Raw genomic sequence first — 144179 nt, 5'->3', positions numbered from 1 at the left:
CCTACAGTAGGAAAGGTTTTTTCCTCATTTTTCATGAAATTGTTCAGTGTTTAGCCTTAAATGTCTACAATTATTCATGCAAATAAAGAGGTAGTCCATGCAAATCAGATCTACATTAATTTTTTTTTAAATTTGGCTTAGTTTTAAAGAATCAATCATAAAAAAGTTACATTTACACTACTAAAACGAGATCAGTGAGAGGTAATACCATGGCAATGATATTTCCTTCAAGCTATGGTGAGACTAGAAAAACACATTTCTAGTGCACTCATTAAGTTAACATATTCTATAATTAATAAAGAATCATGAGTCACTTTCTGGGAACAGTATTAAAAGGACTTCAGGATGTAGTATTTGAAGAAAGAGAATTCGGGAAGTCCTGTGATATTATGGAGCTGTATTTCTTAATCATACAGGAAAGTGATTTTAAGGGGAGGGGAATTGGTGACTTCTTTTAGTAAAAATGAATCACAGAAGTGCTGGAATCTGACAATCAAAATGAAATCTCACTAAATTATGCAAGTTACTAGCAATATAGCTCTGAGACATAAGGAAACTACAGGTTTCTGCCAAGTGTTTTCTCAAGAAATCTAGGAGCAGTTAGAGAAGATATAAAGCACAGAGCAATTAGACTGTTTCCTCTTTTTTTACCATTGAAGACTTAACAGTTTAGCAGATGATTCCGTTAAGAAAGTTACTACGTTTTTATTCATGCAAGTCTCAATGCATATTGACATATGTTAACATGCTTTTACATATGTTTTTCTTTAAGATTTCAAATAGCACAGTTGTTGAGAAACCAACAGTGAAGAGAACTCATTTTAATTCATATGCTTATTTCAGATGCAGCTTCAGCAAAAGGTTGGTGTAGTGGTGGTCCCTGCTTCCGGGAATGGTTTGGATTTTTTTCAGTGACAATCTAATGTGAATGCATGCATCAACATGATTTAATATAAGTGCATACATGGCATTTCAGTTGTGTCCTTTAGCAGGTGCACTTTTTCTGGCTGGGATGGAGTTAATTTTCCCATAGCAGCTCTCAGAGTGCTGTGCTCTGCCCTGACAGCTGGAAAGGTGTTGATAACACACCATCAGTGTTTGCACTATTGCTGAGAAGAGCTTGCACAGCATCAGCTCTGTCCAACATTCCCCCTCACCTGCAGGTTGGTGGTGAGCAAGACCTTGGGAGACAATATGGCAAGGACAGTTGACCCAAACTGACCAAAGGAATACTCCATAATATTCCAGACCATGTGTCTTCTCAGCAATGAAAACTAAAAGAAAAGAGGAGAGGGGTGGGAAAGAAGGGTCAGGGGTGATCTGTTATTTACATCATTCTTCTTCTGGAGAGACTATTACATGTACTGAAGCCCTGCTTCCTGAGAAGTGGCAAGACATCCATTTATGATGGGAAGCCGAGAATAAATTGTTTTTCTTTCCTGTGCTTCTGCACGCATGACCTTTGTTTTTGCTTTATTAAATTGCCCTTATCTTGACCCATGAGTTTTTTCCTCCTTATTTTCTCCCTGCCCTGCCCAATGAGGAGGGGAGTGATAGACCAGGTTCCATTCTCTCCAGTTTGAAGAGTCCAGTGCCACCCACGTTCTATGGCAGAATCAGCCTTCATCAGTCTTAACTTCATATCATACTTAGATTTTCCTGCAAGACTTTGATAAAGCAGCTCTGTCCAGGACAACCAGCATGAGCAAATGCTTCAATTCTGGAAATGCTGGTCAGGGGGTGGAAGATCTGGAAGTTGTGAAACTTTTAATCTATAAGTGTCGTATTCAAAGTCTGGCAGTCCCTGGAATGGATGAATTAAAATTGAAGTTATCAGATATTCTTTTAAGCATCATTTAGACAGATTCTGCTCTACTTTATTATGAAATGATAAGAAGTCCTGCTTGTATTGAGGAAGCGGAACTGCATCCTATGCCATAATTTCACACTTCTCTAATTTGCTTCAAAAGAAAGGAAAAGCAGATTAATATGTTACTTTCCTTCTTCTCCAGCTAAATTGCAATTCTTCCCTGAGACTTTATTTACCAGAAGGTTAATAGTAACAATATTATATTTAATAAATGGTACTTTTTATCAATAGAAATGAAATAATTTTTTTAAGTAAAGTCGAAACTTTAAAGGTAAATGTAAAAGAATGCTTAACTTATCTTCTCATCTGCCTTTTCCATTCTGCTTTTTTAAAAGTCTTTTTTCCATAAATTGTTATCTGTCTCTGTCTCAGATTCCAACTCTCTTACACAAAAGGTCTTACTGAGCCCTTTTTTTTTTCCTTCCAGTAGTTTTTTTCTACCCTCTAGCAGAAAGATGAAAGGCAGGTAATTTGTCTGTAGAGTCTCCAGACTGATGAGACTCAAGAGACTCTGTGCACAGAGGAAGTTCTAACGCTACTAAGCAAAACATCCCAGCAATGTGTTTCTCAGTGACACAATTATTATTTGAAACCACTCATTGATCAGGGCATACATTTCAGATATTGGAATGAGAAAGTATCAGTCTTTATTTTACATTAAAGGAGAATTTTTTCCATTGAAGGCAAAAAATAAAAAAAATTGTTTGGGAGTAAGAACCAAGAAATTATAAACACATCTTCATAATCTTCCAGAATAGTAGTGCTCAATTATCATCTTTAAGAGGAAGTTTATTGCATTTTTTAATTATATTATTCTTAATATTTGATACATTTGTTCTTAAAGGGATATAAATTTGTTTTCTGGAAGCTAAACACAGTGCTTTGTTGAGCCTTTTACAAAGTTTAAGGTGCAAGTTGCTATAGACACATCCTTGCCTTTGTCTTTTGGTAGAATTTCAGCCCAAAGTGTGGAAATAACTGAAGTCAGATTGCTCCTGCAGGTAAAGTAAATAGGTCCTGACATGACCAACAGAAACAGACAACCCAAATTACTTTCAAGAATAATGCTTTTTATCTAAAATGAGTAGTCCACCTGCTTCTTTTTTTCCTGTTGTTTTAAGACTGACTCTTCATTTGAAGAGAAGCTTTCTTTCCTGAAGGGGAAATATAAAGAATGGGAACTGATATCAAAAGACAACAAACTTTACAAATGGATCCAAGAGACAAAAGTAAACAGTGTTTTGGGGAAAAAAAGAAAAAAAAAGAAAAATAAGAATAAGTTATTTACAGATGTTTCTAAATTTTCATCAATGACATTCTCTCCATAAGAGTTGGCATTAACGCTCCCTATAACAAATCCCCAAAACCCTCAACCTTAAGAAAAATTAATTCCAGTTCCTCTGTTTTCTTTCATATCTCAGAAGCGAACCTGAGGTATAACACAACAGGTAGTTCAAGAAAAAAACAGTAGATACTCAAGTTTACCATTTCACTGTGCAAACCAGTCTGAGACTTTCAGTGAAGCTCCTGGCAAAGCCCAGGATGTTTCCACTGGCATCTGAATGCAGGCATTGGCTGGGACCAGCTACTGCAATCATTTTTTTGCCTTTTTGCCTTTTTACTACAGTGACAGGTAATCAATGCAAGTAATTCTTTTCACACTAAACCCTTTTCACAGATTAATTCATGGCCTAAATAACTGTGCTTATTCTGCTTCACATGATTACAGGAAATGTCATTCCTCCTCTTTTTGTTTTCCCTTAGTAATTTTTTTTAAATTTTTGCATTCCAGGCAACATAACATCTGCACAGTATAATCAGCTGGTACCTTCTTGGGGATCCCCTCCATGCCTTACCACAGCTGCCCTTCCAGCCAAATCTCTTTCTCCAGCCTCGATTCTTTCCCTCTGACCTCATACTTTTCTCCTGTTTTTCAAAGGCACAGTGGAGTATTGTGGAAGTAAGTAAATGTTCACAAGTGCAATATATCATTGACAGAATTCCACCAGGTTTCTGTCCTTTATGTATGTCACACACAGTCTAAAGGCTCTCCTGAAAACACCTCTATTGCTTCTGCTGCCTTGCAGTACTTTATTAATGCTGGTGCAAAATCCATCTCTCAGCTGGTCATTAACTGTTTTAATTAAAAGAGCTTCAAAATGAGTATTTATGGATCATTCTGTAAAATATGTAACTCCATGGTTTCAGATGAAGGCTCTTAGCTTGAAAGTTTGCACATCAACCTTGAAGGAAAGTAGAAGGAATAAGAAGGGAGAAACTCTCCTGCAGGTGAGTTTCTCTACCATCAGGCCATAGTATTTTTCAAGCCACAAGGACTCTCTGAGTTCACTGCTTCAATAAGACATAGATAATGCACAGCAAGCAAGCTAACACCCTGTGTAGAGTTCAGTGAAAATTCATGCAGTGAGATGATCACATGCACTATAACACCTTGCTGACTCATTGCTAGTATGAGAGAAAATAGTTTGCCCTCAGGGACAATAATAGCTTATCTCATTTGCAAAGAGAAAGAATAATAACCGTGAAGTCATAGCAAATTGTCTCCACCTGTGACACTGATGAAATTCCAAGGTGGAGCTGGCCAGGTGGAACTGTAGAGGTGGAAACTGTAAAATGAAAACATCTGTCTGGAAAAGGTTGTGCACTGAGACACAGGACTTTCTTTGAAGATAAAAGGGCAGTGTTCAGTTATGATTTCTGTAAAGAAACGTAATGAGGCAAATAACCACAGTGTATTTTGTAGCTGGAGGGAAGGGTGGGGATGTGTGTGGGGAGGGGAGAAGACAAAAAGACATCTTCTGTCTGAGTCCGGCATCTATGAGAAACAAGAAGTTCCTTTCCTGAATAAGTTTCTCTTCTTAATAACTTCCTAAACTCCCAAGGTATACTTTTTATTTTTCTCCATAACTAAGGAAGTAGAAGCCAAAAATTGAGAAAAATAATTGCTCAACCTCACAAAGGAGAGACTGTCTGGTTTGGAGAGGGTCAGATTAGTCTGTGAAAGGAGAAACTTGGTACTTATGAAATTCAAATGTCAGCATAAGCACTTAGTATATTTGAAAACATGTGGACACTGGATACATATGTTTGGGTTTGTTTATCAAAACTTATGGAATTTTTCTCACCATTGATCTGGAGTTGGTGCAACTTTACTCCAGTGCGGATTGGGGCAGCCATGGGCTCCCTAAAATGGTTCAGATGAACTGCAGGCATGTTGAGATAGACAGTGTCAATCACTCCCCCTCGCTGTGTGCAGTTTCAGGAATTATCTTTATGAGGAATCACCCTTTTAACTCACAGCCTAAGTTTAGTTCTGTCTTGTTATAGGTAAACTTAGGTGTGGTAAATTTATCTGTGGTGGAGGGGACTCCACCAGCACAGGTCCTTCATTTCCTCTACAGTCACTAGATAGAAGGATAAATATTTGGAGACTGGGAGAGGAAAATCCACTCCATTTACTGTAGATGGTTTCCATCTCTTTGGATGCACAGGCAATTTATAAAATCTTTTACAGTTCATTTTGGACAGAAATCTAGTTCTTCTGCTGAGGCTATTAAGGACTGAAAAAAATGTTAGAAAAATCAATCTTTTCACGGGTCAACTAACCTAGCTGTCTTTTGACATCTTCTTACATGACTCAGTAAATGGGAAATAGTTCTCAGACCTCAAATACTTTGGATCGCCTCGGGTACTGCTACTGACAGAAATAAAGGCAGAATCTACAGTATAAACAGGCATCATTTTTTTCACTAGGGTTCTGCTCTGTGAAGATTTAGTAGGTAACTGTGGCACCTGGAAGTATTGGCTGTATTTGGGAAAAGTAAACTCAGCAGGCCACGAAAAGCACCCAGTCAAGCCACATTGTAATCTCCAGAGTGGCTGAAGCCTAAGAGAATTGTAAATATATCCTGAATACCTGGTGCTACATATCAGGAACCAGGGAAACATATTCAGTTGACCACAGCCTTTCTTACTCAACCTTTGAGTCAACACAACTGCATTTAGGTCAGTAATTTCAAGCACAGAGATGTCTGGTCTATATCAATAATTATGGGCTTCAGTTTTCCAAAAGGTTATGGAGATTTTATAAGTCTGATACTACAAAAATCAAACTGGACAAGAACCTTGTATCAAGCCAAGCTTAGAGTCAATCTTGGTCTAATTGGGCCATTAGTTTCTCATATTCCTATGTTAAAATTTCCTAATTGGTACTGACAACACCATGAAGTGGCATGATGTGGATTACATTGTGCTTTGGACTGTACAATCTCAACATTCAAGTACATATTTACAGGGGGGGAAAAAATGTTGGAAGTTTTGATTTTCAATTTTCAGAAAGTTTTATTGACCACTATTCAAGGTAATAGGTACAGAAGAAGAAGCTATTTAGCTCCATTAAAGACAAAAAAAGCTTTGATTTACTTAAAAACATTGATTTCCAAGTAGGCAGGATGTATGTACAATTTCATAATACAGGAAGAGAGTAATAGTTAGAACGTTGTGTCCTTGCTTTGAAAGCTTTTGCTGGAAGCTAAGTTTTATGATTTAATTCAGCTTAGAAAGAAAATGGTATAGAGTGACCCAACAAGATCTTTCACAGTTGAATGTGCTTCTATAATTTAAAACATGCACCAGAAAATGCAAAAATTTTTTTAAAAGTAGAGGTGGTGTTGTTCCCAAGATAATAACCTACACATTAACCTAAACCTACTCTTTATTCTGCTCTAAGATGACAGCCAGAACCAGTTTGAATTTGTTAATTTTCTTTTAACCAGTGACAAACATTTCACAAAGCATTTGCTAGAGCACTGATGATAAAAAGTATATAAATCAGTCCAACATGCAGCACAGTGCTTCTCTTCTGAGGAAATTTCTCTCAGTAGAAATGCAAGCATATAATTTTGTGAGTCAATAAAGCCCCACTTCATTTTCATCATACCCATTGCACTGTCACTTTGTCATAGACTGTCCTACACAATCCTAATGGTTTTTTCCTTCAACATTTTCTAGTGTAACTCCAGTGGACTATAAGCTCAGGAGTGTTGAAATGTATGCAGCAATCATCACAGAGACCTGGCTAGATTATAACACCTGACCATTGCTCATTCAGTGCAATCATTTCATAGTAGAAATCAAAACTACAGCAAATACAATTGTCAATAAATACAAGCATTGTTATACACGTAGAAATCTAGAGATTCCTGGATGGCAAACCTGTAGGATAAATTTCTTCACTTGCTTTGCCAAAATTTGCCCAGGCCCTTGCTGGTCCTGCCTGCTCAGTGTGTGCAGTTTGTCATATAGAACAGAAAAAACAAAGAAAATGGAGATTAAATGTTCTGACACCAATGGACCTGTTCTCTGTCTGGTTCCATCTGGTGTGACAAGGCATCAGTACCTGGACCTAGTCCTATTCACTGAACTCCTACAGGAATTCAGAATCAATGCAGAATAAACTTTATGTGTACCTTTATAGTAAATGTTTAATTCATGAGATTCAGTCCATTCAAAACTGACAATCTGAACTCTGACATTGCTTATGAAACTTCTGTTTAAAACAATTTCAGTGCTGATACTGATGATAACTAACCCATGTATGTACATGTATCCATACACACACTCTAACTAGACAATTTTATTTTTCCCTTTAACAGCCTGATATTTCTTACTTTCAATTGCGTCATCATGTTTTAAAATTGAGGGAGCTCCCAGTTTCTCAGATTAGCATAGTTTATCAGTTTATTTTTATTGGCTATCAAAATGCACATATTTATTCACAGTAAAAGCTACTGTAGTTCATTTTCCAGCATAAGATGTAGTACAGTGTGTGCTCAAAGAGAGTGAGCTCTTGTAAATTTTGTGAGAGAAATCCAGAACTCCCTGAACTCTGCTGAACTTAGTGGTTTTGCTGCTGGCCACAAAGATGTTGTCCTTCTACCCTCATCCTCTCTTGTTCTACAAAGAACATGGACAGTTGTTAACTCTGACATTAACCAAAAGAAGCAATAAATGCTGGTTGTTAAAATTTCCTGTTTTCATGGTGTTAGGAAGTCTAATGGCAATCAGACCTTACCACGCACTTGTGAACGCTCTGAAGTGTTCACCTTCATCCATCAATTTAAAATTGTCATAGTTTTAGGGTCTGGAAATAAAAGCCAAAAAAACAGAAGCAGAACTCTATTAGTGATTCATTGGTGATTCAGAATGTCTCATTTATTCCCTATTTCTCACCAAGAGAACTCGACACCCACTTCCTATCATGTCATTGTTACAACCATGAGCATCAAGCCACAATATTGTTTTGTTGCCATTTATGGTTGCTAAATGCCAGCTTCTAAAGAAAAAAACCCTCAAAAAATAGGTTTTCTTAATATCTTCATTAGGTTTTATGTCTCAAACCTATCAGTGGCCAGCTAGAAAGCACACAGGAAGAGAAAAACAAGATCTGTGGATCTGCAGCTTCCAATCAGTTTTCTGTGATACTTTTAAATTGGTTCATCTCAGTCATTTGAACCTTGGTACACTCTGAATCTTGAATTGCATAAGGAGGTTTATGGGGTGTTACTGAAATATTTTCTTGACTTCTGAAACCATCTCAACAAGAAATAAGCTAGAATTGGAGATACTTGAAAGTGTTTTTCTGGTTTGTAAAACATGTTCTTTGTTTGGTTTGGTTTGTTTGCGTTTTGATTTTTTGTGGTTTTGGTGTGGGGTGTTTTTTCTTTGCATTTTTAATGTATTTTACATTCAAGATGGATTAAATTGATCTTTTTCAATATTTTTAATGAATTGCAAACTTCCCTTATCTTATTCACTGGCAGTGAGACTGGCATTCTTGTCACCAGATATGTCTGCTCTGAGGACAGGGAAATAAAATTACATCCAATGCATTTTAACTGAACTTTTTCAGGCTTGAACAATAGACCTCCAAAGAAAGCAACTTCCTGAAGATTTTATGTCCTAATATGTAAAGACAATTCATACTTTTCCTATATTTTCTGACTTTAAATCAGTTTATTTGAAATTTAAGGGACATTTTCTCAGTAGAAATGCTTTACAAAGCCCCACATATATTTTAGGCATACCTGTGGAATCACTTGGTAACCTCCTTCACCTTCCTCAGACAGCTCTCTTTCTATCAGTGTAAAAGAAAAAAAAAAGTTTGAAGAACATATTTTTATAAATAAACTACAAAATAATGCTATTAAATAATAAACAAGAAAATTTTAAAAATAAAATATTTTAAGTATCATAATATTTACCTTATCATAGTATTGCAAGGTTTCTTTGGAAATTTCCTGTCAGAATTCCTGTTCTCACTAGGGCCTAAGCTTTACAAATTGCTGGATAGATCTGCATTGAGATAATTTCTTTGTCACACAGAGAAAATTCATCTCTTTTGGTATTAACATTGAATGAATCCAAAAAAAACATGGAAGAGCAAGAAAGCTCCACACCCTGCTAGGAAGGGTATTTATTCCAAACTAAGAGTTTAGAAATTCCGAAAGACCATACATTTTTTGTTTCAGAGTGACCTGAGACAAAAACCTTTGTTTTGAGCCTATGAGAAAAGTAATCAAAATCTGCATCTTCAAGCAAGACAGGCCTGTGGCATACTTTCACTAGAAATGCATCTTCTGAATATTTTTTTTATCTTCTCTTTGCCAAACCAGAAGTTTTTGGGTTTTACTATGCTGTGTTTTGGCAGAAAGAAGTCTTGGCAGACCTGGTTCAGTGTTAAGCATGGTGGCCCTGGTCCATGAAAGCACTCACATTCTTAGCTCTAAACAAAGACTTAAATCTTATTCTTTCAGCTACTTGAAATTATGTAGTGTTCCTTTAACATCAGGGGCATAATGAGATAGGAACCTAATAAGAACATATTCTAAGGCAAACATGCTATGATTCAAAAGAGCCATGTTGTTCTAGGAGCTCATTAAAGTTATAGTGTTTTCTTTAATTTGTCAAAAAAATTAGAAAACAACGGGAAAAATATTTTTTTGAACTTTCTGTTTATAGTTTGTCTAACTCTTTAAGAATTAAATAAAAAATCTGCGGTACAAAAGTGTGGAGATGGAATATATTTTATATGTTTTCTTTTTGATACCATATTGTACAGTACTGTGTGTTTTTGCAATATGAAAGCTAAACATATCTAACTGTACTAGTATTTTAAAATCTTATTTGCATTTTTAATAAGAAGCTGTACATATTTATAACTGTTAGATATATGAAAATAAAAATATGAGGGCCATGCAAAGGCCAGAGATGTTTATTTCTGTTCCATCAAAGATGTGCAAATAAGTTATTTCTAGTCATGTACGTGCCTTTCTGCATATCTATACATGGAAACAGAAGAGATTTCAACATAAGGTTTCAGGACTACTTTTGCTTCTAGTGTTTCTCACCAGAGAAAATAAGTATGTACTGCATTTTTTTGTGTTTAAGTACACTTGAGATAAAAAGCCATACAATCATGAGTAATTAAGTCATAGGTAAGTAGATAACAAGATAATAACCAAGAGCAGGGAGATAGCAAAGAAAGAAAATTCTTTGTAAACCTAGCATTTGTTGTTAGGTTTTGTTCTTTGTAAACCTAGCATTTGTTGTTTTTGCAATATGCAAAAAAAATAGATTATCTGTTTATACTCTTCAGGGCACAATATAGTCTATTTCTGGGGCCAGAAGATGTTTTTACTGACTTTTTCATGGAAGACATAGCTGTCTGGGGCCAGTGAGTGAAGCTGGAGTCCACTTCCAAGGTGCTGATGCAGAACACATCACTCCCCACAGCTCGTATTCCCACAGCCTACTGCACACACCAGGGTACTCCTCCAACCTGTCAGGAAGCTGAGCCAGAGAGAGGCAATTTGCCCATCCCCAGAGTAGATTAAAAAATCTGTGGCAAGAATGCAGAGCCAGTGGCTCTCAGCCAGCCTTTGGCTGCCACATCCAGGAGCCTGGGGCCTCAGCTGGGTGTATGCTGGCAACCATTGGCAATGGCTTGGTGTGAGAGACCAGGCTGGAGCAGAGTCATGAGTCTTTAGTGCCTTGGAGAGAAACACAGGAAGGAAATACAGACTTCAAAGGCCCATTATATTGCCCAACAAGCAAAAAGGAACCTAATTATAACTGAGAATGTGGCCAGCAGGGTCAGTGGTCCAGCTGGAAGCCAAGCTCTGTTTGCTTCATGTTAAAGGTCCCTTGAAGTTCCTGTTGTGTCAAATGTCAAGCATATTTTGAGTTTTAACTAGTTCACATGAAATCAACAATAAAAAAATCCGTGAGACAAGAATTCGTAGGTAATCCACAACCTGAGAACATTTCTCACCGTAGATAAGGATTCCATTTGATATCAGGTTACCTGCAAACTTTTCTCATTGATGTCTTCTGAAGGAAGGTATTTGTACCCACAAAAAATAAAGGATAATACTGTTTCCAGTACTTTAGTGAAAACAGACTGCACTCTTTTGAGTCTTCTCGATAATATTTTCATGCCCAGAAGGGAGACTGTACAGCGCATGGCTGTTGTGAAACTCCCCTTCAGTTGCCACCAGAAAGAATGCCTTGGGGTTCTTTCCACGTTCAAAGCATCAGGTTTTGTAAGCTCAATTTAAAACCATGAAAGAATGTGTTTCTTTTAGGCTGAGTAAGGCAAAAGATTTCTGTGATTGGGAGGATTTATAGATACAGTGTGACAATGTGGTATTTGTTTTAAAGCAGTAAAATGATGAAATGTTTAAGAGGTTTTAGCCATGTGATTATTATGTGTCATCATTATACTGAGATATCCTTCTCCATATCTAAATCTTTGGGGGGTCAGGTTGGGTAAAGAATACTAAAGTTTTGGTAAGTTTTCTGTTCTATAGAAATAGCTGGTGGCTGCAATGAGATGTAGCAGTCCTTCACCTGACTTTTTTCTTGAACGAGGAGCTCTATCTTTGGTCCCTTTGGCATCTTCTCAAATGCTCATTTTCAGGAACATTTGCTTTTAGATTCTTCTTATGTAGACCTATCAATTCAACAATAATCAGCACCACCCCTGAAAAGAGGAGGGCTGATGCTCTCCTGCGTGCCCACTGTAGTCTGGACTGCCTGAAAAGTGATCTGGTGAAAGCAAAGACAAAACAAATCCAGCAACCTGCACTGTGGCTGGGTGAAAGCAGCTGTACAGCTGCAATCCTTGCAGTGCCAGTGTCCATTGAAATCAAGAGTGGCATTGGAACTTTCGTAGTATATTCTGAGGTCCAGGCTGCCACCTGGCCAGAAAACACCTCTGACTTCAGCAGCAGCCCCAGTGAAAGAGTTTAGTGGATTCCTGGGGAGATGGCCATCTACCTCAGTCTCAAACCAAATAATATTGTTGTAGAAGGCATTCATGTTTCTACCTGCTGCAGACCTCTACTTCTACACATATCAGAAATGTTTGCTAGCTTTCAAATATTTCAGACAGTGGTAGATAACACCATTTTATTCCCCTGATCTATTTTCACCCCAAAAGGAAAAGAAAAACAAAACAATGGTCACATATTTTCAGGGTTTCCCAGGTAAAATTACGTTGTGTTGTTCATTGTTACGTAATCACAGTTGAAATTAATTTTTTTTCCTTTGGTTACTAAATTCATGCTTTGAACTCCAAGTGTTGGTATGCACTTAAGTCAGAAAAATATCAAAAGTTCAGTGCTTGAAGGCATGTCTCCCTTTTAAGGCAGTGCTCAGGTCTCGAACTTCAGAAGAAAAAAATCTCTGTTTTTCTAATACTAGTTTGACTACATCTGCAGCTGCCAGGAGATCTATATCCAATAGCCCAAAAGGCATTTTGAGATGAGTAAGATTCAATTTTTAATGTGCAAGAAATAGCTTAGTGTGTTTTGTTAATAAGCCTCCATACACTTTTCCCTTTTCTCTTACATTACCAAAAAGAATGCCAGCCCTATCTACAACATCATTTCTGACACAGCATATGAGCTCTTGTTACAGAACTTTGTGTGAAACAATTTTTTTGTACTTCTTTACTGTCTTATGCCAGAGCTCACTAAAATGATTCAAAAACACCCATTAATGCAACATGTACTGGAACAAAGAGATATTAAGGGCTGTTTTACTCAATACTAAATTTTTTTTTTTTTTTTAAGTTTAAAAAATTGCTTAATGTTTTGATTCCAGCATTTTTTTCTTCTGGATGTGGCTGAAATTGCTGCTTTTGTAAAAATGTATTGTGTGTTGCACACATAACTACATCTACATTTTTCTGTATACTACACCTGCTCATTCTAGAAGACAGCTGTAAGCAGCCACTGCATCGTTTTCAAATCATGCTTTTGTCCATTTTTTCTGACTTTTTTAAAAACAAAAAGATGTGTTATCAAGGTTCAGCTATCACAAGGGCAGAGTACACTAATGTTGTATTTTATCTGAAAAACGATTCCTCCAAGAATGCAAATTTTCAGCACTATAATAGTAAGGGAGTGTGTTAAATCATTCTAGGATAAAAGTGCTGTTCACAGAGGGTCACTGTCAAACATTTGCAGTCATTTATTTTTTCCTGATGTTACCCTTCTTTATGTTAAACTAATAAAATGCTTATTTGGTGGTGATACATGATCTCAGTGTAATGTAGCTGCATACAGACCAGCTGCTTTGCTTGCTAACAGAAATGTGGGAATGTGGCTTGGCCGCACGCAGTCACTGTTGGATGATTGGATATTCTAATAGTGTTGGATCTGAGTGATTCTTTTTAACTAAAGCCTTTAGTTTCAATTAAAAACCTTAGAAAAATAAGGGTTTGCCAGCAGTGAAATTTCCCACCAGTAAGATTATTATCTTTCCAGAAATATTTGATTTTTTTAAATTTCATTTCTTATTTTGATATAATACCTTTAAGTGCAATATAGACTTACATTCATCTTTTAAAAATATGTGAATCTACACAGCAAGTTGCTTTTTACATTTGAATCATCTTTGCAAAATCCAAAGATTGTTCTAACAGTTTATTTCTAACAGAAATAGAATACAGAACTGAAATGCACACGTAATCTTTATTTCTTAAAGGTCTCAAAGAAATATTTTGTTTGGGTTGTGAGAACTAGAAGTAGAGATATAGTCCACCTTGAGCTGCAACAAAAAACAGAAGGGAGTTTTATCACCAGCTAACACACAAAAGAGTCACAGCACTGCTTTTCTTAAATTAATAGATCTGTATTGAATCACAAGACCAAGAGAATAGGAAAGGTTGTTAAGGCCTGGAGGTGCTAAAGGGCTTCAAGAAAAAGTACCATCAAATACAGCTTTAAGCTGTCTCTTGTAAAAGAACTCTTATTTCAGCTAATTCTGTAGTCAAAATAAATTTTCAAATTAATATGTCAGAGCTTTAAATGAACATCACTGAACTGTGCAGAAATATCCTTTTGAACACTGGTGCTGGTATGGCCATGGATGTTGGAGCTGGCTTGAGCAGCACTAGTCAGAGAATGACTTTGCCCTCTCCATCCTAAACCTGCACCCAGCAGGCAGCCCCAGAAATCACAGCCCACTGAATCTAACTCTTTCTTTGTATGATGCTTTTAAGAACAAGTTGAAGGTGTGTAACTGCAATTGTAGTGAGATCTTCAGTGCCCACTGGGATGGCTCTTTCCCACATGGCAGACCATTTTCACTCTTGTATCCATTTTATGAATGCATTCTTTTTTGTTCTGAAATAATGGCTTCCCTAAAAAAAGGTAAATGAGCAAATTGTTCTTCAATGGCTGACCTACATCAGGCAATACAAATAAGATCTTTTGGCTTCAAAGACCTGAAGTCCTTTTTAAATTGCTTTGCTAAAGAAATTAGATTTATAAGTATCTCATGTTCCTCAGTCTTCTAACTGAATTAGTAATTGAGAACAATCTTCCCATTTCACTCAAGTGAAACTATCTTGGGTAACACTGCCCTAGTGTACAGCTGTATTTAGGTTAGGTAGTGGCTGAATATTTTTTCAGGGTAACTAAATCCCTATAGCCAGCAGACATTAGTGTGGGATTTAAGAAAGATTAAACTTCCAGGATCCTGCCAAAAGCAATAATTAAAGTAACTATGATCTGCTTATATAAACAACTGTCATTTAATTTTAACTGGGACTTTTGCCTTTTAGTAGTGTCAAACAGAATAATCTTCCAGGGGACTTGACTTTCAAGATGTTCCCTTTAATAACTCTACCTTTTATGACAGAAAAGATGTCTTGTTAATACAGTACATAATTTGCATACTCTACCTACATTAAGGGTACAAAAAGTATAAACTCTTGAGAATTAATTACTGAGTTAATGATAAGTCAAATTTTGAAGTACTAAAACCCTGAATTTGCTACGAAGTAAAGGACTTTTGATGTAATGAAAACATTGGAAACATAAGTAAAATGAATATTTATCATGACAATGAAAATAGCAAGGTGGGGAAGAGCAAAAAAAAGCAGTAAGTGTAACCTGTACTGAAATTGTCTGCATCCTGAGCTCTCAGGGCACCAAAACTCTTGCCCTGTAAGAAGTTGTAAGTCATCCAGACACTGCTGCTTATAACCTTCAGTGACAAGTGCTCATTTCTGCAGGATGAAGCCTGGGCAGGGCAGATTCCTGGGCAGCAGAAGGTTCAGTCTGTTTCAGGAGAGGAGAATAGGATAATGGACACCTGGGAAGGCCTTGCTGCTCCCTGCACTCCTCTCCCCTGGATCTCCCAGCCGTGCCACACATGTAGAAACACAGCCTGGGGCTGCCCCACTCCAGCCCTGAGGGTGACATGGGCAGCTGGGGACAGCCCCCAGCTTCCCTCAGAATACAGGTACAGCAGCAAGGTCCCAAAACTCGGTGTGTCCATGCATCAGGGGCTCCTCAGCTAGTACACAGTGACAGCAGGCATGACTCAAATCTCTTTCTGCCTTCCCTAGAGACCTTTGTTGTGGGGCTGCTGATGGTGGGCCCCTTGTGCTTCTTTTTCTCCAGTTTGGAGCTCCGAATCCTGTCTGTGTCTTCCAGGAGGTTGCAATGAGCTCCTGTCCAAGTGTTCCATGGTCAGGGCTCCCAGTTTAATGAACTTACTGGGTACTAATAGAAATTCTAGGATGTAGCCCATGACCTGTTACTTTTAACATGTGTTTCATTTATGTCTCTACTTTTTATTGCATTATTTTGGCAGAAAAAGAAGGAAAAATTTGTGTCAGTCTGCTGAAAACCCATTCTTAGCCACTGGCAAACCTAGCACTTATTTTTAATTCTCCTCCAAGTCCTGTTTGAAGGACAATGGTTTTAACTCTATTTTCCTATCCTTTGAGTAAATTAAAAACATTGTATTAAAAACAATGCCAGCAATGTTTTCCCTAATAGACAGATAGGCCTACAGAGTCTATTTGTATAATTGAAGGCAGACTGGTCTTTAAAAGCTAACAATTTCCACTGAGTCTGAGAGTCTCTCATTGAATTAAGATGAAGAAGAAGATACATTTCATGCCCTCTTTGCTGAAGATCTATCCTTAAAACCCAATGTCCAGTTTCTAGGCAAGCCTAAATGAGTCTTAAGAAGTCCCTTCAATTCTCAGGATGCATATTATCCCAAGCCACTCAAAATATCATTGATTTAGTTAAAATTCTGCTTGCTAAAAAATCACACTCTGAGGAACTAGAATAGAAAGGTGTAGAGGAAGATCTACCAGCAGAAGAGTGTAATAAATTTGAAATTAAAGCAACCACCAACTACCTTTACACAGATTATATTCTGGTATCTTGCCAGTGAAATTAGCAACAATTTAGACACCCACATCACAAATGGTTTTATAGCCTTAGAGAGATTTACAAATGCAAAACATGCAGAACAAGGAATTTAACATACTCTTGTATATCTTTTTATAGAGTTGATTGGCCAATTGCCCTTTTTATTTTTCAAACAATTATCCATAGAATAATGGCTGATAGTTGACCCCAGATACAGTGGTCATGAGTATTGTCTCCCCTTCTGAAACCCAATGTGACACAAGATGTCCCCCTGTCAGAAATGGAGACTTGAAGGCTGATCTCTCAACAGAGAGGATATGAGGACTGGGCTGTACTTGGAGTTTTGTTGATTCTGGCTTGCAGTGACCACATCTGTCTGTCACCAGTTCTCACAGCTCTACAAGCATACAGAATTGGGCAGAGCAGATAAGTTTATTTGAGAAGTGTAGGCATTTCTGTGGGTTAGGATGACAGCTCTGCAGTGTTGATGGAGTGTAGCAGTAATGGTGCATTCATTTCCTTTCAGCTCTCCACTGTGCCTAGAGCTTCTCACTCTGCTATTCCCACTCCTATTTGCTCTTCAAAAGTTTTACATCACTAAACTCAATGTTTAATCTTTATTTTCCATGTATGCCACTCCAGACAGCTTGAGCACAGTTAGCTTGGGCTATGTCTTACTCACACCAATTTTCTAAAAATAAGGCAGCTATGGAAAAGGGTCATCAAATCCAGGGTGTAGTCAACCAGGACCAATACACTGAATGATTTGTGACAGCCAGAACTCTGAGAAGTTTTCTGAAGAGTCAGGGTAGGGAATCCACTACCAGCTGTTAAGTTCTTTATACCATATTTTTTTCTAACATAGAAGAAAGAGGACTATAAACAGAGAAGAATTTTCTGGGTTGCTACTTACAGAGCTCTTACAGAGCTGCTACTGTAAGAGAGAATTTTGTTGTTCCCTGGAGCATGTTTAGAACGTCTTAGGACAAAGGAGAAACAGTGCATTTCTATAGCTCATTGCCCCATCTTCTTTTGAAAATATTGAAAAAAAAAATTAAATCTGCAGACACTAACTGCCTCTTAGGACTGGCTTTACAGATTTAAAGACAACTGAAGGCCCACCTTCCTTGCAAACACAAGCAGATACTTTCAGAAATATGCTTTTGGTAAAGGAATCACAACAAACAATAGAGTTCATTTAGGCTTCACTAGACAGCAGATCTTGGATAATTTCTTCATTGGATAATTTCTTCATTGCCCAGAAGTTCTGGGATAGTCAAGGCACATGGCTGTGGTTGTACTGCTTCTGGAACACAGGCATACAGTTGCTCTGCCACTGTGACCTCATCAAACAACTTAGAGAGTTGTGCCCTGCAGCTGGAAGCCGAGTGCAAGGAGCAGATCTTTCTGACAAGTGGAAATTACCACAGTTCTATTCAGAATCTTACTTAGAAAGACTGGAAAAACCCACAATCATGTTTTTGGGGCACTGTGCATTGGGTACTGGTGATCATGTCACTGCAGGGATGTTAAAGGAACTTATATAGACCAGCAAAAGATCACAACTGCAGGATACAACAAATACTCTGGGATCAAGAAGAATCATCAAGCCTGTGGTCTGCTGACCTGAGAATTTTGTTGCCAACATCCCAGCAGACTGACTGCAGGAGAAGACTGACAAAATTCCACCATTTCAGCCTCAGCAGGTGATCATTTATTTATGTATTCCCTGAACCTGGAGGTGTTACATTCCCAAAGACATTCATATTTTGATTTATGAAAATACCATGTTATCGTATAAAGGCAAGAGCTTAGCCATACAGATAGAAGTGCTGCTAGTCTGCACAGTTCTCACCCTCCCTTGCAGGGATCACACAGATTAGCAGCTGCAGTAATTCCTCACAACATGACCAAGCTGAGCAGCATTGTGAACTAAAATCATCAGAGGATTCAAAACACAGGCAAAGCCCAGTGAGTGAGCCAAAGGAGGGGCAGGTTAAAATTACAGAAAGCACCAGATGGACATATTTCCATTTCATGTTGAACAGTCTTTGTATCAGGAACTTGTGGTACTTCTTTATCCAGAAGATTTTATAACTGTGGAAACTGTCAGCCTAGTTTAGTGTAGGCTTCTCTTTGCTTGATGTTACTCATACTAACTTCTTGCAGAACATGTGGAGCACCTTGTGGCAGGATGGATCTCTCTCTACAGCATGTTTTAGCTGTAGAATTCTTGAATGAGCCTGGAATTCTTGAAGTGTATGTAGGCTATTACCAGGAAATGATAATGTGGAAGTCACCTCACTTGCCTACCTCAAGTTACACTTTAATAGAGCTGACTTGAACCAGCATGTCCATCTCATCAACAACTTCTTCTGTTTTATCAATTTCTGAAAGAGAACATGAACTGAAAGTGCTGGAATGGCCCATGGGAAAAAAAAATAACCAAACAACAAAACAAAACAAAAAAACCCCACATAACATTACGATATTCAGTTTTAAAAAGAAATAAATAAAACCCCATGTCCCAGGTCTGAACCTTTCAAGTTTTTCCAGTTTCAGTATTAAAAAATAGAGTTTTGAATTGTGTTAGTTATAATAGTAATGGAAACTAAGGTTCATTCCATTAAGGTGTAAAAATTTTTTGATGCATCACTTAAAAAAATTATTTTTTCACTTTCAGATTACCCAACTTATGGGTTTTTTTAAGCAAACTTCATTTTCATTCAAATAAGTACACTTTTCCAGCCTTTTGATTTTCCTTGATTTAAGCAGCAGTTCTCCTTAAACCCTACTATACTTGCAGAAGGCAAATGGGAAAGTGTGTGTATATAAATCCTACACAAAGATTGAAAAGTTTACCTCCAAGTGCCCTTCAGTCTCTCACGTAATCACCACATATTGGGCAGACATCTCTAGAGGAACTGACATCATCTAAACTTGAAATAAACCTAAAATAATTACAGTAATTGAATCACTTAAGAAGTATACCTTATTTATCAGCACCATTTAGAACTCAATAAAATTATGGAAAGTGAATAAATGCTGACCTCCACTCATTTTCTTATGATCAATGAAATAAAAAGAAATTCCGGTAAGAGAGGACACAGAGGACTTGTTAAATGACAAAGAGCCTTTGTTGGCCACTACAGGCTGTAACTGTCTATATGATGGCACCATGAGGGAAAACAAAGATTTCTAAAGTAAAATTGCAAGTTATTTTGAAACCTGGAGCCATTGCATACTTGCATTTGATGGAAGTTTATCAGTCCTGGATATGTAAATATGCTCCAATTTATCTTAATGTCAAAGTGCAGTACTACACTTCTATGTTTAATGTAAAGAGTATATTTTAGGATAAGGAACTTTGTTTTTGCAGGAGTTTCAGAGCACTTCTTAATAATTTGGAAGAATATTTTTAATGTTAGCTATGTCTGGCACCATGGTACTGCCAGGTCTCTTATTTGAAGTATTGCACAGTTGCCAAACACATGTGCAAGCTAAGGATGCCAGCAATGGATCTAAGGTTAATTTCTTTTTTCACATTCATGGGATTTTTTTTTCTCCTCCTCCTAATCCCCAGCATCCAAATATTATCATCTTTAATTTGGGGTTTTTTATATGTTTGCACTGAGTTGGAATACATAATACTTTCTTCTAAATGCTGGGCCTATTTTCATTAATGCAATAAAGCCCATTCTTTGTGCATAGGGAATGCACAGTTTACACAAGCTAAACCAGAAGTTTGCATAAATGTCATGAAAATTTATTCTTGTTTTGCAAATATGTAATGTGAGCGCTGTTTATATTGTACTAAAGGTGCTCTGAAAAGTAACCCAGTGGTCATATTTGAATTGATGTGGAGAGAGGAGAAAGGAGTGCTAACAGAACACTTGCAGAAAGGTTTTCATCAGGAGCAATTTGTTTAGCAAAACTAGTAGCAAAATACAAACAGAGAGCCAAGCCCAGGGTCCATTTCCTTCTTGTCCTTTCCCCTTGGTTGGGGGAACTAATACAGGGGCCAAGGGTGTCTTGAGCTTTCCTAAATGTGTGACAGCTGCCACAAAAAGAAGTTTGAATGAAAACAGGCCACCAAATATTGGCTGTACCAACTTCAGTGGAAGTTTCACCAAGATTTAAGCTTGTAAGAATGCTCCAGCTTGGATTCTGAAAAAAGAGATGTAGTGGGAAAAAAAATGAGGAAATTTCAACAGCTGTAAGCTCAGTATCCTGGACTTAAACTAACATTTAATGAAGAGGTGAAGTATGAAGATTATTAGGTATAGAAGAGAAAATTATGGCATTTAAATACAAAAAACCTCAGGAATATACCAGCTATTAAATGAAGATGAACAGCTCTACATCTGTGCTGGACTTGAAACAAAGGAGGATTTATAGGAATCTGTTTAAAACCTCATGTTTAACTGCTGATCTATGGCTTTCCTCATAACACAGATGCCTAATGAACAGATATCTATGTTTAAATATATATATTCATATATATATATATTTAAATATACATGAACATATTTAAATCATTTGCTAAGGAAAATAACATTTTATGAAAGAGGTGCAGAGACAGCTGAAGGGCCAAATTATGTTCTTAGTTACAACTATGTAATTTTAAATTCATGTACTTGCATGTCAGCTGAGAGCAGATGCAGGGAGAAAAACAGACTTGGGCAGAATTGATCAGTCTGCCTCAGCAGACTCTTAGATTTCTAAAATCTCGTTTTGTATTTCTTTCAATGAGTGAGATCCACCTGCACATTCAATGCATCAGGGCTCCAAAATGAATGCTACTACTTAATTTTAGTTTCATTAAATATTAGCTTTAATGCAGAATAATTCTGGATCAAATGGTGAAGGATTAAGGATCTCTAAATTACAGTGGGTCAATTGCTGCTGTGATCTGGACTAGCAGAAATAAAATTATCTCTCCCGACATACACAGTGTATAGTATATTGTTACAAACTATGGGTCAAGTAAGCAACACGTTGGCCCTTTATTAAGAGACACTTTCAATCTCAAGTGACACCAGCAGAAATATCAATACCTAGTTAGAGAAAACAATGTGAGGATTTAACTCTGATATACCTTCATCAAGATTGGTCATATACCCTGATATACCTTCATCAAAATTTACCTCTATCAAGATTGGATATATTTTTGGGCAAGTGTTTCCCATTATCTTTGATAAAGTTTACAATATTCTCGTCTTTGACAGCACTGGGAGTTCAACAATTTTGTGGGTGTTGCACTGTGCAGGTGCACTGCCCAAGGATAAATTATACTTCCCAAGCATAAGAGAGGAGACCCCCTGTGGATGATGTAAGGACTCATCCATGTGCACTGGTCCTTAAATGAGAAGCATCCACTTAGTTAAAGAACTTCATGTATTAGAGCAAAAGGATTGATCACTTGACTATCAGGGCTGTTGTGTTTGCTTTCCCCTACAGGATTCTACAGCCATGGTGTTTATGAATATTCACATCAAAATTAATATTGCAAGGAATTATATCCCTTCCTTGTATGTAGGAGAAGTTTAGTTTATCCTTGGTTGTTTGCTCAAAAATGCTGACACATTTTACAACGCAGATTACTATTTCTTCATGTAAATCCAAAATTAAATTTTTGCACTTCATGCTTACTTTTATGCTTAACAAAAGAAGAATATCTTCAAAGAGTACAAGGTAGTTGTGGAAGGGACTGTTCTCTTTTCTTAGTTTTAAATGAATTTGGCCTGAGTCAGATGTTTTAAAATATATATATATATATGAGAAAACACGTGGAAGTATGCACCTTCAATAAATTTATATCATGCCTGATGGTTCATTGTCATCTCCTTTCTTAATATTATGACCAGAATAACAGTCCTTCAGTGAGAAACAAAATTATCCATATATTAGAAAAGGATGCTGGAAATTCAAAGCTCTGAGTTCAGTTTTCAGTGGATTAGCATTCCTGTGGCAGGTTCAAAAATAATTAAGGAGGGAAAAACCCACTAAATGTATACCTAAACTTATGACCCAAATCCAGGTCAGACATATCTTTTTGGTATGCAGATCTGGCATACCATACTGAGATTCTTGCTCTTTCAACCTCTGCTGAAGACACCACATGTTCCTACATGATCTGGATTAGAAAGCTTTTTATACAGAATATGTCATTCAGTTTTGCCTATCACAATACAGGACAATGACCACCAGATCTTTGAATTTTCCTTTTCATACCCTCCTGAAAAATGTCATTTGTTATTGATCACACAAGAAAGAACATGTTGAGCTGCAAAAGCCTCAGATCTGGGCTCCTGTGGTTGGTCTCTTATTCTAATACATCATTCATTAATACTGCCATGAACCAGTTTTAAAGATAAAATAACAGCACTTTACAGGCTTGTAGAAATACTTCAACTTGCAGATATTAATTAATTTATCTTCCACAGAAAAGTCCCTTAAAGAGACCATTCTTTCAGACTCTTTGTTCCATGAGACTGCTTCTCACAGGGTAAATACCTCAGTAACAGAGAATAAACACCCAAAAGCATCCTCAGTATTAGCAATTTGCCAGTAAAAGACAGAAACAATTATACAGGGGGTTATGATTCAGACTCCATAGTAACAATGTCTCCTTTATCATTTCAACATAGATCATAGTCCCATGCCAAGACAAATTGCCAAAAACTATCAGAAAAATATCCAAGCAGGCATTAGGAGAGACGGCATTAAAGTAGATTCAGAGGGTATGTAATGCTCACTCACACCCATTCACTGGGTCATTATGGGACTCAGTGACCTTTTTTAGGACATTTCAAGTCCTCCTGACTGGGCTGAGACTGTTTGTTGCAGTTCAGTATCTTGTAGTTCTGCCCAGTTATTTGTGTTTTGGGAGAAAAAAAGCCCTTGCTCCAATAGATGTCTGTGTGATGTAAGCAGTGCTGTTTCTTCCTGTACTTACCAAGATTCTGAGTATGAATTTGACATTTTTGGTCATTGTGACAACCTCGGATCAGCGTTGTGCTCAGAAGCCACAATCTCTCCACAGTGTAGGACTTTGGCAGAGAATGGCTGCAGACAAAATGCAAGTGCAATCATGTGAAAAATTAAGAGCTCATTCAGCAGGGTACATGTCTTCAGAAGGAGGAATTGCTTATTTCTGTATCCTTTCCATCTCCCAAGCAGATTTTCTTACAGAACTCACTGTATCTCCCCCATTAAAAAGACATGCATGCTATTTACTGTAATTACTCATGAGGTTTCCTCCTTATCTGCCTTCTCCACTGAATGTAATTTGCCAGTAATAATTTCTGAATAATAACTGCTTAGTAATATAATAAGAAATACCAGGGATGGAATTTTCAAAGGAGAGTGAGGAAGTCAACTCCCATTGAGGGTTGTGTTTTTAAAGGAAAGAGTTCACACGCAATTGCTTTTATGGAGTATTACTCACTAATTAGCAGCAAACTGCATAGCAGATCCCACAATTAATGAAACTGGCTGGTAGCTGAGGCACAATTTTCATCAGAGTAATAGATTATTAATTTCAAAAGAGAAAATTACTTCCTTTTATTAATTTTTCATTTAAAAAGACTCAGATGATTGAAGGAAAAAAATCTATTTCTAACTGCAATTGTAATTGGTATTTTGCTCTACTCAAAACCTAATTTGAGCAGGGGAATTGTAAGACTCTCCCTGGTTAATTCCTTCCATAGGGTGTTAAAGGGGGCTTTCAAAAGGTTAAACACTGATGCAGAGACTGAATCCTCAGTTTCACAGACCTGTCAGGATCAGACATCAAAGGTCATTCACGTCCTCCTAGTAGTCCTAAATGGCCAAACACATCAAGGCTTCAAGACCTTAAGCATAAGGCATCATTTTAGACATCCCATAGTGTAAGCCCAGGGCTTACAATATGACAAAGGACAACATGGGAGATCTTCCAGCCTACAGGAAAAATGAGATCTACTGAACATTTTCAGATGGCTTTAGACATCCACTGATCTCACCTGAAAAAATAGCAAAAAAAATAGCTTCTCATTTTAGTGAAAGTGAGAAGCTAGACTTTGCTTAGGACCCTGAAACCTCAAGTCAGAAAACAAAAATTGTTTTCTGGCCTGTGCTACTTTTGGTTTAGTCACTTCTGTATATTTTCTGAAGGTGATTGAATATTCTGTCTTTCCAAAAAGTTAAAAATATCTGTGTAAGTTTCATTGGGGTAATCAAATTATTCAGCTGAAATTCTCCTCAATTCCTCTTATGTTTGATCTTAAATGGCTTGCAAGGACTCAGACAACTTTAGGCCAACGTATTTCTGATTTCAATTGAAGTAAAATCTGCACCACTTTGAATTATATTCTGCTTCTCATAGGCTTTAGATAGGATATGAGAAATGGAAAATAGCCATGTCACCTCCTTGTCTATCTCAGACATGCCAATTAATCTGGTAAGAATGTATCTCCATGCCTTTTCAAACACTGCTGTTTCCAAAGATGATCTTTTCTGTGTTTCCATAAATTTATTTGTTATGCAAATTGATGATCAAGCTATTCCACTTAATTTTTAGGAAAAATAATTATAAGACAGACACCCTAATTATTCCTTATATCTTCAGTCTACTAATATAGAGCTGCTCATAAAAAAATAACTGACTACAGCTGTGGTTAAACAAGTGTGGAAAATGTGCCTCAATTCTCACTTCTTGAGAATTCCCTTCAGAACAACTCAAATGTTGGGAGCCGGGCCCCCCAGCTAAGCTTGTTCAAAAAAAAGCACCATAAGTTTTTGCAAGGAGTTAATAATTATACAAATAATAGGAAAAACCTATTTTTTTTTAATCCAAGCAGCAAGAAAATGTCTTGAAAGAGTGGTAGTGGGTACTTTGTAGAAGGTTCTATCCAAAAGTCTTACCTACCTCTGAAGAGACAGGCTTTTGCAAGAAGCATCTGTTACAAATTTTCTGTGCCCAAATTGTGGACTGCTAACTGAAACTCTTGATTCTTTTGTTTCTCCAACAACAAAGTCCTTAGACATAGATAATTGCTGCATTGCATGAGCTACAATCACGCTTACACACCTGCACACCTTTGTGTGAGCAATGCTTTTAGGACATGACTTAAAAACACTTCCATGACAACAGAGCTTCCACATTTGTTTAGTGTCTGGTTGTTCTCTCTGTATTTGAAGTTTCCCAACAAGCCTGGCCTGAAAGGGACTTTATTCCAGAGGGAAGAGTGGGAAAAAGTTGATGATGAATAACTACATTGTTTAGAATCTGACATTCCCAAACAAATAAAGTCTTCAGGAAAAGAAGTAGCAAATATTCCAGTTTTCGGTGTCTTTACAACATCATTGAAGTGATATGTAATATTGAAAGAAATTGCTTTCAGTAAATTGGCAATGGCACCCAGTGAAACTTATATAACTGTCTGGGTTCAGAAGAATACTTGTTTGAATGCCAGTGCTTTCCCAGATTGTGTCAGACACTCCTTTCATAACTGTAAAAAAAACGCAGAGTCTTTCCCATCAACTGAAAATAAGCTGATATTCTTAATCTTTTCATTAATGCTAAGTAACAGGGAGCTACAGAGAAAAGTAGCTGAACTTAGTGTTATCTGTTGAAAGAGTCTGCTGTTCCAGTTCCAGAGCTTAACAAGATCACAAAGTAGAATCTGAAACAAGGAGGAGCCCAGCATGTCAAGAGTCATCTATGGTACAATTAATTTCATGCAATCCTTTCAACAGCTATTCTGCTAAAGACAGGCCAGCCATGTTGAATTTTAAAAGGGCTATTTTTGCAGAACAATGTTGCCCAAAGCACTTCCTGTTCTTATCACTCCTACAGCAATGTCTGGAGTTCATTACCAGTAGCTCCTACTTTCAATAGTCAGTCTTTTGCAAAAGATGCTCATTCATGTTTTCTCCCTTTCCCCATCAATTTGCCTTTGGAATTATCTGATAATATATCACTGTTGCACTGATTCACTTAGGAAACAGAGACTTATTCACATCTCAAGAAAAATTGTTGAACAAAAGGCAAATTCTTAGACCACCCACCCAGCAAAATCTTCTGCACCTTGTATGTCTATAAAAATTCAAAATCTTGAAAGAATTCATTTGCATTTTCTTATACAATGTTTGTCAAGTAAGTAATTAAGTAGTCATGTTGTCAAGTCAGACTATTCATGTTTTTCGTTTCTCTTTTATTGAAAAGTATATACTAAGGACATTTGGTAATAATTTTGTGAGTATTTGTTCTATGCTGATGGTCCTTATGTGATGTTTGTTATGAGCTTGTGGAATTTTCTTGCTTAAATATAGTATCAAAAGAATAAAACAATACAAGTGTAACACATTTTGGAAGCTTCAAGATTAAAACTAAATTTACAGAAAATGTCTTGAATGTGTAGATGACGGTGAGCTAACAACAGGGACTCCATGATGTGAGAGGAGAAGTGAGTTTATAAACCAGGATGTTTTTTCAGGACAAAATTCTTTGAGTCTTTTTGATGGGACATGATAAACTGAAGTCCTGAAGTGGTTATGGAAAACCTGGAGCAAAATGGGGAAAAAATAGTTTCTCTCGGAAACTGAAGTTCAGCAAGAAGAACTTGCCTATCTTTAAGCAAGTCTTTTAGAAAGAAATCCTGCCTTCACTGAAGTTACATTTCATATTTCTCAGAGATTCACCAAGGCTCTTGTCCATTAACTTCAGATACCTTCATAAACTGCACCTATGTCTCAGCCAGCAGACTTTGCCAGCAAGATTCTTCAAGGACAAATTTCACAGAGGAGTTTTGGTGTTTGGTGGGAATTACATGCCTTCTTCTCTACTCCTCCAGTGACAAAGATGTCACACACACCGGGACGTGGTATTCACACAGATTTTATGAGGTATATAATTTTCATGACAAAACCAAGAGAGAGGGATAGTTTTCTTGGTTACTTTATCAAAATTAACAGCCATGGGAGAATGTGTTTCTCTGCATTGACTTTACAGACTTCTAGTTTATCTAGTGACCCTAAAAGCTTCAACTCCACTATCTGGCCACCACACATCCACCCTATGCCAGCATTTGGAGGAGCAATTGCACCACACCCTGTGCCACACCATTGCAGCAAGCTAAAATAGGAGGAGGCAAATCACTTTTTTTTCTTTTGGCAGTGGCATTTTTCTGATGGTTTAATGAGATTAAACTAAATGGAGTGTAAAGGCTGTTTGAGATGAGCAGAAATGTCTTGATCAAGATAAAGTGGCACCACAGCAACCATCACTGGCTTGGTCATGTAATTCAAGCCCTGAGTTAATGACTTAGATGCTAGAAAAAAAAAGAATGCAGCATGTAATTCAAGTCTGATATGTGGAAGCTTGATCTAAGATTCTGTGTTTATTATTGGGGGAAAAAATGCAAAAGTAAACACAGTGCAAAAATTAGGGCTTGCAAGACCTCAGTGTCATAAAGAATTACAAACAGGCTTATGTGTCTTTTTCTATTGTAAGTGAAACTCTCAGGAGTGTATTGCATGATAAGAGAAATCCTGCCTTAAAAGCCAGATATACCACATGTAAGTTAATAGGATATATTTCTAAGTGATGATCAAAGAGTGGGTAAAAATAGCACATTATCTAATTTTGAGGATTTAAATTTTACAACGAAAGACTTTTAAAGTGTTGCCAATAATTAAAAACAAAGGAAAAGCCCATAAATGAATGGAAGTCATGTATGCATGAAGTGCGCAGTGTTCAGGAGTGATCTCGTGTGTATCAGTTACTGCAGGGTTAAGAACACAGTATTTGCTCCCTAAAATAATTCAGCTAAATGCATGCTTTTTCAGTAATGGGCAAGCTGTTACTGGAAGTAGGCATAAATGTACCACTATTTGTATGCATTATAAAATCTGGAGAAGTGCTACATTCAGGAATTCCCCAACACTGGCTCTGCAGTCTGAACCTCTGAGTCAGATTTTGATTTCTTTTGTATTCATTCAGCACTTGATTAAACCGAGTCGACTTAGACGTGATTTTTTACTGTGCAAGATTGCAGGGAGGCTTTATTCTGTCTCTTTTCCCTGTAAACCAGAAAGCTGACACACAGCCCAGTTGCTGCTTCTCTCAGCTACTCCAGCCTCACTGTGACCACCTGGAAGCTGAGTGGGGGGGCCACACCTTCAGCACACATGGACAGGAGCCTGGGAGAAACAAAAGGGAAGACAAGATGCCCAGGTTAAGAAGCTGTTTTCACAAGACTCTATATTATCAAAGGCTAGGGCCTAAGGGCAGAGCCCTCCCCTTGCCTCCTCATACATCATAGCCTAACACTCACTGTGCCAGCCAAAAAACAAATGAACCTCCCTCCTTTGTGCCAGTTCAGTTTCAGTCTGCTCCTGGATCTACTTTAGCATGTGGCCCTACACGTGTTGATGTTGACACAAGGTGGGGAGAGGTGCAGAGGAGCAGGAGGGCAGGATTGCCTTTTCCAGGGGCATTTTATTGGACATCCAAGTTTTAATCACGCTGATTTTCCTGTGTGAACATGTCTTGGCCCAGAATTTTCTCTCCTCCTGGCTATTGTTATTGAAAAACCCAGTCACATAATTAAGAAAAGGATTAGGTGTACCTAATCTGTGTCCACTCATAGCAGTGGAAAAATCCATATCATTTTTATTAGACAATTAAGAGTACTTATATTGCTGTAGACTAGTGTAGTTAAATCACAATAAAAAAATACTCTTTTTCATGCCAACACATTAGCATACATCACACTTGCACCCAAGTTAGTGTATGTCAAGAAATTGGGGTTTTGTGCTATTTTTACTTCAAACTAGTGGCTGCCAAATACCCTACAAGAAAAATTATTTCTTAGCAAAAGGAGTTTGACATTTTTTCAGAGCTTATTCCAAAACAAATTCTTATCACTGAAACCACTGAAAGACTGAAAAAAACCCTAAAAACCTGGTCTTAGACACTTCAAAGTAATATGGATTAAATTGCAATAGCCTGAAACGACTCTGCTGCTCTCAATGTGACAAGAATTATGTCCTGCATGTTCAGACATGTTGCAGGACATATACATTATGAGACACTATTTAAACCACTGCTTTGTATTCTTAAGGATGTGTGACCTAAAACGTATGTTTCAACTTTTGCCCAAACCACGGGGGTTTTCTGCACAGTTTGTGTCCCATACCACTAATGAACTAAGGTCCGTGAAATTCTTCCAGGTTTTGAACCTCAACAAACTTCATTCATCATGAGAATGAGGCAGAAGTTATGAGTTTGTAACAGAAGCCCAAACAGGGAAAATGTGGACCTTGTTTCTCTCCACAATTTTTGATCCCTGTCTGGTTGAAAATTTATTTTCAGTCAAATTCCTATTTCTACTTGCTTGTCACTTTCTCTGGATTGTTAATACATAGTCATGAACCCACATACTGGGCTTATCACACGGATGATTTTTTGAATGCCAGTCTGAATGCCAAGGTTTTTGAAAACCTCCAAAGAAAATCAGTCTGCTATCAAATTTAGGGATGAATTTATCTTTTGCTGCATGTCGTCATTTCCATTTGCAACATTATGAGAATTACTGAGAGGACATGTTGCACAGTAAATAGAAATTTCCTCTGTTTAATTAGTTTCTTCTGAATACGTTTTTTCCTTATGAGCCATTCTATTAGCTCATAGCCCAGTCTACTGACCATGTGAGGTGACTAATACAAAGGGCAAACTTGACTTGAAGTAAACCAACACACCAAGAAAGTGCAGAGGAAAAATACCTACTGGCAGAGCTCTCATGTTTGGAAGCTGATCCTCCCATTTCTGTTGGGAACAGTGTTGGAAATGAGCTTCAAAGTAGCGAGACAAGTACAAAATGTTGAAAAGCATTAGTTTATACGGCAATTCTTACTGGGCTTTGCCCTTCAGTCATGCCTCTGAGAAAACAAATTGAATTTCCTGATTTCAAATGGCAAACTCTGCTATTACATACTTTTTGATTTCAAAGAGCATCTGTCATCACACAAAGACAAATACATTTCTTAGAGAAACATCTGGTGCTTTTTTAAACAAGCCTCAGGCCAGGTCTGCGCAATGAATGAAATATGTACTATAGATAGAGTGTTATTTAGTGTTGCTTTTCATTTAATCAACTGCGTGTGGAATGTTTGTATTGTCTTAACTACCTCTAAAATACTGGCTCTCCTACTACTTTAGGCAATTGTTGCCTTTTAAAAACTAAATGCAAAATTATGCTTTGAGTGTAGCAACAAAGAGCAGTAAATCTACTCCACTTGGTTCCCTAGTTCCTTGCAGGGTATCTGTGGGAAAAGAAGTAGATGTTCACACACCTCTAAAAAGGCAAGTGCTTAGTCTTTGAACTTCGAAAAAAAACACATCTATTATTTTGTCTGTAATTATTATAGGTTCATCCCTACCCCTCAACTGAGCTAATATCACAAATCTCTAGTGTAGCTCAGAAAAGAATACAGAAGACCTAATCAGCATAGCAGTACCCTTGAAGCCCCATTTCTCAGATTTTGATTGCTCTCTTGGGCACTTTTTCTGTGATGGCATCAAATCATCTAGTAGCCTGTTCATTGCCTTCTGATGTGGAATCACAAACTCAAATGTAACATTGCTCTTATGTCAAAAGTCAGGGCAGTGATGGCTGGGCAGAGTTCCTTGATTTCTGTCTGTGCTTAGGTTTTGTGGTGTCTTGTGACTGACCATGTCTTTTACAGTCAATGCATATGGGGAGGGAATAGTTTGGGACAATGCCATACATATAGGAAGGCTGATGGGAAACTGATCTCAAGAGGAGAGGAGAGGAGAGGAGAGGAGAGGAGAGGAGAGGAGAGGAGAGGAGAGGAGAGGAGAGGAGAGGAGAGGAGAGGAGAGGAGAGGAGAGGAGAGGAGAGGAGAGGAGAGGAGAGGAGAGGAGAGGAGAGGAGAGGAGAGGAGAGGAGAGGAGAGGAGAGGAGAGGAGAGGAGAGGAGAGGAGAGGAGAGGAGAGGAGAGGAGAGGAGAGGAGAGGAGAGGAGAGGAGAGGAGAGGAGAGGAGAGGAGAGGAGAGGAGAGGAGAGGAGAGGAGAGGAGAGGAGAGGAGAGGAGAGGAGAGGAGAGGAGAGGAGAGGAGAGGAGAGGAGAGGAGAGGAGAGGAGAGGAGAGGAGAGGAGAGGAGAGGAGAGGAGAGGAGAGGAGAGGAGAGGAGAGGAGAGGAGAGGAGAGGAGAGGAGAGGAGAGGAGAGGAGAGGAGAGGAGAGGAGAGGAGAGGAGAGGAGAGGAGAGGAGAGGAGAGGAGAGGAGAGGAGAGGAGACACTCTCCTGTCACTTTTCTTGAAATGAAGGGGCTGTGCTCTGATTTTGATTCACTATATTGCCCCGGCTGCTTTTTTATTCAACACTGATTCAAATATTTTTAAAGACTTGTTTCTAAATGCAATGCACACCTTGCTGTCCCTTTAGACTCACACAACTCTGGAATGGCACAGATTCATGAGCAGATTTGGCCAATCCTTTTACCTTACCCTTCTTTCACTGTAGGGAGAAGGACAGCATTTAATCTGTATCCTGCATTCACATCCTGCTTTTAGGTGAATGGTTCAGCAGTCAAAAATGCAACCAGTACACTAATGTAAATATACTGCATACACTTAGAGGACAAGGAACCAAAATAGCAAGTATGCATAAATAGATAAGTCATAAAGCACTAAAGAACCACTAAAGAAAGGCAGAATAAAGCTTAGTGTATGTCTGCATTCAAAACAAAACAAAACAAAACAAAAAGGACAAACAAGACCTCAGAATGCATAAACAAATAATTGGAACTCAGCTACAAAGATCTATTGCTAGGCAATATGACATCCTTCCCACTGAAGTGTCTTTTGCAATACTGTCTGCAAATTAAATCTTCTAAGCCAGTCCTTGTTCTCTTTAAGGATGAATGTCAACTAAGTAAGGAGTGCATGAGAACTATCATGCTCAAAAGCATAAAATATTCTCAGACTAGCACAAGTCAGTAAGAAATTAACATGGAGGAAAAATTATAAGCTCCTGTATGATTTTATCCTTATTCTTCTGAGGCAAGAGAAAAGTGTAACTCTTGGGCTGAAGATAGGGTGCACAGAATAGTTATCTGATTTGTGAAGCTCAAGAGCTTTTTCATCCTCTACAAGCAGGGGAAAAAAAATGCAGTAGACTTCATATATTTCTTTTGAGCTTAATTCTTTGTGTTAGTGTAGCAATTTTGAAAGCAAAATTATCCTTTAGAAGGATAATGGCAGCCTGGCTAGCAGTATGGTATAACACACACATTCAACAGGCAGCTCAAATTACAAAGGGCTTTTCCATTGTCTAAGCCAATGATCACAAAGCGTTTGTACCAATGCCAAGTTTTGCACTGACAGATTTGGGTGGGCATTGCTGGCAGTGAGCTACATTGCTTTTTAAAGAAATTTTGGCAACAGATGCTGAAAAGGTTTGCCATCACTGATCCATGCTACTCCATTTCAAATCCAATGGCCATTAGTCCAGGAATGTGTTCTAACAGGTCTAATATGAAACAATAATTTTTGCTTTCTAAAACCATGTGAATGTTTGAAGATTATAGAATCATCAAGTCATTTAGGCTGGAAAGGATCTCTAATATCATTGAGTCCAACTATTAACCCCCCACTGCCAGTGCACCACATTAACACATCTTTAAATATCTCCAGAGATGGCAACACAACCAGCTCTCATGGGCAGTCTGTTCCAGTGCCTGATAACCCTTCCTCTGAAGAAATTTTTCCTGGTATCCAGTCTAAACCACCCCTGGTGACACTTGAGACCACTTCCTCTTGTCCTATCACTTCTTACTGACCCCCACCTCTCTGCAGCCTCCTTTCAGGCAGTTGTACAAAGTGGTGAGCTCTCCCCTGAGCCTAAACTGCTTCCTGTCAGCCTTGTGCTCCAGAACCTTCACCAGCCCTGCTGCCTTTCTCTGGACATGCATCAGCACCTCAAAGAGCTGTAAAAGAAAAAAATCATGGAAACTTTGGGCTGCTGCCCAGAGGATGGAGGGTGAAGTAGCACAGGAGAGTGGCAGTGAGTCAATCACAGTCAGGTGGCTGAGAGGAAGAGCTGGATACTCCTTGCTCAGAGGGGTAAGGAATATCATTTTACCCAGCAGTCTTGGTATAAAATTAATTTATGGTCCAAAGAACATAGATTAGTCCTCTCTACTCAGGTTTGGATTCTGGTTCAGCCTTAGTACAGAAAAAATCAATTACACAAATGAAATAACAAAATTACTTAATTCCCTTGATGTTGTCCCCATAATGTAAAGTTATAGAACTGAAACTAAAGGTTAAGTAGGCAATCATCAGCTGAATTGTGATGGTCACATCATACGAATGCAGACAAAAGTGATGGGGAAGTCAATAAAATACACAGACCCACAATTATTTTGCATTTAACTAATGTAAAGGTGAGAAATATCATAAAGCTGAGAAAATAACTCCAGTCTTGTTGTGAAGTAAATGTATGAAATATCCCACAAGTGTGTTGTTCTGGGCATAAAAAACACATGTGTATATCTGTATATTTGTATTTATGCATATTGTTGTTTGAACACATACTATTGTCTGATTTCTCTACTATTTCCACAGATTTGGGGTTACACAGAGGGACAGAACAGACAAAATAACATCCCAAGGTAGGCAGGGCTGTACTTTTATGTAATGAGGGAGATTGCATCAGTCTGAATAAGACTTTCCATTTGTAACGGATTCATACTGATTTAAAGCTGATTAAAGCCCATTCTTCTCAAGCAGCTTCCTTTTGTGGTATGCTCCCACGTGTCAGAAATGAGGCACAGCTCCTGCACACTGATGTCCATGAAGCCCCTGATTGCAGGAGCCAGCAGCTCCCCTTGGGTGGCTCAGCCTGGGGGTTTGGGCCAAGGGCACTGTGCTGTGTCTCAGGCAATGACACCAGAGGCTTGGAGCTGGGCTTTAGGAGGGCATCTCTGCCCCTCTCACCCTCTGCAGAATTCAGGCTTGCTGGGCTCCTGTCTGCAAACAGCCTGGGGAAATTTATTAATGCTGACTTGTTTATTAATACTTTATTTGCTCTGGCTTACCCTTGGCAGGTTACAATATTTTGTTCCCAGCAGAAGAAAGATGAAAAAATATGGAAAAGCAGGAAATCAGGGCAATTAGACCCTTCTTAAAGTCAAATAAGTTGGGAAAGGAACATCACGTGGTAAAAACCAGTAAGTCAACGAGGTGCTCCTCAGAGGCAGAGAAATGTAGTGCCAAAGCAACTGAAAAGTAAGAAAACTTGTGGTGTGATTTTCAGCAAAGAAGGGAGCTGTGGGGAGATTACAGGAATCAAACTAAGACAGGAATGTTTTCTTATGCTAAGGTTTGGGAATTTTCTCAACATTTAATTTCCTCATTCTTCACTACAGTCAGAGTGTGGGCTTGCACAGTTTCATGCAGCTCAGTGACTAATACTTGGTAGGTATGTTGAAAGATATTTCTTTTGTCATTTTAACCGGAAATTGACCTCATGAGAGCATTCTCCATAATGCCTATCCATAAAAACAAGAAGTTATGGACATGCTGCAACAAAACGTGATGGATACTGAAAAAAATTACTAATGTGAGAAAATAAAAAATATGCTCATAGGCATTTTATCCTTAGTTATCAACCCAAAAACTTAAATAAATTAAAAATTATCAGCCATATTTCCCTCCAGGTCAAAGTCTTTATTTTGAAAAAACTGTTTCATTATTTAATCTAGTTGGGTTACTGCTTCCTCTTGAGAATTTTTCCTATAAGACCATTCTATCCCATAAAATATACTTCCATTGGGTCTTACAGAAAACTTAATACTTTTGTTAGAAAGCCTTTCTGGTAGAAAAATAATTTTTCAGCAAGTCTTGGTATTCAATGAAAAGAAAATCTATGATAAAAAAAGATCTCTCTCAGTTTACAACAGCATAAATACTCAAAGAAACTGTCTTTGAAACTCAAAGAAACCTTGTCTAAAAGACAGATATTAAGAAGTCACTTGTAAAGAATGATTTACTAATTGAAATAAAACCTAAGCCTAAACAAGGGTGACAAAATACCTCAAACACGAAATTTACATTAAATTAATCCACTTTTGAAATCTGCTCCTTGACTGTTTATATTAATTTGATTTAGCTTGATAAGATCAACAGTTTAAAATTAATTAATATAATTATGGAAAGAGACATACAACACACAGAGGTGATGTAATAAAGCAAGTTAATTCTAAAACTCAAATTACTTTATTGCTTCTTTCATGAACATATACTTCCAGATGGGAAAACAAATGTTTTTGGGAAAGCAGGACAAAGCAAATTAAGGACTGTACCTGAAACACATTAATAAAGGAAATATAGATAAGTTATTAATATAAGCTTCAGTTCTATCATTAGTCAAAAAGTAGAAAATAAAGGGTGTACAACAAAATCCTCAAACATTCTTGCAAACTAAGACAGAAACCACACAAACAATACAAAGCCAAATGCCTCCTTATGGGCCTTTTGCTGTGTACTGTGGCAGAGACACTCAGCAAGTACCATTTCTGTCCTTCTATTTATGCTGCTGTGCAAACATCATTATCCTCATTGTAAACCTGGAAAAATGAAGCACAGTGCGGTGGGAATGGGAAGATCTGTGAGCCAAATTTTCCTTCCCTAGATTGCAGCTTTGGAGCTCTGCCGGGTTAGACTCTGTGTCCCTGTGAGCTGGAGGCAGCCCCAGTGCTGCTGGAGGGACCTCACAGTGCCCGAGGCACAGCGGGTGCCAAGCTCCACCTTGTTATCACTCCTGGGGGTAATTGTGCTCCTGAGCAACTGCTGTCCTCCCAGGAGCTCGGTTTCAGATCAGGGTGCATGACTCTGCTTACAGTCTCTCTCTTTTCTCCATCCCACACAAATTTCCTTTGATCTCAAATGGTCTAACTGTCAAAAGTGTCTTCTGCCATACAAGCATGTCCTTTGATTGTCCTTCTAGTCCATCAGTTTTTATTCTTGCAAAAGATTTAAATCCTTTCATCCTTTTTGAAAATGACTGACCTAGTCAGTTTTTGACCTTTTGATCTAGTCATAAATTTTCAATTCGCCTTTTCTTTTTTTTTCCTTTTATAATATATATATGTGGTTGGAGGAATCATTTATCCCAACTTTGTTTTGCTAACCGTTCATGACTGAGGCTTCCTCTTGCTTTAGAAAATACCTTGATGAGGTCTGATCAACTCACAGATGTCTCTTAGCACACGGAAAAGTTCACAGTTATATCATGAAATCTTTCACAAAGAAACATCCATTAAATCTCAATGAAGAAAACAGAAATAATTTGCAGCATATGTACTCTTACTTATTATCTACTACTGCTATCAGTTTTTATGGAAAGTAATTGTTCCCAGCACATAAGTATTATTAAATAGTGCATCAGATATCATATTTATAGGTAATATATATCATGGAACAAAAAAAAAATTACCTTTAGATGACAGTTTGGAGACTTGCAAATTCTTGTGTAAAAGATTAAAGCCTGCTCTTTTTTACTCTGTTATATCAGGTAGATCTGATTTTCCATACTTGATTCTCTTAACACAAACATGTTAAAGACATCAAACCATATAAGAAATCTCAGTTCTTTTTATTTAAACTCAGTTTTAGCACAAAGCTGTGCCTGGGTAACTTCAGTTCTTTTATTATTCAAAACTTAACTATGTATTTCATCAGTAAAAAAAAAAAGTAAATCAAACTTTAGAATACTTTAGAACTGTAAAATGTGTCAGATACTTTTTAAGCAGTAGTGTCTCTATAATGTTTGTAAAATTGAAGTATACCACAGTTATCTGGCCATCTGGTTCAAGAATAACAGAGGAAATAAACTTACTTAGTAGAATTGTTTTCTCCTCTGTATTCTACCCAAAACCCCCTTTTCATCAGGTCAGAATATGTTATCATGATCATCAAGCCTTGCCTCTTCCACAGCTCTGTTGCAACGTTTTACTTCTGGGCTTTTTGCTCCTTCACAAAGCCCAGAAGTACTGGTCAGAACTACTTAGAAAGATGCAGGTCACAGAGTTTATTCCAAAGATCTATATACAGAATCAAAGAATGCTTTGGGTTTATGATAGACCTTGAAGATCATCTAGTTCCTAGCCTCCTGGCGTAGGCAGGGACACCTTCAAGTAGACCAGATTGCTCAGAGCCCTGTCCTACCTTGCCTAGAACACTGCCAGGGATGGGCATCCACAGCTTCTCTGGGCAACCTGTCCCACTGCCTCACCACCCTCACAATAAAGAATTGTTTCTTACTATTAATCTAAATCTACTCTCAGTTTGAAGCCATTCCCCCTTTTCCTGTCACTACAAGCCCTTGTAAATGGCCTTTTGTCATCTTTACTGAAAGTTCCTTTTAGGTACTAGAAGTCCACAATAAGACCACTCCAAAGTCTTCTCTTTCCCAGGCTGAATAATCCAAATTCTCTCAGCTTTTCTCTACAGGAGATGTGCTTCGTCCCTTTCAGTTTTTATCCCTCCTCTGGAAACACTCCAACAGGCTCATGTGCTGACACCCCAGAGCTGATGCAGCACTGCAGGTGGGGTCTCAGAAGAGCAGCACAGAGGGGCAGAATCCCCTCCCTCACCTGCTGCTCATGCTGCTTTGGATACAGCCCAGGACACATTTGGCTTTCTGGGCTGGGAGTGCACATTGCTGGGTCACGTCCAGCCTTTCATCCACCAGCACCCCCAAATCCTGCTCATCAGGGCTGCTTTTCACCCATTCATCCCCCAGCCTGTGTAATACCAGAGGTTGCCCCACTCCAGGGTGGGGTACTTTGCATTTGGTCTTGTTAAACCGCATAAGATGTGCCCACATGGCCCCATGTGCCCACCTCTGAAGCTGGTCTAGGTCCTTCTAGATAGCATCCCATCCTTCAGGTGTGTCAACAGCAGCACTCAGCTTGGTGTCATCTGCAAGTTTGCTGAGGCTGCACTCAGCCTCTGTCTATGTCATTATTGAAGATAACACTGGTCCCATTACAGACCCTTGAGGGACAGTACTCATCACTGGTGCCCACTGACACTCTGAGCCCTTGACCATTACTCTCTGGAAGTGACCATTCAACAAATTCCTAATCTGCCTCATGTATATAAAGAAGCTTGAGGAAAAGGCAGAAAGCAGGTATTAACTTAAAAATGTGAATAACTAATAATTACCACTTTTGCTGTCTTCTGTGGGAAGCTGGACTCCAGAGGCTCTGCTGATCTAAAGAGGAGGAACAGCAGAGCAAACCAAAGCCTGTGAACAAAGGGGTCATCAGCTGGTCATTGAAGATAAGATCTCTGAATTCACATGGCAGAAGAAATCTAACAAATCTTCCGGTGACTAAATGGAAAAAGAAGTTTCCTTAACTGCAGATGAAGTTTTGGCAGCATATCAGATAAATAATTCTCTATGAAATCATGTGTGTTCAAGGTATGTCAACCGGTGGATTTATTGAAATATGAAATTCCGAGACACAAAGCATGACACAGAGACAATCTTGACAATATCAGCGTGTTAGCACTTTTATCAGCTGCTACAGCTACTGCTATGCATGTTATCCTGCTATTCTATCACATAGGGACAGGCAAGAACTTCAGTCTCCACAACAATAAAGTCTGTGTAGTAGCATTACATTTTTAATGCAGACAACATCTCAGGCATAAGGTTGATGAGATATTTTGTTGTTGATAGCCATTTGTTTTTGTTGGTATCTGCATTAAGGGCTGGTGCATATTGCAACAACAGGTCTGTCAAAGATGTCCACTAAACAGCTTCTCCATATAGAGGTATTCACATACATTCCCCCCTATATATATATATATTTCTTACTTTATATAAAATTCAACCTATGCAGCCAAGTATGTTTTTGATTAAGAAGATGTAGATCCCTGAATCTCTGTCATTACATCCTTTGCTGGCTTGAGCACTTCTCTTTCTAATAAAGACATAGCTCATTTTAGTATGAAACTGGGGAGGACTTGTTCCTCTGCCTTTGCCAGATCCTGAATACCAATACACTCAGCATATACATGTATAAATACTTTCAGTTGTAATGACTATTGCCAAAATGATCAGTCTTCCTAAAAAGCAGAATTAAGCTGTAAAATATCAATCACAGAGTTGACATATGCCACATGGCTCAGTCCTAAAATGCTCTGCACCTCAGTGCTCAAAATTTCGTTTAGAAACCCAAGTGTGTATCCCACACAATTTCATGGTCTTCTTGATTTTGAATGTTAACTTGGCTGAATTTTGGCTCATACAGTCAGAAATAAATAATGTTTTCTGATCTTAGATATGTGTATGCGTGCATATATATACATACATATATATATTAAATGTATATATGTAAATTTAAAAAATATATATATATATGTGTGTGAGTGGACAATAATAACTTATTTCTGTTTTCTATAACACTACAGATGTAAGGACAGCAAATGTTCTCATATGAGGTCTGTACAAACAAATAGAATTTGCAAAATTAAGTTTTTATAAAATGTCATGGGAGTTTTAGTTACAGAACTGGAAGGAATCACCCAAGATTGATACCAGAATCCTACCAAGATAAACACTGCAGAAAGAAACAGGTTTCTTCTTTTCTCGGAATCAAATTCTAAATTTTCAGAGTTTGGATTTGGTGCTCTCATAATATTATTTAGCAAGAGAATTATATGAAAAGCATGATTTTCTATGGAGTAGTACATCCTGAACTGATAAACAGGAATATCAGTGTGCTAAAACCTAATACATGGCAATTACATATTTTATTGGCACAGTTTGAAGTTTAATACCTCAGAAGCTTCATACTGGGTTTTAAGTTTAGAACCAATGTCACTACAAACTGAGAAAAACAGTATTTTCTAATCTCTTCAAAGAACCCATTTGGGTCCCTAAATGTAATGAATTAATCAACTTAAAAAGTGGTTTATGTCAGGCTATGGGCTCCAGAGGTAGGGATTTAAGCATGACTAGATATGTTTCCCAGCTATTCCCACACATTGCAATGATATTCTATGCAGTTACTGATTTTTTCCAAGCCATGACCCCCTTCTCCTGGCCCTAAGTTTTGGCAGTCACAGGGACTTTACAAAGTAAGTCCTGCCCAAAGGACTGGAAAACACAAAGGAAAAGAGAGGACAGAAATTTCAGGGAAAGTTCACATTCTTTGTTACAATTAGCACTGAGTATTAAAGATAATGTCAATGTGCAGGACTTCAGAAATACCATCTGGGATGTGCCTCGTTCTGTAGCATGGGCTAGACTAATGCCACAGGACAAAACTGATAAGGTCTTATGAAATGTCACTTCACACTGAACTTTATTTACTGTTGTTGACAATTATGCATGTGAAAATAAGCTATTTAGATGATAAGGGCTTCTAAAGACGTGTCATATGTTCATGGTTAAATATGCTAAATGTCACATTAAAGCTGACATGGCTATGGCTCAAGGCAGAAACACTGTCAAGCTGCCTATGATCCAGATGTGGTATATGTCATCAAACCGATTGTTTCTCGTTGGCTGTGGTTTATAGTGCATAATATTGCTTATCAAATATCCTGGAAAATGCTGCTTGCCAGAATGAGAAAATGTTTCATCCCTTTTTTGGTATTCAGTTATAGTTTACTCCTGTTGCTGTTGCTGACAGGTCCTGCAGATGGGTTTCAGTTAGTGCTAACTCCTCTTTCATTCAATATGTATAGATATGTACATATATTTATATATGTGAGGGGAAGCCAGAAGTAAATAAACCAGAATATAATTAAATTCTTGTGGCAGCATACTCCTAGTAGAAAATTAAAGCTCTGCACTACAGCAGGCAGACTTGTGAATGTGTATGAAAGTTAAAACTTCTCTACTGAAGTCATATTAGACAGTTTATGGATCAGCTGCAAGTGCTCTTTTGATGACATTTTCACCCTAGATATTGGCTTTGTCCTTTTATTAGGAGATAAAATCTGTGCCTTTAAGAAATAAGTTTAAAGAAGCTTCAGTAGCAGTTGACTCTGCAGGCTACCTCTGGAGAAAACAATTTTGAGTGGTAATTTATAATATTTTAGTTATCTTTGATATAGCTTTTAACACAGCTGGACACACATTGCTGTTGTACTGAGAATCTATACATGCTGGCAGATAGCTTTTTTTTTTTTAGACAGATTTCTATCATCACTCATAATTTTTTTTTTTACATAAAGTGGGATATTTATAAACACTGCTTCAAGCATGAGTTTGCAACATGAGTTACCACCAATTAAACCCTCTAGGAGTCATTCTAGTTCAACCTAAAAATAAGCATCTTTCATGGTTTTATTGCAGCTCTAAAAATTAATGATAGAAATATCAAAAAGCCTTGATTTGGACTAGGGAGAGCCTTTGAACAATGGCTGGTGTTACTTCCAGAAAAACCAATGAAGTATTTCTGGTTTCCACAGAAAGAAGCTGATATGATTTTTTTTACTAGATTCAGAGCACTTTTTTTCTTGTTTCAGATAATTTCTAATTATGGCACTTCAAAGAGAATACAGAACCAGGTGTCTGCCTCTTTTTTTCTCAAAATAGGGAGGCCTTTTCACTTATTTGGGTGAAGAGCAGAGGGTTTGCTCTCTTTTCTGTTACTGCTTTGATGGCTCTGAAGCAGCTTTATGAGCATTCTGTACCCATTTCATTGGTTTGCTTGATTGAGCCACAGTTTATTCCCTCCTGCCTTAGGCAAAAACAAGACTACCAAGTGACATAACCAGAACCCATTATAAAAGCTTTGAAGGAGCCATTTGGTAAAAGAGAACTGCTTCCTGTTATCATGACCACTCCAACTATAATTTATTTCAATAAAACAGAAATGGGTCCTGAAAAATGTCAAAATGAATGCTCTACAGTTCCAAGATGAAATGTTTGACTTTTTGCCTAAGTAGGAGGTAATTACCTTTTTTGCACATTGTAATGGAAACTGTCTTTTACTTATTTACTGGCCTCCCTTGACTCCACCGCATGAAAAATTTCAAATTTTGGAGCATCTTTTCCCATCTGTAACCAAAAACAAAAGTTAAAACCCAACAGCCTTTCATTAAACAGATTTTCCATCCTCAATACCTCAAGTGCTGGGCAGGGAACTGGAAGCAGTAGGTTGGTTCTGGTTTATCTCTTCAACTGACAAAGTGGAAAGGAGAAGAACAAGCACTGTTTAGGCCTCTGAGGAGTGTATTTAGAGCTCAGAGATTGCCATGAGGGCCTGTGAGCAGAGAAGGAGATGACTATCAGCTCGAGGAGCTCGAAGAGCTGGTGTCACAAGCCTCACAGCTTTCAGTGCTACGTAAGCATTAAGACCAGCAGAGTGACTGGTGTCTCCATATGGATATGAGGGAATGGAGATAACACTTGTGTATTTTTATGCCATTAGGATCAGACACAAACTGACAGCATGTGGAAAAAAAAGTGGGTTTATTCATGTCTTGGATACTTTTGACAGAAATCATTTCGCATCAAAGAATAAACTAAAAAAAGAATAACTACTCAAGTTAATATCTGGGTGTCACTTGCAACTCTATGGCCAAAACCTGCGATTCTCCAGCATACTCCTTGCCAGATCTATAACAAGTAATGCATTTGTTCCATACACTTTAGGCCTCTCAGCAGCTCCATATCCCTGGAGAACTGTAAAGACAAGCAGTGGGAGGAAGCTTCTCCTTCCTACCATTAGCACCTTCTGACCCCATCCTACCATTAGTACCCCCAAACATACACAGAGGCTGACAAGAGAGGCACAGTCCCACACATTTTTAGCACATTAACAAGTTTTACTACACAGAGCATGCAACCCAAACTTGCTAAATACATATTTTGTAATTGCCTGTGAAGAAGTGTTTTATACTTTCTTCATGATCTTTTAATGTTTTCAGAGACGGTGGAAGATACAGAATCATTTTTACATTATGTTTCTTCTTTGAAGTGCAACCTGAGACAGAAATCTAATGGCACAGGAAGGCACTGAAATAAGGCATTGAAATAAGGTAACTATGTAAATCATAAGTCTAGAAACTGGTTTTCTGACAAAATGAGCAGGGCTTTAAAGTTAGGCTATTGTTATTGATTTTATGTGAATAATATGGTTCTAGATTAAGTTAGGATTTGGCACTTCTGGGGCTGAAATTCATGAGTAAATCTAACAGAGGATTGTATAATAAAAACCAATCATGATGATTTACTATTGTATAGCTCCTCCAACTCTGCAAAATTGGTTCAGCTGCCATCATTGTATGAGTTTTTGTGTTGGGCAAAAATTACAGAAGAGGTTAGCTGGTTTTGATAATATAGAATCTGCCTCCTAGGGGGAAATTAAATTATACTTGACAGCAAAGAAGTATTCACATGACAAAAGAAAACGAGAATCAAAGCAAGTTGTAGGATTCCAGATCTTTTCCGACAGCATTTTTGTCTGATTTATACCAAGCAGAAGTTGAAATTTTATCTTTTTTTCTGAACAGCTATTATAAACCATCTCCACCAAGACTGCTTCAACCCATGGTGCCCCTTCTCTCTTGATTCAAGCATCTGGGCCTGTTCTTATGCCAACAGGCAGATTCTTTATTTACTTTTGATCTCTGAGAATGATCAAGCTCAGGCCAGCTGTGTGCATTCAGTCCCTAATGGGTCCTTGTTTCTCATGACTTGGTGCTCCCTGTTGCTTTTCCTGACATAGATAAAATCAACATGCCTTCACAAGTCTTTGTCAGATTTTAATCACAAAGTCATCGGTATTTACTGTGATGATAACTAAGAAGTCTCAGAAGATAGAAGAGGAGGTAGAGCTTGGCAGAGAATAGAACTAATGGTGAACTACAAGTTAGGGCCAAGGAGCAGCAAATGTATACAACCAAGCTCCATCCTTACAGGGTCTGGCCAGACAGAGCATTGCCAAGACATATATATTTCTTATTTGTTGCTAGTGATGAAATCTGGGCTACTGAGTTAAGCACTGCATAAATGGAGTAACAAAATTCTCATTAAAAAAAGATCATTCTGTAGACAGAAACTGTAGACAGAAAAGAGTAAAACAAGGAACAGAGAAACTAAGGGACAAAGATGAAGAGATATGCTGAAAGAAAAACATCAATATGAAAGCCGATGGAAAGCAAAGGGGTTTTTCTGTCTATTGTTAGTTTTTTATAGAATGAAACTGTTCAGTTCCACAGATCTAATCTGAAATGTGCTGATATTGGTTGAATTGCGCCCATTAAGTTTGTTCTTGGAAAGAGACATTTTGATTCTTCTGATAAGATCATTTCTTCTTCCATTTTCACAGACTGTGTTGCGTTTAAAACAAAGCTGGCTGAGAGGTCTTCTATAAAGTGCTCCTGCTAGAAAATGCCATTTCTTCTAAATCAGCTCCTTTTATGAGAATGAGCAAGCTTCAACTTGACACTAGGCTCTTGGCTATACTATTCTTGAAGGCATTTCATATTTTATTAATAGTAATTCATACAGACTGGGGAGAGAGCACTGATTGGAGCAATTGCCTTATATTCACCTCCCTGATCTGCTGCTGTCAGCACTGAGGTGAATGCTCTGACTGGCAATACCAATACTGGGAAGGGCTCCTGGAGGGAGCTGCAGAATAAACATCCTCTCTCTATTTTTCTAAAAATCTTTGAAAAGTCTTGTTGATAGGCCAAAGTTTTTATGCCTCTCATTCTAGTTACAGTCTCTCTCAGATGAAAACCAAAACCTTCTTTCCTGCCACCTGTGCTCTCCCTTGCTGGCAGTCTGTTGTCCATGGAATATTCTGGAAGATTTGCTCTGATCCCTTCAAGTTCCCATTGCTTCCAATAGCCAGTTGTGAAGTTGCCACATTTGTATGCTTTTGAATATCTCTGTGTGAGGCTTGAACTCCAAATCCTGCTCTTGATACACAATTTCAGATTAGTTATTCTACATACAAATAAATAATATACATAAAACATGCCTAATAATCTGAACCAGTGATTAAATGTGTATTTTCTGTCTTTCAGTCCCTACCATGTTAACACAGTATTCTGGCTGACCAAGTACTTTGATTTTGCCATCATATCCAGTGCAATTTTAGCCTAATTCAAGAGCTGACTATGGGATAGGAATTCAAAAGGTTTCTCCCTAAACCTTATGTCTAATAAATCTAAAAAAAAAAATTTAGAAACAAAATCAATCCACCAAAAGTTGCATATTCAAGCTGAAATTCTCATGGCACTTCCTCAATTGTTTTCTCAAATATGCCCAAAATTCTGCACCTATTGAATGGCTTCCAGTAAGAAGTATAAACTAGGAAAAATAATTACAGGTTTTGACAAGAACTGTTAGACAGCCCTCTGCACTTTCTTCATCTTGCTGTTGAACAAAGGTCTCAGCTTCCTCTGAGTGCAGCTGACATGTAATGTAAAAACACCTGATTCATGTCAGTTTGGTTTTTATTTAGTCCTTTTCTGCCATCAAAAGATATAGGCAGGGTATTTAAACCTCTTCTGATAACACCAGGTCATCTGTCTGGGTCACATCAATGCTTTTAGATTTTATGTAGAAGTTTTCACCCATTTATTCTATTTGTAATACTACAAAGACTAGATTGTTTTTTATGGCTTGGAACATATACCACAGTAGCTCATTTTTTTGACTGTATGATCTTTTTCATGCTTTTTGAACTAGCTGTAAGAGCAAGAAATTCTGGAGTTCAGGAATAATGGCTTTTAAAAGGTTCAGGAATAATGGCTTTAAAAACTTTGCACCAAACAGCTCTTGCTTTATTCTAGTATTTCCTCCACATTCATGCATTTATGTCCTCTTAATCTATGGACTCTCAAGGAAATGTTTTTTGTGAAAAAGATTTCCTAGCAGTGACCATGGCTACACAACTAGAGCCTTCTTTGAACTGTCTTGAGGAGGGAAAAAGTAAGAGAAGCATAAGTTATTTTGCGCACTTACACATAATAAAATCAGGTATTTAAAAAGTAGGACAATGTGGATTTTGACTCTTTGATTGGTTCATGTATGTAAATATGTCTTTATATTTCTTGCTGGCTGCAAAATATAATCTAAATGCACAGGTATTTCTCTTTTTCTCTTTATTATATTTTTTCATTCTTAAGAGAAATGAAGTGGTCAAACCTCAACAAACCTCAACCTCCCAGTAGGGAGGCCAGTTATTCAGAAACAACAGTAATTGCAGAGCAGATAGCAAAATATGCAACTAATTCTGGAAATTTCAGCCACTCACCTATCTATGGGACCCATCCAGGAGGAATCAACAGCCCTTCGAACTGTAGACAAGGCTTTGCTCCTCAGATAGTAACAAGGGTTCTCCTGATTGACCTTGGTAAATGACCTCCTCATCCCCTGTTTCCTTATTCAGGATTTCTTCCTTTTTTTTAAAAGTACGTGATAGCTATCAGATTCTACACCATAACAGCCTCGAGCAAGTGCTGCCTATAAATCAGAAATACAACAAATGCAAATGAAAATAAATGTTGGTTCTGCAGTCAGTTTTTTGTAAGCAATTCAGAAGTCTGCTGCATGAAAGAAAGCCATGATTTCCTTCTCTTGTCCTCTTCCCCAACATTTGTTCTAGCCGCAAAAGATTTCTAGAGGTCAAGTGGCCTTGCTTCTTCTATAACGTCTATGTGGAGCCCAGGCTGCCAGAGCCTGGAGGCTGCAAAGTTGCCATGAGACTCAGCTGGGATAGAGAGCTTCCAGAAATTTTTTTGGATGTGATGTGAGGAATGGAATTTCACCTATCAGTTCTGAAGTAGGAAGAAAGCTGAAATTGTGGACCGGAGGAATACCAGGGAGACATCCAACACAATGGAGGGTGGTGTCACTGTTTTTGGCCTGGAAGCCAGGCCAGCAGGCTAATCTGTGAAGATTGTTGTATCCTCCATCAATGACAGAGCTTTCCTTGGGATGATCTGTTAATTGCCAAGTTTATGGCATCTCAGCCTGTATGTCATTTACTGGTAGAGGGAAAGAGAAGTTGTCTGTGCAACTTCAGGCTGCAATGTGACCTTTAGGACAGCTATGCAAATGTCTTATTGAGTTGGTGGCTATTGTGAATAACAGGAAGACTAACTGATCAGTGTGTGAAACAACAGCCTTTGGGAAACCTTGCCACAGATCCTCTGTGTGGAGAACTGAGATTCCAACCCATGGTTCCAGCTTAAAACAGTAAGCTCATCACCATGAGGAAGGTGGAATATTGCTAGCCATCTCAATAGCATTTGTATGCATTTAACTGCAGAAAAGCCTGTCCCCTTCCCATTGTGCTATAACCCTGGCCTCTGCAGGTGACACAGTGATAAGGAATTGCTGCCTGATATCTGCAGTCTAACATTAGGATTAGTATTAAAACTAGCATCCATCTTTGGCAAGAATTAGCCAGCCATTTTTATTGAGAAATCAGCCAGTAAAGCAGTCTGTCTGATCCTGAAAGATGTGTATTGACCCTACTTCCTTCCTCCTTTCTATTCTTTATTCTTCTCATAGCCACTGTCATGTTATATTTTCCAGGTACCTGTCCCAGATTACAGGTATGCTTCAGTGACTCTGGACTAGCCTACAAGACCTGGCAGTGCTGTATAAAACCAGTTCCCCCCTGGCTACTCACCAGCCCTCTGCAGCCTCTCTGATTGCCAGCCAGCAGCCTCAAGATGTTTGGCCATGCAGCCAGGCTAAGCCAAAAGCATATGGCCATGTTCCTACCTGCTCAAAATTTTAAGCCTGGCTGTAGGCATCCACAATTGCAGGAAGATTTCCCCTGTCATAATATTTAGACAACAGTAAGAGCAGCAAAAGAGGGACCCATCAGGCACCAGGCAAAGTGTGCCCGCTCTGACAACTGCAGATCAAGGTCGCTGCTCAGTGAAGCGTGGTCTGTGCTCCAAACGCGGTGCAGAGGCAGCCAAGGAGGCAGCAAAAGCCACGGAGAGAAAACAAAGCCTTGTTGAATTAACTTGAATCAAAACAGAAAGCCAGGCTGTGAGGTCTGTGTCTTTCTCATTGCTCCCCAATATACAACATCATAATGGAGAGAAGGGAGATACCAGATTGAATGTGTAAAGAGAGGGAGATTAAATTGTAAAATGGTCATTGCACAGCCTATTCAAAGCAAGGAGGTCATGCTTTCTACTTCCTCTAAAGTGTACAGGATTCCAAGCAGGTAAATTGAGCTAAACTGGCTCAAAGCAGAGTCAAAAACAGGTTTTAGTCTCTTTTTTCCGGTTCTATGGCATCCTTTTCTCTCTGTGTTTTTTTTTCCTTTTGTCTTTATTGGTTGGAAAGGGGAAATTGACAGATAAAGAAGCTGTGAAGACTTTGTGTTTTAATTTTTCAGAGTTTCCAATACAAACAAAACCCCAGAATGTTATTTCAGGAAGGGCACTTGCTGTGAATTTCCATAACTTAATTTTATACTGTTGGATACTTTTGTGTGTCCGATTTTTCTATAGAAAAAAAAAAAACCAAGCAAAATAAGAATTTGGGTCCCTGAGTGAATTCCAAGGGAAAGGGTTTCATTTATCTACATGCTATACTGATAAATGCAGACCTGAGTGATTTTCAAAAATGACTCTCTCTTCTCAGTTCCATTAAAACTCCAAGTTATGATTTCTTCCATTTTGAAAAAAAAAAAATTGTAACCTTTATTACTGCTTATTGTTGGTTTGGATTGGCCTGTTATGGGTTTATCTGGATCTTATAAGCCAGTAGGACAGGAGACGGAGCAGAGCTGACATTTTTTACTCTCCTTTTTCTATAGGTATGAGGTTGTCAAGCCGTTACAACGTTAATGACTTCACTTTCCCAACACTCTATTGAAAATAATTGTCTCTTCAAATTGTGGAAAAGGAAACTGGATTTTAAAGGTGTCACATGAATTTTTGAGCCAAATTAACGCACAACATGATTTTTAAAATGACTGACAAAGGTTACTTAGGTTGGTGAGTAGCACTGATAATCTATTCTATCTTGTGGCAAGGGTGTAATCAAAATTATTATACATATTTAAAAGCTGAGATTGTTTGGGCTATATTCTGTAAGTACTTTGGCCTGTCAGACTTGTGCTATAACTGTAATACCTTCACTTGTTTTTTTTACTTCAAATGCATATTTTTAATACACAGTTACCAGACCCCTCACTCCAAAACAGTGTAACAAATACTGACCTAATTTTACTTACAAACATTAATTGTGTGTGACAGCAGCAAAGAAAAGAGACAGTCCTGAAGAAGCTACAGTTGCTTAACTATGGCTGCTTCAGCGCTTTTTTTCCTCTAATTCAGTCTTCCCTCTTTAAAGTTGGAAAGAGGGCTGCATGAACATGGTAGAAGTACCTGTAAAACTGATTTCTGGCAATGAAGGAGAGTGGCTATAATGTTAATAGAAAGACACTTTAAGAGTTTCCAAGCTTTGATACTTTCTTTCCTGGTTTTAGATTTTTATCCAAAGCCTATATGCTCAGAGTAGCCCAGCTGGCTTTTCAGCCTGGAGGATGGTAAAGAAGGTTCAGATGTCTATATGACATCAGCCGTTTCGTACTTTGGAAGATTCTAACACAACATATCATTCCTCAGATTGCCACCTGCATGACTCAGTGGATCTAAATGGTGGCGAGTACCAAAAGCAAAATTCACAAGCTGCAGCAGCAGCAGGTTGGGCAGCCCTTGGCATCATCAGCCTGCTCCTGGGGAATATAATATACATGTTGCTCTTCGACCTCTGAAGAGATCCAGGGCAAAAAGCACCCTCCCCAGAATCGGTGTTTGCTCTGGTCATGTCTGAGTGTCCAAGTTTGGTCCACGGTGGGAGCCTGCCCTGGGAGATGCAGGCACCAGGGGCTTACACTGGAGTGTCTCAGGTAGATCAATACCAAAGCAGTGCTTGCTCACAGCAAGTCAGGATCACCCCAGAGGTCTCACACTGCCAGTGCAGCCTGCACAGTGCGTGGCATGCTCAGGACGGGTCTGGCGGAGTGTTTTGCGCCGCACTCGTCCCGGCCCCGCAGCGCCCGGTGCCGACAGCGGCCGCAGCTCTGCGGAGCCGGCGCTGCAGGAGCCGCCCCAATGGAGCTGAGCACACAGCGAGAGGAACGCAGGCAGACGTCTGCAGAGCGAGAGGGGAGAATATTTCAGCTAGGCAGCAAGAGGCAATTATGTCTGTGAAACGTTACATGAGTTGAGAGAGTGTTGAGATACGACTAGAACAAAATGACTGCGCTTCAGCACCCTTTGATTGATCTGTTACACTGGGGATAATGATAATAACAATTTAGTGGAAGTACTGGAGTTTTGCTTTTTGTTTACATTTTAATAAAGGCTCGAAACCATTCAAATACACAAATTACTTGGAAGAAAAGTAGTATGCTAAATTTATACTTTCCATAATCTTCTGTCTTAACTAAAGGAAATATATGGATACATTCCTATAGAGGAATACATGGATGAAAACAGATTGAGGACAATGCCACTAAAAGTAGACCAAATGAACTCCAACACAAAAACTACACCTGCTAATCCAAATCTCTCCTCTTGTTCCCTCTTTCTATTTTGTCTTGCTGCCCTCTGAAACCCTGTGAGGCAGCTGTGCCCTGAAGATAGATGCCTCAGCACACGCACAGCTGCTTCAGAGTCTCCCAATCTTTTCTTGCTCTGTAGCTCTGTGAATTTCTATCTATATTTGGAGCATGTTTAAACCATCCAGAAACACTCTCCAGCTGGGCTGAATACTAAGCAGAGTGTGGACACTCCTGCCCAATAAAATCCTTGAAGTTTTGGGTACTTTCTTTGCAACTATTTATTTGGACCTACCACGTCTGACTTCCCAAAGTCAAAGTTTCACTAGCCATTAAGATCTGGACTGCTGAACAACCCAACATGAGTGCTTCCTGTGTCTGCTACACCATTCAAAGAAATAAAATGTTCAAATATATTCCTCTCTGGTAAGTATAATTATTAACGATCCCCTCACAATGACAAAAGAGAAGGGATGGGAATTGTCCCAAAGTTTCATGACAAATTTGAGATGAAATATTTTTTAATCTAGTGACAGATATGAAAGGACAACATAGTCCAGGTGAATGAGGAGCAGGCAAAATGTCTCCTCATTTCAGATATGTTTCTACAAGTTCTTTTTCTTTTTTTTAATTCATGCTGACAAGCATATACTGAACCTAGCAGATAAATATTTTACTCACATTTTATGCTGTCACTGACATGTTTGCACAGCAAGAATCAAGTCTGCTCCTCATTTTCAGGGGCATGCCAAAGCAAGTGCCAGCCTACACAGCTCTGCTCTACAGAGGGCAGAATTCTCTCTGATGGCTACCCCTGAAGCAGAGCAAAGCTTCAGCAAATAGCAAATGACATCAATTCTGTAGTCCAACAAGTCAAAGGTATGCAGTACAAAGGGGTAGCTTCCTATATGATAGTGACATTTTGGTATCCAACGGTGGGAAAATGGCTACAGGAGCCAGGTAAGTGGGCTCCTCCTGCTCAGAGCCATTCCTGTGTTAGCAGGACTAACAGGGAACTGTTAACTGGCTCTGGTTCACAGGGGTTTTACCAGTCTTATTAATCATAGCTGCGTTTTACCAAGCCCAAAAGTGGATTTGCATTACTTATCACTCAATGCAGAATTATTTTCTCAATCGATCAAGAAATGTCAAGGTTTGATATACCAGTTGCTAGCTACTAGGTAACATTATAAAACATATACTAGGCTGTTATTCAGATTAGATTTTATAGTTATTTGATTTAGAAATGTAATACTGCAAGTTTAATACCAAACTTAGGAAGCTAAGGTACAGGAACTCCTCTGTTATGTTATGTCACTCTTTCCCATTTTAGTATTGTGAGCTATAAACTGCTAATCTGCAGTGGTTTTACTCAGATGATACATGACTAGCTAATTCAGCAACAGTAGAAAAAGTCATTTGGTAAGCACTACTGGGCATTGCTGCCTTTTGTGCTTTTCTCTTTAGAATAGCAGCACCTTCAGCTGTTAGTGCCAGGTGCTTTTTAGCCTCTTATTTGCTGTTCTGGCTTCCCCTCATCTTCTTTCATACACTCTTGGAAACTGAACACAGGGAGTGTGGTTCCCAAGAGACCAGTGGCATGATAATAATCAGCTCTTTAGTAAGAAGAAACAAAGGTAGAAGATGTAGTCAGTTACTGGCTCTGAGCTGTTAGTACAAGGCACTGCTAAACCACATCTGCTTAATTCAGAGAGCTTCCAGTCAAGCAAAAAGCAGGTTCATAAGCTGATGATGAAAAGAGAGATGAATCACAAAGTTTGCTGGCAAGTTTTTCTTTCTCTTGGCATGGCCCAGGAAATGCCCAAATTGTGAAATAATTGGAAGCTAATTTTCTTTGAAGGAAAGAAAATAACCAGGGAAGGTGTTGTGCTGGAGAATGGAAAGAAACATGGTGCTGTGCTTCAGGCGTTATGTGCAGTCAGTGCTGCACTTTCCTTGGAGCTCTGGAGAGTGACAAACTGACCAGGCAACCATGAGCAGGGCAGCAGCCTCTGGTGTGCTGAGAGGATGGAACCAGCGCAAAGGCTGCTTGCTCCACGGCAGTGAGGGTGGGGAAGACTGCAGTAATGTCAGCAATGCACTGCCCAGTCCATCCATACTCCACTGCCAGTTGACTGGGAGACCAAGCCCTACACAGGATTAGCATATACAGTATAAAACAGCTTTGCAAGGGCACAAAAACATGACTATAGCTGAACTGCCTTGAAATGGTAATGTTCTTTTTTTCTACTTTCAATGATCTGCTTCCTCAAATTTGTTTTGACTCCAGCTTGTCATTTGGATCTTTCAAGCTATTCTTTTAGACCCTTGGCATAGGAGGGTTTTTCAAAGGATTTTGCATTTAAAGCTTTAAATCAATGGGAAACAAATGTTTGTGATGCCACCCAGACTCACATTCAAATACTTCAATATCGTGCTACAAATTCCAAAGAGCAGCTGCATTTTGTCAAAGCATTTTGAGGGAGTTTTTAAACTGATTTTGAAGAATAAACTCTGCCATTTATTTTAAAAGTGCCACTTTCAACATCTATACATTTGTTGATGTTTTCCATGAAGAAATGGAAAGAGAGTGACACAAACTGCCAGCTTGATATCATACAGTTGTATGCATTTCTAAAATTGACATGTAAAAGTTATGTGTATGCACTTATATGCAAATTTACATTTATGTGGGCAAAGAGCTACATTAAAATGGCAGTCACAAGCAGAACATCAGACACTTTGGCAATGTCTGAGCCATTCTGGCATATTGAGGAAATTGTTCAAAAGAAGTAGTTTTAGCCTAATAAGGCAAAAGACAAATTCTGTCATGATCAATATGAGTACAAATATATTTAACGTGTGATTTTTTCTGGTTTGTATTTTTATGACACATCTTCTCCCTCCTCTTTGGAATTATCATTTTTCCAATTCAGGATCTTAAGTAGCTCTCCCTAAGCAGCAAAAATCACTCCTAAAATAGAATTTTACTTACCTTACTTACATCATGTAACAGCTCCTACAAAATTTCAAGGAACATGTTTATCTGTGAATTGCTCAATAAACTCTGTACAAACACAAAATCTTTCCTTTGATCCCTTTCATTGTGCATCTGTAGCAAACACAATGATAACAGGAGCTATGAGGGGTACAATGAACCGATGTTTCAGGGAGCTCAGGAAGATGCAGAGCTAATAGGTGAAGTAAATTAAGGAAAAGGCAGCCCTTGGTGACATTTCAAATCCTTTCATTCTGATTTTGGCCAGAATAGCAGGAGCTGTGTTTCTGTTTAAGAATTGTTTCTCGCCTTGTTTGGCCAGGGAGAGACCATCAGCGACTGATAGCAGAGACCCCTGAAGCTCCCTTCTTCTCACCTCAGTAACCCCTGGGAGGCTGTCATGATGCAGCTCTAGTAAACTTAGCTCTAGAAAGTACTCACATGTAAAGACCTGACTCATTATGTGCCAATTTTCAGTTAAAATGCTTAACAAAGGTAACACTTTCCCAATATAGGTATTTCATTCTGCAAAACGTTGAGGGTCAAATAAACCTTTAATAACTCAAAATAAAGCTAAATTCTGGAGCTGACATGAAAATGTGTTTCCAGTATGCTCACATTTTCATGTTAGCTGTTGATTTGAAGGCATGAGGGGAAACATGCTATGCAGTGAAGCACTTCAGATGTGGTTTTCTTCCTCGTTCTTTCAGACTTAGAACACGCATCTCTTTGCTGCAGAACTTAATTCCTTCCCACAATGCAGAGACTTTCAGGAACTCTTTATGAGATCAGGTTGCTGATAAAAGCATGTCAATACCACAGCCCCCAGGGCTCTGCAAGGGTGCAGTCTATTCTCTCACTGTCATTCTCACCTACGCCTAACAGGTGCTGAGGAGATACAGAGAAAGTGAGTCAAGTTTTCAGAGGGACCTAGATTGTCCTTACATCAAAGTCTCAGCAATGTAGGATAGGGTGGAGGCTATAATAAATTAATTCAGGAGCTTTAATCTCTGAACATGGCCTGGATGCAGCTCTCAATGCAGATAATCTTCCTTCATGGTTGTATTCCAGCCATTTTTCTTACTGTTAATTATATAACAGCCACATTGCCCATAGAGTCACAGTGATCCCTGACCAATCATAATTCTTTCCCTTGACTACTGAAGAAAATCTTGTAGGTTCGACCTCTCAACTCCCAAATTTTATTTGCAATAATGCTTTGCTCATTGGTGCTTCAGTCTCCATATTATGACCTCCAGCCAACCTCCAAAGATCAGCATCAGAGAGAACCACTAGAACAACAAACTGCAGAAAAAATGGTGTAGTCCTTTTTTAGTGGCTCAACTCTCTCCACACACCAAGTGAATTAAAGAAAAGGACATTACCACACAGTTCTGTCAACTACAGTAAGAGAATGAAAGCCAGTCCTTCCCTTCTCACTGAAAATAAAATTCAGCAATCTGAACAAAAATACACTAAACAGTAAAAAAGACAAATACAAAAACCACGTGTCAGGTGTCATAAAGCATGAGAGACTGTTTCAACATGTATCAGATATTGCTGATCTTCTGAAGAGATGATCCTCATGGTGCAGAATGGTACTTTACTGCACTATTCCTTTCTTCATCTCTCTGTCTTAACCATCCCTGCAAGAGAAGACCAATTTTTGTTCATGAGATTGTTTATGCCAGCTGCTAGTGACAGCTGGAATCTCCCCAGAGAATTTGATTTCTCCCTTATATCACCTGTAGCAGTAAGGTATACAGGTAGAATTCAGCAGAGGACTCTCAGGCCCTGATCCAGCCAGGCTTTCAATATTAAAGAAATCTTTGACTTCTACCAGAGAAATTAAAGAAGCACTGAATTTCAGTGAGTGAAGGTTCCTCCACTAGTCTTTATCAAAAACACACTAACTTCGGCACATCAAAAATGGAAACATTTCTGCCTTATCAGTTGTGCCAAGATGTTTCAAATCAGCTGTGCAGTAAACTGCCACAACAACAGCAACAGGAAACAAAAGCCTGCTGCCTACCCTCCACTGAATTCTTAGGACTCCAACATATCTGTGATGAAGCAAACTGAAGCAAACAGTCCTCTTTTCTAGATACCCCAAACACAAAACATTTTCAAATACATGCAGAGTTTAAACTATTGGCACAAGAATTGTGAGGTAATCTAATGTGGGACTTCACGTTGCCAGCATGAACCAAGTTGTAAAAAGCACTGTGAATCGTGCCCAGATTGTAACTAAAACAGCAGCTTTGGTAGTTTTCAGTAAAGCTGGGAAGACTGTTTATTCCTTTCTTTTGTGGTCCTGTAATGCAAGCTGCCATAGCACAGCACCTTTGCTTTTCCTTCTACGTCTGTTGTCAGCAATGCTATGCACAATAGGTGGCCAGGTTGTGATCCATCAGCCTTGGAGGTGACTAGTGACTCCACTTAATCCAGTATCTCTCAAATCAGATCTTTAATGAACAAAAGCAGCAGAGACAGGGCTTAGAAACCTGAAATAATTGTATAAAATATACCACAGAAGCACTTTTTTTCTGTCTTTCTTTACTTTTGCTTGGACAGAGGCTGATATGTGTGCCAAGGAACCCTTTCTGTGCAAAAGCCCCCAGCTTGATCTGGCTACAAGCTAACAAGCCAATTGCAAGGGAAAGTTTTAGATTCCTCTTTTGACTAAATGGAAAGGCTGCACACATTTTCCACCATGGTTTGTTTATGATGTAAGCCATGGCTTAAGCGTTGCTCTTCATTGAAAATAGTCCAGCTGCCCATAATCTGGCATTGATTTTCAGTTCATATTTTACAGTTTTAAAATACATTCTTGGCAGGAAAGTTAGAAATTTTAGCCTCTGATATTAAAATCTGCAACTGGACTTGAGTGTGGAAATATTTTTCCACATCTTCAGTCTGATTCATTTTAGGAAGGTCCATTTAGGTCCTGGATGCATGAGTTTGTTGCATTTGAGCCATCAGCGTGTGTAAAGTGCACGTGGATTCGGCAGCATTTTTCTTCTGAAGTCATCTCAGAATGTGAGGAGAACCTGTGGCTTGCTCTGACAAGGTGTGCCTTTTTGATTCCTCTCCCAGTTTATGAGCAATTATCACATCAGGCAGTTTGGAATTCTGCATGATTCCATGTTTACACATGGTAAATATTTTGAATTCTTAAGATATTTAAACCTCAATTTCACGATTCAGTGCAGTTTCTTCATACTTTTGCTTAATCAATAAAATTAAAACACAAAAGCAAAAAGAAAATTGCTTCTCTCACGCTGATGATGACAAAAGTTGCTAATACTCTGAATGTAAGTGTACAATTTAGAATCCTCTGAAATACAACCATTAAGGTTTGAACTGGCAGATTTATCGCCTCCTGATGTTGAAGTCAATATGGATTTCAGACATTCAGTGTAAATTATGACTTTTTAAAACAGTATCTTTCCTTTATAGCTGTGAACAATAAAGTTCCAGACACATGCACACCACTACACCAAATTATAGTGCTGTGAGGAAAATAGACTAAAAATATATCTGGAAATCATTGTGCTATAATACTATCCCATTTCCCTCCCTCAAGACACTTATAATGCCAGGCTGAACTGGAGTAAAATGAACTTGTTTACACAAAGTTTGGACATAATACAGTTCAAAGATCCAGCAACAGAGTCCTGAAAAGTCTCAAAGATATTATATTTCTGGTTCAAACACAATGGGGGTATGATGTGTCAGTCTTCTCATAAAATACTCTGTGTATATCTTATTGAAAATCCACTACATTGCCACACCAAAGAGTAGCTGTTAAAACTGTAGCTTTTATGAGTGTTCCATGGCAGTAATGATGGAAATGATCATTAATTTCTGGCCCAATGTGTGTACTATTATTGAACTTTTTTAGCACCAAATAAAGTAGCTGCTAAAGGCAGCCTGACCTGGCAGCAGTGAAAGGGGAAGAGGCAAGGTTTACCCATCACTACATCACTCTTTTTGATTTTTCTTGAGTCTGTAAATGAACACACGGGTAATTTTCTGATCCAGACTTGACTGATGCTTACAGAAATTTCTGTTGGCTTCATCAAGCTCTACATGTAGCCCTTAAGACAGAGTAAGTTTTACCAGAAGTTGAAAACCTTGTTGGGTTTTTTTTCTCCTCTCTCTTGTTCACTCTCCAAGGCCATCTCTGCAGCAGCTGACTGAAACTTACTGAAAGCCTGAGTTCAGTTTCTAGTTGATACAATTTTTGGTTTGGGTGGATTTCCACCAGAAGACTTTGACCCACTACCCCATTAACAATAGTATTGACACAGTATGGCCTGCTTCAATCTCATACAGTGCAAAAGACTTCGTTCAGTAAATGCAAACAGCCTGAAGAACAATGAATTGCAATGCCTGCTGGCATCAAACCAGAGCAGGGCTCAGACTCAGGGTGTCTGCTCATAAGCACTACCTGCCCACTCTGGAATGGACCTGGAGTGGGGCAGCTGGCCTGAGAGGCAGTGGGCTCAGATGTGGGAAAACTCAGGGGCCCACACTCATCTCCTGCTCTCACAGATACTGAGGAAGCCTGGGCAGCCTGGCCATGGGGCTCTGCCCCCACACTTGGGCACTGCTGCCAACAAAGTGTTTCACCATGCAAAGGACTGGCATTTGTGCTGGGTGGGTGATTCTGATAATGCAGGCTTCTCCACCACACACTGATGTCAAGAAATACCTCACCCTTAAAAAGAGACGACCTCAAAAGATTGTAGCTTGCTTATACTTCCACCATGAGATGGACTGGAAATTTAGCTTATGAAATGTTCAAGATGTAAAATAAGTTTTCAGACTTGGTTAGCCACATAATGGGAAAACAAGGATACTTTAGCATTTACAGAAAAGCTTGTCATATTTTGTTTGCTTCTACCAACATCATCTGGGGAAGTTTGAGGGCTGCTTGCTTGCAGTCTGGAGAGAAAGTAGGATGGAAAAGTTCCACATTTGGCCACTGTTTCTCACCATGCAAAAAATCAGTAAAGGATCATTCAATTCCCTTCACTTTGAAACCGTTTTACTCTGTCAGGTAGATATATTATACTATTGAAAGTACCAAGAAATACAGTAAGAACTCTATGGGATACTAAATATTCCATGACCTTTATGAGCGTTTTCCCATAAATACCCAATAGACAGTTGCATTCTATGCTGATTGTGTGCATTTGTTTTAACTTTTAACTCCCCCCTACTTCACTCCATTCTTGTCCTGGTCCTGTTATTCTACAAAGTCTGTCTGACAACTTCTGTTCCATCTCTGTTTTTCTTCTCCACAGTTTTTGAGCATAATTGGATTACCGTTTTTTCAAGCATTTGAGTATTTTTGCTGTTCTCTTTTCTCAGCATGTAATAATTCCCTAGATTTGGTTTCATTCTCATAGTTCATCAGCATTTGATTTCTTAGTTGGCATTTTTCCTTGCATCTCTCTCTGTTTCTTCTCATCATCCCACTTATTCAATGCTACACACTCCTCCAAGGGCTAACCCTCATTCTGAGTTTTAGTCCAATATTTTTCTCCTACATCACCACCCTATCACAGTATATGAGACACTCAGAAGTTTTAAAGAGGTACCTTTCCTCCAAAATTACATCACACCTGTATTTAAAATCCCACAGAGTACTACCACTTCTAATAACAAAGTAAAGAAAAAAAGGATAAAAGTTTATTTTTAATGGAAATGATACTATTTTGACTGCACCAGATTCCTTGGAAAGCATAAGCAGCTAATATTTGTGAAAGGCTTCCAGCATTAAGAAAGCATGCCAAAACTGAAAAGCGTGGGCTGAACATGAACATATTTGGAGATGCCCTGTAATAATTACAAATGCTGAATGCTGACCTGCTTATTGGAATAGTCACTGTAAGATAGATTTGTTTTGTTTATCAGTTGGAAGAAAGAGCAAGGAATGGAGAAAATAGGGACAGATAAATCTCTTTTCTCTTGAAAAGAGAAGAGAACAGGATAAGAAAAAGCCTGGGTAGCAAGGGAGGGTAGAGGTTTTAATAGCAGCAGGTTCTCCAACAAGAGCACTATCCTGGGAACAAGACTAAAGCAAAGGCACCCTTCCTTCAGCTGTCTGAAGAAGACAAGGCTGGACTGCCAGCCTGGTTCTGGTCAAGACCCCACTTTTGCTAAAATTTAGTCAAGCAGTAACCATTGAGTCAAAGCTAAGAGCACGTTTCTCACAGGACCAGAGGGTTATTTTGCAGTGACTTTTATGGATTTCAAGTGAGGCAATTCAAGAGTAAAATCTCATAACTTCAGTTGAATTATTCCTCTGAATGTTTCAAATATTCCAAAGTTCCCTAAAGTAGATTTAGCATTGTTTTGAAGTTTTCTTATTAGTGTAGAGTGGCCAGTATTTCCCACCTGAAATTTCCCTTAAACTCAGGCAAAGGATTTCTGTGTTTATGACAATGTTCCCTCTCCATGGACAGAGCATTAAGACAAAACCAAAAAGAAATCAGCCTTTGGAAAAAAGGACCTCTTGCAAAATTATTGCTAAAGAATAGTTAACAAAGTACAGAAAAGCCATGTGAGCATACTCCAGCCAGAATTATGCATATTTTTCAGATTTATAATGCCTTCTCTGATGAACCTTAAAAATCTTGTTTCTCCGTTAGTATCCAGCCTTTGAGTCAGCAATCAAGAGGGAATAATTCAGAACTGACATCACAGGCAACTTCACAGTTTAATGTCAATGGATGACAGGGAAAGGAGAGGCTTGCATCAGGTTTTCATCAAACTGTGTTTAGAACTTATCATGGGTTTCTAAACATAGGTCTGACCAGCCCCACATTTGGCACCAAGTGCAGCCTTTCACAGTCTGCTCTGGAAAAGATTTTAGTGACTTGATTTCTTCCTTGTCAGAGTCTGTAACCATTTTTAGGTAACTAATGAATATTTTTATCTGACCTTCTAATCTCCAAGTGTGTTACATGCCAAAAAATAAGACATGGGAGAGAATGTTGCAAAACAGATGATTTCACTGAAAATCAGAATCACTCGCCAAATTTTGCTGTAGATTAAGTTCTGCAAAACACCAGAAAGATCAGGTAGACAGGAACCACTGTGATTAATTTTCTCCCTATTGCTTTTTCTCCATCAAATGGACCACTGAGGCCACTAAACAGGCGTGTGCAAGCACACATTTTGCATGTGTTAACTGAAGTGTTTGTCAGCAAATCACATTCCTGCTTCCATTAGCTGCTGTTTGGTCAGCCATCTTGAGCTACTCTACAAGAATTAGTATCAGATTAATGGTTTGCTTTTCCATTTTCATCCATGCCAAACTGAAATGGGTAAAGAAGATTCAGAGTAGAAAGAGAGTTTTGTTTGCCAGATCTAGCGTACAAATTTTAGTTCATTGGATCAAAATTCCCTTGAGTATATCTTGGATCCAGAACCATTTTGTGTACTTCTAGGTTTTGGATCAATTTTCATCTAGGATCTTACTTGTAGATGATGGCTAATGAGAGGCATTCATACCCAGTAGCTGCCCTCTGGTATATTGGTGTGAATGCCACTGGTGCCAGCTGAAGTTTCATCCACGTTTCAAAAATGCAGGTTAAGCTCTGTCCATTGAAATCCCTTGGCAACTTTAAGTAAAAACATTAAACTGGTAGACAGCTCAGGTCCAGAATAAAGGTTTGAAGCATATATGAACTGCTTTTTATTCCACAGTACAATGAACGTGGATTTTTTCCCTAAGCAGTAAGCATAATCCTATCTTCTATTTAAAGCATGCAGTTTATTATCCCATTTTTTCACTTACATTTTTCTATAAGGTCTCTTAATCCATTTCACTGAAAAGGGGATTTAGCAAGTGTAGCACATATCAGATTTCCTGATAGATGGATTTTCTGGTTTTTTCTTTCATTAGTGAATGCAAAGCTATTTCTTTTTGAAACCTTTCATAAGTGGGAGCAGAATTAAGAGATTTTCTTTTTTTTCCCTTTAACTACTGTATGAGAACCTTGTGTCTACAAGTGTATTGGAGAAAGATCAGAGAAATATTCATGTAGTGTCATGCATTTGTACAAAATTTCTAATTGATTAATCACACATTGTGCAATCCTGTCAAACACCATGTTAAAATGTATCTCCGAGTTTCAAAAATGATGAATTATTATTAATCCTTCTGAGATTCTCAAAGCAGTAAAAGATGATTGAATTCATCTTCATGGTGATTATATAAAACAGGCTGTATCTCACTTTGAAAGACAAGAATCATTGTTTTCTTCAAGGACTTCTCAGTTACACTCTTCAGTTATAAACCTCCCAATACAGATTTTTAAGAGGTATCTCTCAGGAAGTGAGAGATTGCTGTATGTCAGATAGAGCTGTATATGTTGTCCCTACAGGAAAGGAAAGGAACAGCCTTTGTGACTACCTGAACAGGCACTCAAAAAATCTGACAGAATTGAAGTATTGACCTAGGTGGGTTTTCCAACACTGGGCAAAGACCCTGACACAGTTCAGCTGAGAGGTCTGGCCATCCAACTCCACAACTTAACCAGGAAAACATCATTTAGACTCTCCTACACTATATTCTAGGGATCAGAAACCTCCACCTTCCTTGCAATAGTTCCTTCCAATATTACAGTGTTTTATTGCAAACTAGCACTGTTTACCATATACCTGCATTCTCCTCCTTCTTTACACATGGCCTCCTTAATTTTTAAGGTAGTTGCACTGTAACTTCATTACTCAGCCACTCACAGAAAACTTTTCAGATCCATACCCTGAGAAATACTGAAAGCTGCTTTTCTTTGGCCTCAGGGTGCTGTCTCTGCACATGAGAAAGTAGGGAATGGAAACAGCAGTCTCCAGAGGAGTCTTGCCAATCTAATTCTGCCTCCTTTGGCAGTTTCAGCTGTCAGGTTAATAAGGTAGAAGGAAGACAAAAGAAGATGGAAGAATTTATTTTAACTCTCCTTGAAAATTTCCTGTGATTCAGGGAAGTTGTCTCAGCTACAAATCTAGAGTTCATAAATCCTCAGCCATGCTTGCAAGTGACTTCTGTAGTTCTGACCACCTCAGAATGGTCAACACACAGCACTCTGACAGCTTTGGTAGGAGAAAACAATCCTTCAGTCTTTTCACAAAACTATTCCAGTCAGTGAGACTAGACCTAAGCTCTGCATAGAAACACAGCAACTCTCCCATTTGGCCACATTTGGGAAGCATCTGCACAGGAGATCTCTAACACCAGGATGGCCTGCTGTCCCAGGGCTGCAGCTCATAACAAAAACATTCACAAGGCTGAAAGGCCCTTGGAGGCATTCTGCATAACTTAAAAAGCTCAAAATAGGGGAACTCTGGGGGAAATTAATTGGCAAGGAGTGTGAGTGGTTCTCCAGGTGTCCTCGGCAGCTCCCTGAGCAAATGTCTGTGTCCCAGAACAGTTAGGGATCTGTGTTTCAGATGCCTGAGGCTTCCTTCCTCCCCACAGCCCTGCTTCCAGAAACACAAGGCAACTCCCATCAGGAACTGCTCAGGAACAGCTCAAATACAACACAAGTTTCAAAAGCTGTAATTTAGCCACATCTGCTCTTGTAGGCCATGCACAAAAAGGGGCTTCTGATGATACAAATGGAATGACTGAGGGCAAACGATTTTTTTTCGTTTCTTCATCAGGAGGTGTCACATCCCCATCCCCCAGGTGACCCAAGCAAGGGGACCTCCCCACAAGCAGCTCAAGTTTCCCAAGATCTTTGAGGAGAAGGGCACCTCAGGGTGTGGGCAGCTCCCCTGTGTGCTGCTCTCCAGAGGGAGCATTCCCACCTTCAGCTCCAGTCAGCACAGCAGCTGAGCTGGAAGGGAGCCACGCACCTACAGATGTGCAGGGAAAAGATTCAAAAAGCAGAAGAAAAGCCAAAAGCAACTTATAATTCTGATAATATTGTGCTTGTGGAGTGTCTGATTAATGACCTTAGAAATTTCAGAGCAGACAGAGTTCAGAGCAAGCTTAATTTAAATCTAGTTCACAGTTCAGCATAATTAGCAGTAAATAATGAAGAGACTCCTGGTCTGAAATTCAGGGACTTGGACTGCTTTTGCATCACATCACTGAATCACCTGTTTATAATTTGAAGTCTAACAACCTGATGACATTTTGATGTCCCTGTAGTTATTTGGGGACTTTTTATAGCTCTCAGGAATTCCACCTAACCTTTTCCTCTAGCTTTCTTTCAGCTCTTCTACGTTTCTCTAACAGAAAGATATTCTGCTAGAATATTTTCTTGATCCTCTCCTTCAGCAGAAGCTTTAACACTTGCTTTGAAATAAGCCAATACTGAAAGGCTTTGCAGTACAACTTGTACATGATCTTTAGTTGAGCACTAATTTTCAGGTGAATTTGAATCTGAAGATTACTTCAGATGATACACATTATCCAGTTCTATTTTACCTAAAGATCTCTAAGCATTTTTTTTTTCCTGGAGGAGATTTTCTGCTTGAGAAGAAGAGTTTGGGGTTGTTGAGGCTTTTTTTTTTCCCTCTTTGATGACTTGGAGAGCTGCTAACTGGAATTTTTTCCATAGCTTTTGGGGAAAGAAATAGGAAGAAACATGCATTGGATTGGAGCCTAAATGACTCAGGTCTAAGTTTTAGCATGCAGCACATGCATTATCAAATTACAAATCCCATAAAGCACAGTTTGAGACTGCCATGGCAGACTAGAATGTAACAGAATGGGGCAAAGGGAATGGCTATACAAAAACCACTGAAGTAAAGCTCTCTGGGAAACTGGACTGCACAGACTGCTTACACTGTTTGTTTGTTTTAACTCTAGGGTTACTAACCTAGCTTTGGCTTTCAAATAATTAAAACTTATTTTAATTATCCTCATTTACTAAACCCTCTAATTTACGAAATGCCCAGCTTCAAAGATGCTGGTATAATGAGGGTGGAGTGTGATGGACATGTACTACTTTGGTTCCAGGTACCCTGGAGGAATCAATATGTGTTAACACTCATTTTTGCCCAGTTTGGTTCCTATTCCACTTCCTCTGTGGTTGGCTTGCTCTGTGCCTGTGACGACAATCAATGATAAAACAGACTACATACAATTCAGCTGGAGAGTTAGAGAGTGAAAAACAGAGAGTAGGAATGCACACCATTAAACTGGTTTCTGGGAAGGTAACCCCATCCCTGTCTTCTTCTCCTCTCCTCATTTCCCTGGGGAACTATTACATTTAAGAATAATCCCATTTTAGCATATTTGATCAAGGAAAATTAAATTAGCTGCTTCCCTGGCTCCAGTTTCTAACAATATTGTGAAATTCTTAATGAAGGCTCCTCAGAATCTCTTCACACATCTTGTTAACTAAAAGTCCATGGTTTATAACTGCTAACCACAAGAACCAAGAAATGCCAATTAGCAAAAATGCCTTATCCAGAGAATATACCCAACTGAAATATTAGACACAGATAATTACTGCAGTGGCTTATACTAAGACGGAGGCTTCCTATTTTACAGACATACCACTTGGGTAGTATTTCTTCTCATGGCTTTTTGCCTTGGCACAACTCTAGTTTCTGAGGGAATGGGATGGGTGGACAGAGGGTTACAAAAGGCAATTAAGCCAGTGGTCTGGACAGAAGAGAACAATGTGATGAAATAGCCTTTCGAGAGTCCTGATCCCTACTATGCAAAAACAAGAAAAAAAATCCCCAAAGATTTTGATAAAGTGTAGTTTGTGCAAATTTAACGTCAGAAAGGCAAGGACATTGAAGAAAATATATACAAATCCTGTAGGCTAGAAAAATATTTGCAGTGATTTTAGGCCTGCTAGGCTGTATGCTAGCATTAAGCCAGACCATGTCATAAGTAGAACAAGAAAAGGGGACAGACCCAATGTTCCCCAAAGTCATGGTCAATATTTTGCTGATTTCAAAGTAATAGGTCTAATGTAAAAGTGCCCTCCTTAATGAAATTTTAGTTTTGCTAGCACACCAGCCTTTTACCACCAATTTATCCACTTGTATTGATGTTTTTTTAGAAACATCAAAGGTAAATAGGCATAAATAAATGCGTTGTCAAATATGGCATGCTGACAACTACTAAATATATTTATGAATACAAATAAAAAATATAAATACTTCAGTCTGTTTGGTCGGAAGGCATTTACAGCATGTATAAGAAGAATGGCTTGTTGTTTTTTCCCCCAAGATAGCATAAATATGCTACACATAGCAGCAATTTTGGTACCTATACAAGACTAGAATAGAAGGACCTAATATTGCCCACTGGATGGTGAAGCAAAGCAACCTGGCTCCCAGGTCTAAGTCACATAAAGTAGTGCCTGTGGTCTGGTGCTGGACTAGTTGAGGAGTGCTCAAGGGTTTCCGTATGCCATAGATGTAGCCTGTTGCTTAAAGGGCTTAAGAATTACCTTAAGTATTTCTGTATTCAAAATGGACGGGGAAAAAAAGATAAGCAAGGATTTATTTTGATTCAAATTGTTTATGTGTGCATTTGATTCACCAGTAATTAGATATAAGAAATGTCAAGGTAAGCTAAACAAAAGTAAAATACTATCTGTACTGCTCTTCTTGGACTTGCAATCTATATTCACAGTCTAGGTTGAAAATCACCTAAATAAACACATCTGTTAAACTTACATTTTCCAGTGATAGCAGCTTTTATGTTGTGAAATGTGCTTGATGTGTTCATCTTACAAAGACCAGTTTCCAATTTTTTTTAATGTGTAAACTGACCTTTTTCCTGTTGGCTCTGTGCTGGCCAAAATATATTTCATTTAATATTGGCTAAAGCTAGAGGCAAAATGGTAAAATCCTCTGAGGTTTTATATGTACATTGGAAAGAAAATACTGTGAGTGTTGTATGAAGAGAAGGACCAAAAAATTTAGTCCCATAACATATCTTCTCTAGAAGTCACATACATTGCTATAGGTCACTTTGGTCAATAGGTAGGTAGGAAAGACCTCAAATTTGTTTCAGACAAATACAGTTGGCCTTTTAGAGCTCCAAGGGAAGGCTGTCAATTACATGAGGTGAAAATCCAGACTCAGGGCCAGAGTCAGCACTGGCACATAATGCAAATCTATCTGTGAGCACATCTGTAGCATTTGTGCCTCTGTGATATCTCCACATAAAGGAATCAAAATATCTAAACATATTCCCTTTGAAATTGATTCCAGACAGTCTTACTTACCTTCAAGGTACAACATCAGGTTCCTCACATGGTAACAGAAATATGGCTGGTGGGGTGACAGGTGACATTGAGCTGCACAAGGGGTGACTAGAGAGATGACTAGAGAAGGGAGAAGGTACTCTTATTTCAATCCCCATCTTGCAGTGGCTTTTTATTGTTGTTTTTCTGGGTGTTCCCATTGGTAGCCACCCAGCCATGTACAGCCCATCATCTGCAGTGTCCAGTAGCTGGGATCAAATTTCAGAATTGAAATCACGGCAAAGAGCTGAGAAGCCAGATATTGATTTTTTTTATACCTCTGCCAAGCACAGAGAGGCTGGCCTGGCAAAAGTCAAACATCCCTTCATAGGTGAATATGTGAAGAAACAGTGTTTCGTTTTTATTTTTCTTGAGAACATACCACCTGTATTGTGTGAATGAAGGGGCTTAAATTAGATATCCTCTGTCCAATCATCATCCCAGTAACTAACATCTAGTCAGAAACTGGACTGAATGTGCAATTGGCATCTTTGCTGAAGAATTGCACCTTATACAGTATTTGGCTATAGTCATGACAGATTATTTTTCCCCTTAACCTCTCAAAATTTGTCAAGGTTAAAAAGCTTATACTTGCCAGGTTGCCATAAAGCATCAGTATTTAATTAAGTCAAAAAGAGGGCACATGATTAATGATGTGCTGTCATTAAGAACCTAAAATTATCTCATAAACTCACCATTCCAGTCATATTAAGATCAGTAATAAAATACACTCATTAGATCACAAAGATAGACAATAGCCTGAGATTAAAGTGCTTTAATCCTCTTGCAGTACAGCAACAGCAGCACTTAAGTTTAAGGTCATCTGCTCTTATGAGCCTTGATATAATATCTATATAAGTAAATACACCAGAGAATATTGTAAATACTGACTATTAACAGAACATTCAGTAGGATTTTCCATGACAATGGTTGAGATGAAGATATATTCACTTATTCTTGGAACACATGGGGCACATGGGCTTGTCCATAATTCAGCAGAATTCAGCAGGCAAATCACAGTTGTGACTCTGGAGTCGTGTTAGACAGCGATGCCAAGAACTTAAGGCTTACACTCAAGCAGGATGTGTCAGGATGTCAGATCAGTACAAACTTTAATTGACAGCTGTTCTGCATCTCTGCCCCACACCTCCCACAAATCGTGCCCTGATAAATATTGGGGAGATATCTTGGTTCTGACACTGGCAGCACTTAGAGTGATGGGTAATTTCTCTTAACAAAGCCTAAAATTCAGGATGCAGGACGGATCCTGAAGGGCAAGTGTCACCTTGTTTCAATTGTCTGTCAGGTCCCCCAGCTGAAATGTTGAGGACTGGAACAACAGAGATGCTGAGGAGAAAGGGCACAAGAAATGCAGGAAAGCTGAGAGCAGCAAGTCTTCACCAGAGAGCAAGTAGGAATGGTGATTGTAGGTCAAAGACAGCTAAAATGGCAAATGTGCAAGGGCTGAGATCAAAACAACAAGAACACAGGAAATAGTAAAGGCAGCAAATATATCAGATGAGGCAAAAGCTGACCACAGAAAAAGGAACAGGGTGTGAGTCACAAACTTTTTTCTCTGAGACCAAAAACTAGATAGGAGGAAGAAGGTAGACACCCAAATGGTGAGAAAACAATTCCAAAAACAAAGAAGGAAGAAATAAAAGGAAATATATTTAAGATGTGTAATTTGAAAAACATTCAATTCTCAAGAAAACAGTTCATTCACTCTTACAAGTCAAATTTCTCCACTGCAAACATCAGAAGTAGAGATGCTTTGTGAAAGTGGAAAAAAGCTCTGTGATTGTGCCAGTCTGATAAATTATGTGACTTGCACGTGCTAGACATGAGGGAAATGGGCAAGAAAATTTTCCCCAAAAGTCAAAATATTCCGTTTCAATAGTTGTATGAAATAATTACTTTTTTAATGTTCAAAATATCTTTTTAAAAGGTCTCTCTGTTTTTCTAATTTGACCAGAAGCTATTTTTAACCTAGTTTCCTTGAGAAAATTGAGGACTTCTATTTTGGATAATCCTTCACAGGATGGATTTTACCAACTGTAAAAATAGCTCACAATTTCTCCTGCCTATGCAGCCAGAGAGTAGCAGAAACATGCATGAAACTACTTTGCTTACTTCTTTTAACTGCTGGGGAAGTAAATGGAGTGAAAAATTATCATTCATTCAGTTCTATTTCAGAAAGAATCAGTTGGAAATTTTCTCAACAACCCTTTTGGGCTCCCGGTGATGTTCTGATTGTGTTTGCTAGGCTCTGGGGAAGGCCCACAGATTATAAACTCCTTCTGACAAGGGCTCTCATTTATTTTCTGCTGCCTGGAGTTGCCTTAGGGCTGTACCACGTGATATGGGAGGCCTGAAAGATTGCTAAAGCTCCCTTTCCCAGAATTGTCTCTGTTTTGTTACATAATTTAACATAAACACAGATTCCATAACTTCTGAATGTCTGGGAGAATATTTTTCTTTGTTCAGAGTACTAAAAATCTTTCTTTTTTTGAGTTCTTGAAAACATTTCGGTAGCACAAACTAAGATATCATGAATGTTCCACTTCCAAATTCATCTTTATGATGTTTTTTAATGAAGATTAAAATGATAAGCAATTACTTCATGCTGTTGATGGCTGCTTCCAGCTTCTTGCTCCAGGAAAGTAACCATGCTCTAGTGAACTGGGAGCCTCAGGTTCAAGGCCAGAAGCAAGATCTGTGAGAACTGCTTTAATAGCTCACCTCACAACACATTAGAACAGGAGCTTTATCAGGACTGGATTCCTACATTTGGCTTGAATAACTCGACAGACTGCAGTCTTGAAGAATGTTGAGAGAAAAAAGCAACAATTCACAAAAAAAGAGGATGAAAGGTTTTCATCCCCTATCTACTGGGGGATACAATTTGGGTTGGGACACCTTTCTTAGGGGCCTCTGCACTTTGCTCTAAAGCATAAAATTGATAAAATGAGTAGGACTCTGCTCAGCAGCAAGTAGCAACTAAGAAAGTGAGAAAAAAAAGCGTAAAACAGATGATTGTATGAAGATTGTATAAAATGAAAATTGGTCACCACTTATTTAATAAGTGATTTCATTATGATTTATAGAGCTACAGAGACTTTCATTACAAGAGAAAAATCTTATTGTCATGTTGCCTGTGGAAAAATTTCCCTTACAAGATGCTGGATTTGAAAATTACCATGCTGAAAACCATGTGTTGAAAACAGGTGTTTCTTAAAAGAAAAATGGTTATGCAGATACAATGGGTTGTTATTTAGTGTTCATAAACTAGTGAACACCTTTCTAGGAAAGCTTTTGCTGCTGAAGGGCATGGCAGCAATGTAGGGGGTCTTCTAACTTTTTTGCTTTTCATCAAAAAATTGTGACGGAAGCACTGCGAAGCAAAAAACGCCAAACATTAGACAGAAATAGAAGTTAAATGCAGTTTTATAGGTAATTGCTCACAGCCAGTGTAATTCATACTGTAGTAAAAAGTGTCACGTCTCAGGAAAACTCTAAAAGAAAGCAGATAGTCAGGACCTGATGGTGACATACTTTTTCAGGTTAGTCAGACTTCCAAATATTCTTGCTTGTATTAATGTGTGTGTGTGTATATATATATATATATATATAGATAGATAGATAGATAGATAGATAGATAGATGCACATATATGTATTTGTATAAAGATAATTTTACAAGAAGGAAATCCAGCAGTATTGTCCATTGAATGCTTTTTGTCATATTTAACAATCTGTGTCTGTGATTGCACACAGTATTTCTGACTCAGATCGCGGAGCAACAGGGATTTGTTCCCACTCATGGTCCCACTATTCAATTTTCTGTTCCCTATTCAGAGCAATGAAACCCTATCCATGCCTCATATTTTTACATTTTCCAATTCCTGTACCCAGCAATATGCTTAAGCGTACTCTTCTCAGTATCTTTCCAAAACTTTCTTTCACTTTTGTCTCTAAGCTTCTCTTATACCATGTTTTCTTTTAGATTTTCTGTCAGTGTTTTCCTCTGAAAGACTAACAGTTTTCACTCAATTCCTTCTTAACACACATATTTCCTGGGAATATCAACATTAATCTCTTGGAGACAGAGATCATTTAACATAATAAATCTGCACAACCTGAGAGATTAGACACCTGTCTGATCATTCCCCACACTTTATTTATGAATCTCACCAGCAACGTTTATCTCACTAAAAATGTGTATTCTAATGGAGTGGCCCTTAAGGTTCAAAAGGCACACAGTCAGTACAAATACTCCAAAAAATACAATTATGGTCTTCATTTTAAAAAAGAGTTTGTGATTTTGAGAGTCCAAGTGGATGACAGGTTTAAGAACAGGTGGTACAGCCAGCTCCACACCAACATGGATGCTTAAAATGAGGTAATAAAAAGTGAATAAGCATTGAAATTTAGGTCCGTATAACCACAGAACCTGCCATTCAGCACACTGCAAATAAAAAAGCAAAAAAAAACCTCTCTTGACCAATAAAAATAATTTCTCCACAGTACACTAAAAAGCATATTTTAGCTGTAATTTCTGAAGAGTAAAAATACCAAATAAGAAGAAAATTACTAAAAAGAAATTTCATCTTGTGGCATGTGTAACTACTGCATTTTATTATATCTTATACTTGGACTCACATACTCAAATGAAAAAAATTTGGGGGTTTGATTTGGTTCTTTTGGGTAACATTTTGAGTCCTAGATTTAAACCTGTATATTATGCTGGAGAATTATTGGGCTACTGCTAATTAAAGAGGGAAAAGGAAATTTTGCTATTTTATAGGCCTGTATGTTAGGAATATGCACATGAAAATAACATGTTTTTTGGCCACAGGCCAATTAGAAACCATTTTTTTTCTCTCTATTACTTTCTAAATAAGTTAACTCCAGTTTATGGAGAGTTAAACATGACCTGCCCATAGAAGAGATTTCACTAGAATGAACTGATATCTTCAAATAAATGAACTGATATCTTCAAATAATTCTTTTTCTGCTTCTCAATAATTTTTCTGGTAAAATCATAGCCAGACATAAGAAGACATTGGGAAGCACTACCAAGTACAACTACTGCAAAGTAAGTGGAAGAATTGGCATTTGCCTCAATAAATGCTGACCAGTCTCATGATCAAGGGCTCTGTAACTCACCCCCAGTGCTTTGCCACTGCTAAAGCTGCTGGAACTGCTGTGCCACACATCCTCTCTCTGTCCATAGAGAAAGCTCATCCAGCAGACCCAGAGGATTTACATGCTCAGACATGGCACTCCAAAATAATAAGCTATAACAGAAATTCATTTAGGACTGTGACAATTCTGTCTGTGAAATTAAAAAAAAAAAAAAAAACAAACAAGAAAGAGAAAAAGAAGGTGGTGATTATTTATAGATCATCTCTAATCCAGAGATCAAGGCATTCACCACTCTTTACAAATTGATTTATAAATTGCATGTCAGAGGGATAATATCACTTAGCAGTGAAAGCTCTGGAAGAGCATTTCATAGAAGAGAAGTACAGAACAGGGTATAAGAAGAAATACTACACCCATGTAGCAGCAGTGTCAGTACAGGCTGTGCCAACTGGCACTTGCCCAGGACTCCAGAGCTAACCCCTCTAATTGTGAAAGAGTACTAGAGCATTGTAAAAAATAATGCCTGATATTTCACCCAAAAGATGAGAAAAAGGCTAAAATTGCAGATTACTGAATATCTCAGAACACATTCTAAAGCTCCTTTTCTTTCTTACCTAGCTAAGTGTCCATCATATCAGAATATTTTCTTTCTCTGTGTACACGCTCTCATGCTGTTCCCCACCACTCTACCTCTAGGTGGAAGTAGGTATGTTTACCAAACTGGGATGGGAGTAATTCAGCAAGTATTAATAGCCCCTGAATAATATTTTACAATCAGTAAAATTAATATCACTTATCTCTTGACTTCTGAATCAATAAAATTATACAAATGAAAATCATATTATGCAGGAGATGCACAAAAAGCCTAAATTACTTATTAACTTGAAGATAGAATATGTAATAGCTATTTAATTCATCAAGCTAAAGAACCAAGAAAAATTTTGCTTTCTTCTTTGTAAAAATACTCTCTTATATCCTGATTTTTAAATTACAGGAACAAAATGCCCAGTTTTTCATGGAAAATGACTGCACAGCTAGATTCTGGCTCTACGCATTTCACTTTTTTATATAAGAAATTCATCACCTGAAGAAATCTGTAAGGTGTTCAAACCTTAGAATAAACACTTGCTAGCAATCAAATCTTTTATTACTCCCATAGCATTAAGGGCAGCCCAGGGACTAAGCTGAAAACATCTGTGTTGCTCCTTGTGTGTGGAAAGTATAACAGACTATGTGCAGAGCCCATAACAATATACTGCTTCTTATTTGCCAAGCAATGCTGGCTATCATCAAAAACACACCTTTAATGGAGTAGCTGAAAGGCACAGATCCACAAGTGGGTTCAAGTAAGAATGGGATAAGGAGGTGACTTTGGCTAAATCTGTTCCTCATCATTTTATGTCCCAGATGAGGTGAAAGACAGAAACACTGTACCTCGTTCCCAGCTCTTTTTGACTGGGACATACACTGGTTTACCTCTGTCAAAGTCAGTGCTAATGAAATGGGATCTCTTTCCTTCTTCTTGCCTATGCAGATGTTTGGTTAGAAGACTTAGTAAAGGAAATAGATCACAAAGGCCAAGTGTACTCACCTCTATATGTGTGCCATTAACAATATGCTTCAAGCCAGGCTCTAGGGATTTCTTATTGGTGACAAAGAAGCCTACATAAAGTAGACAAACCAAACAAGCTCTATTTCATCTACTGTCTAGTACTGACTGCATAAACAAATGTTCAGCAACTCAAGTTCTCCACTGATAAATCTCTTCTCACCGTGATCACCAAAAGTGTTCATCCACCCAGCACCCAGGTGCTGCATACTGATAACTTTGCCTTTAAATTCTCTCCAGAAGGTACAAAACACTAATTAATTCCATGAGTTTCAGAGCTCATCCTTCATTTAATGCCAGGAAGGATGCAACACAGCAAAGCTGGGACCAGTCTGACTTTCCTCAAAACGAGATCCCTACCATGCAGCTGTGGCTTTTGCCATCCCTCAGGGCTGACACCATCCTGCTGAGGTCTGTATCCACAATACCCACAATTCATGTAAAAATGGCATGATATGCACTGGCAGAAAATAAATTATCTGGTGAGGGTGGAGGCCAGTAAGCATTGTTTTATCAGCTCGACAGTAACACCACTGACTGCACACAGCCATTGGTTAGCACTCACTACTCACACTAGCCAATCCCACACATTCACATGAACAGTCCATCTTTTATATGCACCTTTTTGCTTTCCAGGCTTGATCTGCATTTTCATGGAATCACAGAATATTCTGGGTTTGATGGGACTGAAAAGGAGCATCAGGTCCAGCTCTTAAGCGAATAGACTGCACAGGGCTCAAATCCATGACCATGGCATTATTGGCACCATGCTCTAACCAACTGAGCTAATCGCTTTAATCTTAGCCTAATTATCCTTCCTTTTCCTCTTTTAGCTGGGCTAAGATTTCCCTTCTGTCCTGTTTTCCTCACATCTTACCTTAGGAAACACCTCACCTGTACACCTGTATTCCCTCCTAATAATTAGTTACAAAATTAAGCTGAACTTCCAAAACTTGTAACCTTAATATACACTGTCAAGGACTGGATATTTCCACAAGCATGAAAATATTAGCTCTTCATCAGTAAGTTCTGTATTTTAATCTCCTGGCTCTGCAAAATTGTGTTGGAAATTTTGCAAGAGTCGTTCAAATTTAATTTCTTGTACTTCCTTTTCCTTTTTTTTTTTTTTGTTTTTGCAACAAGATGGAGAGAACACTTCAGGGTGATACTTATTTCAGTGTTCAGTATTTTACTTCTGTTTCTGATCAACACTAGAAAATATATAAGGGCAGACACGGATATGTAGTAACAGCATAGGTAAGGAAGAGTTCAATCAAATTTTCGTGATCTTCAGAGAAGATCTAGTTCACATTCTTAAAACTACTCTTAAAATTGATGTTTTTCCTGCCAGATCTTCCTAATATATTTGTTTCCAGTGTCTTTTTTGTTTTGTTTTTTTGTGTAGGCTGTGTGACTGTCCATTACTACCAAATTATTCTTTTGACAAGCAATCAGCTCTTGCAAGAAGCATTTAGAGTTAGAGGATGGACAGTAAGAATCAGAAGCCAAAACCAAGACCAAATCTGAGGTGCAACAACTTAGCCATGCCAGTAGGTCTCTGAGAGACACAGCCTATTCCCCTTGGAGCAGCATCCAACTGAGCCACTGGATAAATCTGTTACACAGAAGCACCTGAGTACCTGCAGCCCATCATTTTTTCCACTGTGAATTGTGGAAGATCTTTTTCCTTGTCTGTCCCAAGAGAAAAAAATTGCGAGCAAATATTTAGCAGCTGTATCTTCACTAAGCAGTGTAAGGTGGGTCCTGTCCTGCATGGTGTGAAAGGAACTGGTGTGTCTCACCTATAAGCACCACCTGATGAAATATTGATGGAAAGGCAGCAGAGGAAACTCAGGCAGCACAGCTGAGAGTGGTGACCATTTAGCCCACGCCTGGTAAGTGTTATTTCCATTACTCTTGGGACTGTAAATCCTACCTCCTCAATCAGTGATTACACTGGAAAACCACAAGCAAACCCAGACATAAATGACATGAAATTAAAAGGACCTTCTGGCTTTCTGTTTCAGTAAATGTTTTGGATCAGTAAAGCCAACTAGACAAAACTTTCTGACAGAAATTTTGGAAAAATTCCTTCTTGGAAATGTGGTAATCCCTGTGATAAACAGAGGTATGTTTAGAAAGGGTGTCCCAGGGATTTCTACTGATGTGCAGGTTGGGACATTTGTGTGTTAACAAGAAAAGGAGATGTCATAAAAATGCTGGTTTGTTTCTTTAGAGTTAAGTGGAAAGAACAAATTAAAATGAAGGTGAACAGCATCCAGTGATGACAGAAACAATTTGCCAAGAGTGATAAATATGTCAATGTTATTAGACACAATGGCAGCACTTCACAAAGTCTGGTGACAAACAGCTTCTTCAGAGCTGGTACAGCATTTAAGGCTCCCAGGAAAACGGGGGGAAAGGAAACAAAACACACTTCCACATTGAATTTCAGTTAATTAAAAGCAGAAATTTGGGAGAGGAAGCAGTCTTACCTTTTGAAATGTCACTTGCCCCTCTTTAGATTATATTATGCAAAAAGGCTGAATAAATATTCTTTTGGCACTTGGAGCCAAATAATGACTCTGCTCCACAAATATTCTCAGTGTCACTATATGTGCCTTAGAAAAAGTTGAATATATGTGCTTATTTTTTTTTCTCCAGCATTAGCAATGAAAGTAAAACAAGAACCTTAAGCATTTGTGGTCTATTCGTTATGGAGAGGAGAAGAAAAAAAGGAAAAAAGAAAAAAGGAGATCACACCTCTCTTCTGTGATTGTAAGATTGCTAGAAGGAGATGACTGTAAAAAGGAACCTAAAGATCTGGCAATTTATAAGAAGTGACCACTTCCCCTTTAGGGGCTGTCGTCATATTCTGATTTACTGAGACTATATCAGACTAGAAATTAGTCCTCTACAGTAGTTCCTCTGTTTGTTAGAATCACCAGTAACAAAACAGTGATTTTCAGTATCCATTCTAGTAGTTATTTGTAACTCAGTGTTAGTAAATGCTTCATAAGTCAGAAATTCCAGGAATTGCCTCAGAATCTACTTGCATTACCCTTTGAATCATACAACTTTTTTTCCCCATTTCACCCTCTTAGAAATAACACTGTGCACAGTCCAACAATTTGCTTCTTTCGTATGAATCCTAATGAAGACTTTATTAGAAAAATAGATTGTGTGTAGTGACTGCTGATTACTGACTCTTAGGGGAAAGTTTGCCTGAAGTTTTAAGAACTTGCCTGTAAATTCTTGGAGGCCCCGATCTAGGAAAACATTCCTGTGTTGAAACAATCCCCATCATTTTGATGTGTTTTAGTTAAGCATTTTGCTGTTAAGGTTTTTTTTTTTGTTTTTTTTCAATTTAAGGTTTCCCATCTCCCTAAAAGATTTGCTGTCATTCATCCTCCAGAGCACCTTGATATAAGAGAATCAGTCTCTTGAGTCTGCCCTTGCACCCAGCTCTGACACCCAAATGTTCCTGTGAACACACAAACAACTGAGCCAAGGGATTGCTCTGGGCTGAGCAATTGCACTGCCCATGAAGCAGATGGAGATGCTCAAAAAATGTCAGGAAAGCCATCACCTTCTAATAATTACTTCTGGCTGGAGAAAGACTGCTGTGACTCTCTCCTTTTAGCTTAAAGCCCAGCTGCAGCACTGGGGACAGAGAATATCATGCTTCTAAAGTAAGGCTCTTCTGGGGTGTATAAGAGTGTAGGTTGAAATTCCTCAGCTGAAAAGATACTGAATCCCAGGATTTCCATTTCATCAGGTACCCTAAGCATTACTGTACTGCAGAGTCATATTGCCTGTACTCACCCCACCATCAAACACACAGGGAGAAAAAGGCAATGTCAGATGATTCCTTCAAAAGCCACGACATGGAGCCCTTAGGTTTGACAGAGAAGATCCAGCTATGGATCAGAACTGGAAAAGTCCTTCTCCCTCCAGCCCAGAGTGAGAGGGAGGCAGGCATGAGGAAAAGGTTCACAGCTTGTTCTTTTCTGCAAGGTTTCTCACTGCAGGCCATGCCCACAGACCCTCCTACAGCGCTGGCTGAGCAGGTCTTGTTAATCACTGTGCTAAGGAGGGAACATCCCTGCTCTCCACTTAGGGAGTGCTGACAGCTGCTGCCTCTCATCATCACATGGGGACAAAGATGGCTCTCAGAGTTATTTTTTCTCAGGTAACTTTCTTCAGCATGTAAACTGTCTCTTGACAGGGTGACTACCACAGCCTGGCTCTGCTCCTGGTCATGCTCAATCACTTCCATAGTAAGCATGATGTTTTAAATTTTTTTTTTTTTTAATAAAGTGAGAGGAACTGTAAAGTCATTAAAAGGTATAGTTTTCTGGGACAAATTTAATTCTCAATTCCATCATCTGAGACCACATCTGTGATTCCAGTGCCACAACAGAAATACTTCTGCACTCACATCTGAGGTCATGTAGAATTTGAAAGACCTTATCTCTCATTTTACTTGCTCTAGTTTCACAAAATTCAGACCATCCAATCACTGCCTCAAACGGTTTGTTTTGATACAACCTTTTTCTGTTATAATCTCTTAACTGTCCTGTCCATCTTGTTTTTATAGCATACACCTTCTTGACATCTGTTTTTTATTGTTCTTTCTGAATAAGTTCCCTACAGTCTTACTTGATTTTCAAATTAAAGTTGATCTGCCAGCCCTGAAAACTATTGCATTTAAATTAAAAATGTGGATATTTAGTTACTGTGATTATCTACATAAAGGGTTTTACATGCATGCTTATAAAAAAATGGCAAACACAAGTATGCTTTTTTAACAGTTCTGAAAGTTCAGTATTTTCAGATTTTTTCCTTGCATTTTTAGTGGCAGAACAGATATTAACTGCCAGCCCAGTATTATATCATCTCTGGAGGTCAGAAAAAATAGGATATGCAGACTTACACACACACACACACGCACACACACACACACACACGTACATGCATTTCATATTCCCATCCCAGAACATTTATATATGATCTTTAATCAAAATATTCTGCCACTGTGAACAAGTGATGGCAACACCAAAAACACATTAAAATATGGACACAAGCAACACAGGGGTCTGCCTTAGAATATAAACAGGGAAGGAGATTAAAAATTATCATTAGTGGATGCTTCATTGTAGTGAATTCAAGTTTTATAGAATTAAAGTGTGCTACCCATACTCAATCTGAGTGATTCCTGTGAGGCTGGTTCTGCTCTTGGAAAAGCAGAAAGGCCAAAGCAGTTTCCTTCCTCATGCTGGACTTTTATGTTCATTAAACTCTGGTGTCTTTCCTACCGAGATGAGCCTGAAGCCATACAGGTAAGCACAGCTGTGAAAACACCACCCTGAGAAAGGTCTGCTCCTGCTGCACTGCTGGGATCATCAGTGTGAGCCCAGCATGGGGTCTCAGTAACATTTAGAGCTGGCACCCTTCTGCAAGTGGGGGTTTGGATAAAGTAGACCCTTGCTCACATCCTTGGAAGTCAGTGTGCTGTGTAAGCAAGCATCTGTGACAGCAGCAAATTAAAAAAAATAAATTAAAAAAAAATGCAGGGACTGAGAGTTGTGCAAGTGAGCTACCTTGAGAAGTAATTGGAAATAAAGAGCTCAAATGTGGAGTCAGCAGTCTCTTGGTAAGAGGGGAGTCACATCTCAGACACATATCTCTGACACATATCTCTGACACACATCTCACATATCTCACAGACATTTTTGCTAAGGATATCTGGATCCAACAACAGTTTTTTCTCAATTTTTAATTTGTCATTAAAGTGGCCTCATGACACATATGTAGCCCTTTTCCCTTCTTCCTGTGCTCATGGTCAAGGAGAGCAATTTGAAGTCTGTCACAACCTGGAGGAAGCTGATTTTTGCCATTCACGTTGGAAATAAGTACATGCTACATTGGCAGTATTTCTGCTCTGCTTTGTCTAGATATAAATCTGACCTTGGAAAAGGCTAGAGAACCTCAAAAATATCTCAGATCTCTGTGGAGACCAAACAATAAAAGGATGAGTGATTTATATCTGATTAATTTGTAGAGCACCTTTCACATTTGGCTGAATTTTCAAAACACATGCTTGTGGTTTTTGCTTGAGGAATCTAGTGAGCCTGGTGTTTCTTCTGCTAACAAAAACCAATAGTGAAGACACATGAGATTACAGGACAGGCCCCACGCTTTCAGAGTTTCCAATTACTCTTTCCTGATCTCTGTCCTACAGAGGTCTCACTTAGAGAGTAAGACAGCAGGGAGCAAGGATAGCCAGAAGGGAATGAGGTTCACTTGAACTGGACTTGGCAGTCTGAAGGACAGGCATTGAGCTGATACTCTTACTGTAGATTGCACTATTTTCCTCTCAAGTGTCTCTCTCCAGCTGTAACAAAGCCCTTCTCTAGCTGACTTCTCCTCTGCCCACTTCCCTGAGCTCCTGTTCCAAGAGAGACTGAAAGAGGAAGTGCTGAAACAGCTGTGCACTTTTCTCACAGTATTTCTGGATGAAGCAGAAGCAGCAAACACTGGAAGTCTGTCCTGTTTTGCACTCGGTAAACAACTTCTATAGCAACATAGTTGGGACCAGACAAGTTACTAATATGAGCATAAACTTGCAGACATCAAAGACTCCATGATTTATACACACTGTACAACATTTTACCTCTGTTTCTCAATTTTATAAACAATATTTGTCTTCTGAATGAAAAATATTAAAAGTGAATAAATTACAGTCTACAATCACTTTTTTTTTTTTTTTTAATAGGAGGAAAAAGATCTGTCAGTGTTTTCCTCCCAAGACATACTTTGACATCCTTGAACTACTCAGACCTTAAAATTGCCTACCTATTTGTTTTTAATTTTTGGTGCAAATAAGCATAGCTGGGTTCTTGCCAAGGCACAAAGAGCATGGTGTAAAGGGTTACAAGCTCCAAACTTTTATTTATACAATGCTCTTCTATTTGAGTTATGTTTTTTCCTAGCAGTGCCATATTACTGATCACCAAATCATGCAATCACAGAATATGCTGAGTTGGAAGAGACCTACAGGGATCATTGAAGTCCAGCTCCTGGCCCTGTACAGGAAACACCAAGAGTCACACCACGTGCCTGAGAGCATTGTGCTAACAGCACAATCAGGCTGGTGCTGTGACCACTTCCCTGGGGAGCCTGTTCCAGTGCCCAAACAGCCCCTGGGTGAAGAAACTTTCCCATATCCAACTTAAACCTCTGCTGACACAACTTCAGGCCATTCCCTTGGGTCCCGTCCCTGGTCACCAGAAGAGATCAGTGTCTGCCCCTCCTCTTCCCCTCAGGAGGAAGTTGTAGAGTATAATAAGGTCTCCCCTCAGTCTCCTCTTCTCCAGGCTAACCAGACCAAGTGACCTCAGCTGCCCCCCAGATGGCTACCCTTCAAGGCCCTTCACCATCTTTCCTTCCTCTTTGCCTTCCTTGGCCTTCCTCTGATAATTTTATATTTTGCTTGCATTGTGGCACCCAAACAAACCTGGCGACATCACTTGAGGTGAGGCCATCCCAGTGCAGAGCAGTGGAACAATCGCCTCCCTTGCCTGATGTCCCCAGGACACCCTTGTCCCTCCTGGCTTCCAGGGCACTGCTGGCTCATGTTCAACTCACCAGGACCCCCATGTCCCTTTGCCTGGCACTGCTCTCCTGCCTCTCATTCCCCACTCTGTCCATACATCCAGGGTTGTCCCATGCTAGGTGCAGAATCCAGCACTTGTTGCTGTTGAACTTCATATGGTTGGTGATTGCCCAGCCCTCTAATTTGTTGGGGTCTCTCTGCAGGGCCTCTCTGCCTTTGGGGGAGTCACTGGCTCCTCCCAAATCAGTGTCTTTGGCAAACTTACTTTCCAGTCCTGCATCCAAGTCCTTTATGAAGGTTCTGAAGTGCTCTGGACCCAAAGTGGAGCCCTGTGGACCCCCACCAGAGACCAGTCACCAGTCTGATTTAACCACATTTACTATAACTTTTGGCACCCTACCTGTGAGCTAGCTGCTCATCTATTGCATGATGTATTTTTCCAGCTGCAGGCTGACTCGAAGTTCTTTCCATGTTTTTCAATTTGCAGTCTCCAATCTTCAGTATTCCCTGCTTAACTGCCATTGTATGAAAAAAAATGCTCATATCAGGCCACATTTTCTTTGACCCTGCGTTATGTTTACCTTGCATGAAACATATTTTTGTGACTGATGTTAATACCTACGTGTTTTTTTTCCAGTTAGGAAGATAATTTCCAGCCTTAGCAGTTCCATAGAGTTGTGCCATGCTTTCTTCACCAGCTATGGCAGTTTTCATCCTGCAGTCCAATATTTACAATACAAACCTAATTGTCTTTATTAGCCATTATATTTTTCCTAACAAATTAACATTTGAAAGGCTTGGTAATTCTATTTACAGAGCCTGTTGTGGGAAAAACAACCTCCAACAAATAACTGAATTCCTCAAGCTCAATGCAATCATAATTGCTTGATACAAGGTACAGATTGCCTTTGTGTTTTCCTAAATGGGATTAATGCTTGGAGGATTCAGTAACTCCTCATTAGCAGGCAAAATGATTGAGTGCAACTGACTTCCAAATAATGGCTTTGGTCAGATTATGAGTGTGCCAGAGAAACATACACCCTAAATGACTGAAATAGTCCTTTCAGATTTCCCTTCTGTGCTGACCATGGATTTGAAGGGATAATAGACTCTCAGCTAGCATAATTGCAGACTATGGTACTTACCATGTCTGGCTAAGTATCTATGTGGGCTAAGCAGAAAGGCAAAATTTGAATTTCATTTCCTGTCACTGCAGAAGAAAACTGTAATACCGTGGCAATTATCACAAAAGAGAGATCCTGGAGGCAGACATGCTTTTCTGGCCCGAGCAGACCTGTTCCCCACATCACAGAAACAGCCTGTAATGTGTTTTAGAATTGCTGTGGAAGGAAGCAAAAAAAAAAAAAAAAAAAAAAAATCCTTTGGCACTTAAGAGAACTCATGCTGCTATTTGTTTCTTAGTGCTTGAAGCATTTTATGTCTACATATTAAAGAAAGCTGAGTTCTGTGCTCTGATAAGGCATTATGCACATCTATTATATAAAAATGGATGGAGCCAAACAAGGATTTGGCACTGTGTCCCTGATCTCTTTTTTTTTCCCCCACCAGTGATTAATGATGCTACCAGGTGTCTGATGCCAGGATTTTTTTTCAGTTTCAAACCTCTTGCCAACTCTTAGACTCAACAGTTTGAAAGCTTCCAGAAAGGTGACTAAAGAGCTCTTAAGTGAGCCTCCCAAGGCAAATGACCACGGCATTAAGTGCATGATCCAGCTCCCACTGAAGGCAATGAAAGTCCTAGCAAAGGAGGCCAGATCAGGCTGCTGTAATAGGTTTACTTCCACTTCTTAAGCTATAACAAACGTGCCTCTAAACACAACCTCTTAAACAAAAACCTTAACAGCAGTGCAGATGCAAGAAAAATTCACCTATTGCAACTTAGAACTAGAATATACGTTTAAAACTTACTTCCTGGTTTAGTAGCATTGCTCTTATTAAACTAAAGGCCTTTATTTACCCTACAAATGCGCTGCTGAATTTTGCTTTCTTTGCTCAAGATGCCATTGCAATAAAAAATAAAGTGTTGCCCTGTGGGGGTGGGTGTGTCCTCTGCACACCACACCATGTATCTCACCAGCACAATGCTGCTAGCACTCTGAGGGCCCTATGATCTCAACTGCATCAAGGATATGGACAAAATACATTCCTTGCTCACACAGATTTATATTTTAAGTACTGCTAGACGGTAATTGAAGTGCTTGTTTTTCATGCTCTGGTGATTTCCAGCTGCAGAATGGAAATAAGTCAGGCACTTCAAGGGGGTGAAATTATTTACTCAGCGTCTTCTTATTAATACACGTCAAAAGATAAGATAACTAAGCGATAGTATGCAAGGATATTGCATAAACAGCTTTAAAGCATTTCTTGTGAAAGCACTGTGTGGTTGGACAAGATAGTGCATCTGCTTGCAGGCAGCTATGTACTCCAAGAACTTTCAATAGGTCAAAAATTAAAGGGCACAAATACAAAGCTATAAAATAAAGCCTATGCAAAACACTTCCTTTTTGAATAGATACTGCATCAAAAATCAATAAGATTCAGATCAGCTGAACAAGTAGAAAAGCAAGGAGCTATGTCTGGAGAAAGGAAAATGTGTCTTAAAAGAATCAGAAAAAATATCACCCCCTCCCTTCACCCCTGAAAAAGATCTCAAATGGAAAATTACATTCCTTTTCTCTTACCTGATTCAAAAATATTATCTTGATGTCATCTATAGACACAAAAGTTAACAGAGTGTAAATCTGTAGCACACAATTGATTTGTTTCTCATAGCAGAGGGGCAAAGACCTAAAACATGCAACTGTTGGGTGTTAAATTCTTTCTCGTTACATGTGACTTTCAGTTTTGTCTAGTTTCTCATTTTATGCACTATTGTAAAGAGCTAACTGAGAGAGCAGGGAGTATCATTAAACAGCATTACTGCAGAGCCAAGGAAAAAGAAAGTCAGCACATGAAATTTCTCTTTAGTCTCTGCCCTTGGTGGGATGTAGGATTTTTAATTAGAGCTCCCCTTCAAAGGGTTAGCTTCCTTCTTCCCTGCTGGGGGATACAGGAAAGGTGCATCTCCCCAGAGAGAGTTGCAAGAGTGTACCCAGCATATGGGACAATATAATATAATCCTCAGAGAGGTGCAGCACAGACTTCCTTAGGGTTTGTGAGGTTAGGCAAATCAGTTAAATATTTTGCCTTTGTTTTGAATTGAGAGATATTTTCACTTACCTGGGAACTTGGTAACTACCTGTGAATTTTAAAATCTGGCTAACATGGTTTCAAATACTATTTAGATTTAAGTTGTTTGATGGGTTCTTTTGGGAATTTAGAATCAGGCAGAAATTTTCAATTGGACGGTAATTTTTAATCTCCTCTGTAAATAATCTACTTTTCTGGTTGCATTCCAAATGCCAGTTAAAGAGAATAATAGTCCAAGTAGAAAGCAGAGAGGAGAAAACAAAAGGCAAAAGGCACATAAGCAGTTCAGTAGCACAGAACATTTATCACTGTGTTGGCAACCTGTGAGACTTTTCATCAAAATAATCCAATCTGTTGCTACACCCTGCCCTGTTTTTCACATGTGCAAAAATTGTCTTTCAAGAGCACTTAAGATAACAAAATTCTCTCTTCTATGGTTAAAAACTTTCTGGAATAATAGAGATTGCAGTTAAAGAAAAAAAAATTTTTTTTCTTGTTATTTTCTTACTAATATTTTACAGTGACAAAATAATTTATTAAATCATGATTGGCAGTTAAATTATAACTGGCAATCATAATATTTTGTAAACACATTGCTCTTTATTTATACTCAAAGCTAAGGAATTTATACCTTAATCACATATGGTGTTATCTGACACAGAATTTTCTGGAATATCTTTAAAAGTGTGGGTGGTGATGATGATTAATGTTAAAGACACAAACAGCATTCTCAAAGTTTTTCTCTCATAGATTTAATACTTTCATGTCCAAACGTGTCCACTGACAGGAAAACAGCAATTTATGCTGGCTATACCAGAACACAGCTACACAAGTTCTGTAGACTTGTTGCCCCAAGCCAGCAACTGTGGGGGAATCACTGGGAATACGAGATGTGAAGAGTGGATATGAATTTCAGTGCCTGCTGCGGAAAGCTGCATTAAAGTAGGTTAAACTGTGAAGTTATCTCCAGGACTCAGGAAAAGCCTGTTGATCACAGGCAGGGACAAAGGCAGGGCTGGAAAATGCAATTATTGTGCCAGTCAGGTGTAAAGTGCCAGAATAGGACTGTTGGGTGAGCAGGTACGGATGGTATTGTCCTTTGCAGTCGCAATCCCTGTTGCCTCAGGCATGATGCCTGGGTCTGGCCACTGTATCGGAGCTTCTTCCTCCAGGAAACCAAGGTACAGAGAAGGAAGGCTGGTGCACTCACCCACACCTGCTACTCTGGATCACACCCAGGTCCCAAATCCTACACAGGGCATAAGAAGAAACCACACTTTTATAGAACAGAGAAAATTTATTCCCTGTTGTCTTGAGACTGGAGAAGTGAAAAGTGCACTAAAGGTTTACCCATACCTATGCAAAGCATGAGTTTAATGGGAGCTGAAAGCTTTCAACATCTTCCCAGAGGCAAGTATAAAATGCTAGTTTAGAATGCTTGGCAGAATTTGCCCAAATATAAATAAATGTGACAGTGGAGGGAACTCTGTTTACCAGTTAGGACGGGCTTGTGCCTAGACTAGTCAGGCTGAGCCCTGACCTCTGGGCCATCCAGACCATTAACCTCTTGACCCATACTCTGACAGCTCCTGCTCCCACCTCTGTGCCTACAAACTCCAGTTGAGTTTCCTCCTCAGCAAGGCAGGATGGGGGCTCACCCAGCACATTCAGCTCTTGCACTCTGAACAGCACCATGATGGTGAACACCTCTCACTGAATGCCAAAGTATTTGGGCACCCTAGGTGTATTCCCACAGGGAACAGGCATGGCCTGGGCCTATAACACAATAGAGGGAGAGTAGCCACATGCAGAAACCCAGCAATGACTAGCACTGACTGGCATTATCCGGATTTAGCGCTAGCTAAGCCCACCAGCTCAGGCATCTGCCCAGCAATGAGCCAAAGATTCATCAGGACTGGTGTCTGGAGTCAGGATGAACTACAGATGTGTGTATATATGAGATGGAACTGGGCTTTGTCAAGGATAAACCTCTGGGCTATGCAGTGGGCGTGCAGCAGATTTACATTTTCTGTTTGTTGGGACTGGTAGTGTGCACTGAATTATATAGAAACAATTCCATTTCCCAGATCCTTTCTCACAGTTCCACCAACAACATTGCTCTTTGTTATTAAAACAATTCACAAAATTGTGGGGATAATGCAGTTACTCATCTAATCTGACATATTGTCTAATAAGAAATGAATCAAGTTTTACATAGTTATTAACCTATGGCCACCGCCCATCCCAGCTTGACTAAGACAGTCCTGATTTTGGTGGGAAATATCTTCAGGGCAGAGACTAAAGGAGCAAATATTTAAATGCTGCAGACATGTAAAACACATGATAGTGGGCACCACGTGTACCCTGGCTCACCACTTAATGAGACACTACTTCAGAGACAATAGACTGAACTTCATTCAGGACCTGTACATTCGAAAAGGCAAATAAAACCAGATCTAAACTCATAATTTTTGATTGAGCAGAACCAGGGAGAAAGCCACTTGGGATGTTCTGACAAGCATCTGGAGACACCCCTTTCACAAGCGACTATAGAACAATTCCAGAGAATTAAAAATAGTTTCAGTGAAAGTTCATCTGCACGAATCACTGCCTCTATCCATATATCTGGAACCTCCCAGAAAGAGTCCACTCTGAACAGTACTCTCCAGCCACAATTCTAAAATCCTGCCCTGTCTTCACTGGCATTAGTGCTAATATTTTTTTCTGAAAGAAGTTATTATCTTCACCATATTAACCACAGACATCTCTCATGGTACAGACTGGTTTCTGTTTCACCCAAAATCTCATTGTCACTACACCTTCTAACACACTGCCCAACTGTAATAGTGTATTGTGTCTGTTCTTAATATTTTTCCTTTTATATATTTTTCGACTGTTTTCCATCTTTGCTCACTAGAGAGACAACCAAAGAGCTCATGTAGCAAGTACCAATCTAATAACACTGTTATAATGAAATATCTTAGTAATTAAAAATATTTTTATGTCTCAAATATTGATGGTACAAAAATGTTTAAGAACATATTCTGAAAATGATTTTTTTACAGAAATATATAACATATTGTTGAAGATATAGTACTGGGCAGACTAACCTGATTGTTCCTGCCTTTTCTGAGCTATATAATATATGAAGCACTCAAAACCCTGAACTTCAAAAAAATACTATAATATTTAGCACAACTTCACTTACCAGAATCTTCTGTATTTACTCAATCAATCTGTAATGATCAATAGTGTAAACTCATGTTTTAGTTTAAAGCTATTAACCTTTAAATCCCCCCAATTTTTTAAGCTGAATAAAATTGAGACAGATCATTTAAAATCTGATTGCTTAGCTATACCCTGGGCAGTAAATCAAATTTGTTTAATTTTATTTCAGTCTTGAGAATTTTGGTCATCAAAGTTTGCTTCAATAATTATGTTACCTTTGGATCAGAACAGATGCTTCTAATTTTAGGAATAAAGTCCTCAGATTAAGCCTTTACTCCAATGAAGTCGTTATGGAGACAAAACTCCAATCTATTCCTTTAAAAACAAGGCAGCATGCTTTGGGAGAGCTCTGAAGGCAGAATTGGAGACTGAGCTAGCATTCTACACTGGAGTTTTTCCTGCTTATCAATGGATGACATCCACTATCTAAACAGAAGATTCAGTAATGTTTTTTAAATATCTGAAAAAAAAAAAAGGCAACAATTTGTAGGGCTGGGATTCATTTTTTACTATAACTTCTGTGAGTAACACCTTAGCGTGGAAAGCCTGAAGAGTAGTTTCAGCTTCTTCCTTGATTGCCACTTTGGTTGCATGGCTCAGATGTGCAGAGGAAAAAGATAAGATTTGGATGGGAATAATATAACAGGAAATAATAAAGATGCCATTCTAGTAAGACAGGTTCTTATTTGCAGAAGGTTAGAACTACAAAGTGCAACCTTCACCAAGCTCTCAGCCTTTCCATGAAAATGAACCACCAAGCCAACACTACACAGTTTTCAACCACTTTTGACTCTTCTTGTTTTGCAAAGCGTTCATATCTGTGGTGCACATCTAGCAAGTAATTTGCACAATAAATTGCTATTGCACCAACCTCAGTAACAGTTTTCTCTCAATCATAAGAATCAGCTGCTCAGGCTTATAGTTTGACATTACAGGTGAGCTGTACCCAGCTTTTACTGTATAATGTACAGTAAAAGTTAATTTGGACATAGTGGAAGTTGTCTCAGATGCAGTCTGAGAAAGGATATCTGCTGGAACCCAGTGACCCCTGGAACGTTCACATAGGCACAATTACCTCAAAATATTACAAATATAGCAAAGTCATGTGCTAGGAAATATGGAAAAAATACAGATAACTTTAACCTGTATTTGGGCCCTTCCTATGGGACCACTTAATGAACAACAACATAGAAATCTGACAGCATAAGTAATTTGCTCTTCCATAAAAACATTGCACACTGTAGAGTGACAAAGACTGCTTCATGTGCTGAACAGCAAATTAAATGGTAACAGTGGTCTTCCAAGAGAGGTTCTGTGCATGTAACAAGTTGAGGACACTCTGGTGAGGATGAACTCCCATATGAATAGCAGTGCATCAGCTAATAGTTAAAATAAATGAAAGCAATTTCCCTATTTCAATGCCACCTTATCACAAGTTAGATAGAGTATGATAGTTTCAGAAATTATGTTGGCCAAGATTATTTGCATAACCCATGTCTGCCTCGAAATGAGTCAATTGGCTTGATTTTAACTCCACAAGGTACAGATCTCTTTTCAGGTCTGTCTAGATTTTAACTCCCACACATGACTGTTATGGGATCCACCCATCATGTACCTTTCTTAGATAAAAGTTTTGTGCAGTTAAGCCTTTTTAGTTTTTCCATTCAGGTATGACGGGTCAATACCACAGAATATTGCTTCAAACAATCACAATAAATGTGAAACCATATGAGAATAATTTTCTGAGAGATCTTTGGAGACATATATATATAGGCCTAAAGAAATCCAGCTTTTGACTTAAAGTGAAAAAGAACTAATTTCCTGAAAACCGTGATGTTCTGTTACAGTCCTTATCTCATCACTCTTGTTCATTTCCAAGAATAGATATTAGACATCGTTTGATGTGATAATGTGTTATGTTTATAAGTCTGATATGAATCATCTTCAAGAAAAGCTGTGGCACCAAACTGACTGCACCTTGTACATGATCTGGCATACAAATAAGTCTGCTGCCATAAATTTGGATTATGTCACAGGAAATACCAAATTTACCCATTTACCCACTTGTAAAACCAAAATACTTATCAGGATTATTTGCCCTGAAGTGATTGAAGCTTGACAAGTTTTAATTATGTGTTTTATCCTGGACCTGCTCCACCAAGAAAAGCTAGTAGGCAAGAAAAGGCACTTTCTGAGGAGGTACATTCTTAAAAAGACTTAGTGCAAGCCATCTAGAAATGGTTTTTGTCTCATGCAGGAGTTAAGCAATGCTTATCGCCGTGTGTGCATCAACTGTCACACTTAGGGTTCAGCTGATGGCTGATCAAACTATTGCTGGGACCAAACAGGCAGTGAAATTGCTGGAAAGCCAGTTGAAACATTTAAACAGACATCAGAAAAAGTCAAAGAAAAGTTTCACATTTCATTTGCTAGCAGCAGAAAGACTCCAAAGTCAGCTTTTTATTAAACACTGTTTGTCAAATAAAGTTTTCAACAGATTTTTATTAATAAGGAGCTGGTTATAAGATTATCTTGCAGCAAATTGAGTGCTGTACTCCGTGTGAGAATGACTTTTAAAAAAAGATGGGGGGGAAAAAAGGCTGATATCTGGCTCCCAAGACAGTTATTCAACTTACTGGCAAGACCAGCTGGCTGTTAAACAACTGTTAGCTGTTAAACAACTGTCCACTTCACTATGGTGACTGGTGGCACCATAGTCATGTGGTTCACTTGACCATGGCTCAGCTCCAGCCACTCTCATGCAGATCTCCCAACACACATGCACACAGCAGGCAGTTCCCTCAAAAGGAAAGATGGTTAGAAATTGAGAAGGTAGGACAGAATGAGCTGTCCAGGAACAGCGGATGGCCAGAAAAGCCAATGCCTGTCAACCTGTTTACCTACAACCAGCCTTGACTCTTTTCCCAGACATTTCTTCCTCCCCAGCCTGCCTTTATCCCTCTCTTTCCCTCCCCTAAACCTCCCATAGTAAACATTGAATGATCCCAAAGTACTCTTCCCCTGCCTCCTGAACATGTCCCATACCCCTAGGCAGTGTCTCCAGCAGTCAGAGAGTGGTCTGGGGACCAGCCATCATCAGGGCTGGGTGCCATCCCCGGCACATGGGGCTGGAGGCCCTGCTGAGACAGCCCTGGGAGAGACCATGTGCCTTTCCCTGACTTGGGTTATGGTGCTCTCCTGCCTGCATCATGTCCCTGGGCTCCTTTGTGCCTGTTGAGATGTGGGTTTTATCACATCACCTAGAAAAAGAATTCTTCCATACTTGAATCTGATCATTTTTGTCCTTCAGTTTTGTGGCTGAGACATGAGGGGACCCTGTTAATAATTCCTAGGAACTGAGGACAAATACTCACCTCACTAGTCTATGGCAAGTCCCTGAATTCAGCCTTTACAAAGCAACTGGAATATTACAGGCAAAAAATTCACCAGCTCAGACTGAATCTTGAAAGCGGCTCTGTCATTGTGAACACAGTGAGGAAGCAAATACACCACAAGAGACCTGAGGCAAAAACATCCAAGGCTGTGTTCTCACACAAGGAGTCCTGCAAATTAGAGCAAAAGCAGACAGAAAAATGACATGTGATGTTTGAAAAAAAATACAAGAGGCTTCCTAGTTTATATCTCTGTGCCTGAGTTTGCATTACCAGTCAAGTATACAAAACCTGGGAAAATACAAAAGGCATCAGAGTTGCTAGGTCAGGACAATTACTCCTATAATAAAAGCAAGATTGCAGCAGGAGATTACCAAACTACTCTTTTGCCCCAAAGCAGAAGGGATTGCATTAATTTTGGTAGAGATCTGGTAGGTCACTGTTGTAAAGACCTCCAAATTTGGATTGAAACACTTGGAATCAAGAAAACCTCTCTGCTCCAAAGTCTAAATAGCCCAACCACATGAGCCATTATAGCTGGTTCCCAGAATATCCCTCTGCTGCCCAGGCCACAGAGATGGTAACAACTCCTGGCTCCTCTGAGGCAAGCATCACATGCACCAGATATTACATTCCTCCAGCCTCCCACTCCATACCCTTAACGTGGAGGCAAAAGCAGTAAATAGTTTTGGCTCAGGCTATTTGCAAATGCATACGAAGGTACTGCCTGTTGATGCCCAATGGCCCTTCCACATCTCCTGGCAATGGCATCCATAGGGGGTTTTTCCCAGACAGCTCTGGGCTGGGCCACACTGGTCTGTGTCATAGAGATCTTGTAAGTATTTGAAATTCCCTTGCATAGCAGCATCCACTGGTGTTTAATAATCCTTTTATATTTTTTGAGAGAAAAGAAGGTAGGGGGAGGAGAACTCCTTTCTCAGGAGGCTCTGATGCTTGGAGCCACGTGTATGATGCACCCGAGACTTTGTTATACAGGAACACTCAGCCTGTGGAAAATGGGAGGCTACTGCATTCTGCAGTATCCCTCTTTCCCATATTTCTACCTTCCAACAGGCTCCTCAGCTGTCCATACAGCAGGTGACATGCCTTGGCACCCCCACAGCCTCTGTCCCCATGGTTGCACCCCATGGCTAAGCAGGGACATCTTGCTGGGGCTGGTGCATGACCAGGTATTGCTGCAGAGTGGGAGGACAGCCAAGGCACAGACCTGGGAGGAGCACAGAGAGAGAGGCTCCTTGGCTCCAAGGTGCTGCTGAACAACACATGCTGTGACCCTAACCACCTTTCAAAATGGTCCTCAGCCCTCTTGCACTATAAAGGTAACACGCTTCCATTGGTTCTTACATGCTTGCACCTACAAATCTGTCACTGTGAAAGCAGTGGGGGAAAGCTCTCCACTACTTTGGCCAGTGAGATATATCAGAAGGAAAATTAATATTCCTTCTGTATCCTCTATTTATTTAATAACTTTACCATTTGCATAGAGCCTCCTGAGGAAGAAGAGATTCCTCCAAATGGCAATGGAGGAAAAAGGAGGGGATAAAACGGGATCTTTTTTTTTCTCTGGGAAACATGTATTTTCAATAAAATTCTTACACAAAATATTTCAGTATCATTAGTGCTAGGAAAAAAAGAAATCTCGTCTGTTTTCAAAGTAACCTCTAGTTCTGTTATTATGGGGGTTTTCATGTAAATTATTGTAAAATACCATTGCGGTTGTGAGTTCATCTTTCTGGCTGCCCTGACAGATATCAGCTTGGGGCCACCAGAACCCCTCTGTTTGGAGTGCATTACTCTCCATCTTGCAAAAGGATTTTCCATTATTGTAAGGTACATTTGTGTAGCAGTTAAAGCATTTCTACCCTGAGGTAGTGCCAGAATGGCATTGCCCAGAAATGCAGCCATGACACAGCGATGGTCTTGTTAAATGCTGGATAAAAGATGTTAATATGCTAGAGTGCTGCCTGGGGAAGGGGAAAGAGCTGCACCATCTTGTACCCACTGTACGGTGCACTGTCAGCAAACCCTCTCCTTGCTGTACTGTTCAGCTCTGCCTTCAGTGGTACCTTTGTGTGCCCTTAAAATCTTTTAGCCCAAAGGTGTAAAAAGGTTCTGATGATTTAGACTCAGTATAATCTTTTGTTTTCAATGGTCAAATGTTCCAGGAGCATTTTCTTAGTGTATCTAAAACTATTTTTAAAAGGTAGCTCACAGCACACCATTTTTAGGCTCCCCTTTAGTTGAAATACTAGAAAGTACTTGTCAAAGTGCTTCCACTCATGAAACACATGTGAAAATAATGTAATAATAACCAAAGAAACTGTGCAAGAAACTTTCCATGCCTGTATCCCTCTTCTTTGAGCAGGGGAGCTGAAGTGGTCACCAGCTTTACAGTTTCACAGATCCCTCAGATCCACAAGGAAGGGTATAAGTGTTCCTCAGGAAAGTTTTCTTTCTCAATTGTTTCTTCTTTCTCAAAAATGTATGCCCAGCTTTATTAGCGATCAGTAATCACATCTAAGTCACTACAGAAGGTTCACTTCACTCCCACAAGCCCAGTCCCTTATGCTGACATAAAAACCAAAACCTTGAGTCACATGATCTAGAGAAGCATGGATACCGTGAGCCACTGACCAGAGGTAAGGTCTTCTGGAGCTGTGAAGTGGAAGCAACAGCAGCGAATAGGAGTGTGTGAAAGCCCCATGGGGAGCTGGCACTCTGCTGCTGACACACAGAAGGACACTGCACCTGCCTCGGGGAGCCCCTGGCCCCAGAGAGCAGCAGAGCTGAACTTCAGCTGCCAGAAAGTAGAGAGAAAGTAAATGCAACATTTGCCATTGGCCAAGCCATTGATAAATGCTCTCTTTCTGCATAAGAGTAAATCACAGGCAATACAAAATTCTGTACTGCAGGAGACACATGAGGATTTTCACAGTCTCATTCAGTGACTCTCTTCCCTCCCTCCCAGCTCATGAACTGTATTATAGAGAGACAGTTTCTGTATTTACACTGTGCTTTATCCTCTTGCTAAGCATTCCCTGCTAGCCACCTTAGCTGACAAAGTACTGAATTAAACAGATCAGAGGTTTGACTGACTGTGGCTGTTCTTATGATGCCTTCTCACCCAGTTTGTATCACTTGCTCAAAAGACAAGGGTCACCTCTCCCTGGCTCTTGCATTTGACAGATTGTCTGCCCCTTGCTAAGTAGTATGAACTGACCTGTTGGTATAGCAGAATTTTGCACTCACATTTTCACAGAGCAAGACATGAAAAATTGTAGCAAAGCCTTGTGAAATCAAGCTGACAGTTCCTACAAAATCCCCTCACAGAAAGCAAAGCCTATTTCATGACCCTCAGAAACCCATGACAATGGTATTAAACTAAATATTTTAGCATTACCTCTATTTAATTTGCTTTTCAGAGTTTTCTGTTACAGTACCCATGGTGATACATCCATTTGGTGATGAATTCCCAGCACAAGTTTAACATGTTTGCTGTAGTTCTAAGACTACTCAGCTGCCAAAATATATGGCCAAAAGTACCTTTTGGGGAGATGGACTGAAATGCAGAGGCCCATTTCTTTGTATTCATTCATCTAGAATGATGTGTCCCTGCAGACCATGGCACTGACTGCAGCCTTACCTCGCCTGAAGCCTTGGGGGAAAGATACACAAAACTCCCTCCGCCATCCAGATGGTGCACTGAGAGGCTGGAGTGAAGAGGAGCTCCGCAGTCCCCTGCCTGCGTGGAAGCAGTCAGAGCCACTTCCAAAAGCTGCACAAAAGAGCCTCTGTCACTGCTGATGAGAGATCCTTTTGAAGCTTAGGAGTCGTGACTGGCAGCACTTCATATCTGGCCATCTTTAGGTTTGGAGCAATGAAGAATGGGAAAGAAGAAAAAGATGGCAAAGGAGAGAGCAGGGCAGAAAAAAGGTAGGATCAGCTCAGAACAGCTCTGGCTAAGAGCCTGTCACAGCAACATGCATTTTGCATTACCTCAGGTATAATATTTTTTGCTTTCAGGCTTTCTTGTCAACATGGAAATTTCGAGTTTACTTTTGACCCTTTTCAGCAAAAAGTGGGCAATTTCTCCCAGCTTAGAAGACGTGTTGTAATTCACTATTAAGAAACACAAAACTTTCTCAATTTAAAGGTACATTGTAAAACATAATAAGCCTAAACCAAGAGCATGCAGTTTCATTTTAAACAATGTATGCACTGCTGCTTTCTGTAGGAGGTTACAGATAAACTGCAAATAAAATGATTATGTTTGACTATCACTATTGCCTGGTTAAAAAAATTCCAAATCACTTCTTAGCTCCTATTGTGGCATGGTTACAAAATATTTTTACCTCTCTATATCTTGCTTTTTTCACTTACAAACCATACAATTTTCTTGTTGAAAACAGTAAAAATGCTGTAGCTGATTCTTGCACAGCAGTAAGCATTTGTTCTTTAAAGATGAAAAGCATTCTAGAAGTTAAACTTCCAATGTTAACAAAGCCATTCCCTTAAGAAGTTTTCCTTCATGACTCTCAACTTAATTTTTCCACAATATAGAGAACAGAAAACCTTTTTTTTATGTCTGCGATCAACTGTTCTTCTGGGTATTTTTGTTATTCTACCTTATTCAATTAAATGCCTTTTACTGTGGCTGCAGTGGCACAAAATTACTTGAAAAATAAATAAAGCTTTCATTTTCAGGTACTTGAATACAAAAATAATCAACAATTCATTATTTAAAAATATTCTATTAGTATTTATTCCGTTATTTTTCTCTTCCTCTCTTTAAAATGCATACCTTAGTTCTTATGAGCTAAGAAAGAATCTTAATCTTCTATTTCAGAAGGAAAGTAAGTGCCAAGTGATTACTTTTAAAAGGATTCATGAAAATACTCTCCACATCTAAAATAGGGATGTGGCATGATTCACCCAAGTCAAAGCAGGAATGGTAGAGAAAGAAAAAAGCCTCAAGAATTTGTGGTTCTGTCACACAAGTTTTAAAACTTTTAATCTTGCTTTTTGGAAAGTGTCAGACTGTCACTTTCTTCCAAGTATGCTTCCCAATGCTTTCAGCACTTGCACTTTCATCATAAACTCATAGGAATTCACAATCTTGTTCATTACTTTACTATTACAGGCTTTCTTATGAAAAGGTGGGCACAGGGACTGCATCTGATCTGCATGCAGGTCAAAGGTGATGATATATGATATATGACGATAGATATACCAGCCACAAAGCCCTGCTGGGGTGCTGCTGTGCTTAACTACCCACACAATGAGCCTGTGCAGGGCTCAGCTGCCCTCCATCTCACCCACATCCTGCTGGAGGGGTCCCAGGAGGCCACTGCCACACTCCCCTGGCTATGAACCACCTTTCTGGGAGCTGCTGGTCCACTCCATCCTCCAAACAGATGATGGTCTGGCTGTGGAAAAAAATGGGTGTGAGGGGAGAAAGAGTAAGAGAGCTTGGCTATTCCTAGATCAGTGCTTTCATTTCACTCCAATATGTGAACACCTCAAGACAAAGGAGAAAAATGAAGAGAGAAAAATATTTCAGCAATTTCCTCTTTCTCCTACAGTTCAACACAGGAGAGTGAAAAAAAAACCACCTAGTGATTAATTTAATGGGTGAGGATATAGGGATTTTTATATTACACACGTAAGTAAGTAACAATCAATGCTGACATTTTTCTTTAAGGTCTAAAATCTGCCCTCAAATTGTTAGGAGTAGCTGGATGAGTGTCTGTGTTGAGGGAGAGACATAGAAGACTGAATTACCACCCCTCTTAGCCTCAGGAAAAAAAAAAAATAATAAAATATTTAAAGCCTATGAATATAATTTATTTGTGACTTGCCTACAACTATTGTGCTCACTGATTTCACTTAATGCGCGCTGGCAGAGTACGTCAGCCTGGCAGAAGTGCTGCTGCATTACGGTGCACTAACTCCATTAAAGCACTGCACAGCAGCTAAACTGGGGCAGCCCTGCCCTCCTGAAATCCTCAGCTGGCCCCCATGACCCAGGAGAGGAGTCAGCCCCAGCAGAGGGAAAGTGCAGGCAGGCTGCCCTCCACTGCATACCTGCAGGAGACTCCATTTGGCAAAAAGAAGCCCCGGCAACTCCTCCTGCAAGGGGACTGGCTCCTACCCTGCAGGATGTATTGTGCCCCTGGGAACAGCATCTCTAGCCCTGAGCAGAGCCACTCTGGTGGTGCTCACGTGAACATAACTTCTTGGTTGCATTCGAACGATCAGAAAAGTGAACAAGAAAAAGGCAGCAGCCATTGAAAGACTTGACAGGGTATAAACACACCCACTACCTCTGCCACAATCCTCTTGATGAGGACAGAGAGCCACGACTGAAATCCACCTCATCAGCAACAAGTCAAATATTTGCCATCTTTCGGGCAGATCCCACCCGGCGTCCGATCCGGCGCCAGCCCGACTTCTAGATATCAGCTGATGAGACATCATAAAAGCCCAGAAGCAGCAATTATCTCATATGCAAACAGGTACTTATTAGCATCTGCCTGTTGTGTCTGACACGGTGTAACGTGTCCTGTGTTCTTTCTGAAATAAGCACACACAGGCACTGAGAGCTTTTGTTCAAATTATCATTACTGTTAATAGCTAGGAACATTAGGGCACTTACCAGCAGCCAATTGCATCCCACCCGGGGAACCTCTGCTGGGCACACAAGGTGGGTGGCTCACCCCTCCTCTTCCTCTAGGACTTTGCTCTTCCTTCTCATGACTGTTCAAAAATCACGTCATCATTGCAAGATTCTATTTTGCCTTTTTTTTTTCATTTTGACAATGAGTATTCTTTTTTTTTTTTTTTTTTGCCAGGACTCCTATAGTATACTTACTAGACTGTGTTACTCTGAATGGTCAGAAATTTTACCCAGACACTTATAGCTCCCAGTTTCTGCTGAAAGTTTAGGAGGCAAAGATAATTAATTTCAATTAAACAGCCCCAGATCTTTCTCTCGGACTCACAACATTCATAAATATTCATAAAATTCATACAAGCAGTATTGCTTTCTCTCTTCTATCCTGTATCAAAAACACAACTTAGCTTTTATATAGTCATTTCAGTCACAGCACTTTACCTTTCAGGAATTACTAATCCTTTTTTGAGGTGCAGAAAAGCTCAGTGCAGAAAAGCCAAGTGCCATGCCCAGGATAGCCAAGCTGGTGTGACACATACAGCAGTGAAACCCAGATCTACAGCACACAGGAGCTTTTTTCTGCAGCACAGCAGAGCTGCAACAGGGTCCCACTCCTGAAGGGCTCCTTTAGGATCTTCCACAGAATAAATAAATACAATTTCCCACTAACACTCCAGGCATTTCCTGCTATTAAGCTGTTCCTTGGTTAGCATAGCAATGTCAAGAGATCAGTTTAAAAAATTTTGGCACCTAGAGCCACAATCAGGCTCAAAAAGATGTTGCCCAGATTGTCAGAGGCAAAAAACACAGCTCGCTTTCTCTTGGCTTGCCCAACTGCCTAGATAAAAGTTACATCCCTAGCAGATGTCACCCAAGTCAAAAAAGGTTGCTCTTTACTATAAATTCACATTATTCCTAGCATATGGGATTAAAAGCTGTGATAAAGAGCTTTGAGTCTGACTGAGGGAAGTTGGTTTTTTTTTTTTTTTTTTTTTGGGGTTTTTTTTTTTTTGTCTGATCTGAGCAACAGCTGACTTCTCTGGATCTCTCTCTTTTTCATCCAAGCACCTAATTGTCTTGGGAAAAACGACCTGTTATCAACTTAAACAAAACAACTGCTGTCCAGAACAGACCAATAAAACAGAATTTATATGAGGAGCTGTGGGTTTATTGGCTATTGGTTTAAGCTGTTTATCCTATTTTAGAAGAGTATAATTTTCCCTGGGTTTTTTCCCCCTGTTGAAATGACTATTAACTCCATTGTCATAAATAAGGAGCTGCATTGTTTAATGTGGCCCTTAAAAAGGAGGTTTATAGATCACATGACCAGGAGGGTTCACTTGGGTCTCATAGTAATTAGTAGAAATGGATGTATAGCAGCCGTTCACAACATGCTCTTGTTTGACCCTTTTGCCCTACATTTTCGACCACTTTGAGATCGCTTTATGTAACTTCTCTAAAAACTGACCTTCATTGCCCTCTGCTGGCTGCTCCATTTTCTCAGTGCACAGCTTCTGGCACCGCGCAGGAGACGGAATGTGCCATGGTTTAACCCCCGCCAGTAACTGAGTTCACGCAGACACCCACTCACCCTCTCCCACTCGGTAGGACGGGCAGGAGAATTTAAAAAACACAAGCGAAAACTCGGGGGTTGAGGTAAGTCCAGTGTAATGATTGAAACAAAGATAGGACAATAATAAAAACAGCATTAAAAATAATAATGATAATAATGGTGATGATAATGGTAATGATAATAACGATAACAATAATGATTATAATGATAACAATGATGATGATAATGAGAATAAGAATGAGAATGAGAATGATGATAATGATAATAATGATAATGCAAGAGAGGGAGAGAAATAAAACCCAAGGAAGATGAATTCTGCACAAGACAATTTTTCACCACCCACTGACCAGTGCACAGCTTGTCCCTGAGCAGCAACTGGCTCATTCCAGCCAACTGCTCCCAGTTTATATACTGGGCATGACATTCCATGGCATGAATATCCCTTTGGCCAGTACAAGCCAGCAGTCCTGGCTATGCTTCTTCCCAACTTCTTATACACCTGCTCACTGGCAGAGCATGGGAAACTTCAAAGCCTTTGGCTGAGGGTAAGCACCATTTAGCAAGAACTATAGCAATAGCATTATGGACATTTTTCTCCTGTCAAACCTAAAAACACAGCATTGTGCCATCTACTAAGAAGAAAACTAACTCAGTCCCAGCTGAAATGAAGACAGATATAGCTGAAAAAAATTACAGGGCACCTGAAGAAGGCTACCAGATGTAGGATCTCTCTCAGGGACTGCCAGAAACAAAGCCGTGGTCGAGCTCTGCTGTCTACTGCAGCCACAGTACTGGGCTTAATGTTACCTGTAAGTATATTATAGCAAGCACACTACCACTTAGGGCAGAGATATTTTCTTAGGAACAACAAGTAAATATTTTTACAACAAAATTAAGTTGTTTAAAAAACTATGTTACTTCAAACCTGTACAATAGAGCCTTCTCCGATAATGCAGCAAAAAGGCAATCACTGTACCTGACCCATTAATGTGGAAAAGCCTTTCTTAATGTCTGCATTTAAAACAACTGTATTTCAGAATCAGTGTAAAAATAGTCCATTTCTGCAACACCATAATGTGCCTGTTGGTGTGTCAAAGGAGCTGGTCAGGAAACACTGCAGAATGCTAGCCAGAGCTGGGTTACTGATAGGTATTTTTTCTCATGTCAACACTGAATGGCATTTGTTGGTAATAAAGTGATTTATGTGAAAGGTAGCTATGGGGAAATCCAGCATTTTCATACATGCATTTTCATGAATCCAGGGAATTCCATAATTGGACACTTGGTTGACAGGGAGAGCTAAAGGGACAGAGCTGTAGTGAGCACTGAAGCAGAGCTCATCTCTTAGCAGTAAAGAGCACTGTGGGCACCGGAGGAGTAGGTACCTTTACTTCCTTTGTGGTTGCCTTTACTACACGTATTTCCTGAGCAAGTATATCTTTGTTGTGCCTCCTTTCATGGGCAGCTAATTCACTAAACACTGAATAAACTCTTCCTTCATGCATCTTCCATGTGCTTAGCAGGTGGTGATATCACATTCTGTAGGAAGCTGGCTTTGAAAGAGTGATGAAAATCCCCATTCTCACAGAGATAATGCAGCTCATGACTCTCTGGCTCTTTTATTTCTTTCAGCCATATCCTTTTCCTTGAAGATAGTTCTAAGATTTTTTTACCAAATAAAAGATGGCATATCTGGTAGAGCACCATGTATGCATTTTTCATGAAGCAGGATGATTATATTACAGAAGTTGAACCCTATGGGTACTTTGTATAGGAAAAATATTTTAAATTAGGAAAACAGGACATTCTGGGTGCCTTGGTTTTTTAGCAATTAAAAGGCTATCGCAGTGCCGTGAACACAGCCAACTATGTAGTGGAGTTTTATTTTTCATATTAGAAAGAAAGGATTACGAGAAAGAAAGAAAGAAAGAAAGAAAGAAAGAAAGAAAGAAAGAAAGAAAGAAAGAAAGAAAGAAAGAAAGAAAGAAAGAAAGAAAGAAAGAAAGAAAGAAAGAAAGAAAGAAAGAAAGAAAGAAAAAGAAAGAAAGAAAAGAAAGAGGGGACAGAAAAGAAAGTTATTTAAGTCATGCCTTGGAATGGAGAAGTGAGTATTTTTCTTATTCTGCCTGACTTCCCCTTCAAAATTAACAGTGAGTGTATCCTGTATTTTTCTTTGAAATTGTTTGAAGACACACAAGATTGCATCCATTTCCCCATGGCTCATCAGTCAATTTTACCAATGATGTCTATAAATTTCAGTCAAGTTACTGGAAACTCTTGAGACTCTTCTGGGTCTGCCAGGTGAGATAACATTTTCACACGAGATCTCCTTGAGCACAAGAAAGTAAGAAAAGTCCCTCTGTATAGCTGTCATAGGATCTTTTAATGCCAGTTACAGCATTTCCTTTAAAGGAAAGAGAGAGGTGGAGATTGATCTTCTATTGAATTCACTTTTCAGTAACAAGTTGATACAGTGCCCTGATTCCTGTCCCTTATTTATCATCGTTGAGACTTAGACCATTCTCAACCCATTAGTGGGTATTAGGCCATAAGACAAATGACAGGCTTTTGGTTGGAGCAATAGATGAGACATGACCAACTGTTCACAGAGAAGGTGCTCAGCCTGCAAGGGCCTTCCAGGCTTCCCAAAGTCTTTTCTGAAGACCTTGTGAAGAGATTCCTGGAGAATAATAAAAATCTCTGTTGGCTTCCCAACATGTCTCCAGTCAATGAGCTACAAAATGAAGTCATGAGGTTAAACCTTCATTCATCTGATTCCCTATGGTCTAATTTGGCTGTTAAATCTACATATCATGAAGGAGAAAACAGCTGTACTCAGTCCTGAGAGCTTCATGTGCCTAGAAATGTGAAATATTCTCTAATCTAGTTCAACAGGCTCCCAGGTTTATCTGTCTGAGGATGAGTCAGAAGTGAACAGCACAGTGTGGGCAGAGGAAGGCTCCTCAAAATGAGGTAACACTGAAAGTGGCTACAGTCAAATTCTTCAGTATCACTATGGTTTCCCACCTATGACTCATCTGTTTGTCTTGCCCTAACCACATACCTGCTTCACAGAGTCCCAAAAGGGAACACTTCCCATCACACATCTCCTGGGTTTGAAAATAAACAGGCAGCATGACCTAATGCTTCATACCCAGGACAACTTAACCTTAAGAAATTATATCCTTGAAATTATGTGCTCCTGGAGATTGTTATGAAAGGCATGTTATAAAGCTAAACAGCTCTCCAGTTATCTGACATTCTGTCTTTACATATTCAGGATTCTGAACACTCACTGGAGTTAAATGCCAAAATTGAAGTAAGATGCATTAGGGACTTTCTTTTTTGGAGAAAACTGAAACATCTTGAAGAGCTGAAAGTAAAGCATTTACACTCCCAGGAGATAAGACAGAGAGACTATAAATTCTTCCCTGTCATTAGAACTGAACATTAGAATATCTGTCCTGTTCAAGAAAACCCACAGAAGTGGGAAATGTCATTTATGAATAATTATCCCTTATTCTTGGCTCCTACTCACATTACCAAGCCATCTGTAAAAATGGCCCCACCCCCATCAGAGCAAAGGCAAAAGAAAATTTATTTTTGACAGGATGACAAAATGTCAGGAGGGGTCCTCAGCAGGATCCCAGGAAACTGATTAAAAAGAAGACAGACTTCTTTTTAAAATTGTATGAAATCTGATTTTCTAGTGGTATCCCATGGCTTTTTCCTATTCCCCATTAGTCTGGAATGGAAAATGTTCAAAGGATCTTGCCGTGAATACGCTTCCTATAGAATAATGAAAATCGCTGCTTCCATCTTGAAAGCAGCATGAGCCTGCTGTACATTAAAACAACAGACAAGGAATGAAGTTTCCATGTGAGTTCTGGAAAAGGGAAATGTAAACTCATACTCATCTCTCCTTTGTCCCTTTTAATGTCATATATACATTCTTGAAAGAAATGTAGAAAAAAAACAAAGTGGAGGATAACGAGTCTGAGGAAAAGTTTCTGAAAGTTCTGGCTTCTCTTTAACAAACATCAATTCAACAACACATCATTAGTCCATGAGAGACCCCATCCAAACCAGTGAAATCAGTGGGAAAGCTCCCAGTTGGCTTCAGCAGGTCTGAGTCAACAAAAATGCAATTAAAATGTTTTTTTGCTTTTTTCAGTGAAATCACATTTTAAATAGAAAATTGCTTTTTAATGAAAAATTGCTTTTTACAACAGCAAATTGTGTTGGGACCCCTCGTTTTCATTTATGTGCTTTTCTTTTTTGGCAGAGCAGGCTAAAAATAAGTATATTTCATCCTACCCATCCCCCAAACGTTTTAATTTCACTTCTTCATTTTTTTACTGGAAAACAAATACATGAAATGACCTGAAGTAGAGGTGAGGGCAGGAAAGTAATACAGTGATCAGATCAGAGAGCTGGCCCATCTGGAAAGCTGGATGCCTAAAAGAAGGAGGGGACAAATGATCCCAGAGGAAGTGAGCTTGGCCAGTTCTCTTACTTTTTTCATTGTCCCAGCAAGCAACTCCTCTCTCCATTGCTTTTTTTATGTTGCACATGAGTGGATTACAGAAGTGCAGAAATCATACTACGTGGAGTCTGAAAAAACACAGAGACTTCAAATATGTTGGCAGGATTGCTAGATCTGAAACAAATACTACCTTTGAGCAGAAGGAGAAAGCATCAGCTGTTCCTTTGTCAGCCACACATATATGAGATCCACACAAGGTCAGCCTGAAGAATTCCCCTTCATCATTATTCCCTTGTCTGTGCATTCAGTTTTGTGGAAAACATTGAAATACTGGAGGATCACCTTGCTGAGCTTCTCTGTAATTTTCTTCTTCAATGGAAGGCACCACATACACAAAACTGACCAATCTTCAGTGAGTGAAACACACTTGCAGAAACATTAAACTCCTGGTTTCCTGAACGTGTTCAGACAGGTGCAGTGGTGACAATTATCTATGTGCTTTTAGACATGCTCTTGTTTAGAAGGAGAGGATTACCAATTAGATTGTTTTATTTGATGTCCACACTGTAGACCATGGAGCAACCAATTCCAAAGTTAGAGGATATTTCTGAAGGAACAGCAGTTTGTGGTCAGGCCACCCGAAAGTTGATTTATCTGAAGGACTGCAGCCCACAGAAAGGACCAATGCTGGAGCAATGAGAAAACTGTAAGGAGTAAGAAGCAGCAGAAAGGGGAGCAGCAGAGAGGAAATCTTCTGGACTGTCCATAAATTCCCATCACCCATCTTCCCTGTAACTTCCTGGGGAGAAGAGGAGGTATAGGAGGTAGAAATGAAGGAGTGAAGTGAGTCTGGGGAAAAATGGGCAAGTAGGGGGGAAATACTGATTTATTTTTTGTTTTTGCTTTTCATCATATAAATACATTCTCATTGGAAAAAAATTTTATTTTTCCAAGTAAGGTCTGTTTTGCCTGGGATGTTAGCTGGAAGTGATATAACAAGAATTGTAATTCTATTTTCTCCCCCTGCACTGTTGAGAAGAGGAAGTGAGTGAGCAGCAGTGAGTGGGAGGGTGTCTGGCTGCTGGCCATGGTCAACCCACCACAGCTGAACATTTTTCTGTTGGTACTGGCTATCACTTGCACTGCATGGCTGTCTCAAAGCTCCAGCTAAAACATGAGTTCATTTACTCAAGATGTTTCTCGCACAAATCTCTTCTCAGTCTCTGCCAGCCACAAAAGGTTAATAAGATGTAAGCTAAAGTACTAAGTCATCTCAAAAAATGCATTAATGTCATTAGTTTTCATTTTCCTTTCAACTCTAATAAAGTGTTGTATGTATTTCACACTATCTGGCCATCCCCTAAAGAACAGCCTTCAGCCTTGTGTTTAGCATTATTAAAATCTGGAGTAAGAGTGTCTTTCTTTTCTTTTCCTTCCCTCCAAATGTGCTTTAATTAGCAAAGTCTTCAAGCCTTGAGAAGAGATTTACTGCATGTCAGCGCATGAATTCATGTTATTTGAGTCCATAACACTTTCTCTGTTATTTCATAGCTATAATTTACCACATTCAAGCATCCTATTTGTTTTGCTAACTACTGATGCATATTGGCCAAATACATTTGCTGAGATCTCTGTTTAATGACAGGGTTCATGAACAGAGCTGAGAGTTGGGAAGCTCTGGTGATCTGCAGCATCTGAAGACATTATACCCACAGAAAGCAGGACATATCCTCAACATCTTTATCACACCCAATATGTTTCTGTTCCCTTAGCTGAGTAGTTTTCACTGCAAGAGCTAAGACAGCAGTTAAAGTCTCACACCTTGACCACAGTAAACCAAATTAGAACTGGCTGCCTGGCAATCACTTTGGAAGGTCAGAAGTGACTGTACATCATGCCAGCTGCACTGCCCCCTTTTGAAGCTATGGCCTGCATCAATTATTCTGGTCCCACTGCCTCCTCTTTTGCACTCCTGTAACAATCCTTTATTTCATGTGAGGAGAAATAGCTCTCCATCCAAACTGACATGGACTTACTGACTGGCATAAGGTCTTTGTCACTTTTCAAGGTAAATCAAGTTTCTGAGCTTTAGACTCAGATCTTGAGACTGAATGGGTGTACAGGTAATATCCCAGTATATACTGGACATTCCTACATTTATTCAACACTGTAGTGTTGTTTCCTGAATACTGCCATATGTCTTAAAAAAGATGCAAGCTGATTATACTTTCTGTGCATAGAGAAGTATGTGAAAAAATGTTTGTTTTCCATATGCAAGAACTCTATGAACTGTTTTTCTCTAAATGCCTTCAGAGTTCCATGACCACATGTGAAAATGTTTCCTGTCATCCCTTCATGTTTCCTATAAAAATCCAGTATGCTACCACAAATGTCAAGAATGAGGCCATATAGTTTCAATTACTTGTTTCAAGAAGATGCCTTTTCAATCACAACTCTGTACTTAAAGGGCAGCTGCTTGGGTCACATTACACGTCAAGAGGCAGACTTCATAATTATTGAAATTTTCTGTATGTGTAAAGCCTCAGAAGGCAGGGAAAATCACACTGCCTACATAAAAGAGCATTTCATTGTGAGAATTACTTCAGATACATAGGCTACCACTGAGAGGACTGAAGTCTGGATGAGAATATCCCTGTACTGGACAGTTTATTTCCTTTTGATATGTATCACTGTGGCTAGAGCTCCATGGATCTGCCATTACACCGCGCCAATGTTCCCAGCTGAGTCAAGGGAAGATTAATAGATGTGAATTCTTAATGGACAAAGGCAGCACCTTCTAAAATCAATGTAGTATCAAGGACTAAGAAGAATTTAGGATGAGGCTGTTGTTTTCTGTGATTTAGCTAAGAACTTAAAGAAAATGTAAGCAGCAGGCCCTGTAGATGGCCATGTACATGCACTTTCACTTTTTCAGTTTCTTCCCTTTCAATCTAAAAAGCTCTTTCTTGGAGCCAGAAGGGTCTGGAAGGCATGCATCACATTAGAAACATGAGACACCAGTGTGCTAGAGCTAGGAAATCTTGCTGAGGTACACCATATAAACCAAATCTGCCAGGCAGACATGGATTTGTATTACTTAACCTCTATTAGCTCATTAATTAAACGACCCTCTGAAAAACTGGGATAACATAGCTCGGCTATGGAGCTTGCTGGTGAGGTTGCTACAAAGGAAGGAAGGCTCCTTTTCCTGCCTGTAGGCTCTGACAGAACTGAGGGTATCCATGAACAAAGGCTCTCCTGCTTACTCAAAAGTATATTCCCTGTAGACCCACAGTGGACGTCTCATTCACCGAATAACCCCACAAGCAGGATTCTTCATTGCCTGTTTCCAAAATCTCTTTCTCGCCCTGACTAAATGTAAGGTGTTTCTGTGAAGCTGAAATCTGCCCCACAGGAGCAGGTACGGACCTCCTTCTGTAGGTTCCCTTAGAACTGCTCATTTGTTCACACAATGACCTAGACCAACAGCAGTACCAAGGATCTCCTCCACCTGTGAAGGGATGTGGGAGAGCTGACAGTAACCAATGGCATAAACAAATCAACTCAAACTTTAAATCCTTTTATTAAAAATTAAAATAATCCTTCCTTCTCTCGTAATAAGAATTTTTCTAGAGCCATGAAAATGTTGCTTTTTGCATCACAATACTGCCATAGTTCTGAAAAAGAAGTAATGTCTAGACATTTTTAGACAGACCTATACTTGATTCATCGCTAAAAAAAAAATTAGGGCACCTTGTGGTAAATGCAGTCTGGTTGATACAGGTAGTGGTTTGTACGACTTCTCCTGCACATCCTCTTCTCTGAACCAAAGAAGAATGAAGTAAAGGTAGCTATAAAAACTTCAAACAAGTTAACTTTTTGTAGTAGGAAGTGTACTTCTATCTGGGGTGAGGCAAAACTGACTGCACACAGAACTTCCAGGCAGCACTCTTTTCCAGAGATTTCTGAAAAATACCTTGCCAGTTAATCTCCACCTCGTTAATTCAAGTGATTTCTTTTCTCTTTGTCTTCTTATACTGTTCCTTACCTGCTTGTATGCTAGAAGCTCATTTTTTATACAGTTTGTATTCAGACAATTGTTTTTATCACAGCCATCGGTCACGAAAATACAAAGCAATCATTCAGGATGAAGTTTTCACACGATGAGGGACAAATTAAATTAATGAAACATTTCACATGGAAATCTACTATTACAGTTCATCTGTTACAATAAACAGCAATAGTGAAAATATTACTACGGTTTTTTCAACTTTCCAGGAGTTTCCCTGAAACAGAACTACAACAAAATGCACCGTAAAAACTCCCATGGACTTTACATCTCTGGGTCAGAACTGTACAGTGAAAGCTCTGATGGTCAAAACACTGACTGTGAAACAAAATTAGAACTGGAACTGATAGATACTATCATCATGACCCACAGTATTATGAATGTATTGCAATTTCCCAGGGGCATAAACATACCAAAAATACTGTGACATCATAACATATAAATGGGTATTTCCAAAATGATTTATGAAAGTGATAGTTCAAAAGCAGTGGAAAATGCAGTTCCTGAGACTCTTCATGAGCATAGCCAAAAAGTATCACCACAGAGTCACAGAAAGGATAGCTCAGGCAAACATGGGGAAAATTATTCAAGCCAATATTACACAACAGAAGATATACCCACAGAAATTATAAAATATTGATTAGTTGGTAAAATGTGACATGAATATTGAAAGATTTAATCAATTCCTTGGAAAGCAAAATATCCAAGTCACAAGGACAGAGATTCAAGAAGCATTTCCAGATGTCAGGGATAAGAAGCATGTGAAGCAAATGGTAAATATGAAAAAATACCATGAAATATATTAGGCAAATGAATGAAATAAGAGAGTACAAGAAATCTACATAACTTTCTTGGTTTGCTTTTTTTTTTAATTCATAGAAGCTGGTCATAAGTAACCTACCTTGGATCTTTACTTTAAACGTAGAAAAGATGAAGCATTATCAAGATGTTCGTGCATTTTTAAGATGTTATAGAGAAGACACAGGAAAAAAATTTAATTTTGAAAGTGACATTCTCAATCATTTCTTGACTGATGCAAATTATATAAGAACAGTAAGCAGAGGAGGTAGGTACTTTTCTTCAGTGATCATTATCAAGAAGAGGTTCACATGTCTGCGTTCACAGCTAAAAAGATATCATCTTATGTAGTAATCCTTTCAGATTGAGAATAAAAGAAAATATTCTCCCTTCTAGTCCTGCCCAGAGACAAAGGAGATGCAGAGCCTAATCTTCGCCGGTTATGCAATTGACTGCACCACCCATGCTTCCCTCAACCCACCAGCTTCTCCTGGTCTGGGTTATTCCTACAGCGTCATGTGATGGTGAATATGTCAGTACTACATGTACTTCACCAATCACCACCTCATGGCATCCTCCACAGCACAGGCGACCTCCCTGGTGCAGGATGAAACTCATACTGAAAGAAGACATGGGTACAGACTGGGGAACAGGAACCTGGTGCTGTGCTTTGGTGTTGTGGTATTGCAGGCATTTCACAGTTGAGAGTGCTGTGCATGAAATGATGTGACTGGGAGAGCATAAAGAACACTTGGAACCTTTTTGCACTCCAGACTTCTCTTGTGTTCATTTCCGATAGGCCTGGAGAGATAGCTTGAATAACCTGAGTCAGGTTAACCTAAACCATCATTTTTGGAAATAATTACTGCACCTGGGGAGGAAATATTGTTATTTATGCCTCCAGAACAGAGACATTACAGAATCACAGTATAAGCTAGGTTGGAAAAGAAATTTGAGATCTTCGAGTCCATCCTGTGACCTAGCATCACCTTACCAGCTAAATCATGGCACTGAGTGCCTCATCAAGGCTTTTTTTAAACACCTCCAGGGACAGTGACTCAACCACATCCCTGGGCAGCCCATTCCAGTGCTGAGCCACTCTTTCTGTGAAGAATTTTTTTTCTAACATCTAGCCTCATCTGCCCCCAGTGCAGCTTGAGGCTGTCTCCTCTCCTTCTGTCACGGGTTGCCTGGGAGAAGAGAACGACCCCCACCTGACTCCAGCCTCCTTTCAGACCCTTGCAGAGAGCAATAAGGTCCCCCTGAGCCTCCTTTCCTCCAGGCTAAGCAGCTCTGGCTGCCTCAGCTGCTCTTCACAGGGCAGTTGTCTTATTTCAACACTGTATTTAGGCACTGTGAGTTTGTTTCCTGAATTATTTAGGAGTCTCTGTGACAATCAGGTTATCAGCAGGGTATTGGCACCCTGGCAGAGAAGCACCATGCAATCTGAAATTTTGCCGGGGTATTTGACATTTTTGTTCTCTTCAAGACCTTCCACTAATTCTACTGCTCTTTACCTCATGCAGTATCTTTGTCCAAATGTTCCCCTGTTTATTTCTCCTTTATGTAATTTCTCTGTGGTTTTGAAAATACTCATTATTTGCTGTGTGTAATGATTAAGAAACAGATCAAGTTACATTATTGTCACAATTTCACAGACAAATAAATAAAATTCAGACACAAAGCTCACCAAAGACATTATGTGCAATATTTTCATAAAAAGCAAAATCTACTACCAGACAGTAGTGGACTGGATGAAAAAATGCCATGGGTGACCAGTAAAGCTGCAAAAATAAGCCAGCTGATGAATTGTGGTAGTCTGAGATGACTAACTCTACATAAAATTCCTTTTTGTTTTCTTCATAATACCTAAATTTATACATTTTCAATAGCATTTCTCTCAGTACAGTTGGATTACTAGCTTCAATTATGCTAGCTGAGGGGATTTTTACAGATTTTCTGTTCTTTGTCATGTTAAAAATGCTTTTGAGATTCACCTCTGGGATAAATTCTGATAGATATATATTTACAGCAATATATCTATATATTTATTTGTTTACCCACAAACTCATTTTCCATAAGTGAGACATGAGAATATCACAGGTAATTTTAAGAGTTGCTTACAGATTATGCCATGGACAAAACAGAAAAACAGTTTGATTCTTCTCATACCCAAGAACTTTTCATACCTTTAGGGCATGGTTGTGAAAAGAGAATGTTTGTGGATGCAATGTTACCGACTTGAGCTTTAAATCTTTAATTGTGAACTGCTAAATCAAACTGAGAGATTGCCTCCAGGTCACTGCCTGGTTTTAGTTGCACAGTTTTATTCTGTGGTTGTCCTGTTCTAACCATTTCTGCTTTCCCACTCAGCGTTTCTGCTGGTTGTTGTAGGGTAAGAAACTAGATATGCTTTGTTCTGAGTATAATTTAATGTGGTTCTATTTCTGGAGTTTCATGACATTCAAATAGAAACAAAAAAAAAAAAAAAAAAAAGCAAACTGCTGAACCTGGGATGAGCTAACAGACTGCAGTGGGGTAGTCTGGAGGCTGAGCAACTTTAATAGCAGCTCGGGTGAAAAAGACTGGGATCTTGCTTGGCAATATGCTCTACATAAGCCAGCAGTGTGCTCTGGCAGGAAAAAAAGGCCTACAGCATCCTGGACTGAATTAATAAGAATCCTGCTACTGGTTATTCCCTTTTGCGTGGCATTTATTAGACAACATATGTAAACCTGTATCCAGTTTTGTACCACCAATACATGAAAGATGAAGATAAACCTTATCAAGGGTATGTAGAAAGATTCTGCTGAGAGTCAGGAGCTGGAGCAACTGACCCATAAGGAAAACCAAGAGGATTTGGACTTGATTAGCCCAGGGAAGAGATGTGTTAGGAAGAACCTAACAGAAATTGTTGATGGGTTGGAAGAAGGAGGCACAATTTTAACTGGGGGAAGAAAATGTAAACTGGAACAGGGAAGGTCCTGTCTGGATTCAAGGACAGAAGAAAAAGAAACTCTGAAGATAATTTAACATTTAATTAGGTTACCAAGAAAAGTAATGGAAACCCTTTCCTGGAAGGTTTTCAAGACCCAGCTGGACAAAGTCCTGAACAATGTGGTCTGAATTCAGTGTTAAAACTGCCCTGAGCAGGACATTGGACTAAGGACCTCCCAAGGCCATTTCCAAATTGGATGTTTCTGTATTTAAACACCACTAAGAAATTTGGAGTAAGTTAGGAAACAGGAAACACACTTCTCTTTAAATAATTGAAGAAAACATTGATTTCTCCATTTTAAAAAGCCTGCTTTGGAAAAAGTCAAAATACCATGACCTCACAGCCAAGAAAGAGAGTTATATAAAGATGAGAGGAAGACAAACAGGGAAGAAATTGCTAGGTTTTAGAGCATCATCCTATTACCCAAATGCAACTGTAGCTAATGTGGTCCCTGTTAAACGTGTTTGCTATGGTACAGGCACTAACTGATTTTTGCTGCTGCTGTCATGACTGTTGCCTTTGCTTCCTTTCTAATTTGGTGGATATTGCCAATCTAAAAGAATTCCCTTCAGTAAGAGCTCAGGGTCAGCTTTTTGTCCTTGAGGATAGTTTCATCCTGGTAGATGGTTGCTTCAGAGGCTCCTCCACCCTGCTCTCCCTCTGCCATCCACAACAGAAACATATGGGATAGATTTTCCCTGCACAGCTTTAGTACAGATGTCCACAGTGCACTCTTCCATATCTGACCTGGTCAACCTCCATCAAAGTGCCTCATTATCAGGGGGAATACAAAATCTTGAGATCTCTACAAACCTATTTTAGCCTTCTTTACTAGAAGCTATCTAATCGGAGTGCATTTGCCAGAGGGAAAATCCCCACGACATTTGCATCGTGCTCTTGTTGGAACAGGGGTTTTCATCCCACCTGGAATAAAAATGCATGGTCATTTGTGCTGTGGCATCCATATAGCACTCCCATGCAATTTATGGCTACTGGCAAGCTAAGCTAGAATTAAATCTACATGCAAGAGAAGGGGAAAGTATTTGTAAGTCTCCAGCCTTCCCTCACGTGGTCCAGGTCCCACTGATGATGGGCTCTGCCCATTACTCCTGCAGTAACACCACACTGCAGACATTGCTCAGCCTTTGATGTAGTTTGTGCTCGTATGACAAACAACAGATATTCTTTTTGACAAGTTTCCAAAAGTTCACTAATTTCCTTTTCATCATGGAAATGCAACGTGGTAGAAGCAGAGCAGAACCCCAGGGTTGTTGCAACCCTCACGGCACCACAAACCACACTTCCTGGCACACTGCACCAAAATCTTCCAGCCAAATACCACTTACAATATTTTACATATATATGCAACAATAACATATTTTTCATTCAATCAAGGGAAAAAGATGAAGTCACTGGAATCTCTAACATCATCCTTTGTGCAGCATCACCATCATAAATAACAAAGTACTGTCATGTTACACCTGTCTACTGAGACACCTCACTAATTCAAGCAAAAGATTATCCTTTATTCTGAAAAAAAAAAAAAACCCACCAAAAACGTATGTGGGTATGTACCACAGCTGGAAGTTATTATGCAGGCCTTGGAAATGATTGTCAGGAGAATATCAGTTAAGCAAGTGTATGGTGATAGCTAGGGCATATAAGAGATTCACTAATGTTAGCTTTAGTATTGGTAACACAGAATTTTGTGTTTCAAATATCTAGATCCTTGGGCTTAAAATCTGTTAAGTAGGTTCTGGGGCTTTTTTTTCTTTTTTTTTTTTTTTTTTGAGATCTAACATTTTGATGTTATTTTGATGTACGTGCTAAAGAAGAACACAGATATAATGAGATCTTCCAAAGATGTGACTTGAAAGATATCTAAAGAAACTAACATCAGCTGATGGGAGCCAATATCCTAGGGTGTCTTTATCTGGTACCTTCCATCCGGATCCCATCTGGCTTCTCCAGATGGTGACTTAGAGTAGACTTAATCCATATGTTTGCAGTCATCTCTGTTCCTCTCCATTGCCTGAAGAAGTGGCTTTAGGGAGACCAAGTGCTTTAGGCTGGTCATAGCTGAGTGAATACTCCTAGAGAGGAAAATGCAAGATGTTCCAGTTTTCCCCACTGGCCTGAAGGCCAGCTCATCCACATCATATAAAGATTGTATAAGATGGAAAAGGCACTCACACAGAAAATTCTTTCTTTCACAGAGGCCATGACAGATATTTCTGTTCAAAGTTTGAGCCTCAGAAATTGGAAGCAGTTCTGGAAGAAAAACGATGTGGATGTCATAGGATAGATCATATTGAGATTAATCATTAGTACCAGTACATTAAAAACAAAAATCTGTAAAAGAGGCAAATGTGACTCAAGGAGAAGTAAGACAACATATTTTAGAGAGACAGCAGCTGCACAGGCCCATGTGTGGGACCATATCTGCAACATAATGGTACACCTCTGTTCAGGAATTCTGAACTCCTGCCAGGATGGATGCAGAAAAGGACAACTAGATGTGGTAAAGGAAGAAACTCAAAATCCTTTCTTTGTTCCATCCAAAAGAAAGAAGATCAAACTGAGATGTGCTTTCCCTGGAGACATACTTGAGAGTGAGAGAGACAGAGAGAGAGAAGCAGCATTTGGGGCAATGCTGGCAAAAGAACACTTGATCAGAAGTTGCCAAGTGTAAATTCAGGCTAGTTAAATCAGAGCTTCTCCAAAGGAGTCAGTTTCAAAGGCAGGCTTGAGAAAGAAGAATGGCAAAATTCCTAAGTCATTTTAATGCATATATAAGCAGGATATTATGCTGTGGCTGCCTCCAGGAGTGGAGGACAGAACTCGATGACTCAGTTCTATGTTTCTGTCTGTCTCCTATTAATCCTTGGCTTTATAAAAGCAACAGCAAGAAAATACTGTAGCTAGAAGCTAATCTGAGGCAAAAATTTTTTCTGCATCAATTATGTGGGCTATAAATGTAACAACAAAATAGCAAAAGGTTATGCTTGGCCAGGCTAAAAATATATTTCACACTAAAAGCAAACTGTTACTCAGTGGAAGCCATACTGTAATAATTGCCAGTTTTTAATGGCCATGCAGATAAAGAAAAGTAAAACCTTGGATACTTGTCAGCATTTCAAGATAGTCCCATGTATTTTTACATGTTTGCCACCTCCATCTTTGCCACTCAAAGTGAAATTGTTTTCAGTTAGGTGATGCTAACTTCACCCTGCTTCTCAGATGTGAATTGTTGAAAGAGGAGACCATAGCAAACCATAAAGTTTTTGTTTGCTTTCAGCTCTATAAATATTATTGTTCAAGTTTTCTGAATATACTAAGTACATAAATAAATATATAATAAATAAATATAAATATATAATAAATAAATATATAATACTGAATATAAAAAATATCTGTCTGGACTGCTGTGAATGAGCTCAGCTTTAGAGGAATGGCTGAGCACCACCGAAGGGGTTAGTGCATCTCAGGCTGCAGCTCTGCAAGCTGCTCAGGTGAAAAGTTCTGTATTGAGATGACCAAAGCTGAAGCTTTGCTGTGGCTGCAGCAGCATGGTCTGCTCAGTCAGTGAGGAATGATCTGCTAGAGCCCCTTTTTAGCAACTGGATCCCGGAGGTAAACATTACTGCAGCATGACATGTCCACATCAGAAGAGAGGCTTGTCTGGCTTCTTCAGGAGAAGTCTGCCTGGACACTTGCCAGACACCTCAGTCCCATATTCTCTGATCCAGCAGAGACACTCAAGAACATGCCTAACTTTAAGCATATGAGTGGCCCTATGGACATCAATGGGGTTGCTAATGTGCCTAAAGTGAAATATGTATCGAGTGCTGTGCTGGAATGGGACCAAGGACTCAGAAGCTTGCAGGATCAAGGTTTGGCCAAAGAACAGAGAGTACAAAGGGAGACAAAAGCTGAGAGATACCAAGTTGCTCTCATGCCTTCTTGAGTCAGTCCTTCAAGGAAGCAAGCCCTGGAATAAACCCCCTAGTGTAGTAAAAGGAATACCTGTGCAGAAAGCTACAACACTGCAACTCATTTGCAGCACACAAAGTCTTTTACTTTTTAGATGGCATTACATTTTAAAGCAGATATTGTGATGTCACTGCAGAAAAAACATTGCAAAAACATTGCAGCAACAGGATTTCTTTCAACAGAGGCCTGGTTGACTCACTCCCACAGCTGCAGCAAAGTAGTCCAATGTGTTTCTGGAGAGCATTCTTGCTTGTGAAGTCTTTATTGGGACACTCTGACTGCAGGGAAATGCAGCCGCTTTTCATTTCTTGTGGCAGTCAGAAAGTTTCATTGAATATTTCTGAGCTCTCAATCTCTTCCAAAACACATGCTGAATTTCCTGGCTCTCTTCCTTAAAATCTGGTGTGGGTTTCTGCCCCTGTCATCTCTCAAATTATTTGGTGAACACATATATTAAAAAAAAATATTTTTTCAAAATTGATTTTAATTGTTTTTTCAAACTTTGTGAATTTTTATGTGCACTCATTTTTATGTTTAAATTATCTGTATTCTGAACTTATCACTAGAATACAGCAAAGCTGAAACAGAAAGATTTGTCCTTTTGCTATTAGTAATGCAATACTGCCAACTAGAGGCACTGGTAAAGATCAAATTTTTGTCGTGGACCACATGGATAAACTTCAATGGATTGCATACCTATAAATATTAAAAAATCATATTTGCACTAGAGGAATCCCATCCAAGTCCTTAAATTACAGTCGTAGTTCCATATAATTTCCTTCTGTACATCATTTATTGAATCCAAGCACCACATCACATCATCCAGAAACAAATAAAATCAAGTCAGATAGCAAATTCCTTTGGGTTCCTCAGAGTTATGGAGACACTTTAACAGCTTTTGGAATACCTCCACAACAGGAGTTCTTTAACACCTCCGCAAGATATTGCAAGCATTTTAAAAAATGAAAATTGTAACTTTCGCAGCAAACTAAATTCTAACTATTTTCTCAACTCATAATTTCAATGAGGCTTCATAATTTATTATTTCTAAAGAAATCATAGTATATTCAGGTGGTCAAAACCACAATTTTTGTATAGGTTTTCAGATCTGTATGATGACATACACTTCGAGGATGGTATTTGTTCACAGCTGAAGGAGCAATATTGAAAATAGAGAAAACGTCCTTGACCAGAAAGCTCAGCTACTGCCTGTCCCATGTGCTTCCCTGACGTGTCTGTGGCTGCTAATTCCCTGTGTGAGAGGGGCCAGAGCAGATTGTGGGTGTTTGTGCTCCAGCACAGAGCAGGGTTGCCTGGGCTGCCCCTCCTGCTTCCTGCCCTGCCCGTGATGGTCAGGCACAGCAGCCCAAGCTGGGCACTGCATGCAGCAAGAGGGAGCTGGAATGGAGAAGGACAAGGACCTTCTGCAGGTCCTCATGCCAGCCCACGTCCAGCAAAGCCTTGGGGGAAGAGCCAGAGGCATGGAGTGTGCTGTACCCCTCTTCTGGGCTGGCAGTGTGTGCCCTGGGCTGCACCAGCATCTTGGGAGACCAGAGGGGCTTCCCAGGCTTCCACTGGCATGGCTAGAACCACACTGTAAGAGAAAGATCTGCTGGTAGAAGAGAAAGAAGAGAAAGTCCTGCCTGCCAGGGCTCTCACAGCATTAAATAAACAGTCCAGAACAGTTCGTACTTTTGGACTGAAGGAATGAGCCAACAACATCTAGAGATGGTTTCCTTTTATTTACCAAAACACATTTATTCCGTAAATCTCAGCAAAATCCATGAAAAATAATAAATTACTTTTTTCCACTTACAGTCTTCAAAGCTTTGTATCTATAAAAAGTTCTGGGAAATCTGAGAAGCCTAGAGGGCAGGAAAATAATCTTGTTGAGAAGTGGGAGCCAGTAGAGAGTAGTGACTCACGGAGGCACAGAGCTGCAGAGCAGCTGAGAGTGAGGTGTCAATGAAGCCTGGAACCGAGTTTTCCAGGGGCTGTACCACAGGGCAATTTAAGGATGGAGGGGCCAGCTTCCAATAAATGCAGAGAAAACCTTGGAGGGGTTGGAGGTGACAGTACTGGAAGAAGTTGAAGGCTTAGAAGTGAAAACATGGACATTGGCCTGGGAAGCAGAGAACATTGTTTGTAGCCTGTACAAACCAGTGCAAAAAGTAATTCAGTAAATGCTTTCCCAGTTATAATATTCTGCTTATGTTCCATACCAATGTCTTTACAGGAATACAGAGCTAAAAAGGTGCCATGGTGTAGCGAAAGCAAACAACTGGCATGCAGATAAGACTGGAGTAGTTTGTTCACTTGAGCAGTACCTAGAGCTCTGCTTTTAGGGAAGGCGGTGGGGAGAAAGTACATCTGCTGTGAATCAGCTTCTAGGACCAGAAGAATTACTTCCATCATCATGACTATTTTGAAAGACACACACACAGAAACAAACCACCATGACATATCTAGATTTCTTTAAGTTACTTTAAGTTATTAGTTACTAATAATTACTAAGTTATTAATTACTTTTTAGTTACTTTATTGCGATGATCCAGAAATTGATTTTTGGCTGTCAGTCAAAACATAAGCCCAATGGATATTTGCAGGGTTTTTCCACTTATTCCTTTTACTGTTTGGCAGTGAAAGCTAATGCTCAGGACTCTAAGCCCCAAGAGTAGTTCTCTGCTCTGGTACCATGTGCTAACTTGAATGTGCACTGAGATCCAGACTCAGTCCACACCAAATACCAGTGCTAGGAGCCAGAAGCACTTCCCATCCATGAAAAATGTGTTCTGCAAAGTTTTCCCATATTGTTTACTGTAAATTTGTTTGGGCATTTGTGGTGGTGCATCTCCTCGCTCCAGGCCACACTATGACCTCTCTTTGTGATCTCCTAATTAATTTTGTATTGATTCGCAGAGGCACATTGATCACGTGTAAAAGTCTTTGGCAGAATTGCCAACAGAGGTTGCAGGAATGGTGCTGAATTGTAGCTGTCACAGGAGCTGTGATCTCATCCCTTGCTCACACAGGAGCCAAGGCAGAGTTGGGCAGAGTAAGAACCTCATCAGTAACCTCATTTGTGCAGCATTCTGTAAAGCAAAATTTAAAATTCAGTCTCACCTTTCATAAATAAGCTACACATGAATACTTACCTAGATCTGCTGCTGCATGACTCAGACAAAAGCAGCAGCTTGAGATTCCAAAGGCCAATTATTCTGCAACATCTTTCTCTAGAAGTCTGTCTTTGACACATACTTTATTGCTGCCTTATTCTGTCCTACTTTTAGATAGTTATTACATTTCCTAGTTTTGATTTAGATATAACTGTGTATACACAGCCCACAGCTGTATCTCCAAAATTAGTCTTTAGAGTGGAGGAGGAAAATGGAAAGACTTTCCACCACCATGACCTTGGAGACTAAGCTGGCTGAGCTCAATGAGTGGGAGCACACTGGTTCAATGAGGAGTGCAGAAGCGTGTGCTCAACATTGCAGAGATTGAATTGAATATTTGGCTGGTAGCTGCTGCTGCACAGGTCACTGGTTTGGCTGCCAGGCAGCACAGACTGTGCCTGGGATGGAGCTCTGCCTTCACACTCCATTCATGTGTGGATGCTGAACAGAAGAAATCAAGGACAGGCAGCCGATCAGATCCACTTAGCAAGCAGGGACTGAATAGAAATACTGAAGGCATCCAGCTTAGTTTTACAAATTATTACAGTAATTTTCTTTCATCATTAAACCTTAACAACATCTTTTTGACCAGGGCTGCCAATCTCTCTAGCAAAATTGACAAAGGCTGAAATCCTGACCTTCAAATATAGAGACAAATTGCTGAACATGATTCTGCTAAAGGGAACTCTCAGGTAGCTCAGCACTAATTTCAGTCTATTTGATTAACTGTCTACCTCTTTACACCTTACAATAATAAACCTGTGCCATGAAAAACACAATACCTCAGAACTTAAGAACACAATATCTCAAAATTGTTTCCATAATTTTGGAAAAATTCAATATTTCTAAGAACAGTAACCATACAATCCATATAAATAAATACACAGGAGAAGAAGAAGCAAAAGAGGATTGCTTCTGATTCTCCTGCAAAAGCTATTCAAGGAGAAGGAAAAAAGTGATCCCTTCTTTATGCAAAGGTGATGAATAAAGGACTTTGCTCGTACTCAAGTCCAGTAAAATTGTATCAAGCATCATGTCCAAAAAAACAGATATTTTAAAACTACAACTCCCAGGAGCAATAATCAGGTAGTTTAAACCATAGTTTTTAAATAATTAATTTTATTTCCCTCTCAAAAAAAGAAGAGAGTTTGTTTTATTAGTTAATTACACTTCTCTACACAAAGTAACCCTTGTGTCTTCCTATTAGGTTCATTCCTATCTTCAAGCACCAGTGAACTCTGCCATTCTCTGGGAACAAAAGCACCTCCAGTTCCAGCTTTCATTGGTGGTTTCTTTTTTCACTGGACATAAGCCAGACTCAAACTATTCAAGGGGGTGTTAACAGACACACACAAGCCACTATTTATTTCCAGTCCTCATACAAGACACCTGATACAAGCTAAGATGAAAAGAAATGCAAGGATTCAGTGTATAAGCATGGGAACTTGCAAGAGAGAAAGTTGGAGGCAAGGCAGAAAAGCAAGGGGGAGGGTGGAAACACATCATTTTGGTTTTCAGCTGAAAGGTTCCTCTCATTTTTTCCCAGGTGAATGTGTTGTTGCTGCTACACAGAGCAGGGCAGCTCAGGTGTTCTGTGCTTAAATCACTGGTTGTTAACTAACAAATTCCAGGAAAAGGACCTTCAATCAGGAGAACTGGTCGCTGCTGGTGAGCAACTATTTCTCATTCTTAACTCTCCTTTAGAAAAGCAACAAGGTTTTGTTCACAAATGCCTTACAAGCCTAGTTATACAAAAAGACAAGTGATAGATGCATAGAGATTAGCTAGCAAATGTTTGTTCTGGCAGGGAATTGAAGGCAACCTATGTGGTGTTGGCTGTCCTTTTTTTATCTGAATCAATTAAATAATATTGGAATATGCAGCATCAAAATATGGAATATTAAATTTAAACTGCCTCCACTTGCAGTTCCAAAGCCCTCTTAATTTTCAATAGGATAATCTATTAGTAAGCTTCAGATGATTTTACCTGTGATTTTAAGAGATTTGATTTTTTTATTAATACATTGTGAAAGACTACCTCTTACTACAAAATTACTGTTTCTTTTTTCCTAGCTTTTGCATATTTTAATGTACAACTTCTTCTCCAGCCCCCCGAATAGAATTAATTTCTCTAATTGAGATTGCCAGTTATTAGAAATGGAGCTTTAATTTGTTCACAAGACATTTAACTGCTAACAGTGATTCTGTGATGTGAAGAGATCCATTAAAACAGTGCTTTTCATGCCTCTTAGTCCTAAAATGTACAAAGCATTTTCTTTTGCCAATGCTCAGGGTTGCAGTTCCATACTAACGTTAATTTTAAATGCAATTTTCTTCATCAGTACAGGCACAAATGTCTTGGGGGATATTATTTTTTTTGGCAGGGCAGGGGTGGAGGGTTGTTATTATTGTTCATTTGGTTTGGGGTTATTTTATTCAAGTTAAAGTAATTTCTCAGTGGGCCATCCTGGTAGCTCCTAAAGCTCAACCTCTGAAAAGTGGAATCTCCAGTAAGATGACTGAGTGGTATCCTGACCACATGCATTACATTTTTTAACTCAGTTGAAACCATCTGATACCTACCTGAGTATCAGATCTTTAATGCCTAGCAGTGATTGCACTGGAATAAAGTAAACTTATCAATTAAAAACAATTTGGCTTTGTAATGCTTTTTCTCAACTCCTGCTTTTGTTCTCTGACTTTTATCAAGGTAAGAAGTTACTGAATTTCTTATAATGATCTTGGTGAGGAAGAGAATACTGAACCAGCCAGAAACACAGATGAATTGTTTTATTCAGAAGGAGTTGAGCTGAAATTCAGTGTTAAATATGCAACAAAGAATGGGAATTTTTTTAAGTGAAGATTTAAAAAAATTACCACAATTTCAACATTTTGGATGGATTGGACAATTTAAAGAGTATTGTACTTGTGGCAAGCTCCTACCAATTTTCCTACTTAATTAAGAAGAATATTATGATAGATTTTTTGACAAAAAGCTCTAGTGTAAAAGAAATAAAAATCCCACGCTTTTACGTATCACTGAAATTAAAAAACCTGGAGCAGTGTCTTGAAATTGCTGTGATCCAGTATTACAACATTCTACTAGTTCAGGAGAATCTGAACTAGTAGAACAGTACCCTGCAGCCTCATTTTGACTGCTGAAAGTAGCATTGCACAGTAAAATTAAGCACCTCCACTTTGCATTTTCCTCCCAAAGACAAGCATTTCTAGAAAAAAAACAGAAGTGTCTCTGAAGTACAGATTGTTAGGATGTCACTAACATATTGATCTACACTGCACCAGGTGACAAATCCATGTGACTGAAGTTGCTTCTTTGTTTTCCAGTTTCCTGGAAGGGAAATAATGCTCCATTCTACACTGGCCTTGTCCCTCCTGCTAATTGCAGTCACTTCCAACCTTGCAATGGCAATTAAAAAGGAAAAACGAGCACCTCAGACACTGTCCAGAGGTATTGTGTGTTCACTGAATGTAGTTACCTCCTCACCTCACCATATAGACCAGCAATTATGTTTATTTTGAATGTGCATTTATAGAATGTGTATCTATATACATGCACACACGTATATATTTATAAAAATTCTATACATAGAATGCACATATACACTTACTGAGGTGTGTTTTCTTTAGTGTTAAATAATGCTCTAATTAATATATGTTCTCATTTCACATCATTTGACTCCATCAGTTTATTAAGCATATGACTGAGGGGGTTTCATGTAACCTGTGTATTTTATATAACTCATAGTGATCTAACAGAAGCAAACAAACTGAGTCTCTCAAATCAAGATGTACATGTAGGACTATCAGTGAAAAAAATATTCTTTCACAGACCATTTGAAATATATGTTCTTATTGTAACCTACCATAACATAAGTTGCTATGGAAAAAATTTTCTACAGACTCATTTTTGTACACAGAACAGTTTGAACCAGTGGTGGGGTTTCCTGCATGAATTTTGTTTTTTGCTTTTCATCAGATATCCACTGCAAAGCGTGACTGTGTGTAATTCACTTCCCTATCGTGCATAATTTTCAACCTGAATGTTAAATAAAGACCCTGTTTTAATTTATTTATATCTAATCAATCCTTAGAAATACAAGCAGAAAAATAGCTTAGCAAGCTCTTTTTCCCTTCCCCATCTTTCTCCTCCTTTTGGGACTATTCAACAACAACAAAAAAAAGCCTTCATCTCTCTTCCTAAATTCTTCTGCAGGCCATGCAGATCTCACAGGATCTGAGTTTTCCCTATCCTGGCAAAGTTGCACATCTCTCAGACATTCCATCTGAGCCTAATTGCTCAGAGATCATTTGACAAAATCATGCACCACCTGGACAAGCCTAAGAGAAATTTCAAAACACTTTTTGCAAGCAGTGTCCCTGGGGAAAGGTTATTATCAATCTAGGACATGTTGCCTAGTTTGCCTAGATCAGGATTTATTTCTTCCCAGTAAGCCTAAATGGACAAAAAAAAAGATAACAAAATCTTTTACATTATGTCAGATTTGAAATTAAAAAAAAAAAAAAAAAAAAGAAAAGAAAAGAAAAAAAAAAGGCAAACTCCAAAGTAGTCATAGAAAACAGATGTAACTTTTCAAATTCTAATTTCAGGTCTATTGGGATGCCTTGAGCACTTTATCTGTAATTTTCACAGACCAAGGGGAAATGCTTAAATGTGCTGCAAAATGCCCCCAAATTGCTGACTCCTGTGTGCAGTTAACCTGCATCAGGAGCTGACAGCAGCCAGGGTTGGGAAGGCACAGGTCCCATGCCAGAGTCCCACCATCAGCCAGACACACCTGTGTACTGAAAGAAGACATGATCCAGAAGCATCACAAGCAATTGTCCTGTGAGAAATCCAACAGCAAATCTGGGCTGGGCAAAGCAGTGTCCAAACAGCACAGAAGAAACAGAGCTTTAACCTGGTACAGGTCCAGAAATTGTTCCACAACTCCCATGAGAACTGTAGAACAATTGTCATGAATGGAGCCAACCTGCCTAGGATACAGGGATCTACTATGGAAGAGCTGGCATCCTGGGGTGCTGAAGGCATAAAACCAAGCAGATAATCTGATTTTTGAGATCTGCATATCCCCAGCTATGGATGAGCTATGGAGCTGATCTTTGTTAGGATTTTGTTTCAGTGGAGATTTTTGTTTAACCACCATTCCTTGATTGAATTCTTTAATTGAATGAAGGGCTTGCAACTTCAGGGATTGAAGTTACTTTGGAGTTAAGTGTATATTACAAGACTGTTCTAATGACATTCATATTAAAGCTGATCTTATTTGAGCTGTCATATTTTTCTCTCATTATATGCCAGGTTCTCTGTAATTCCCAGGGTCTACATGAAATACTGAGCAGACAATAAGAAAATAGAAAGGACTTGGGTGCTGATTTAGGGACCTCTGAGCATTTAGAAAGATAACTAACAAGTCTGTCAAAGGACTTGAATTGGATACACAACCAGCTGACGTTTTTGGGGGGTTGGGTTGCTTGGTTGAGGTTTTTTATCCTTTTAGTGTATCTATCAGGAGATGTGAAATTCGCATATTCACAATGTTAGAGAACCTTCAAATAAAAATCCCAAATCTTATTGGCATACAAAAGTTAATACACATAAACAAAAAAGAAAAAAAGATTTAAAAAATGTATTTGGTATGAGTTACTTGCCTGGCCAGCAGCTAGTCCTTTTGTTTTATTTCTAGGGTGGGGAGATGAAATTACATGGGTACAAACTTATGAAGAAGGGCTTTATCAAGCAAAGAAAAGGTAAGAGATTAAAAAGTAGCATGAAGACAAAGCTGTTACTCAGTCTTGCCAGAATACACAATAATGAGACAGAGCAAAGAAACACCAAGAGAGCTGGTCTGCAGACCACCCAGTTAAATAAAACAGACTCTGTCTATAAACAAAGGGACTTCTGGGACTCTTATGACTCTGAAGTAACATCATGGACCAATAATGAAATGCTGTCATTTTTCTGCCTCAAAAGAGATGTTGTCATTAAAATTATCAATCATAAATAGATACCACAATTTTTAAACTACATCTATTGTGTTTTAATATCATGTACTTCTGATTACTTCCTTGAAATCTATTACATTTACCCTTGCATGGTGATCTACTGCCTTTGATGTTTCCCCCAACACTTTATTAGTTGGAATATGTTCATGATATATTTTCTCACAATCTTGATAGAAATGGAAGTTCCAAGCTCAGTCTTCTCTGAGACACAGCTGCAAATATACTTGAGAATTCATAGCAATACTTATTTAAATACATTTGCAGCTCATTGTAGATCACAATAGTGTAGCATGAGCTATTGCTAAATTAAAGGCAAATTATTTGTAAAACAAGAGACAATTAATTTCATGTACCCAGTGTGAAAATGGTTAGAAATTAACAACTCCTGACATTGAAAGCAGGCCCAGCATTAATAACTGACCTGCTGAACAGTAAATATAGTTTAAAAAACATGGGAGGAAATGCTCAGAATTTGTTTATGTTTTGACATCCAAAATATAAAATGCTAACACTTTATGAAACTATTTACAGAAGATAAGTAATATGCTATATACCTGTTCAAGAAACCTTAAAACACAAGAAAATTTTCATGGAAAGTATTTGATGATAAACCCAATCTTATAAAATCTATTTTATTCTAATTCATATACAGAATTTTTATTTTCTTAACCCTGGAGAAATTCTCACTTAAGCAGCATTAAATACCTATTCAACCTGATTATTTACTACCTGGGAATGAAATTATGGTGGATCTGTTGTTTCTTTCTTCTAGAGTCTCTAACTATAGGCAGCCTATTTTAGACATAGAAACTCTGTTTCTCTATTTTTTTCTTTTATGAAGTGCTAATGCTCTTTTCCCTTGCTCAGAAATTTCTGTAATATTTTACAGAATGTTTATATGGTTTTACTGTGGGTTAACATAAGATTAAATGCAACTTGCCATTTTCAGTCTGCTAGTAAAATCATCCATCTGAATACATGTCAAATGACCTAACTACATCTTTTATTATTATTAATAAAGTAACAAGCCACTGATGGTAATTCATCATTTGGAAGACTGTCAATACTGCCAAGGTAATTTTGATTTTTTGTGTGTTAAAATCTTGTGAATATTTTTATAAGAAACTGAACCTATCTATATATTTACATTGCACTTACTGAAAATTATTCAGAAAAACAACTAAATGAAAAGTGAAAAATTTATTACCAATATTTACAAAAACTCCACTATGAAACTACACAATAACGAACATTAAAAATTCTCACTGCTGCTCTACTGCTATCCCAAATGCAGCACTCAGTTTAAATTAAGAGGCACAGATTGGCTACTGACTCATTGAACAGATTTAATATTGTTTAGCTCTCCTGAAATGGTAACTAAAGAAGGAAGCAAGGACAGGGCTGCTGAAATTGATCTAACAAGAATTTTCTGAGCATAATGCACTTTTGTCAAGCCAAGACATGGTATCCACTGAGACAACAGGCTTCATAAATAACAGAAGAGAGCTTCCATTTTCATAGCCAGAGGTTGCACTGCCACAGGCCAAAAAGCCCCCAAGAGCAGTGATAGAGGCCTTAAGTGTCTCCTCAGGAATGTGAATCAGCAGAGACAGGAACAATGTGGCCCAGTCTCTGGCCAGTGTGGTGCCCAAGCACAGACGGAAAGGCAGCGTTTGAGATGGATTTCAAAGTGATCCTGTCTTTTCTAGCACTGAAGAAAGCTTTCGCAGAAAATGAAGAAATACAGGAAATGGCCCAAAATAACTTCATTATGCTGAATCTCATGGTATGAAGGGTTTGGGGCGACTTGACTGGTATAGTTTCACGGTCTGTGTTTTCTCTTTCTTTGCCTTGTTTTGTCATGTCATTTTAGATAATATATCTGACATTTTAGTTATTTAAGTAGAGGCAACTGTGCATGTGTATTCACACATGAGTAGTACCTATCTGGTTTTGTCTTCTGGTACAAGATTATTCACAGGTGGTACTATTCCAGCAAAATTTACAGAAACACTTTAACAATTAACCTTAATTTTTATACCAGCATGAAACCACAGATAAAAACCTGTCGCCTGATGGACAATACGTGCCTCGAATCATGTTTGTAGGTATGTAAAATATTTATGTACCATCAAAGTTGTTTTATTTGAATTATACCACTGTCGTCCTGTGGGGACATCAGAGTGATTCATTTTGCCAAAAGAACATCTCTCTGCATCTGTTGTATACTTTGACTCTTGTAAACTTCCTCAGATTACAGATATATCCTGGAGGGTACTAATTTGGGCTTGAGAGCAGGACGTTTAAAAGACTGTTAATATCTGGTCTTTTGCTCTCTTGCTAGTTTCTTGCTAGTGCTGCAACAAGACAAAGTTTACTGAAAAAGTCAAATATCTGACTGAATGTAGAAGGCTATAAAGTGGACATTACCACAGAATAAATCAATAGTTAGTGGCATCTAAGGATTTATCCCATTTTAAAGCTGACTTCTGGATTGGACCAAATTACTTATGCCCCAGAGTGCCTGTTCCTTCTCACATTTGCTGTACAGAGAGCCTGGAGTGACTCTGTGATGGCATTCAGAGTTCAGCCCACACTCAGACAAAGAGAAGTGTAGTTTCAGCAATCAGTAAATTAATAAACTTGGAAGGGTAACTGAGAGAAGAGATGCTCACAACAACTTATTCCCTCTCTGGGAACATTAGGAATCAGAAGATTTTCATTCTGAAGGCTCTAGGAAAGTCATGCTATCAATTGCCATGGATAGGCATGACCCCCCCTATGTGTGCATCTGGTCAGATTAACCTCTTCTGATGTAAACTCAGAACCTGTAAAACAGGATATTTTTCTTTAAATATGAATGTGTAACCTAGCACCTAAAAATAGCTGTGTACTATAAAAATGAGCATTAGCTTTTGCTCAGGATTTCTCCAAGTAAAGAGCAGTTGTTGGGAACAGAGCGTAACGGCCTCGTAATTGCTGCACTGATGAAATCCCAAACAGGGCTGGCAAATAATGCCAAAACATCACCCTCAGCTGCTGTGGGAATGGAATGCAGTGTTTAACCCAAACACTTTTTTCAGACCCATCTCTCACGGTAAGGGCTGATATCACAGGAAGATACTCCAACCGGCTTTACACTTACGAGCCGCAGGACATGATGTTCCGTAAGTGCCCCTCAGCCATGTTACTTTGTATTTCACATTGTAAGCAGCCAGACACCCCCCATCCTGATCACTTGGGCTTGAGAATCCATTAGGATCTCAAAGTAAAGAATAAATTCCTTGTGAGAGCTTTTGCAATAAATTATAATGGTCTAAGCTGTTCTAGCAAAACAAACACATGCATTGTCCCATTGAATTTATTGGGACTACTCAAGTAAGAAAAATTGAAAGATCATGGGTGAGAACCTTCAGGATCAAGATCTGAGCAGTTTTATGGAGAATGGTGAAAGTCACTATGCTCAAAAGTATCTGACTGTACAATGTAAATAGCCAGTGGTGGGAGGGAATCAGTAAAGAAATGCAGGTGGTTGTGTCCTACCCCTAACAGCCATACATCAGAAAGGAATGTGATTTTTCAGGTTGAGCCAGTTCTTACTCTATGCCATCTATTTGACACCAATGCAGTATCTCACCACAAATACATACTTCACATCTGATTACCAGCTTGCTATTGAGAAATGGGGAGTTGAAAGGATTCTTGTCAAATCCCTTAAATTAAACATTTTGATTTATGAATTTTTTTTACTTTTTGTTTTAGTATCAATCTCTAAAATAAAATGTTTGACCATAAATCAATTTCATTGTGAATAATTTACTAAATCCACCTAGGTGGGGATTTTTTAATTGTACAAGTGTACTTCTAATACATTTTCACAGTTCTTATTTATTTTTCTTTCAGTAATAGAGAACATGAAGAAAGCCCTACGCCTCATTCAGACAGAACTGTAACCAGTAACAGTGAAATGACCATAACCTCTACAAGGTGAAGCTGCACCTCTCTGTCTCTACTTGCAATCTGAGCTTTTACCAAGCAGATTTGGTATATCAGATTTCGTAAGAAATGTATATGTACAACTTGGAGAACAAAAATAGAAAGACTAAAGCACCCATTTGGAAAATATGAGGAGAAATATATTAAACACTTTGAAATTAATTATCTAAATAACTGAAAATTATGGTTTTAAGAGCAGCAAATTCAAGTTGTATTTTAGTAATCCAATTATGACTCAGTTAGGTGAGCTATGACTTCTGAAGAGGAGTTATAAACAATCTTTTTTGATGTCTATTTGCAATTTATTACATGAGTTGATATCTGCATCTTGCCTCCCCATTTTAACTTTTATTGCAAGACACCTATTAATTGTTAGTGTACCCCTGCTTTATACAGTAATTTTCCATTAAAGGAAAGGAAATTCTGCTGTCAAATCAGACCAGAAAGCTCATACTATAAATTTTGGAATAGCTTACATAGGGAAAAAACCCAAACAAACCAAAACCACAAAAACAAACAAATAAATAAATAAACGAAAGCACCTCACAACAACAGCATTCTGGGCTTAGCTTTCCTCTGTATAATCCTTTAATTTTTGTTGTGGTAGCTGAAAACAGGAGACTGAGCATGCAGTCTCAGTGAGTGATAGTAATCAAAAGGCAGCTACGTGTTTTGCTGCAATAAAGATACAGTGAAGCAAGAGAGATGGAAGGAGATAGACCCAGAACTCCAAACCTGAGGCTAAGTGATGTTTTTAAATTCTGGCATGAGAAAAATGAGGAGGTTTATCCTGGCTCTGGGCATTTAAATGTCATTTCAGTCATGGGAAGCTCATCCCAGGTCATTCCCTCTTTTCCTGCAGCATTCCACCATAAAGTTGGCAGCTTATTGAGGGAATCTGGACATACAAAATCTTGGCAAAATTTTCACAGGATTACTGCATGCAAGGGTGGACACCTGTTTTGAGTAAAAAGCTAAAGTCGGTTGAAATGGTTTACTATCCCAGCAGTGTGGGTTTTTGTTAGAGCAAAATAGTCAGCAATTCACCTGCAGCAGGAGCATGTATGTTATGTTACATGTAAAGCACCTGTGTCATTTGTTTGTGCCACCTGTGTTTGCTTGATGCTGCCTCTGTACATTTGATGAGAGAAAGATCTCTGCAGGAAAGTTTTGCTAATTCACAATATCTAGTATTGATATGTCATGAGTGAGTTATATGGCACATATCCACGTGTTCATAACCATGTAAAATTTGCATATCAGCATTTATTCCAACAGAGTGGAGATAAATGACCTATACGTCAAGAGAAAAAAAATTATTTCAGTAATTAGAAATGTATTGTCTTCACAATCAGCATGACCTTTTTTAACCTATGGGAAAAATGCTAGAAGTAAAATTAAACTGCAAATCTCATTCCTTTGATTTGTGCTGAGCTCTACTCATTTATATCTTTATCTGCTCCAGATTTGGCAAGATTTCCCTGTCTGTGGTCATACCCTCTTTTGAGTGTGCCAGAAATATTCTGGAGAAAGGAATGCAAACTAGCTGCCAGAGATGACCCAGGGTAGCCACAGCAGCCATTCATCTTCCTTTTCTCCAGGCTCAAAAACCCCAGTACCCTCAGCCACTCCTCATGGAGCTTTCTGCTCCAAACCCCTCACCAGCTCCATTGCCCTTCTCTGGACAAGGTCCTGCCTTATTGGCCTTGCCCCAGCTCTTACCCATAAACATCAACCCTGCCATCACCATCACCAAGCTCTAGGCCACCCAAACTCCCCAACATACAGGGCCACCCCACTGCCTCCCCTTCCTTGCCTGTTCCTTTGGAAGAGTTTATAGCCATCCAGTGCAGCACCCCAGTTGTGCCAGTCAGCCCACCACGTTTCCATGATGGCAACCTACACCAGTTTTCCTGATTCCCAGTGGCATCCAGTTCCTTCTGTTTGTTGCCCATGCTGTGTGCATTGTGTAGATGAACTTCAACTGGGCTATTGATCCTGTCACCATTTCGAGGGGAGAAGCCCTAATTCCTACATGACCTTTCCCAGGCACTCTGTGGTTTCTAATGGCAATAACCCTTGTGTCTCTGCTGCCACATGGCTCTATCCCCTACCCCCACTGAGAAAACAGACCAAAGGACCTCACTAGCACACTGTCCCTCAAACATTTGTGTGACACTACCAGACTTAATTCCAGGGAGCCTGCTTTTATCTCCTTCCCTCTTCAAATCCAGTTTAAAGTTCTTTATTCCTTTAGTGGATCCATTCATGAGCAAAGAGGTGGCTGTCAAGAATGCACAAACCTGGAAACCCAAAAGATTTGTGATACAGCACCACAGTCCAGATCTTGCTCAATCTCAGGAAAGCTTAACTTCATAATCTCACCTCAGTGCTGTAAAAGGAAATAAATGGTAGAATTACCACTTACTGAAATTGTGGAAGAAACAAGTAATTCAAACCTTAGTCCTGGAAGGCTACTGTTGTTCTGCTCTTTTTTTGGCATTTGATATTGAGCCAGCAGACAGGAAACAAACTATGTAAATTAAACAAAATAAATAACCAAATCTTCAGATCAATGCAAGGATCACTGACTCAACTGTCAGACAAAAGCTAGCCCTTAGATTGACATTGCAGTGAATGTTACTTTACCATTTGAAGCAAATCCAGATTCATTTCCAAAGGTATTATTGATAATGATTGCATCTGTAACCTTGAACAGTATTTGCTGCTGTGGAAGTTTGTAAACAAACCACTCGTTCAAACAGCGAGCAGCCAATTTCTAGAGATGCCACAGGCTCATAAATTATGCTGTGTCAGATGAAATCTCTTTGAAAAGTCAGTAAAGAGGATTTCACCCTCTTCTTTCCCTTCTCAAATCCCCATAAGTACCATGCTGAAATCTGTTCCCAGCCATAGCCTTCAGAAATAGGACAAAATCTTCGAGATTCTTAAAGACTCAGATCAAGTCCTTTTGGTGGAGCTAGATATTCAGGTAAAAGACACCCTGCATGCACATATTTTTTATTCACAACTTCGTTCAACACTTACCAGTAATTTCAGAGCTGTTACTATATTTCTGCCTTCTCTTTGAAGACTCTTTTGCCAGGTAATATTTCTGCTGATGGAAGAGAAACTCAGATCTCAGATTAAAGTCTCATTGCTCTGAGATAAGAGTATGCCTGTTCAACAGCAGACTTAACATGATTCTTTCCCCTCTTCTCCTCTGAAATAAATGGCATGATAGTCTGCTCTCTCTTTTATTCCCTGCTTTTCTGTTTGCACACCACATAAATATATTCACAATATTAGTGGGCAGATTTTTAGTTATACTCTTTACTTTCCACTTGCTTTGGTTCAGATAACCAAGGAAAGAGCTGGAAAATGTTCCTTCTGTTCCTTGGTTATCTGAAACTAAACCAACCAGGTTAGAGCTGAAGGAAGAGAATAAAAGACTGAAAATGTGAATGTGAGAGCAGAAGTTGTTTTTCACAGAATAAATTCATTCACAGTAAAAGGATCAATAGATGAGAAAGCCTATCTGTGTAGACTGTGTGCTTTTACAGAATTCATAACCTGTACTCTATGTTTAGATGTTAACATTCATATGGGCATAATGCGGCATCACCTGTAGAAATCCATGTTTTATACAAAAAAGATTTCTCTGAGTTTTTCCTTTGGTATGAACACAGAATATTCTGAGAAGCAAAATTACTGCCACCTGCTCACATATCCGTCTCTATTTTACTGTCTGGACTTATCTGGTGTAATCAGACCAAGAGTAGACAAACAAACGTGGCCTTAACGTCAGTGAGGTGAGGCTCAGGAATCTAAGAACTGACAGAACAGGATCCTCCCCTGTGTATCCGTCTCAGCGCAGAAAGGCGTTCCCTTTTCCAGGCAGATGGCTGATCTATTGGTCTGTGGAGCTAAAACATTTTCCCATGTGCAAATATTTGCACCTGACCAGAACAAAAGAAAAGGCACCATACCTTTGTGTACCATGGAGGTGAGAGTCTGTGGGACAACTCAGCGCTTAAAATGCAAAAGTAACTTGATCTTGCAGAATAAGACTGATAAAAGTAGGTTTGTTTCATGTACATATTCTTGCCAAAGCCTGACACAGAGAAATTTCCAAATGCTGAGGTGTCCTCCACAGGATCAACCAAGTCACTGATCTGCTTCCTTTTGTTTGTTCCTTTTTTCAAATGGATATAGAGATCTACAGTGCAAGTCAGAAGAAAATTAATAGTCCCCATGGCAATTAAAAAGTCCAAAACCACTGAATAGAAGGGGAAGAATATTTTTTTTTTTCACCAGAAAATCTACAGCATTTGCAGTCAATCTGTTAATTCCTTTTCCTTGCTGCTTAAGATATTTGTGCAATTCATCACTTCCATCTTTGGTTGCTACCATGTATTGTAAATAACTGACCCCCTCATCACTAAAAGTACATCTATTTCAGCAGACTTTTTTCTTTTATGAGGTATCAGATATTTGCTGATCCCTTAGAATCAGAGAAGACACACAGTAACTACTGCTTCCCCTATTTCTGTGTAATTAGAAAAAAATAAGCAGAATCATCTTTTAATATTCTAAATAAGCAGAAGCATCTTAATTCATTAAGCAGAATTCATCTTAATTCCAAGAATCATCTGTTAATTCTAAATAAGCAGAATCACCTTTTAGTTCACACTGCATCAAGAACTGCATTTTAAAATTTCCCAATAATGCCAACTTCAGCAGATGTTCTTTAAGTCACCCTTTGTACACGTCTAAGTCTGAACTGTGAGAAAAAGATACCATACACAATAAGTTTTCAAGTTTATAAGACTCAAAAGATGACACTCCACATGGAGTATGTTGGTGCGTAGACTGTGTTATTGTTTTAGGAAAGAGCCTAAAACAGCTTTCAAAAGATCTACTGTGTCTTCTGTTACCTTTCTGAGGTATCACTCATTACTCCTTAGCACACCTGGCTACATGTCCCCAGGTGAATGTTTGTAAAAGGCTGGCACACAAGAACCCACCCTGCTATTTAGCACTCAGCCAGCTGCAGAGAGACAAGTGCACAGATATATAAAAACCACCGGCCTCATTGCTTATGTTCACGTGCAGGGAAGAGAGCAGTGACTGCCTGGAGGTGAAGCTACACCCCATGGTGAGGAATATTGCACAGGATGGAGAGAAAAGTCCAGGAGTCCCTTGCTCTGCTAAGGGATTTTTTTGCTTCAAGCCTACAAGTAGTTGGAGCTGTGATTTTACACAGCTCTTGAGCATTTTTATCAGACCATAAGAGCAGTAGAAGAACATGCGTTATTCTCAATATTATTTGTATTCGCAAACTCTTTCGTATATACATTCTCACTGAGGAGCATTCTTGCCCTAATTGAAGAAAATATTCCCTCATGGCCTCAATGGCTTAGTTCTCAGTAATTTGTATACTCTTGACCTCGACAATTAAAAAAAAAAAAAAAAAAAAAAACAACACCAAACCATAATGAATTCCCAAAAAGGAATTCAGAGCTGCCCTGGACCTGGAGATTAAATCTTTCCTTCCTTGGAAAAACGCCCTTTCTTATTTACCTACCAAACAAATTAATACAGAGGGAGTCATAGTCCAGTAAAAATGTATTATGGGCTGTCCTGCATTCTTGGACTCAAGATATGAGATGCAGAACAACTCCAAAAAAGAGAAATAAACCTTTAGCATTTGTTTGGTTATTGTTTATAAAAGAACAGCTCTGTGGATATCTCACAGAGAATTTTAAATGAACAAGCATTATTTCATATGCTGTTTCTAGAAGGCAACAGTGCAAATGTGAACCTATCTGAAGTGTTTATGTGGCAGCCACTTTAATCACGCCATCAAGAATGACCACTGGGGATGCCTTCAGGCTGCCGTTCCTGACCAAGTGTGTTGACTGCACAGATGGTGAGCTGAGCTTGTACAGCCCTAGGTACAGCTACAGGGCATTTCTGGAGCACCAAGGACCAAACACCTTAAGCACTAGGCAAAGCTGTATCCACGGGCAGCTGTGCTGCCTGAAGGTGCTCTGCCATATGGAGGCAGCATTTAAGAGAATGACAGCTCCTTTGGTTATCTACCCTGAAGTGAGTTGCAGGAGTTAAGGATGTTTAGCTTTCCATTTTTTTATAGAGAAGGAACTAAAACACAAGCAGGTTAAGATCACATGAAAAGCATGTGGCAAGTCAAGGAACTGAGGGTGCCTTTAGCTAGCTAATATTAAAGGAAAAAAGCACAAACTAATTAGCACTGCCTCTTTCTGACTGTGGAACCTGTTCTATCAGTAATTTGAATTCCTGAAATTAAGGGAGAAAAGGCATTGTGCTAAGACAAACAAAAGAGAGCATCCACAATTTTGTAACCAACACATAAACCACAAAACCTTTCCTTCCTGCACTGAAACAAATCAAAGGATACGTGTCCTTTGAGAGGATGACTCACCAAGAAAGCTAAAGAAAAGTCTTCCTGCTATATAGTTTCATAACATGGTCTACTGAGCCATAAACCTAGAAGAAACAATGTCTTTGAGAAAGAGTGAATTCCCAAAATACTTTTGGTAAACATAATTCCACAGTTCTATCTACAGTGCTAGAGGTTTTTTAGTAACTACCTTGTCTCCAGGTAAAGCTGAAATTCATTTAAAAAGAAACTGTGGTTCCAAGTCTGACAGCAGCAAGTGTTGCCAGTGCCAGTAAATACTTTGGCATTACACTAGATGTATATTTTAGTCATGTAGGCTCAATATGCTTGTGGCAGTATGCTGATAAATCATGGAAATATTCAAACTCCATAGGGACCATAGGGGCAAGTTGCCAAAAAGACGTCAGGCTCATAGCCACGTTTTTAAACAGCAAAGTTGAAAAACAAGCAAAATCTCCCATAAATGTAATTATAATAATTTGAAACAGTGCAGAGAAAAATAAAAATCTTATTTATTTGTATACACAATTTGTGAAGGTATTGGCTATGCTTGCTAAATCAGGAATAAAAAATATACTTCTAGAGGTATTTCACTTATGAAACTGTAGATTGCTTTGCATGCTGATACAGGGGTGGTGGGGGGACAGGTGGCAGCATTATTCCCATCCCCTTTATGGGTAACCAACACAACTGGGTGCCTCTCTATACTGCCTGTCCACAGACACACACAGCAGGGGGAGCAAATGGGAGGAATGAGAAATCTGCATGCAGTTGCTGGGCTTACTAGGACTCTAATGGAAATGTTCAAGGCCAGCCTGGATAGGGCCCTGGACAACCTGGTCCAGTGGAAGGTGTCCCTGACTATGGAAGGGGGTTTGGAAATAGATGATCTTTAAGGTCCCTCCCAACCCAAACAATTCTCTGATTCCATGGAGTGTGGACAGAACTCAGTCCCAAGAGCAGCACATATTGCTGGCATGAACACATTTTCCCTTTTTGGCCATTCTGCCCCTCACATGGTACTTGAGGTGAGTGACTACTGCACAAGTAAAATGCACTATTCCTGCTCAACAATACTGGCTTTGCCTTGATGAAGGGAAGCAATGGTAGCTGTAATCATTGTTCTCCTTGGTTCATTTTGACACATGATTAGAGAATAATCATAACCCCTTGATTGTTATGAGCTTATCTGAAGTTTAACTAGTAGCTAAATGCTAGTTTGTCTTGTACAAATTAAGGGGAGACATTTATGTTTCAAGGGCACAGTATCCACTACAGCCTAAGGCAAGTGGCAGGGGAAATAAAGGCTCGGCACTGTATCCACCAAATATGAAGCTAACTTGGAGAACAACCACTGCCTCAGAGCAGAGCCTTGGCCTTCAGTGTGCAGCTAGTTACCAAGCCCTGAAGTTTCCTTACAGGTTATTTTTACTTATTTTAGGAGTGTTATTCCAAAATCAGATAAACAGTTAGCATGAAGTGCTTTGGTTTGAACAGATGCCTGAATTCCCTACTGATACCTGAAGGGGAGTGTGCACAATCACTTCCTGTGATTTACCAACACATCAAGGGCTTTCATACAATGCTGGTACATATTTGGAACATGTTGTCTCTCCTGCATTGGGTAGTATTTTAAATGACTGATTTTATTACCTATAAGATGGATATAAACTTACTTATGGATGGATACAAACATACTTATGTATGAAACATCAAACATATTGCCAGTATTTCTACAGTTACATAGTGAGTTGTTATAATCTCCTGTCATAAAAAGCTTGATATAGAAAGGCTGCCTCCTCCTGGCATATGTTGGTTCTAATCACTTCTTTATGCACCTCTTCAGGCAACAAAAAACATCTCTAGTTATCCTCAAAGTTACCAAGGCACTTACTGTGTGATCATTACAGAAAATTTTCAAACTCACCTCCTGTATAAGTTAGACTATGTGAAACCAGAGTAGAACAGCAGATAGAGATTAACTTGTTTAATAGAGAAAGGACAGCTTTTAGACAGTTGACGTGACAATGCTACGTAAGAGTAGAATGAAACACAGATTTCTTCGTTAATTTTAGGTGCAAACTGATGAAGTGGTGACTTACATAAGCAGCTTATATAAATGTAGCCATTCTACACATTAAAATTGAAAAATGTATTCTCTATCTATAGCTGTGTTATTTCCTTTTCATGTTGACAAGACCACTTATACCATATGGACCTAAAATTCATCTTTATGCTTCAAGTAATTCTTTGGATAAGACAGCAAAAGGGACTATAGGTGGGAATGGTAATTTAGCAACCCATGCTACTAAACCATGAGTTAATTTATTGCAAAACTTTGCATACTAGGGAACATAACAGTGAATACACTTCTTTAATTTGTTTTTAAAATGTGTACATGCATCTCATTTCTCTTGGTCATGTTACCTTGTCAGCAAAAAAGGTTCATCCTCCCTTGACTTAAGAGGAAAAACATGAAAGAAAGCAATGTCAAAATAAAGACTGAATTTGGAAGACAGTAGAGAAAGAAAGGATAAGCTATTCACTGAAAAATTCCTCTGTATATCTTAAATGATATTTTCCTGAACTCCAGCCAGAATTAAGCCAAAAACTAAAGCCTTGAGGCTGTCATTCTCTAGGAAAAAAACATGAATCAGCTGTCAGTGGCTGCTTGGGGAAGGGAGGGTCATCCCTGACCGGTATTTGAGACAAATATTGTAACATACAGTCTTGTCCTACTCAACAGAAGATGGAATGACATAGGCTGTAAAGAACAACAGTGCAAAATGTGCCTTTATAGGTTCTTTTCTCCAGGGAAGAAAAAAAAATGCATCAAAGAGAAGCTGGCCTGAGCTACTTTAAACTGCCATTTCCCAGCATGGATTTCCTAGGGAAGGAGCTCTGGAATCTGGCCTCCCCATGTACAGGGATTACACATTGCCCTCTCTCACTCATAGCTCCAGGCCATGCAGCTTCCTTGTGTAGGCAGTTTGTGCCTATGTCTTGGTCCTCCCTGAAAGGAAAAAGGAAAAGGATTGTGGGCATGACCAAAGGAAGGCCACCTGGATTAACTGAGCTGGTAAATGAATCAAAAAAGTCAAGAATATATCTTCCACAGCATGGGGTATAAATAAGGAAATACTTCTTCAGTGAATTTCTCTCATAAGCAATTAGAAAATTATTTTATCATCAGGACATATAATATAAGTAATATTCATAAATCAAAGGAATTTTTACCATCACAGAAAAACTGTAATAATTAAAATAATTATTTTTAGGTAAAACAATGGGCATTATAGGGCTTTTTTCATCAAAACAGCACTTTGTGCTTTTCTGAAATATAAACTTGATTGCACAATTAAAATAACCCAGAAACAGGCATGTATCCATGACAGCAAACTTCCAGCTCCTGCATGGAATTTTGATAGTTGTTCAACATTTCTTTGTCATTGGTTCATTATATCACTGATTCTACTTATCTTCATTTAGAGATCCCTCTTTCTAAAACCTATGAGAACAGAAGTGAGCCAAGCCCTTCACAATGCAGTTATGCACTGTGGACTCTGCTAAACAGTCGCTCAGGGTTAGTCATGTCAGGAGTGGTTGCAACTGTTCCTACAGGGTTTTGTGGGAGGCTTTGTGGGACAGCATCCCTTCCTACACGACAGGAAGTTCACACCATAAGTGGGTGTAACACCGCCCTGACTCCTCATTTCCTCCTCCAGCACAAAAGTGCATCCAGGCAGGAAGAGCTGCCAGTGATACCCTCCCTTTTTGGCACAGAAAGCACAGGGCAGCTTTCTTCCTTTTCCACCACATGATGACTCCTGTGTTTCATCGAGGACCCTGTGCATGGCGGGCAAGCCAGCCCAAGCTCCTATCCGCTTTCCCCTTGTCTCCAGCATCCACCCAGCTACACAAACAGGGCAAGGCAGAGCTGTGTTCAGCTGCAGCAGCTGCCAGCCTACACAGCAATGCCACTCCCTCTACAGAGGCACAGCTGAAACTTGATTTCCAGAACACATCTATGCCCCAGGTTGGTTTGCACAAAGCACTCTGTGTCCCTTCATTCTTTTCCACAGATACAAAACCTTCACTGAATGCACGGCAGGGCCTCAGCCTGAGCAGTGAACTTAATGTGACCAGCTCAGGGATCAAAGGTCTTACTGCACATTTACAACACAAAAAGAGTTGTCAAACAGAATGACAAGAATGATCAAGCATTCGAGAATCATTCCCTATCACTTTATTTGATAGGATAAGCTGTTTCCTATGCTCCCTCAAGACCAGAATATTACAGGGGCCAAGAAGGCAGAATATTAATCCTCAATAATCAGGCAAGATGGAAACAAATAGCCTGGGTCAGAATGACAGCCATGCCCCAGCGTGGGTGTATTTAGGGGCTTTGTTGAACAGGCTACCATGTGAAAAACCTCCCAACAGTCCTCCCAGCACAGCAGCTTAGTGCAGTTGTTTAGTCTCTCATTTCTGAGCTCCTCGCCACAGGAGCACAATTAGAGCCAGCACGGAGGCATTCCTCAGGCTGGGCTGGCAGGGCTGACCTCCTGCCCTCCCCTTCCCCAGTGAAGCAGCGATCCCAGAGAGCACCAACCACACCGCTGACATCATGCTAGGCACTGTAATGAGACAGCGTGTCCTTTGTCAAGGGGCAGATTCATCCAACTCGGCAGCGCCCAGTCCCAGGCATGGCTTACTGGTTTGGAATGAATTCACACAGAGAAGAGCAGGCTTGCCTGATGACCACAATGGAAAGACCCTCTGATGGACAGTCTTCATGTCACTCCTCACAAAAAACCCAGAAAACTCCATGAGGCTTTTCAATTTTGCAACAGTGAGCAGTGGTCTTAATAGATATCAAATGTTTAAAATGACCACCATGAAAAAAGCTTGTTTACTGTTCCCAAATATTAATTGAAAAAAAGGACTTCTGCATCACTGCTCTGGCAAGACCCTTTGTCCTTTCTGGAGTCTGCATGAGTATAGAGAAAGATAGATAGATAGATAGATAGATAGATAGATAGATAGATAGATAGATAGATAGATGTTTTTAAAATGTAGATTTGACAGACAGACATGGAAATCTATGGATCAGATTTTAATGCTATATAGAGATTTGCATTTATCAAAACAGTAAACAACAGGTATAAAAGTATACAAGATTTGGGACAGGTCTGAGATTTAGGACAATTTATTTAAGACTAATCAACCTATAAATAATTGCTTAATACTAAAGGAAGTTATTTGCAACTTAAATTAGCAGCAGCTTGACAAATTGAAACCATCATGGATAAATATAGCATGAGTATATTTATTCCCTGAAACTCTTCTTGAAAACATCAAATCAGTCAGGAATAGGCAGGCAGCCACTCAGAAGCTGACACGTTTTCTCTCCATCAGTAAAAGTGATTTGAAAGGGATTTACACTACAAGAATACTCAACAGATTTGCTATTGCTTAGCACAACATACTGCAAATAGAACATTTGCAGCAGACTTATTATCTGACCTAGGTCATCTCCTGATTAAACATATATAGATGGGAAGAGATTAGCCATTAAACAGAGTAGAAGTACAAGCCAAGCTACTGCTTACACGAAGAAACTATATCCAATTAGCTCTGCAAGTGAGCTAAATGCAGGAATTAAGAGGAAGGTAGTTCCAGGACACTTCCGCCAGCACATCCTGTTCAGGACGCCTGAACACACACCTGCTACAGCCCTGCATTATATTGACTTATATTTCCATATTCTGTGCCACAGGGACAGTATTTCAAAGATTATTAAATATTCGCATTACTATAACTGGAAAAAATTAAGGTTTAATTTAAAAACTTGAGTCAGTAACAAAACGTTGTCCCACCACATTGTTTTCAAACCAAGAGTTATAATCACAACACATTCATCATCATGCTCCCAGGTCATTCGGGGAGAAGAGGGCTGAGATCTCACTCTGAGCTGGTCCTTCTGTTCAAAGCCAGTCCCCAGGAACTGGACAGGAACCAGGACACAACTGAGCACTAACACATGACACACAAGCTGTACCTCAGACAGCTTAACCTTAAAACCACGTCTGGCAGAAGTGAAACTCTTCATATAGAGCTGGCAAAGGAACAGCTACTCAGCACCATGGCCAAGCTCCTCCAAGAAGAAAGGAGAAGTTCTTCAGTGACTGAAAAGGAGTTTAGGAATGAAGGCACTTGGCTAAGCAGTTAACTGATTACCCATAATGGTGAGCCTGGTGCATTTCATCTGTCAAAATGACAGTATGATCTCTTCTCTGTCCCAAATAACCACAGCAGAGCTTAGGCCAATTTTTGCACAGTATTATATCAGATAAGCTAAGATTTACCACTCAAAAGGAAAAGCTTTTCCAAACATTTGTGTGGCTATGCTGTGACCTGCCAATTCCTCCACTGTGTGTGCTTACAACAACACTCTGCTCCAGTACCTCTGGCATAAGGGACTCCATCAACCTCACAAGCACCTCCTGTGCTCTCACCTCTCCATTTACATAATTTATCTTTTTGTTATTATAACAGTAACAGTTTGCCAACACAGTTTCACTGACACAGTTCCATAACTGCACTGATCTATGTGAATAATTTTAGAGCTTTACAGTTACTTATTTGATTTCATCTTTGGAGGCATAAATGGTAGAGCCACAATGAAAAACTGGATTCAAAGTGTAGATGCCTAATTAAGATGCCCCATAAGAACTCTGGAATGACCCAAGTTCATATCCAAAACAAACTCCTTCAGAATGGTAAAAGCTTTATTCATCGTGCAGTGCTAAACTCCTAAACCATGTTTAACAAATTGTTTCCAATCAACAAGAACATCAGGGTGACTTGGTAGAAAGTAACAAGTAAATTTAGTAACGGCAGGCACAAAGTGCAAATCCGAGTAGTAGATTCAACTGTTGTGTCCAATATTGTTCAGATTTCAGTGGTATTTTGTCTTGAAGTTGCAGGTTGAATGAATAGCAATTTCAAAAATTCGAATCTCTTGCTCTAGCAATTTTAAAATCCTCTCTAAACTTCAAGGAATACTTAAATTCTCCATTTTACTCTATAAGGCAAATTTCTGCTATCTGATTTTCTACCAGGAGTGGGAGATTCTATGGAAAATTACAAATTTCATGTGTTATGCTACATCATACGCCACCATCTAATTATGATTAAAATGATTTCATCTTACCAATCTCCCACCAGACTGTTCAACTTGTTAAGTCCTTTCTAAAATATAGACTTCATAACTGACTCATGCTTTCACTTAGAGAATTATTCACACTGTGGATCTTCACAAGTAGAAACAGCACAAGCAATTCTCTGTGACAGTCTCATTTTAGGAAGTGAAGCCAAAGTAATTACTTTTTCCAAATAAATTTTTACTTCAATGAGAAATTTTGCAAAAAATCTTACTTTTCACATTTTTTTTTTTTTTTTTTTTTTTTTTTTTTGCAAAATGACAATTTGACACAACAAAAATGCAAGTCTTTGATCAAGGACTTTTTTTTTAAGTTACTTTTTTTGTTTAAGATGTTTGGTTGACAACAAATAACTCCATGGATCCCCAGTCACCCCTTCCAAAAAGCTTGCCTAAATCATCGTTTTCATCCTTCTGCAGAAGCCTGAGAAAAAAAGATTTTAAATGAATGAATGAAAAAAAGAATGGTCTGAATCTGACTGCACTGTTATTTTGAAGTTTCATGGTGCAGAACCTCTGAATAAGCCCAAGGGCAGGGATAGCTTCACCAAAACAAAGAACAAGTGTTCCTACTCTAGCCTTCAAATATGTATTTATTTTCAAAATATCAGCCCTGGCACCTGTAGCAAATGGGCAAAGAGATGTTCACTAATATCACTGCTAAATTTATGACTTAGCATGAACTGGTGAATAATGCAATCTTAAAACATAATATAACAAAACCCCCAAAACCGCAGGGTGGAGCTTTTGTTTGCATTTAGTTTTATATCCAACTCATTTCCTGTTAGAAGAATTGCAGCAATATTTTTGGTACAACTTAGCTGCAAGTTCCTGTTCAACCAGCAGAGTAAACCCAGCGTTAACTTTCATCTCTCTCAGCTTTACTGACTGAGAGCTGCATTCCTGCATTAGGATGCTGTCTCCAGCACATTCAGAATGCAATACTCTCTTACATAGGACACACAAAGAGAAAGTAAAAAGGTATCTTCCTTCATGGATAGAATGAACT

General features: G+C 39.1%; 1 protein-coding gene and 1 long non-coding RNA gene across 3 annotated transcripts; one reads left to right on the top strand and one right to left on the bottom strand.

Annotated features, from left to right (window-relative positions):
• Positions 1–28650: 28650 nt before the first annotated feature.
• On the bottom strand, positions 28651–99176 carry LOC132326257 (uncharacterized). 2 transcript variants are annotated; one of them, XR_009486181.1, is made up of 8 exons: positions 98808–99176; positions 98349–98449; positions 97009–97119; positions 95337–95554; positions 91655–91843; positions 72637–72805; positions 38878–38959; positions 28651–28818 (listed from the first exon to the last, which is right to left on the bottom strand). It is a non-coding gene; the product is annotated as an uncharacterized LOC132326257 (long non-coding RNA). The 2 variants fall into 2 exon arrangements; XR_009486182.1 differs by lacking the exon at positions 38878–38959.
• A 21828-nt stretch (positions 99177–121004) lies between these two features.
• AGR3 (anterior gradient 3, protein disulphide isomerase family member) lies at positions 121005–130850 on the top strand. The gene is made up of 8 exons (XM_059841410.1): positions 121005–121127; positions 122805–122928; positions 125186–125249; positions 126526–126578; positions 127214–127290; positions 127549–127612; positions 128588–128671; positions 129408–130850. The coding sequence occupies exons 2-8, from the start codon at positions 122823–122825 to the stop codon at positions 129455–129457; spliced, it is 498 nt and encodes a 165-aa protein (XP_059697393.1). The 5' UTR covers positions 121005–121127; positions 122805–122822; the 3' UTR covers positions 129458–130850.
• The last annotated feature ends 13329 nt before the right edge of the window (positions 130851–144179 follow it).

The sequence above is a fragment of the Haemorhous mexicanus genome, chromosome 1, assembly GCF_027477595.1.
Source record: "Haemorhous mexicanus isolate bHaeMex1 chromosome 1, bHaeMex1.pri, whole genome shotgun sequence".
Classification (NCBI taxonomy): Eukaryota; Metazoa; Chordata; class Aves; order Passeriformes; family Fringillidae; genus Haemorhous; species Haemorhous mexicanus.
Note: the sequence above shows the minus strand (reverse complement) of the source record. Positions and strands in the feature narration are given on the sequence as shown.

Coding starts and splice junctions, on each gene's coding strand:
- AGR3 (XM_059841410.1), top strand. CDS start 122,823: ATGCTCCATTCTACACTGGCCTTGTCCCTCCTGCTAATTGCAGTCACT. Junction 127,613..128,587: donor GCCTCGAATCATGTTTGTAG/GTATGTAAAATA, acceptor CACTTTTTTCAG/ACCCATCTCTCACGGTAAGG. Junction 128,672..129,407: donor GCCGCAGGACATGATGTTCC/GTAAGTGCCCCT, acceptor TTTTTCTTTCAG/TAATAGAGAACATGAAGAAA.